Here is a 140,000-nt window from a genome sequence, read left to right as displayed (position 1 = left end):
ATGATAGGTGTTGTTGTACAGGGTCAGTCATAGTAGTATGATAGGTGTTGTTGTACAGGGTCAGTCATAGTAGTATGATAGGTGTTGTTGTACAGGGTCAGTCATAGTAGTATGATAGGTGTTGTTGTACAGGGTCAGTCATAGTAGTATGATAGGTGTTGTTGTACAGGGTCAGTCATAGTAGTATGATAGGTGTTGTTGTACAGGGTCAGTCATAGTAGTATGATAGGTGTTGTTGTACAGGGTCAGTCATAGTAGTATGATAGGTGTTGTTGTACAGGGTCAGTCATAGTAGTATGATAGGTGTTGTTGTACAGGGTCAGTCATAGTAGTATGATAGGTGTTGTTTTACAGGGTCAGTCATAGTAGTATGATAGGTGTTGTTGTACAGGGTCGTAGTAGTATGATAGGTGTTGTTGTACAGGGTCAGTCATAGTAGTATGATAGGTGTTGTTGTACAGGGTCAGTCATAGTAGTATGATAGGTGTTGTTGTACAGGGTCAGTCATAGAGCGAATCAGGGTTAAGTGCCTTCGCTCGAGGCCACATGGCCAGATTGTTCACCTTGTCGGCTCTGGTATTGGAACCGGCAACATTTGGGTTACTGGACCAACGCTCTAACCCAGTGGTCACCAACTACTGGTCGATGAAGCTGTAGGAACGTTGATTTGAGACATCCGATTGACCAGCGCAGTATGAGAACTCCATTAAGCCACAGATCTCCCGGTCTGCCGGGTAGGCGGAGTTTGTCTTTTCAGACAAATGATTTGGTTCAAAATGGGAATCAAGTGCACCAACCGCCAACAGGGATTCTGAATCAAGTGCACCAACCGCCAACAGGGATTCTGAATCAAGTGCACCAACCGCCAACAGGGCTTCTGAATCAAGTGCACCAACCGCCAACAGGGCTTCTGAATCAAGTGCACCCACCGCCAACAGGGCTTCTGAATCAAGTGCACCTACCACCAACAGGGCTTCTGAATCAAGTGCACCCACCGCCAACAGGGCTTCTGAATCAAGTGCACCAACCAACAGGGCATCTGAATCAAGGGGGCTTCTGAATCAAGTGCACCTACCACCAACAGGGCTTCTGAATCAAGTGCACCTACCGCCAACAGGGCTTCTGAATCAAGTGCACCTACCACCAACAGGGTTTCTGAATCAAGTGCACCTACCACCAACAGGGCTTCTGAATCAAGTGCACCTACCACCAACAGGGCTTCTGAATCAAGTGCACCTACCACCAACAGGGCTTCTGAATCAAGTGCACCTACCACCAACAGGGCTTCTGAATCAAGTGCACCTACCACCAACAGGGCTTCTGAATCAAGTGCACCTACCGCCAACAGGGCTTCTGAATCAAGTGCACCTACCACCAACAGGGTTTCTGAATCAAGTGCACCTACCACCAACAGGGCTTCTGAATCAAGTGCACCTACCACCAACAGGGCTTCTGAATCAAGTGCACCTACCACCAACAGGGCTTCTGAATCAAGTGCACCTACCACCAACAGGGCTTCTGAATCAAGTGCACCTACCACCAACAGGGCTTCTGAATCAAGTGCACCAACCGCCAACAGGGCTTCTGAATCAAGTGCACCTACCGCCAACAGGGATTCTAAATCAAGTGCACCTACCACCAACAGGGCTTCTGAATCAAGTGCACCCACCGCCAACAGGGCTTCTGAATCAAGTGCACCAACCGCCAACAGGGCATCTGAATCAAGTGCACCTACCACCAACAGGGCTTCTGAATCAAGTGCACCTACCACCAACAGGGCTTCTGAATCAAGTGCACCAACCACCAACAGGGCTTCTGAATCAAGTGCACCCACCGCCAACAGGGCTTCTGAATCAAGTGCACCTACCACCAACAGGGCTTCTGAATCAAGTGCACCTACCACCAACAGGGCTTCTGAATCAAGTGCACCAACCGCCAACAGGGCTTCTGAATCAAGTGCACCAACCGCCAACAGGGCTTCTGAATCAAGTGCACCTACTGCCAACAGGGCTTCTGAATCAAGTGCACCTACCAACAGGGCTTCTGAATCAAGTGCACCTACCACCAACAGGGTTTCTGAATCAAGTGCACCTACCACCAACAGGGCTTCTGAATCAAGTGCACCTACCACCAACAGGGCTTCTGAATCAAGTGCACCAACCGCCAACAGGGCTTCTGAATCAAGTGCACCTACCACCAACAGGGATTCTAAATCAAGTGCACCTACCACCAACAGGGCTTCTGAATCAAGTGCACCAACAGGGCTTCTGAATCAAGTGCACCAACCACCAACAGGGCTTCTGAATCAAGTGCACCAACCACCAACAGGGCTTCTGAATCAAGTGCACCTACCACCAACAGGGCTTCTGAATCAAGTGCACCAACCGCCAACAGGGCTTCTGAATCAAGTGCACCAACCACCAACAGGGCTTCTGAATCAAGTGCACCACCACCAACAGGGCTTCTGAATCAAGTGCACCAACCACCAACAGGGCTTCTGAATCAAGTGCACCAACCACCAACAGGGCTTCTGAATCAAGTGCACCACCACCAACAGGGCTTCTGAATCAAGTGCACCTACCACCAACAGGGCTTCTGAATCAAATGCACCAACCACCAACAGGGCTTCTGAATCAAGTGCACCTACCACCAACAGGGCTTCTGAATCAAGTGCACCTACCACCAACAGGGCTTCTGAATCAAGTGCACCTACCACCAACAGGGCTTCTGAATCAAGTGCACCTACCACCAACAGGGCTTCTGAATCAAGTGCACCTACCACCAACAGGGCTTCTGAATCAAGTGCACCTACCACCAACAGGGCTTCTGAAAAATGCACCAACCACCAACAGGGCTTCTGAATCAAATGCACCTACCACCAACAGGGCTTCTGAATCAAGTGCACCTACCACCAACAGGGCTTCTGAATCAAGTGCACCAACCGCCAACAGGGCTTCTGAATCAAGTGCACCTACCGCCAACAGGGATTCTAAATCAAGTGCACCTACCACCAACAGGGCTTCTGAATCAAGTGCACCAACAGGGCTTCTGAATCAAGTGCACCAACCACCAACAGGGCTTCTGAATCAAGTGCACCAACCACCAACAGGGCTTCTGAATCAAGTGCACCTACCACCAACAGGGCTTCTGAATCAAGTGCACCTAACCACCAACAGGGCTTCTGAATCAAGTGCACCAACCACCAACAGGGCTTCTGAATCAAGTGCACCAACCACCAACAGGGCTTCTGAATCAAGTGCACCAACCACCAACAGGGCTTCTGAATCAAGTGCACCAACCACCAACAGGGCTTCTGAATCAAGTGCACCACCACCAACAGGGCTTCTGAATCAAGTGCACCTACCACCAACAGGGCTTCTGAATCAAATGCACCAACCACCAACAGGGCTTCTGAATCAAGTGCACCTACCACCAACAGGGCTTCTGAATCAAGTGCACCTACCACCAACAGGGCTTCTGAATCAAGTGCACCTACCACCAACAGGGCTTCTGAATCAAGTGCACCTACCACCAACAGGGCTTCTGAATCAAGTGCACCTACCACCAACAGGGCTTCTGAATCAAGTGCACCTACCACCAACAGGGCTTCTGAATCAAGTGCACCTACCACCAACAGGGCTTCTGAATCAAGTGCACCCACCGCCAACAGGGCTTCTGAATCAAGTGCACCAACAGGGCTTCTGAATCAAATGCACCAACCACCAACAGGGCTTCTGAATCAAGTGCACCAACCACCAACAGGGCTTCTGAATCAAGTGCACCAACCACCAACAGGGCTTCTGAATCAAGTGCACCAACCACCAACAGGGCTTCTGAATCAAGTGCACCTACCACCAACAGGGCAACACAAATACAACAAAAAAAGTCAAACAAGCCTTTAACATTGGCTTTCCTACAGAAATGTTTGGTGATCGACTGGTAATGCCTTGAAGATCGACCAGTGGATGGCGATCGACCGGTTGGTGACCACTGCTCTAACCAATAGGCTACCTGCCCTAAACTTCTCCTCTGCTCAGGTCCCGTAGCTACCACGTTGTAGCAGCGTGAAGCGCACCTGTGCACATGTGCAGGTACATTTTGGGACTGTGTCAGAGCAAAGTGTCAGCAAGGGCTCATTTCAAAATATGTGGTGATGCTCATTGCAACGTCATCTCACTGAGTCTACCTTTAACCTTAAAGTGGGATATTTTGGGTTGTTGAAGATTTATTTCTTAGCCGTTCATATGGTACAAGGATTCTTTACACTTGCTAGTTTTGTCACATATAATGAAATTAGCGGAACTATTAGAATTTTAGCAACCAGGAAATGGAGGAGCCATTTCTGCATATTTCACCTTAAACTCAAGTCAGGCTTCCCCTCAACAGTAAATAAACTCTTATCTCTAGTCTGTGCATTTCTACACAATATAAAAATTCTCCGCAAAAACAAGCAAAATTGACTCAGTCAATAAGAGACTGAACATTCACCTCAGTCAATAAGAGACTGAACATTCACCTCAGTCAATAAGAGACTGAACATTCACCTCAGTCAATAAGAGACTGGACATTCACCTCAGTCAATAAGAGACTGAACATTCACCTCAGTCAATAAGAGACTGAACCTCAGTCAATAAGAGACTGAACATTCACCTCAGTCAATAAGAGACATAATATTCACCTCAGTCAATAAGAGACTGAACATTCACCTCAGTCAATAAGAGACTGGACATTCACCTCAGTCAATAAGAGACTGAACCTCAGTCAATAGGAGACTGAACCTCAGTCAATAAGAGACATTCACCTCAGTCAATAAGAGACTGAACATTCACCTCAGTCAATAAGAGACTGAACCTCAGTCAATAAGAGACTGGACATTCACCTCAGTCAATAAGAGACTGGAACATTCACCTCAGTCAATAAGACACTTATTCACCTCAGTCAATAAGACACTTATTCACCTCAGTCAATAAGAGACTTATTCACCTCAGTCAATAAGAGACTGATTCACCTCAGTCAATAAGAGACTGAACATTCACCTCAGTCAATAAGAGACTGAACATTCACCTCAGTCAATAAGAGACTGAACATTCACCTCAGTCAATAAGAGACTGAACATTCACCTCAGTCAATAGGAGACTGAACATTCACCTCAGTCAATAAGAGACTGAACATTCACCTCAGTCAATAGAGACTGAACATTCACCTCAGTCAATAGGAGACTGGACATTCACCTCAGTCAATAAGAGACTGAACATTCACCTCAGTCAATAGGAGACTGGACATTCACCTCAGTCAATAAGAGACTGAACATTCACCTCAGTCAATAGGAGACTGGACATTCACCTCAGTCAATAAGAGACTTATTCACCTCAGTCAATAAGAGACTGAACCTCAGTCAATAGGAGACTGAACATTCACCTCAGTCAATAGGAGACTGAACATTCACCTCAGTCAATAAGAGACTGGACATTCACCTCAGTCAATAAGAGACTGAACATTCACCTCAGTCAATAGGAGACTGGACATTCACCTCAGTCAATAAGAGACATTCACCTCAGTCAATAGGAGACTGAACATTCACCTCAGTCAATAAGAGACATTCACCTCAGTCAATAGGAGACATTCACCTCAGTCAATAGGAGACTGAACATTCACCTCAGTCAATAGGAGACATTCACCTCAGTCAATAGGAGACTGAACATTCACCTCAGTCAATAAGAGACTGAACATTCACCTCAGTCAATAGGAGACTGAACAATCACCTCAGTCAATAAGAGACTGAACCTCAGTCAATAAGAGACTCAACATTCACCTCAGTCAATAAGAGGCTCAACATTCACCTCAGTCAATAAGAGACATTCACCTCAGTCAATAGGAGACTGGACATTCACCTCAGTCAATAAGAGACTGAACATTCACCTCAGTCAATAAGAGACTGAACATTCACCTCAGTCAATAGGAGACTGGACATTCACCTCAGTCAATAAGAGACTGGACATTCACCTCAGTCAATAAGAGACATTCACCTCAGTCAATAAGAGACTGAACATTCACCTCAGTCAATAAGGGACTGAACCTCAGTCAATAAGAGACTGAACATTCACCTCAGTCAATAAGAGACATTCACCTCAGTCAATAAGAGACTGAACATTCACCTCAGTCAATAAGAGACTGAACATTCACCTCAGTCAATAAGAGACTGGACATTCACCTCAGTCAATAAGAGACTTATTCACCTCAGTCAATAGGAGACTGAACCTCAGTCAATAGGAGACTGAACATTCACCTCAGTCAATAAGAGACTGGACATTCACCTCAGTCAATAGGAGACAGAACATTCACCTCAGTCAATAAGAGACTGAACATTCACCTCAGTCAATAGGAGACTGGACATTCACCTCAGTCAATAAGAGACTGAACATTCACCTCAGTCAATAAGACACTTATTCACCTCAGTCAATAAGACACTTATTCACCTCAGTCAATAAGACACTTATTCACCTCAGTCAATAAGACACTTATTCACCTCAGTCAATAAGACACTTATTCACCTCAGTCAATAGGAGACTGAACATTCACCTCAGTCAATAAGAGACTGAACAATCACCTCAGTCAATAAGAGACTGAACATTCACCTCAGTCAATAAGAGACTGAACATTCACCTCAGTCAATAAGAGACTGAACATTCACCTCAGTCAATAGGAGACTGGACATTCACCTCAGTCAATAGGAGACATTCACCTCAGTCAATAGGAGACATTCACCTCAGTCAATAACAGACTGAACATTCACCTCAGTCAATAGGAGACATTCACCTCAGTCAATAGGAGACATTCACCTCAGTCAATAGGAGACATTCACCTCAGTCAATAGGAGACATTCACCTCAGTCAATAGGAGACATTCACCTCAGTCAATAGGAGACAGCTACTTGTATTCACCTTCTAATCAGGATGATTTTAGTAGCCCATTTTAAATGGTTGGTGTTGAGCTAGGTAGAGTAACAGTGTCTTACTGGTACAGCTCTACTCTCTCTCCCCCTCTCAGGCATTGGCTGTCAGCGACCACTACCCCGTTGAGGTGAAGCTGATTGGTCACGCCCCTGCTGCATGAGTCCGCCTCCAGGAAGTGTTCAGACACTCTCAAATGGCACCCTATTCACGGCGTAGTGCACTACTTTGGACCAGAGCCTTCTATAGGGAATAGGGTGCCAGTTGAGTGTCATCGCCATGACGCGTTTCAATAAAACTCAGTCTAACTGTTATTGTTTGTGTCCAACATCCAAGCTGAAACAAGTGCTTTATACGGGATGGAAGAGCACGTATGAATTCTACATTCATTTAGGAGTTTGGTTCTGTTAGTCCCTCAGTAACAGCTCAGACACCAGTGGAATGACGTCCAATCAGATACACCTATTAAACACCCATGGCTACTGTTTGATCAATTAAACCCAACCATTTGAAGGTTATAAGATTGAGACTGACTAAATATGTAGAGAAGCAATCTAAACATGTGGCTTGGGGTGGTGAAGAGGTCCAGGCCTCTGCCACTGGACCACATGTACCACTGCCAGCCTTGGTTTCCTGGTTTAACTCTGTCCTGGGGCCCCACCTGGGTGCATATCAATCAGCTGTGAAGGGGGGTGGCAGGTAGCCAGGTGGTTAGAGGGGCGGCAGGTAGCCTAGTGGTTAGAGGGGCGGCAGGTAGCCTAGTGGTTAGAGGGGCAGCAGGTAGCCTAGTGGTTAGAGGGGCGGCAGGTAGCCTAGTGGTTAGAGGGGCAGCAGGTAGCCTAGTGGTTAGAGGGGCAGCAGGTAGCCTAGTGGTTAGAGCGTTGGACTAGTAGGTAGCAGGTAGCCTAGTGGTTAGAGCGTTGGACTAGTAACCGGAAGGAGGGACCGTTAAGTATACAGTGTCCTCTAAACCAGGGTCTCCCCAACTCGGTCCTGGGGCCCCACCTGGGTGCATATTGACTGTTGTTGCCCTAACACTACACAGCAGATTCAAATCATCAAAGCTTGATGAGGAGTTGGTTATTTCAATTAGCTGTGAAGTGTAAAAAATAAACACACACACACACCCGTTGGGGCAGGACAGAATTTAGTAAACCCTGGCCTGAACTCGTGACATCGTGGAACATGAAACTCAACACACATTCCACAGAAGGTATTTTACAGATGTTTACTTGCAAACCAACAGTACAGGAAAATATCATACGAAGAAACAACATTATTTTCACAGACAAAGGCCAGATGACTTCCTGTACAATCACCTACATCGTAACAGTGTTCGTTGTTTCAGTCCAAACAGTCAAACATTGTGGCAGGGGGAAATAAGGCCAGGGGTGTGTTCATTAGGATCCAAACGAGCCAGAACGGGGCGTGAACTACCTGATTTTGTCCAATAACAAAACGCTTGTTTTCGTTTTCTGTTGCACTACGTTTCGCTACGGTCTGCACTAATAAACACACCCCATGTCGTTTCATGAAGGTTGCAGACAGAAAGAGAATGACAGCTGACAAAATACCCTAATATATATATATACATACACATATATATATACATACACATATACATATACATATATATATATACACACACATATATACACATATATATATACATACACATATATATAAATATATATATATGACAGGGTAGTGTGTCAACTGGCACCCTTTTCCCTATATAGTGCACTACTTTTGACCAGGGCCTATAGGACTGAGGGCACTACTTTAGACCAGGGTCTATAGGGCTAAGAGCACTACTTTAGACCAGGGCCTATAGGACTGAGGGCACTACTTTTGACCAGGGCCTATAGGACTGAGGGCACTACTTTTGACCAGGGCCTATAGGACTGAGGGCACTACTTTTGACCAGGGCCTATAGGGGTAAGGGCACTTTACAGGGAATGGGGGAGCCGGTCGGGCCCCAGACTAGGCCTTTCTACTCTTGAGCATCTCCAGGTACATGCGCAGGGACCTCTGGATGGAGTCTTTAGTGATGAAGCTCACAAAGTTGGTGATGTCAGCTTCCCTGTTGGACAGCAGCTTGTCAATGGTCTGTTTCCTCATCATGGACTTGGTGATCTGTCTGGCATGGTCTGGAGGGAGTTGGACAGCAGCTTGTCAATGGTCTGTTTCCTCATCATGGACTTGGTGATCTGTCTGGCATGGTCTGGAGGGAGAGGAGAGGAGTTTATATAATATATACACACTGATCTATCTGTCTGTCTGGCATGGTCTAGAGGGAGAGGAGAGGTGTTTATATAATATATACACACAGATCTGTCTGTCTGTCTGGCATGGTCTAGAGGGAGAGGAGAGGTGTTTATATACACACAGATTATAGATCCATCTGTCTGGCATGGTCTGGAGGGAGAGGAGAGGTTTATATACACACAGATTATAGATCCATCTGTCTGGCATGGTCTGGAGGGAGAGGAGAGGTTTATATACACACAGATTATAGATCCATCTGTCTGGCATGGTCTAGAGGGAGAGGTGTTCATATACAGTACCAGACAACATTTTGGACACCTACTCATTCAAGGGATTCTCTTTATTTTTACTAGAGTGGCTACTTTGAAGAATCAAAAACTCTGACGAAGTAGTGACACCAGCGAGCGAGAGACAGAGAGAGACAGAGAGACAGAGACAGAGAGAGTATTCTGACCTGGTACAGCCAGCCACTTGGACATGGTGTCCTGTGCAGTGGAGAGGACCTGGTCCTCAGGGACTAACTGGTCCACCAGGCCGATCTTCAGGGCATCAGGAGCACTGTACAACAGACCCAGCTCCAACGACAGCTCTGCTGCCCGGTTACCAACCGTGTTCACCAGCGTGTCTTTAAACCTGGACCGCAACCACAACATGACCACAACATAAACACAACACGACCACAACACAACATGACCACAACACGACCACAACACGACCACAACATAAACACAACACCCACAACACACCACAACATGACAACATAACCATCACAACACTGACCACAACACAACCACAACATGACACAACAGTGTGTATTACACGTGTGTGTGTGTAACACCCACAACCACATTCAGCACCTCACACACACACTACAGTGACCATGAACCATCACAACCCTGAGCAGATTCAACACATCAACACTCAGTGTGTATTAGTGTGTGTGTGTGTATTACCCCATGTCGTTTCATGAATATATATATATATATAGTGTGTGTGTGTGTATTAGTGTGTGTGCCTCACCAGAAGGGGGCTACGATGCCGAGCTGAGTCTCGTTGAGTCCGATGCTGTAACGAGGATTATCAGCCATGATCCTATAGTCACATCCAATAGACATGAGACAGCCACCTGCTGGACTAGATCCCTATAGACAGAGAGAGGTGGTTATAGTCACATCCTATAGACAGAGAGAGGTGGTTATAGTCACATCCTATAGACAGAGAGAGGTGGTTATAGTCACATCCTATAGACAGAGAGAGGTGGTTATAGTCACATCCTATAGACAGAGAAGTGATTATCAGTCATGATCCTATAGACAGAGAGAGGTGGTTATAGTCACTATCCTATAGACAGAGAGAGGTGGTTATAGTCACATCCTATAGACAGAGAAGTGATTATCAGTCATGATCCTATAGTCACATCCTATAGACAGACAGAGGTGGTTATAGTCACATCCTATAGACAGAGAAGTGATTATCAGTCATGATCCTATAGTCACATCCAATAGACAGCCACCTGCTGGATAGGAGCCCTATATATAGATAAACACATGGGACCAACAGACAGAGACTCAGACAGAGACAGGGCTGGGTGTGCTGACTCACGTTGATGGCAGCTATGGTGGCCATGTTGGATCCGTAGAGTTTGAGCCACATCTCCTGAACAGCCTTCCAGAACTCTCCACAGCGCTCTGGACTTTTCCCATACATCTCCATGATGTCTAGCCCCGCAGAGAACACCTTGGAGAGGGTCTGGGACACCACACACACACACACAGGGAGAGTTATGATGTCTAGCCCTACAGAGAACACCTTGGAGAGGGTCTGGGACACCACACACACACACAGGGAGAGTTATGATGTCTAGCCCTGCAGAGAACACCTTGGAGAGGGTCTGGGACACCACACACACACACACACAGGGAGAGTTATGATGTCTAGCCCCTGCAGAGAACACCTTGGAGAGGGTCTGGGACACCACACACACACACACACAGGGAGAGTTATGATGTCTAGCCCCACAGAGAACACCTTGGAGAGGGTCTGGGACCACACACAGGGAGAGTTATGATGTCTATCCCTACAGAGAACACCTTGGAGAGGGTCTGGGACACCACACACACACACAGGGAGAGTTATGATGTCTAGCCCTACAGAGAACACCTTGGAGAGGGTCTGGGACCACACACACACACACAGGGAGAGTTATGATGTCTAGCCCTGCAGAGAACACCTTGGAGAGGGTCTGGGACACCACACACACACACACACACACACACACGGGGGGGGAGCTATAGTGTGTATCATGGTTTTGTGACAGGACGTGTGTGTGTGTGTGTGTGTGTGTACTGACCGAGGTGATGATCAGACCTCTACAACTCTTATCCATCTCTAGTTTCTCCAGATTGATACAGAACTCAGTGAGGAAGTCCAGACTCAGACTGTTGACAGGGGGGCTCTGCATCCTCAACACAGCTACACCTAGAGAGGGAGGAGGAGGGGGAGAGGGATGAGAGGAGGAGAGGGATGAGAGGGGGAGAGGGAGGAGGAGGGGATGAGAGGGAGGAGGGATCTCTAGGGAGGGGGATACAGAGGAGGGGAGTCCAGAGGTAGGAGGAGGGGAAGAGGGAGGAGGGGGAGGGGAGGGGGAGGAGGGGAGAGGGAGGGGGAGAAGGAAGAGGGAGGAGGGGGAGAAGGAAGAGGGAGGAGGGGGAGAGGGAGGGAGGGGGAGGGGAGGGGAGGAGGGGGAGAGGGGAGGAGGGGAAGAGGGAGGGAGGGGGGGGGAGAGGGAGGGGGGAGGGGGAGGGGGAGAAGGAAGAGGGAGGAGGGGGAGGGAGGAGGGGGAAGGAGAGGGAGGAGGGGGAGAAGGAAGAGGGAGGGAGGGGGAGAGGGAGGAGGGGGAGAGGGAGGTGGGGGAGAGGGAGGAGGGGGAGAGGGGGAGAAGGAAGAGGGGGGAGAGGGAGGGGGGGAGAGGGAGAGGGGGAGAGGGAGGAGGAGGGGGAGGAGGATGAGAGGGGGAGGAGGGAGGAGGGGGGAGAGGGAGGAGGAGGAGGAGAGGGAGGAGGAGGGGGAAAGGGAGGAGAGGGATGAGAGGAGAGGGAGGAAGAGGTGGAGGGGGAGGGGGAGAGGGATGAGAGGAGGGGGAGACAAGCAATGGCAGCCTAATCCCTGTGGTGAAAACCGTAACCCGTCGTCTAGATCTGGCCCAAATAAGAATTTGTTCTTAAAACTGACTTAGCTAGTTAAATAAAGGTAGAATAAAATAAATATATAGGGCTGTGGTTAAAATAGTACACTATGTAGGGAAGAGGGCCCTATAACAAATAAATATATAGGGCTGTGGTTAAAATAGTACACTATATAGGGCAAGAGGGCCCTATAACAAATAAATATATAGGGCTGTGGTTAAAATAGTACACTATATAGGGCAAGAGGGCCCTATAAAAAATAATGAAAAACGATTACAATTGTTGCCCAGGTTTCTGTTTTTTTCAGGTTTTCACACAAAAAACAACACAATTGGAAGTCCACACCAACGCTGAAACCACATCAGGAGACCATTTATGAGGTCTGGGGAAAATCTGAGACATTTAGATTTTTTGGGGTGTAGTTACAACAATATAACAATATATCAGTTCAGTGATGTCCTAAATTCCACACCCCTGGTCTTCCAGGTCGGTTAAATCAAAACCATGAAGTACCTGAGATCTCCAGGACCAGGACTGCCTATCCTGATGTAAACAGTACCTGAGACCTCCAGGATTGTCTACCCTGATGTAAACAGTACCTGAGACCTCCAGGACCAGGACTCTCTACCCTGATGTAAACAGTACCTGAGACCTCCAGGATTGTCTACCCTGATGTAAACAGTACCTGAGACCTCCAGGACCAGGACTCTCTACCCTGATGTAAACAGTACCTGAGACCTCCAGGACTGTCTACCCTGATGTAAACAGTACCTCCAGGACCAGGACTGTCTACCCTGATGTAAACAGTACCTGATACCATCCAGGACCAGGGCTGTCTACCCTGATGTAAACAGTACCTCCAGGACCAGGGCTGTCTACCCTGATGTAAACAGTACCTGAGACCTCCAGGACTGTCTACCCTGATGTAAACAGTACCTGAGACCTCCAGGACTGTCTACCCTGATGTAAACAGTACCTGAGACCTCCAGGACCAGGACTCTCTACCCTGATGTAAACAGTACCTGAGACCTCCAGGACTGTCTACCCTGATGTAAACAGTACCTCCAGGACCAAGGCTGTCTACCCTGATGTAAACAGTACCTGAGACCTCCAGGACTGTCTACCCTGATGTAAACAGTACCTGAGACCTCCAGGACTGTCTACCCTGATGTAAACAGTACCTGAGACCTCCAGGACCAGGACTCTCTACCCTGATGTAAACAGTACCTGAGACCTCCAGGACTAGGACTCTCTACCCTGATGTAAACAGTACCTGAGACCACCAGGACTCTCTACCCTGATGTAAACAGTACCTGAGACCTCCAGGACTGTCTACCCTGATGTAAACAGTACCTGAGACCTCCAGGACTGTCTACCCTGATGTAAACAGTACCTGAGACCTCCAGGACTGTTTAACCTGATGTAAACAGTACCTGAGACCTCCAGGACCAGGACTGTCTACCCTGGTTGTAAACAGTACCTGAGACCTCCAGGACCAGGACTGTCTACCCTGATGTAAACAGTACCTGAGACCTCCAGGACCAGGACTGTCTACCCTGATGTAAACAGTACCTGAGACCTCCAGGACCAGGACTGTCTACCCTGATGTAAACAGTACCTGATACCTCCAGGACCAGGGCTGCCTACCCTGATGTAAACAGTACCTGAGACCTCCAGGACCAGGGCTGTCTACCCTGATGTAAACAGTACCTGTGGTCTCCAGGACCAGAGCTGTCTACCCTGATGTAAACAGTACCTGAGACCTCCAGGACCAGGACTCTCTACCCTGATGTAAACAGTACCTGAGACCTCCAGGACTGTCTACCCTGATGTAAACAGTACCTCCAGGACCAGGACTGTCTACCCTGATGTAAACAGTCCATGATACCGTCCAGGACCAGGACTCTCTACCCTGATGTAAACAGTACCTGAGACCTCCAGGACTGTCTACCCTGATGTAAACAGTACCTCCAGGACCAGGGCTGTCTACCCTGATGTAAACAGTACCTGAGACCTCCAGGACTGTCTACCCTGATGTAAACAGTACCTGAGACCTCCAGGACTGTCTACCCTGATGTAAACAGTACCTGAGACCTCCAGGACCAGGACTCTCTACCCTGATGTAAACAGTACCTGAGACCTCCAGGACTGTCTACCCTGATGTAAACAGTACCTCCAGGACCAGGGCTGTCTACCCTGATGTAAACAGTACCTGAGACCTCCAGGACTGTCTACCCTGATGTAAACAGTACCTGAGACCTCCAGGACTGTCTACCCTGATGTAAACAGTACCTGAGACCTCCAGGACCAGGACTCTCTACCCTGATGTAAACAGTACCTGAGACCTCCAGGACTGTCTACCCTGATGTAAACAGTACCTCCAGGACCAGGACTGTCTACCCTGATGTAAACAGTACCTGATACCATCCAGGACCAGGGCTGTCTACCCTGATGTAAACAGTACCTGAGACCTCCAGGACCAGGGCTGCCTACCCTGATGTAAACAGTACCTCCAGGACCAGGGCTGTCTACCCTGATGTAAACAGTACCTGAGACCTCCAGGACCAGGGCTGTCTACCCTGATGTAAACAGTACCTGAGACCTCCAGGACTGTCTACCCTGATGTAAACAGTACCTGAGACCTCCAGGACCAGGACTGCCTACCCTGATGTAAACAGTACCTGAGACCTCCAGGACTGTCTACCCTGATGTAAACAGTACCTGATACCAGGACCAAGGCTGTCTACCCTGATGTAAACAGTACCTGAGACCTCCAGGACCAGACTGTCTACCCTGATGTAAACAGTACCTGAGACCTCCAGGACTGTCTACCCTGATGTAAACAGTACCTGAGACCTCCAGGACCAGGACTCTCTACCCTGATGTAAACAGTACCTGAGACCTCCAGGACTAGGACTCTCTACCCTGATGTAAACAGTACCTGAGACCACCAGGACTCTCTAGATGTAAACAGTACCTGAGACCTCCAGGACTGTCTGTCCCTGATGTAAACAGTACCTGAGACCTCCAGGACTGTCTACCCTGATGTAAACAGTACCTGAGACCTCCAGGACTGTTTAACCTGATGTAAACAGTACCTGAGACCTCCAGGACCAGGACTGTCTACCCTGGTATAAACAGTACCTGAGACCTCCAGGACCAGGACTGTCTACCCTGATGTAAACAGTACCTGATACCTCCAGGACCAGGGCTGCCTACCCTGATGTAAACAGTACCTGAGACCTCCAGGACCAGGGCTGTCTACCCTGATGTACAGTACCTGAGACCTCCAGGATTGTCTACCCTGATGTAAACAGTACCTGAGACCTCCAGGACCAGGACTCTCTACCCTGATGTAAACAGTACCTGAGACCTCCAGGACTGTCTACCCTGATGTAAACAGTACCTCAGGACCAGGACTGTCTACCCTGATGTAAACAGTCCATGATACCGTCCAGGACCAGGGCTGTCTACCCTGATGTAAACAGTACCTGAGACCTCCAGGACTGTCTACCCTGATGTAAACAGTACCTCCAGGACCAGGGCTGTCTACCCTGATGTAAACAGTACCTGAGACCTCCAGGACTGTCTACCCTGATGTAAACAGTACCTGAGACCTCCAGGACTGTCTACCCTGATGTAAACAGTACCTGAGACCTCCAGGACCAGGACTCTCTACCCTGATGTAAACAGTACCTGAGACCTCCAGGACTAGGACTCTCTACCCTGATGTAAACAGTACCTGAGACCTCCAGGACTGTCTACCCTGATGTAAACAGTACCTGAGACCTCCAGGACTGTCTACCCTGATGTAAACAGTACCTGAGACCTCCAGGACTGTCTACCCTGATGTAAACAGTACCTGAGACCTCCAGGACCAGGACTGTCTACCCTGATGTAAACAGTACCTGATACCTCCAGGACCAGGGCTGCCTACCCTGATGTAAACAGTACCTGAGACCTCCAGGACCAGGGCTGTCTACCCTGATGTAAACAGTACCTGAGACCTCCAGGATTGTCTACCCTGATGTAAACAGTACCTGAGACCTCCAGGACCAGGACTCTCTACCCTGATGTAAACAGTACCTGAGACCTCCAGGACTGTCTACCCTGATGTAAACAGTACCTCCAGGACCAGGACTGTCTACCCTGATGTAAACAGTACCTGATACCGTCCAGGACCAGGGCTGTCTACCCTGATGTAAACAGTACCTGAGACCTCCAGGACTGTCTACCCTGATGTAAACAGTACCTCCAGGACCAGGGCTGTCTACCCTGATGTAAACAGTACCTGAGACCTCCAGGACTGTCTACCCTGATGTAAACAGTACCTGAGACCTCCAGGACTGTCTACCCTGATGTAAACAGTACCTGAGACCTCCAGGACCAGGACTCTCTACCCTGATGTAAACAGTACCTGAGACCTCCAGGACTGTCTACCCTGATGTAAACAGTACCTCCAGGACCAGGGCTGTCTACCTGATGTAAACAGTACCTGAGACCTCCAGGACTGTCTCAACCCTGATGTAAACAGTACCTGAGACCTCCAGGACTGTCTGTCCTGAAAATAAACAGTACCTGAGACCTCCAGGACTAGGATGACTTCTGGACCCTGATGTAAACAGTACCTGAGACCACCAGGACTCTCTCCCTGATGTAAACAGTACCTGAGACCTCCAGGACTGTCTACCCTGATGTAAACAGTACCTGAGACCTCCAGGACTGTCTACCCTGATGTAAACAGTACCTGAGACCTCCAGGACTGTCTACCCTGAAACAGTACCTGAGACCTCCAGGACTGTTTACCCTGATGTAAACAGTACCTGAGACCTCCAGGACCAGGACTGTCTACCCTGGTTGTAAACAGTACCTGAGACCTCCAGGACCAGGACTGTCTACCCTGATGTAAACAGTACCTGAGACCTCCAGGACCAGGACTGCCTACCCTGATGTAAACAGTACCTGATACCTCCAGGACCAGGGCTGCCTACCCTGATGTAAACAGTACCTGATCTCCAGGACCAGACTGGCAGCCTGACCTCCAGGACCAGGGCTGCCTACCCTGAAAACGGCTACGTCTGGTCTCCAGGACCAGAGCTGTCTACCACTTGTAATAAGGGACCTGATGGGAAATCCAGGAAATAGGGCTGCCTACCCTGATGTAAACAGTACCTGTTGTCTCCAGGACCAGGGCTGCCTACCCTGATGTAACAGTACCTGAGACCTCCAGGACCAGGACTGTCTACCCTGATGTAAACAGTACCTGTTGTCTCCAGGACCAGGGCTCTGTACCCTGATGTAGGGGACAGGGTGCCATTGGGGACAGGTAAAGAAGCTGTGCAGGGGTTTACCTGTACTGTTGTCCAGGTCCACCTTGATCTTAGGTGAGGTAGAGTTGTTTCTCTGCTGCAGAGAGAAGCACGGCGACACACACTCTCTCCCATGTCTACTGTGGATGGACAACTGGGACAACACACCTGCCAAAGAACAACAATATAATAAAACAATATAAAATAACATAATATAACAATATAATAAAACAATAAAATAATATAACAATGAGGGGTGGAATAATGATAGTTGACATCGTCACTGAAACCATGTGACCTTGTATTATCAGACGATGACCTATTCACTATATACAGTGAGATCCACAAGCATTGGGTCAGTGTCATGTTGTTGGAGCCCTATTCACTATATACAGTGAGTTCCACAAGCATTGGGTCAGTGTCATGTTGTTGTGGCTCTGTACTCCAGCACTTTAGATTTGAAATGGTACAATGACTATGAGGTTAAAGTGCTGACTGTCGGCTTTAATTTGAGGGTATTTTCATCCATATCAGGTGACCCGTTTAGATACCACAGCACTTCTTGTACATAGTCCTCACATTTTAGGGGACCAGAAGTATTGGGACAAATTCACTTATGTCAATTAAAGAAGTACAAAGTATTTGGTCCCATATTCACAGGCAATGACTACATCAAGCTTGTGACTCTACAAACTTGTTGGATGCATTTGCTGTTTGTTTTGGTTGTGTCATTTGGTGCCCAATAGAAATGAAGGGTAAATAATGTTATTGTGTCATTTTGGAGTCACTTTTATTGTAAATAAGAATAGATTGTTTCTGAACACTTCTACATTAAAATGTGGATGCTACCATGGTTATGGATAATGAATGAATCGTGAATAAATGATGAGTGAGAGAGTTACAGGCACACCCCCAAGACATGTTTTCACAATTACAATAACAGCTACGATATATTAGCTAGTTGATATAGGTAGCAACTTGATAGATCCCAGATAGCCCACGCAAACTGACAATGTGACATTACGCGACATAAGGACAGACACAAGCTTTGTGTGAACTTTGCTCTAGTTTCTGAAAGACCAAGGAAAGGGGAGGCTAGATAGCTAACTACTTAGCCATGCAATCTAACCACTGATATTCTTGTTTGTTCTCGAAATGGGGACATCAAAACTCCGGAGAAATAGCTATTAAACTCTTCCTGCTGTACTTACTCAATGTCAGGTAAGTTTCACATACCTGAAAACCCGAATTTGGCGGAATTTCTCAACACATTTGCCATCTCGACTCGTCAAGTTGACAGAAACAGGACACACACTGCGGCTGCGCTGCTCTGCCCTGGAGGAGGAACCTACAGAGGAGGCGGGGCCAATATATCAGTATTGGCATCTGATTGGACCTGAACGGCGTGACTGTAGGTGTTTTGTGGGTGTTGAAAACGTGATTCACCCTATCAGATTGCCGGACTATCAACCACACTGGGCTAATTCGTTTAACAAGGCCCGGTGCTCCGGGTGAGGAGTTTCCCTTTTTTAAACGATTCCATTGTTCTTTAAAAATCTTTAACTAACCCGGGGTATCGGGCCATGCAAAATGAACTCACCCACTGACAAAGTGGGGGTTGCTTGACAGGGATTGGTTACAGGCTACTTCCAGGGTCAAGGACTGAAGACTTGAAGTTTGTTTTATAGTCAGTCCGTCGTTGTACATAGTTAGATACTAATGTATGTTTTACTATTGGTTAAACTCTCGTACCTCATCAGAACCCCAAATATAAGCTTGTTAAACTCAAATGTTTGTAAACAAAGTAAATGTAAACAAACACTGTAAATATCCAAAAATCAAAATAGTTAAAACTATAATTTTGATATCATGGATGGTCAGTCTTTGCATACATAGCTCTTGCTTTGAATGTATTAAGAGTGGTTACATTTCTCCAGACGCATCCCTCAGCTTTTTTACCAAAACACAGGTGGGGTGCTCGCTTAGTTGTTTCAATTAAGGATTCAAGCTTTAAAGGGGAGATACAATGAAACCAACCACGGAAGATTCCAGCTTTAAAGGGGAGATACAATGAAACCATATTGTAGTGAATTCGGTGGGTAGCCCCAACCAAGACGAGAACCCAGGTTTACCAACTGTCAAGCCAACACCTTAATTGTTACGCCAAGTTTAGGATCAAGGCTAAAGCTTATGGTGAGCAGTGGGGGAGTGTTCCTCTTAACGGACCATAAACCTAATCAATCGATCAGATGACTCTATCCTTGTTCCTCTGCAGCAGAGGTCCTCCCAGTCTACTGATCGATCAATCAATCAACCAATGGATCAGGTGCCTCTGTCTCCATGTTTCTCTGTAAAAGAGGTCCCTCCCAGTCTACTGATTGATCAATCAACCGATGGATCAGGTGCCTCTATCTCCATGTTTCTCTGTAAAAGAGGTCCTCCCAGTCTACTGATTGATCAATCAACCAATGGATCAGGTGACCTCTGTCTCCTTGTTCCTCTGCAGCAGAGGTCCCTCCCGGTCTACTGATCGATCAATCAATCAACCAATGGATCAGGTGCCTCTATCTCCATGTTTCTCTGTAAAAGAGGTCTTCCCGGTCCAGAGCTGCTGCTCTGACGCCATCTGGTGGCGTGAAGTGGTGTTGCAACAAGATGAGTACAGTAATGCAGACTGGATCAGAACTCTATCCTTGTTCCTGACACCCTCTTCTACTTACATCAATGGAACTGGATCATGCCCTGGTCAAAGTTCTCTGTAAAAGCACTCTGTCCAGAGAATTCATCTGGTGGCGTATTTGGTGTTGGAACAAGATGAGTACTAATGGTACTGGGAATTCATTAGGTTCGAACTGACACTATTTACATAGTGAATTCATTAGGGTTCGAACTAGGGCACTAGGTATGGAATTCATTAGGGTTGGAACTAGGGCACTAGGTATGGAATTCATTAGGGTTGGAACTAGGGCACTAGGTAGGAATTCATTAGGGTTGGAACTAGGGCACTATGTAGGGAATTCATTCGGGTTGGAACTAGGGCACTAGGTAGGGAATTCATTCGGGTGATATTTGGGTTGGAACTAGGGCACTATGTAGGGAATTCATTAGGGTGGTATTTGGGTTGGAACTAGGGCACTATGTAGGGAATTCATTAGGGTTGGAACTAGGGCACTAGGTAGGGAATTCATTAGGGTGGTATTTGGGTTGGAACTAGGGCACTAGGTAGGGAATTCATTAGGGTTGGAACTAGGGCACTATGTAGGGAATTCATTAGGGTTGGAACTAGGGCACTAGGTAGGGAATTCATTAGGGTTATAACTAGGGCACTAGGTAGGGACTTCATTAGGGTTGGAACTAGGACACTAGGTAGGGAATTCATTAGGGAGGTATTTGCCTTGAAGACAGCTTTGCACACTCAAGTGAAGTCGTGAAAACCATCAAGCGCTATGATGAAACTGGCTCTCATGAGGACTGCCACAGGAAAAGACCGAGAGTTACTTCTGCTGCAGAGGATAAGTTCATTAGAGTTACCAGCCTCAGATTGCAGCCCAAATAAATGCTTCACAGAGTTCAAGTAACAGACGAATCTCAAAATCAACTGTTCAGAGGGGACTGGGTGAATCAGGCCCTCATGGTCAAATTGCTGCAAAGAAACCACTACTAAAGGACACCAATAAGAAGAAGAGACTTGCTTGGGCAAAGAAACACAAGCAATGGACATTAGACCAGTGGAAATCTGTCCTTTGGTCTGATGAGTCCAAGTTTGAGATTTTTGGTTCCAACCGCTGTGTCTTTGTGAGATGCAGAATAGGTGAACGGATGATCTCCGCATGTGTGGTTCCCACCGTGAAGCATGGAGGAGGAGGTGTGATGGTGCTTTGCTGTTGACACTGTCAGTGATTTATTTAGAATTCAAGGCACACTTAAACAGCATGGCTAATAAAATGTACATATCTGGCATTACTGATCTCCAACCTTCTTCCTGGAGATCTACCGTCCTGTGGGTTTTCAGTCCAACCCTCTTCCTGGAGATCTACTGTCCTGTGGGTTTTTAGTCCAACCCTCTTCCTGGAGATCTACTGTCCTGTGGGTTTTCAGTCCAACCCTCTTCCTGGAGATCTACTGTCCTGTGGGTTTTCAGTCCAACCCTCTTCCTGGAGATCTACCATCCTGTGGGTTTACAGTCCAACCCTCTTCCTGGAGATCTACTGTCCTGTGGGTTTACAGTCCAACCCTCTTCCTGGAGATCTACTGTCCTGTGGGTTTTTACAGTCCAACCCTCTTCCTGGAGATCTACCGTCCTGTGGGTTTTTAGTCCAACCCTCTTCCTGGAGATCTACTGTCCTGTGGGTTTTCAGTCCAACCTTCTTCCTGGAGATCTACTGTCCTGTGGGTTTTCAGTCCAACCTTCTTCCTGGAGATCTACCGTCCTGTGGGTTTTTAGTCCAACCTTCTTCCTGGAGATCTACCGTCCTGTGGGTTTTTAGTCCAACCTTCTTCCTGGAGATCTACTGTCCTGTTGGTTTTCAGTCCAACCTTCTTCCTGGAGATCTACTGTCTTGTGGGATTTCAGTCCAACCCTCTTCCTGGAGATCTACTGTCCTGTGGGTTTTTAGTCCAACCCTCTTCCTGGAGATTTCCTGTGGGTTTTCAGTCCAACCCTCTTCCTGGAGATCTACTGTCCTGTGGGTTTTCAGTCCAACCCTCTTCCTGGAGATCTACTGTCCTGTGGGTTTTCAGTCCAACCCTCTTCCTGGAGATCTACTGTCCTGTGGGTTTTCAGTCCAACCCTCTTCCTGGAGATCTACTGTCCTGTGGGTTTTTAGTCCAACCCTCTTCCTGGAGATCTACTGTCCTGTGGGTTTTCAGTCCAACCCTCTTCCTGGAGATCTACTGTCCTGTGGGTTTTCAGTCCAACCTTCTTCCTGGAGATCTACTGTCCTGTAGGTTTTCAGTCCAACCTTCTTCCTGGAGATCTACTGTCCTGTGGGATTTCAGTCCAACTCTAATTTAACACACCTGCTTCTACTAATTAGCTGCTCAACAAGACCTTATCTAGCTGAATCAGATATGCAAAATAGGGTTGGACTGAAAACCTACAGGACAGTAGGTTAACTGCCTGTTCAGGGGCAGAACAACAGATTTTGTACCGTGTCAGCTCGGGGGTTTGAACTTGCAACCTTCCGGTTAGTAGTCCACTAGGCTACCCTGCCATCCTGGTCAGAAACACTGCACCATGTAGAGTATTCACAACGTGTCTCAGATCTGAAAGTCAAACTGATCCTAGACCATATCTACTTCCCCATGTGTCCTGGTCAGAAACACTGCACCATGTAGAGTATTCACAACGTGTCTCAGATCTGAAAGTCAAACTGATCCTAGACCATATCTACCTCCACATGTGTCCTGGTCAGAAATACTGCACCATGTAGAGAATAGGTTACCCGTTTGGCCCTAAGAACTGATCTCTGATCAGGTAACTGTGCTCCCTCTTGGTTTGAATAAGCAACCAGAATAGGATGAAGTGGCCCTAAGAACTGCTCTCTGATCAGGTAACTGTGCTCCCTCTTGGTTTGAATAAGCAACCAGAATAGGATGAAGTGGCCCTAAGAACTGCTCTCTGATCAGGTAACTGTGCTCCCTCTTGGTTTGAATAAGCAACCAGGATAGGATGAAGTGGCCCTAAGAACTGATCTCTGATCAGGTAACTGTGCTCCCTCTTGGTTTGAATAAGCAACCAGAATAGGATGAAGTGGCCCTAAGAAATGATCTCTGATCAGGTCCCATATTCACAAGGTGTCTCAGAGTATGACCCCTCCCCCCTGTCTGTCTATAGGATGGTACTCATTATGAGCTGAAAGGTCAAACTGATCCTAGGTCAGCACTCCTACTGGGATCAGCTTTGTGGATACGGGTCCTGCTTTCTGACCTCCTATTGGTTAAGCCAGGGCTCCATGCTAACTTTCATTTTTTTAAATTTACAAGTTGAAAAATGTAGGCCGAACACAAAGAAATCTAGGAGCCCAATCTAAATGATTGTAGGTAATGAAGCTAGAATCCTTCATTTGTCTAGGCTCACTGGTGCTCCTAAATAAACAGTCTAGGTGGCACAGCAAAATGTTTAGGTAAAATGGTGGCACTGTTAGAGCTCTGTATCAGGGTTAAAACGGGTTCATGTTAGTTGATCCTAGATCAGAGCTTAGGAACAACCTCAATCTATCACATAAGGGATAGTTCACACAAATCGGTCTGACATGAAATGTGAGGGATATCAGGGGATGATGACTTAGTTTGCATTGGGTTTGGACAATAATGCTACACCGTTAGCATTAGGAGACCACAGCCAGGGGTGTGTTCAGTTCGCTTCAACGTATTCCGAGTTGTGGAACGGTTTGAACTGTACGACACGGTTTTTTTCCAAAACGTTCTTTAACAGACATGTTTACTGCGTTCGGCGGGTGTCCCGGGATGTGGCTTGAAACAACGAGTGACCTATTTAAAACTTACCCCCCCACAACCCAAACCCTCCCTGTTTACTTACCCCCCAAACCCAAACCCTCCCTGTTTACTTACCCCCCAACCCAAACCCTCCCTGTTTACTTACCCCCACATCCCAAACCCTCCCTGTTTACTTACCCCCACAACCCAAACCCTCCCTGTTTACTTACCCCCACACACCCAAACCCTCCCTGTTTAACCCCCACAACCCAAACCCTCCCTGTTTACTTACCCCCCCCACAACCCAAACCCTCCCTGTTTACTTACCCCCCACAACCCACAACCCAAACCCTCCCTGTTTACTTACCCCCCAACCCAAACCCAAACAACCCAAACCCTCCCTGTTTACTTACCCCCACAACCCAAACCCTCCCTGTTTACTTACCCCCCACAACCCAAACCCCCTGTTTACTTACCCCCCACAACCCAAACCCTCCCTGTTTACTTACCCCCCACAACCCAAACCCTCCCTGTTTACTTACCCCCCCCACAACCCAAACCCTCCCTGTTTACTTACCCCCCCAACCCAAACCCTCCCTGTTTACTTACCCCCCACAACCCAAACCCTCCCTGTTTACCTACCCCCTGTTTACCAAACCCCCTGTTTACCTACCCCCAAACCCAAACCCTCCCTGTTTACCTACCCCCCACAACCCAAACCCTCCCTGTTTACCCCCCCACAACCCAAACCCTCCCTGTTTACCCCCCCCCACAACCCAAACCCTCCCTGTTTACTTACCCCCCCTCCCACAACCCAAACCCTCCCTGTTTACTTACCCCCCACAACCCAAACCCTCCCTGTTTACTTACCCCCCCACAACCCAAACCCTCCCTGTTTATCAACTGGAAACGAGTACAGCACCAATTACGTTTTTTTTTTTAAACGCAGCACATGTAAACAATAATCCAAGCAATGGCTTGCTGTATTCCTCGTCTATACAGGGTAAGAAAACCAACGTCATTTTCTAATAATTCAGGTAAACTATCCCTTTCAGCTTTAATAGTCAGGCAACTGCATCTTTTCACATCAACACAAGTCAATAATGAACACCCATTAGAAGACAGACTACGTCACAATATCACTTAGTATGGAGCGATGCACTGGATCGGCCATTCATACGGCATACTAAACAGTAGTGTGGACATTGGGATGTTAGACCCCCCTCGCTCACGTAAAGAACAATTCTGTCAGTTTGTTTCTGGGGCCTCCACTTTAGCTCCTCCCACATCTCTTACTCTGGGTGGTGTTCAGTATGGCACAGCATAGCAAAACAATTTGCAACGAAAAAAAAACAGGACTTTCTCTTCTGGTTTGGGGCATGTTCATTACAGCACAACGTAGCAAAAACATTTCAGTCTTTCTCTTCTGGTTTTGGGGCATGTTCATTACGGCACAGAGTAGCAAAACATTTCAGTTTGTTTCCGTTTGGTGGCAGGTGAACCCCCCAGTTCCAGAGGGAGGTGAAGGTGGTAGTGTCTGATTGAAGACCTGTAGGTGGAGGTTGGACAGCCTGGTTGGTTCCGGTGGGAAGATCAACATGTTTAGATGTGAAAGAGGCTTAAGTGCAAAAAAAAAAAAATCATTATTCCAACTCAGGTAATATGGTGAACACACACAACCACACTGAACAGAATACTCCGAAAACATCAACATACTCAGAAGGGGACAGAGGTGTGTAGTGGAGTAGAAACACAGGTTATTTTGCGGGAACGTTTATCCGTCCCATCTTTTACATTAAAAATAATAAAATAAAAACTGTATTGAAAGTTTAGGGAGCACATTTACTCACTGTGAACGGCGATCATAGTTTACCTTCCTATCGGTTTCCTACACGACATCATCTGACCGGAGGGTTAGTCTGGCGACAGGTCAGATATCATCCCAGCATTAAGTAACATGGATCATTCCTGAACTTTGAAATATACACCTCAACAGAAGAAGCCAGGCGGTGTGTAAATGAACCAACTGCAGCAGAGGTACACGAACCTGAACACTGGGGTTCGTGGAGCAAACAGCATCCCTATTTCCCTACATAGTGGACTACTTTGACCAGAGTGACCTGTAGGCAAAAGTAGTTCACTTTATATTAGGGAATAGGGTGCGATTTTGGGACGCTGACCCTTGCGGGTTGGTTGCACTAACGTGACTGCTGAAGCACAGTTGTCAAGACAGAAAGGAAGCCGATACAATCAAATATCAACAGCCTGCTATTGGGAGAATCAGCCCTGAGACCCCACAGCCACTCAGACCCCTCAGCCATCACAACTAGACACAGGAGACAGCAGGGCTGCTCCCAAACAACACCCTGTATAGTGCAACACTTTTCAAAAAGGGCCCTCTACTGTAATATAGTAGGGTGCCATGTAGGGACTAGGATGTAGGGGCTAGGATGTAGGGACTAGGGTGGTGTGTAGGGACTAGGATGTAGGGGCTATGTAGGGACTAGGATGCTGTGTAGGGACTATGATGTAGGGACTATGGTGCTGTGTAGGGACTAGGGTGTAGGGACTAGGATGGTGTGTAGGGACTATGATGTAGGGACTAGGGTGGTGTGTAGGGACTATGATGTAGGGACTAGGGTGGTGTGTAGGGACTAGGATGAAGGGGCTAGGGTGCTGTGTAGGGGCTAGGATGTAGGGACTATGGTGCTGTGTAGGGACTAGGGTGTAGGTGCTAGGTTGCTGTGTAGGGACTATGATGCTGTGTGGGGACTAGGGTGTAGGGACTAGGGTGCTGTGTAGGGGCTATGATGTAGGGGCTATGGTGCTGTGTAGGGGCTAGGGTGCCATTTGGGACACAGTCAGGAAATGTCAAGTGAGGGAAGTCCTCCTCTTCATCATCACAGACAGCATCAATGTCCACTGAGCAGGATGACTAACACAAAGCAATAAGTTCTAGCAAAGAAGGCATCTCTCCAACAGAACCACTTCTGGCATCAATCCTTATCTAGTTCACTGAGTAACACGTTTTCCACAGCCCTCGTTTCCTTAGGAAGGGAGGAGGGGTGAGGATGGGGGGGGAGGAGAGAGAGAGAGAGAGGGGGGAGCAACAAGTATAGAGGATCAAGTGGCTTCTTTTTTTATTTCAAATCAGCACAGTGCATTTCTCCTCTGAACGGGGGCTGCGTCCCAACCTCCTCGATGCCCTTCTGTCCTCGCTTCCTTTCCTCACGGTCACGGAGGCTGCGTTTACAAAGACAGCACAATTCTGTTCTGTTGCCCATTTACAGGGAAAAGAACTGATCTGATTGGTCAAAAAGGCCCAATTAGTGGAAAAAGATCTGAATTGGGCTACCTGTGTAGATGCAGCCTAACAGGGTTAGGAAGGATGGATGACAGGTTTCCAACAAGCATGCTTTCAGTTTAGACCAGTGCTCTCAACTAGGAAAGGAGACAAGGACAGGAGGACACCACCCACTCAACTAAATGGACGGCCTCCTTAGTCCTCAACGCCGGTTCACTCACCCACTCAACTAAATGGACGGCCTCCTTAGTCCTCAACGCCGGTTCACTCCACAGCCATACATCCTTCAGTCTGTCTGTTTTCAAGATCTCAACCCCCCCCCCCCACAAAGGTCTCTTAACCCTCCCTGGGGCTGGGCTGCCCAATCAGATCATCCGGTTGCGTTTATGGGTGGGGGAGTCTGTTATGACGTCATTGCACTGGGCGGAGCTGCGTTTCCTGGGGTTAGCGTCCAGGTGCAGGGCCATCTCCTCGGAGATGAAAGTGTTCAGGTCCACATCATGGAGACCGTTACGCCGACGCCCCACCGGGTCGACCCCCCCCACCAGCACCCCCCACGTGGGTGGGAGAGCCTGGGGTACCGGAACGAACACTGATGCTGGCCATAGCCCCACTTAGACCTGGAGAGGACAGATTGGAGAGGGGGGGGGTAAGGTAGGGAGGTGAGAAGGAAAGAAAAACACCACCACAAGGTCAAACTCAATCTTCGAACCCTGACTCAGAGAAGACATGAAAAACAAAAGGAAGTCTATGATGCATTCAGGCCCTGGGGCACAATGGTATATCCCCAAATGGGGATAGATATATAGATATATATATATACCCAAATGGGGATAGAGATATATATATATATAGTCCTATTTTTAAATTTTATTTTTTTATAAATATATTTAATTTTTTAATACAAATCGGCCGATTAATTGGTATCTGCTTTTTTGGTCCTCCAATAATCGTATCGGCGTTGAAAAATCATAATCGGTCGACCTCTACCCTCTAGTCTCAACTTATAATAGTAGAATACACCTCGTGCAATTACAAAATGTGATGTGCCTCAGCCGTTTCTCTCCTTATGGACTGATAGAAACAGCCCATGTCAGCAAAACATTTTTGGGGGGGGTTGCAAAGCTAGTTTTTAAGGCCTGTTACCTAATCTTGTTATCATGGCCAAATTACTCATATATTGTGAAAACCACATGGCAAAATGTGTAGAATTACAGTAAACTTGATTTAAAAAATTGATTTTATTGATGTATTATATTAAGTTAAAATAAGTGTTCATTCAGTATTGTTGTAATTGTCATTATTACAAATAAATATAATGTATTTTTAAAAATATATTTATATTATATATATATATATATATTCTTTTAAATTATTATTATTATTATTATATTTATTTTTTTATATATATTTTTCAAAATATTTTTTTATATTTAAAAAAAATATTTATTTATTTTAAAAATAAATATTATTATTATTATTTTTTAGTTTATTTAAATTGGCCGATTAATCGGTATCTGCTTTTTTGGTCCTCCAATAATGGTATCGGCGTTGAAAAATCATAAATCGGTCGACCTCTAGTCTCAACTTATAATAGAATACACCTCGTGCAATTACAAAATGTGATGTGCCTCAGCCGTTTCTCTCCTTATGGACTGATAGAAACAGCCCATGTCAGCAAAACATTTGAGGGATTGCAAAGCTAGTTTTTGCAGCCTGCTACCTAAACTTGTTATCATGGTCGAATTACTCATATATTATGAAAACCACATGGCAAAATGTGTAGAATTACAGTAAACTTGATTTAAAAAACATCAACATTTTCTCTACACCCCATGGCAAAGTATACAATTGCAAAAAAATATGAACTTTAAAATGTAAAACATTTTCTGCTGTCAAGAGCAGGGCCCACAAGCGTTTTCCCTCGCAATGTGTGTGTGTGTTAAGGGGTATTGATGTGGGTACGCAGACTGGCGAGACACTGCAGCCCCTCTTGACTAGTTCAGATTTGTTTAGGCCCCGCCCCCATCGAAGTTGCCCCTCCCTGATTGTAGGGAATAGGGTGCAGTTTAGGACTCTCCCTCTGAATGACCAACACGGATCCTCCAGAGATGTTCGATTGGGTTCAAGTCCGGGCTCCGGCTGGGCCACTCAAGGACACTGACAGTTTTCCCAAAGCCACTCCTACGTTGGCTGTGTGCTTACGGTTGTTGTCCTGTTGGAAGGTGAACCTTCGCCCTGGTCCTGAGCACTCTGGAGCAGGTTTTCATTAAAGGTCTCTGAACTTTTGCTTTGTCCATCTTTCCCTCGATCTTGACTGTTCTCCCAGTCCCTGCCGCTGAAGAACATCCCCACAGCATGCTGCTGACACTACGCTTCACCGTGGGGATGGTGCCAGGTTTTCCCCCAGACGGGACGCTCGTCATTCAGGCCAAAGATTTCAATCTGGGTTTTAGCAGACCAGAGAACCTTGTTTCTCATGGTCAGAGTCATTAGGTACCGTTTGGCACGTTCCAAGCAGTTTTACTGAGTAGTGGCTTCTGTCTGGCCACTCTACCATAAAGGCCTAATTGGAGGAGTGCTGCAGAGATGGTTGTCCTTCTGGAAGGTTCTCCCATCTCCACAGAGGAATTCTGTCAGTGACCAGCAGATTCTTGGTCACCTCCCTGACCAAGGCCCTTCTTCCCCGAATGCTCAGTTTGGCCGGGCGGCCAGCTCTACGAAGAGTCTTGGTGGTTCCAAAATGGAATAAGTTAAGAGGCCACTGTGTTCTTGGGGACCTTCAATGCTGCAGACATTTTTTGGTACCCTTAAACAGATCTGTGCCTTGACACAATCCTGTCTTTGAGCTATAAGATCAATTCCTTCGACCTCATGGTTTGGTTATTGCTCTGACATGCACTTGTCAACTGTGGAACCCTATATAGATAGGTGTGTGCTTTTCCAAATCATGTCCAATCAATTGAATTTACCACAGGTGGACTCCAATCAAGTAGTAGAAACATCTCACGGATGATCAATGGAAACAGGATGTAACTGAGCTCAATTTCGATAGCATAGCAAAGGGTCTGAATACTTATGTAAATAAGTTGTAATTTGTTTGTTTTTTAAGTAACAACATTTTATAAGAAAAAACTGTTTTTTGCTTGTCATTATGGGGTATTGTGACATCATTATGGGGTATTGTGACATCATTATGGGGTATTGTGTAGATTAATGAGGACATATTATTTAATACATTTTAGAAGGCTGTAACGTAACAAAAAGTGTGGGGGGGGGGGGAATCAGGGGGTCTGAATACTTTAAAATGCACTGTATCTGTATTTACTGTGCAGTGCTATGTGCCCTCTGACCCTAACCATTAGAGATATATGTATATTTACTGTGCAGTGCTATGTGCCCTCTGACCCTAACCATTAGAAATAGATGTGTATTTACTGTGCAGTGCTATGTGCCCTCTGACCCTAACCCTAAGGTACGTCACTGGGGCCGAGCTCCCTGCCATCCAGGACCTCTATACCAGGCGGTGTCATTTCAAGGTTGTTGTTTTATTACTATGTTCTACATTGTAGAATAGTGAAGACATCAAAACTATGAAATAACACATGGAATCATGTAGTAACCAAAAGTTTTATACAAATCAAAATATATTTTAAATTTGAGATATTTCAAATAGTCACCCTTGGCCTTGATGACAGATTTTGCCCACGCTTGGCAATATCTCAACAAGCTTCACCCGGAATGCTTTTCCAACCGTCTTGAAGGAGTTCCCACATATGCTGAGCATTTGTTGGCTGCTTTTTCCTTCACTCTGCGGTCCGACTCATCCCAAACCATCTCAATTTGGTTGAGGTCAGGGGATTGTTGAGGCCAGGTCATCTGATTGCAGCACTCCATCACTCTTCTTCTTGGGTCAAATAGCCCTTACACAGCCTGGGGGTATGTTGGGTCATTGTCCTGTTGAAAAACAAATGATAGTCCCACTGAGCCCAAACCGGATGGGATGGCGTATCGCTGCAGAATGCTGTGGTAGCCATGCTGTTTAAGTGTGCCTTGAATTTGAAATAAAACAGTGTCACCAGCAAAGCACCCCCACACCATAACACCACCTCCTCCATGCTTCACGGTGGGAAATGCACATACAGAGATCATCCGATCACCCCCACACCATAACACCACCTCCTCCATGCTTCACGGTGGGAAATGCACATACGGAGATCATCCGATCACCCCCACACCATAACACCTCCTCCTCCATGCTTCACGGTGGGAAATGCACATACGGAGATCATCCATCCGACCACCCACACAGCAAATACAAAGACACACAGTGGTTGAAACCAAAAATCTCCAATTTGGACTCCAGACCAAAGGACAAATTTCCACCAGTCTAATGTCCATTGCTCGTGTTTCTTTGCCCAAGCAAGTCTCTTCTTATTGGTGTCATTTAGTAGTGGTTTCTTTGCAGCAATTCAACCATGGCGGCTGATTCACAGTCGCCTCTGAACGGTTGATGTTGAGATGCGTCTGTTACTTGAACTCTGTGAAGCATTTATTTGGGCTGCAATGTCTGAGGCTGGTAACTGTAATGAACTTATCCTCTGCAGCAGAGGTAACTCAGGGTCTTCCATTCCTGTGGCGGTCCCCATGAGAGCCAGTTTCATCATAGAGCTTGATGGTTTTTGTGATTGCACTTGAAGAAACTCTAAAAGTTCTTGACATTTCCCATATTGACTGACCTTCACGTCTTAAAGTAATGATGGACTGTTGTTTCTCTTTGCTTATTTGAGCTGATCTTGACATAATATGGACTTGGGTCTTTTACCAAATATCTTCTGTATACCTTGTCATAAAAAAAAAAATGATTGGCTCAAATGCATTAAGGGAAGAAATTCCAACTAATGTACTCGTAAGGCACACCTGTTAATTGAAATGCATTCCAGGTGACTACCTCATGAAGCTGGTTGAGAGAATGCCAAGAGTGTGTAAAGCTGTTTATCAAGGCAAAGGGTCGCTAATTTCAAGAACCTCAAATATAAAATATATTTTTATTTGTTTAACACGTAATTCCTGAATGTGTTATTTCATAGTTTTGATGTCTTCACTATTATTTTACAATGTAGAAAATAGTAAAAATAGAGAAAAACCCTTTAAAGAGGAGGTGTTCTAAACCTTTTGACCGGTAGTGGAACTTCCCCATTTTTTTAACCATAAAATATAGCTCAGTACTCAAATGTTTGATTTTATACAGTCATTTTTACTCTCCTGTATCAAGGCTGTCAATTTTAGACCCCACTGTATATTTGTGTATTTACCATGCAGTGCGATGGCCTCTCTGAAGGGCTGGAGGTCAGCCTCCACAGAGGAGTCTGTCTCAGGGGCCGGGGGAGGCCGGTTAGGGGAGACCATGGTGAGTCTGTGTCCTGGGGTGAGGGTGGCTCTGGAGGTCCGGGGGGGTGGGGCCCGGCCACACAGGAAGCTGATGAGGTCCTCTCTCCGGATGGTTCTCCTCCTTTTCTTCACCCAGGCCAGCACATCCTTGTTGCGACGCTGGTGGCCGATCTGTATACCTAGGTCATAGCTACGCTGGTGGGCCTCCACAGACTCTGTGGTGGGGGGCAGAAAGAGAAAGGAATGTGTGTGACAGTGAGTGAGAAAGTGTGAGAGAAAGTGTGTGTGTGTGTGTGAGAGAAAGTGTGTGTGAGAAAGTGTGTGTGTGTGTGTGAGAAAGAGAACCTGTGATGAGACTTGGTTGAAGGTTCCTTTGTGTGGCCCGAGTGAAACTTGTGACTAACAGTTGACGGTTCACTATAGAACTATAGGCAGGCAGCCCCCCTCTTCCAGAGGTTGCCAGTCAGACAGCACAGATGCTGGAATCATGATCTTGGAGAGCCACAGGATATGGAGGCTTTTGTCCTAGTCCAGCACTAACACACACAATTCAACTATCCACAGGGACTCTTGATGATCAGCTGAATCAGATGTGTTAGTGCTGAACTGGAACTAGCCGTTGAACATGACTCTGTTCCAATACACATTAGTTATTGGACCGAGATGTCTTCTGTACAGGGGGAGATTTGATAAGAGCCTCGGCGCTCAATCTGAACATTAACATGCATCACTTGAGGTAAGGTCTGTATGCTTCCAAAACTATATATCTTTCCTATCAGCAAGAAATCAATTTTCAAAAAACAAAAAGGTAAAATGGATACACACCTTTATATAGGGTTAGGGTTCCCACAGGGCCATATCGCCATGTTACAGAGGCCATCACCTGTGCTAATTAGCTATGTGCTCCGAAACACCTGAGAAGCATAACTCGGGAAGTGCAGCACAAGTGTAGTTTCATTTGATGAGGCAGCCATAGCTGTGTGGATCTGTAACTGCTACAGTAAGTACATGTTTTTCTCTCACTGATGAAAGATAAAGGGCCATATGTTTCCACAGCCGTATCCAAGCGATGATGATTGACTTTTCCAAACCTTAAAAAATACAGTGTCAGGATTGTAGTTCACATGAGTCAGTCGTTGGCGAAGGTGGTGGCTGAAAACTGTAGGGAGAAGGCAGAATACCGACTAGAGTTTGAGTTAGGCTGCACACCCTGCTGTGCTCTCCAGGACCAGAACTTGACAGGACGGCTGTAAATGGCGAGATGGTCAATACTCAGGTGACTAGAAGAGGCCCTTGATTGTTTACAAGTTTCTATCTATCTACTAATCAATACATGTCCTGTTTACAGCAGAATGACAAAGGAAAGCCTATGGACTTTGATGATGAGCCTTTGGTCCTCAACCTATGTAGCTCTGTCCCGACTACCCTTTACCGAGTCTACTGAAGTACCATACCCCTGTGGTAGGCCAAGTATCTTGACAACTACAATGCAAATCAATACATGCTTGGACCACAGCAGAAAAATAATGAAAAGCCTATAGACTGTTACGATGATCCTATACTGTTGTGAATGCAAGTTAGAAGACAAGAAACTGAAAACACTTTTGAGTGTCCCTGACACCTACCTTTGTACAGGTTGGTCACGGCTGTGGCTGCGTTCTGAAACGGCACCCACAAAGAAAGCCCCCCCTGTTGGTGACATACTCGGTCTGTCGAGACAACACACCACCAAAGACATTACAGGTTTGTTGGAATTTCCTACTAAGACAGATAGCCTGGTTGACAACAGCTTACATAAATAGCCTGGTTGACAACAGGTTAACATAAATAACAAGTTAGGCGCCAATTAATTGTACAGTATTCCCACTTTAGTAGTACATGATACAAGGCAACACATGAGACTGAAAGCGTCTTGATTACAAGGAGACTGTTTTTATTCGCCATTTTGTCTTGCATCTAGAGTTGCAGGCGGGCTTTGGAATAAAAATAACTGTGAGCCAGCACTAGATGGCCAACTCGACAGTTTATGAGCACGAGTGCATAACGCACCAACTAAAACTGCCCTTTCAGCAGGAAAGTTGCAGTCGTATATTATAAATACTTGATACCTTAGTAACTAAAGAAACTACGGTTAACGATAGATATACTGAACTACGAGAAGTAATTACAGTAGCGGGTAAGAATTCTCAATAACCCCAAAAAGCCAATAGTAAATCTTCGCCATTTTGTTTAAATTTTCAGTTATACACTGTTATAACAACTCGGATTATTCGTTGACGTGTAGACATAAAACCAAAAACGGATATTAATAAAAACGTTCATGTATATCTACGGTAAGTGATATTAGCTCCCAGACACACCTAACAAAAAGGCAAAACAGTGAAAGATACAATCTGTCACAAGGGGAATGTCGCGCAGCGATGATTGTTGTTTCCGTCGCCATTTTGTTTCTCTGATACTTGTTCACTGACATTTAGTCGGACTCGCAGTTTCTCTAACCAAATGGTTAAAACTCTGGCAACAGTATAAACCATATTAGTTTCTAAAAAATAAAATAAAAAAAGACTGGATGAGATAGCTATTCAACGAACTTATCTAGTAGCCAAAAAAAGTGTGTTGGCTGGTTAATGTTGCTTAGCAGTTATCGTTAGCTAGCTATAGACGTTTTGGCGAACAACCAGCCAGAGAAAACTACTGTAACGTTCAAGATTGTTTTTGTTTTCATAAAAAGATACATTTAGGTGTTCTGATTTACTAAACACACACAAAAAACGAGCAAACTATAATTACGGGATGTCTTGACTTGATGGCAAACAGTTGCTTCAGTACAGTAGCTAGCTAACCAGCTGATCAGCTGGTAAACTGGCTAGTTGGCTATTGGCTAGTTGGCTATTGGCTAGTTGTCTATTGGCTAGTTGGCTATTGGCTAGTTGGCTATTGGCTAGTTGGCTAGTTGGCTATTGGCTAGTTGGCTATTGGCTAGTTGGCTAGTTGTCTATTGGCTAGTTGGCTATTGGCTAGTTGGCTATTGGCTAGTTGGCTATTGGCTAGTTGGCTAGTTGTCTATTGGCTAGTTGGCTAGTTGGCTATTGGCTATTGGCTAGTTGGCTATTGGCTAGTTGGCTATTGGCTAGTTGGCTAGTTGGCTATTGGCTAGTTGGCTAGTTGGCTATTGGCTATTGGCTAGTTGGCTAGTTGGCTAGTTGGCTATTGGCTAGTTGGCTATTGGCTATTAGCTAGGTAGCTAACATGAGCTACTTCCCACTAACAGCGACTGAGTAGCATAGCAAAGCTCAGTAACAAGGCGCAGGGGTGACATCCGAATAAACGTTTAGTTAGTTCTGGTCTTGTCTCGGACCTTTGTAGAGCTGAGCCACGGCAGTGGCGGAATTCTGGAAGAGATGCCATAATTTATCCTGGTCGTTATCGGCCTCCTCCTCGTTTGACTCTCTTTGCTCCGCTTCGGCCAAACACTGCCGCTCCCATTTTGAGAACCAATGTTCGGGTCCGTGTTCCTGAATCTCCGGGTCTCCGTCTTTCTTCTTCTCCTCCATTTACACCGTTAAAACCCTCGGGTTGATTTCAACTTTAGTATGTCGATTAATAAATGACTTGGCGATGCGAATAAATGTCCGTTAGGAAATGCATTAATTTTGTTATGACTTAATTAAGCTGTTTCTCAAACCGACTACTCCGGTCTGAAAAGACTCTTCAACTAGTTTTTTTGACGTTGCCGACGTCCGCCTATATAAAAGTCATACTACCGTGTTGTCGTTTCTACCCCGCCCCTATTCCAATCAGTGATTGGTCAGTAATGGCTCTGGGTCGTGGCTTCAGGTTTGTGCTGATGATTTCAGTGGACCACAGAAACATCTGTCATAGAAATGACGTAAAGGAACGCCACGAAAATTCTTATCTACTTAAAGCTTGTGTGAGAAGTAAAAAGCTGTGGTTTTAGGTTTCCACTAGAATTTATTAGCCATTCAAAATTTATGGAAGCCCATTCCTGCCACCAAAAAACATTTTGAAATGTTAATACTATCGAAACATTTATAGAGCTACTAGCTACAATTTTTTTTAGGTACTATCTACATTTTTTTTTTTTTACTGCTATCTCAAAATGTAAAGACACTAAGTCAAGTCAACATTTCGAAATAGTAAGTCAACATTTGGAGATGCTAACTAAACATTTTGAAATACGTAATTTCAAGATACGTAAGTCAACATTTCGAGACACTAACTTGACATTTAGGGGAAGTAGAACATACATATAGGATATGTTTCTTAGTTTGTAGCATTATGTGGCGGTTTCCATCTACCCACATTGCAAAGATCAGCACAGCACAGCCGCTGTGTAGTGGGCTGGCATTTGCCCCAAAATTTGGGATAAAAATATTAACAAAAAAGTATTTAAAAGAGGGACAAAGTACTGTTGTTTAGACTGATTTGCCTCATGATTTGTCAACTTGTGCACAATAAATCGGGGCTTCTGTCTGATCAACTGTTGCCAAATGATAACAACCACAGCTGCAGATAGCCTAGAGAAGCCTATGAGCTCCGATCCGCTCTGGCCAGGGGAAAGGAAGTGGTAACTTAATGTATTTATAGCCTAAAATAGGCCTATTTATTTGTGTTAAGAGAAAAAAGTTTACATTCAAACTTTGGGTGGTCCCTTATCAATTAATCAATCAACACAGTGATGACATACAATGTGAGTATTTTTTTAAATTACAGATGCAAAGACCTACATGATGCAACCCTGCATAAAGCCAGCTCTGCCCTGTTAGTTATATTGTCCAATCACAGTTGTTGTCTAGTTTTATTTTAACCATGATGCGAACAACTCTGGTCCCATCATAGCCCATATAAAACTATTTTACACCTGATGTATTACCATGTCATACCCTACAACTAGGGTCCCAAGTTTTACCTGGTTAGGTTAGTCTACCAGAACTGGAAAAACTCTGGGCCCCAGGAAACCAACCCCCTCCCCCCAGCTTTTTCTCAGCATTCCCTGTTTCAATCCGTTTTCTTTTGTTTTGGTGTGTAATGAACACGACCCAGGGCTGAGCTCATTGCTGATCAAACACCTTCAAGGCTGGAGGCAGACAGGTGTGAATCTAGGGGACCTATCCTCTAGTAAAGGGAACCACAGTATGTGTAACAACATGGACTGAGTGTTAAGTGAATTAATTAAAACATTTAGCAGCTCAGCTATGTTTACAAAACAAAGTTTTAGGAACTTTTAATCAAATGGCTACACAGACGATTTGCATTGCTCCCCCTCTCTTCCATGCTGTTGCCACTCTCTGTTATTATCGATGCATATGTAACAGTATAGCTTCCTTCCCTCTCCTCGCCCCTACCTGGGCTCGAACCAGGAACCCCACCATCAACAACAGTTACCCACGAAGCATCATTACCCATCGCCCCACAAAAACCACGGCCCTTGCAGTGCAAGGGGAACAACTACTTCAAGGTCTCAGAGCGAGTGACATCACCGATTGAAATGCTATTAGCGCGCACCACCGCTAACTAGCTAGCCATTTCACATCGGTTACACATAGTCACTTTAATAACTCTACCTACATGTGCATATTACCTCAATTATCTCAACTAACTGGTGTGCCCGCACATTGACTCTGTTCCGGTACCCCCTTGTATATAGCCTCCACATTGCCTCTGTACCGGTACCCCCTGTATATAGCCTCGCTATTGTTATTTTACTGCTGCTCTTTAATGACTTGTTCCTTTCATTTCTTACTTTTTGGGGGGATTTTATTAACTGCATTGTTGGTTAGGGGCTTGTAAGTAAGCATTTCACTGTAAGGTCTACACCTGTTTTATTTGGCACATGTGAGAAATAACATTTGATTTGGATTTGATTCTTCACAACGTAGCTATATAATTATTTAATAGGCCACTTTCTTTAAACAGCAGGAAAATTACAAGTGATGTGTCTGGTATGATATCTATGGTAATCATGGCAGCTTGTTGGTCAAGACCGGGTTAGGCCAGTGTGTGTTCCTGTGTGTGGGTGGAGGTAGATGAACAAGACATTCCAATAGCTTTGGATGAGTCAGCTGAAAAGCTGCTGTACCGAACTACAGCAACTTTCAGCACCCTTCTCCTATCTCTCCACTAGAGGGCACTGTTTTCCTACAAACAGAACATCTCTCATCACTCACTTCATATTGCTTCATCTATGATAGGAGGGAAGGATACTCTTCATATTGTAGCTAATAGCTACAACAATAATAAACATACTAGCTATGAATTAAAAACCCTCATAAACAAATTCCGTATGAGTGTGTGGGTCCACTATGAGGCTTGAGATATCATTTAATTCCTGTGAACCTTTCAAGTTTACTGCATTTTTACAACAGTCCCAAAACAATGCAGTAAATAGAGCAGCCAGTTTTATAGGATTTTAACATATTGTGCCATGTACAGTATCTAGCCTATGCATGATCCATATTATCAGGTATGCTATTAGAAATAAACAATCAACTTTAGCCCAACTGATGCAGCAAAGTGCAAATAAATAGACTGAAGCATGGGATTGGCTACCTGCATTAGCATGGGATTGGCTACCTACATTAGCATGGGGTTGGCTACCTGCATTAGCATGGGGTTGGCTACCTGCATTAGCATGGGGTTGGCTACCTGCATTAGCATGGGGTTGGCTACCTGCATTAGCATGGGGTTGGCTACCTGCATTAGCATGGGGTTGGCTACCTGCATTAGCATGGGGTTGGCTACCTGCATTAGCATGGGGTTGGCTACCTGCATTCACCCCCTTTATATAACTAGGCAAGTCAGTTATGAACAAATTCTTATTCACAATAACAGCCTACCCCGGACAATGCTGCCCTATGGGACTCCCGATGCTGCCCTATGCCCTATGGGACTCCATATGGGACTCCCAATGCTGCCCTACGTGACTCCATATGGGACTCCCAATGTTGCCCTATGGGACTCCATATGGGACTCCCAATGCTGCCCAATGGGACTCCATATGGGACTCCCAATGCTGCCCTATGGGACTCCATATGGGACTCCCAATGTTGCCCTATGCCCTATGGGACTCCATATGGGACTCCCAATGCTGCCCTATGGGACTCCATATGGGACTCCATATGGGACTCCCAATGCTGCCCTATGCCCTATGGGACTCCATATGGGACTCCCAATGCTGCCCTATGGGACTCCATATGGGACTCCCAATGTTGCCCTATGCCCTATGGGACTCCATAGGGGACTCCCAATGCTGCCCTATGCCCTATGGGACTCCATATGGGACTCCAATGCTGCCCAATGGGACTCCATATGGGACTCCCAATGCTGCCCAATGGGACTCCATATGGGACTCCCAATGCTGCCCTATGGGACTCCATATGGGACTCCCAATGTTGCCCTATGCCCTATGGGACTCCATAGGGGACTCCCAATGCTGCCCTATGCCCTATGGGACTCCATATGGGACTCCAATGCTGCCCAATGGGACTCCATATGGGACTCCCAATGCTGCCCAATGGGACTCCATATGGGACTCCCAATGCTGCCCTATGGGACTCCATATGGGACTCCCAATGTTGCCCTATGCCCTATGGGACTCCATATGGGACTCCATATGGGACTCCCAATGCTGCCCTATGCCCTATGGGACTCCATATGGGACTCCCAATGTTGCCCTACGGCCTATGGGACTCCCAATGCTGCCCATGGGACTCCCAATGCTGCCCTATGGGACCCTATGGGACTCCCAATGCTGCCCTATGGGACTCTCCAATGCCCTATGCTCCATATGGGACTCCAATGCTGCCCATGGGACTCCCAATGCTGCCCTATGGGACTCCATATGGGACTCCCAATGCTGCCCTATGGGACTCCATATGGGACTCCCAATGCTGCCCTATGGGACTCCATATGGGACTCCCAATGCTGCCCTATGGGACTCCATACTCCCAATGGGACTCCATATGGGACTCCCAATGCTGCCCTATGAGACTCCATATGGGACTCCCAATGCTGGGACTCCCAATGCCCTATGGGACTCCCAATGCTGCCCTATGGGACTCCATATGGGACTCCCAATGCTGCCCTATGGGACTCCATATGGGACTCCCAATGCTGCCCTATGGGACTCCATATGAGACTCCCAATGCTGCCCTATGGGACTCCATATGGGACTCCCAATGCTGCCCTATGCTCCATATGGGACTCCCAATCATGACCCGTTGTGATACAGCCTTATATCAGTGTATTGTGTCAAAATGTTGCCATGTTCAGTTGTCCAGTTATGTACCAGAGAATTTCTTTGGATTGTATAATTGAAGCTTAGAGACAAAAACAATGATGTTGGGCCCTTTCACTCAGTTTTTACACTGCGATATTGACTCATCATATATGGTCAAAACAGAATATACTCCAAAGCGGGGAAAATAATACCATTTCTACAACTCATATCCATAGCACTGGAGAATAAAACTTATGTTATGTGTTTGCAGTGTCTTGTTGCAACTATTTTAAAGAAAATGGCCCTTTAAGGCGCATCCAGTACACTCCTATTTCTGGTAAACGCTATAACCCTGGGGTGTCCCAAAAAAAAAAAATTGGGGGGATGAAGGAACATACTGTAACATACTTATTATAGGCTTACTGTAAAATGACTAAAACCAAATCGAAACTTTGTCAATTATAATTGACTTACATTTATACAGTTTATTGACTGTGTCCAGCTTGCTAATAATCACCTAAATGAAGGCTAGACAGTCAGGGAGCATCGAAAATTCAAAAAAGGATGGATAGAGGACAATTTTTTTTTGCACTTTTTTGACGGTGTGGAAATATAACCAGTTTTCAATGCGGCCCTCCGGACCTCGTTGAAGACCGAATGCGGGCCCCCGGAGCAACATAATCTTGACACCTCTGCTATAACCCGTTAAACCAACTAACCTATAATATTAGCTATGATTATATATTTTTTTTTACCCCCATGAGTTTTAGCCTATGATTGCTAACCAGTATATTGGTTAATGAAAAAATACACAGTCAGACAGCGAGCGACCCAGTGATTCTGCTGTGTGCGGGAGTGTTCAGATCTCCATGCGGATGTGACATTTCAGAGAAGAGCGCGACCGCCATTTTGATTTTTTACCTCAAACTCAACATCACAAACCAAGGAAGCGGGTGAGAGGCTTCTTCTGGCTGTGACCGGGCACATTTATTCATTGAACAGAGACGTTTTGAAATGCGACAAGGTGATGATTTTTTTTTTTTGTTGCTTAATATTAATACGGTGATTTAATGTGTGGGGAAAAGTCGATATCGGGCTGTGGCATCGCTATCACCCTAAACTTCTAAATTACTGCGATTCCAAATTAGAAGCAGGTTTGAATGGATAGCTTTTTTCTCTGCTCTCCCCCAGACGAGGGACAATCGGAGGAGCACACGGACTGGGAATATCGAAGGGAAAGTTGTATTTCAATGTGCATTGATAGTTTATGAATTATTATTTTTTTTTCCCCTGATTGACTCATTTCGTTAGTTGGCTGCCTTGTGCCAGTTGGCTTACAAAACAGGGCAACAGTATTTGTTTCTCAGGCTGCAGGTCGTGAGTTGTCCCTCTCACTTCACCAATTGCCCCATATTTACCCGGTGTAAAAGTCGGGATTTATTTAATTCAACGGGTCTCCCTTTTTTTTGGAGCCGTAAGTCATCACCACCGTCAGCGACTTGCACCCATCAAGGCGCCGAGATTGGGCGAATAGCAAGCAAATACGTCCGCGTTTCTCTGCCTGCTCCTCCACCGACCTCGTCCCCTCAATCCCCGGCGCTGACGGGAGACAAGGCCGAGGTTGTTTTAGAACAGGCCCAGACGACCAGGTTTGACCTGTCTATTCCACCTCCGCACCCTCAAACACATCACCAACAACCCAGTAAACCAGCAACGGACCAGTTCGAGGGGAACAAAGACAACAGGCATCATCATCATCATCATCATCTCTTCACAACAGTTGCCAACATGAACCACCACCACACTCAACAACAACAGCAGCAGAAAGCCGGCGAGCAACAACTTAGCGAGCCCGAGGATATGGAGATGGAAGGTACGAACAAAACAAAAAGCCACGGGAAAAGGAGGAGGAGGGGGGGTGGATGATAAAACTAACACAACAATTTACATTAAAAATAATATGTTGGAAGTGCATATTAGCTAGTGTGAACTGATGTATCCGTTCAACTGTAAACATCGAGGCCTAGACGGCTGATTTAGCTGATGATTGCGTCCATTGCAGCAGCAGCATCTGACCTCGTTTAGTCCGTAGTCGACGTTAGCTTCGCTTTAAAGTGTTGTTGACATGTCAAATACAAGCGTCGTTGGATGTAAACTAGTGAGTTAACGTGGGACGGACCCGGTAACTAGCCGTGACTCGTTAACTTTACATCATATATATATATATATATATGCAACTGGCAGGTTAGGACTTTCACGGACGGGTTTCTTGCTCTCCTCACGGTGTTGAAGCTAAGCTAAGCTAGTCGGCGTGATTAAACGTGGCGCAGTCAACTTGGTAGCTAACGATGGTCAAAACATCCGTTTTGGTTTAAACGTAAAGACAACACGAGTGAAACATGACATAAACCCACATGTTTTTACAGTATATTTACAACCGTCGTGTATCTGTCACCTAAACAAGCTTAACTTACATGGATTTATATTTGGATCAGTTGGCTAGTTAGCGATAGCAATGTGCAATTCATTCATCGCGGTTAGCTAGCCAACCTTTTACTAGTCGCCCCCAAAAAAAATAAACCCGGGTCAATAGCTCTCAGTCGCGCTACAAAATCTATCGTTTGTGGCCCGGTCACAGGGGTTAACGGGGACATATTTTTAGTCTGGATGTTTACACCCTCGTTCATGTTTTGTAAACAGTAGCCCAGTTAGCTACAGTTAGCATGTTTCACACTCTTTGAGCCTACGCATGCCGTTTTAACAATGGCTATTAATGACCCAGCGGGTATTAGGCAAATGTTGCTATTTACTTACACATTGGACAGACCAATTGGTAAGTTAGTTAAGGTATATATATATATATATTTTTTTTTTTACAGGGATCTCATGGTTTACTATTTGTTTGTCTAACTAGCCAACCCGACTGTGTTAATGTGTTTGTAATTAGCTAACGGCAGCTAGCCGCTAATAGAGCGCACGGTAACCAAGCTACCGTAGCTAGGTAACAGTAGCCAGGTAACAAGGTACGACCGCTCAAGTTTAATTGTAAAACAATATATGTATAATTTTAATAATTTTATATTTGTAATATAATTGTTTTGTTGATTTTTGTTCACTGAAAATGGTTGGTCTTTTAGTGACCGTTATAGGAGGCCTCTCCGTGGACCGGGGGGTGGCGATTCCAAGATGGTGGATTACTTAGCATTTTAAAGCGATCCATTTGAAGCAAGGCCCTTCAGCTGTTTGTTTACGTTTCTATAAAGGGAATTGGTTTGCAGCATCGTCATTGATGTGATTTTCACATGTGCTAGCTATACATGCAATAATCGTGTTGCTAGCTGGATATGGCTAACTCATTTAGCAGTGGTGATATCTATCTACCTATTTCATGAGCTAGCAAAGAGGTACTAGCGAGCTTACAATTCAAGTTAATCAACACCGATGCGTCAATTTGGTTTTGCCGTACATCAACGATAGTCTAAACTAGCTTTGCGAACTAACGTTACTGAAATAAAAGCACCTGTGCCCAAAAGATACCCGGAAATATGTAATGGTGCACAGCTAGATAGATGGCGTTTAGCCAAGTTGAGGATTTAGCCAACATAATAACTCGAGGTGGGTGGCAGGGTTTATGTTTCTGCCGCAAGGCCTGCACCGGCAGCGCGCGGGGATTTGCTGCTTCATTGTATTGGAAGACAACGCGCGTGGCTCGCCATTTTTAATGATCCCCATTAGGTTGGGACAGTCAACAACATTTCTGACAGTTTAGCAAATAAAATCGTCAGTAGCATGCACTTTAGCATTATGATCATTTGTGATGCATAGGATGGAGATTTACATATCATTCATCATTACCGCAGGTGCATCAGTCCAACTGATAGAATCTCTGATTTATTTACACAACTGGTGTTTGGATGAGCAGATTCAGGTCTAGTTGAGGTGCATGGACAAGAGGCCTTCCACCGTAATAGTGATACACTACAACCAGTTGGTTTACATTGGCACCTTGTCATTTTTATAACCATTTAAATTTTAACATCTTACTAAATGTACCTAACTTAACACCAGTGGTAAGCACTCCTACTCTGAGATGCAGGACAAACTGATCCTAGATGAGCACTCCTATTGATGCAGGACAAACTGATCCTAGATGAGCACTCCTATTGATGCAGGACAAACTGACCCCAGAGCAGCACTCTTACTGAGATGCAGGACAAACTGATCTGAGATCAGCACTCCTATTGAGATGCAAGACAAACTGATTCTAGAGCATCACTCCTACTGAGATGCAGGACAAACTGATCTGAGATCAGCACTCCTACTGAGATGCAGGACAAACTGATCTGAGATCAGCACTCCTACTGAGATGCAGGACAAACTGATCTGAGATCAGCGCTCCTACTGAGATGCAGGACAAACTGATCTGAGATCAGCACTCTTACTGAGATGCAGGACAAACTGATCTGAGATCAGCACTCCTACTGAGATGCAGGACAAACTGATCTGAGATCAGCACTCCTACTGAGATGCAGGACAAACTGATCTGAGATCAGCACTCCTACTGAGATGCAGGACAAACTGATTCTAGATCAGCACTCCTACTGAGATGCAGGACAAACTGATTCTAGATCAGCGCTCCTACTAAGATGTAGGGACTCTTCTGGGGACAAAAAAATGTGGTTTTTACAGCTTTTTCTTTTGTTACATGTACAGTACCAGTCAAAAGTTCAGACATACCTCCTCATTCAAGGGTTTGTCTTTATTTTACTATTTTCTATATTGTAGGAGAATAGTGAAGACATAAACTATGAAATAACACGTATGGAATCATGTAATTACCAAAAAAAGTGTTAAAATATATTTTGTTTATGTTTGAGATTCTTCAAAGTAGCCATCCTTTGGGTTGATGAGTCCATATTTTCATGTACTTGTATTTTCAGTCATAACTGTTATAGAAGGTGAGTTTTTAAACCCCGCCCCCCAACTACTCTTTAAACTCCGCCCCCCCCAACTACTCTCAGTCCATCCCATCCAGGGCCTAAAATTAACACCTGCCAAATGCAGGTAGATTTTGGCATTGGTGGGTAAGAGGTCAAGGCTCCAGTGTGACCATTCCACCTGCATTTGTGAGTAAAAAAAATAGTGACGTTTTATCACATTTATAGCTAAATAAATGCTGCAGTAGCTGTTTAACGTATTTCTGCTGTTTAAAAAAAAAAAATTAAAGCAATTAAATGAATCACATATATATATTTTTTTTATCTACCTGCTACGGTGGCTGGTGGTCCAAAAAGTACATTTAATGCCCGATCCCACCTATCTCTATCAACAGCCCTCTTGTGATTTCCAGGTAGTTGATTTATGGTTTTCCGACTCTCCCAACAGCGCTATTTATCGGGTTAATTTTAGATTAATGTTGATATTTTTCAGCCTTCAACCTGTGGCCACAAACAAGCTACATGGAGGCAATACCAAAATATGTGATCTAATGCTTAACTTTTCATAGCAAAACCTATTGTCCCATTCCCTGCATAGTGCTGCCTTTGGGTCTACCCCATGTGACCTGGTCATTGTCCCATTCCCTGTATAGTGCTGCCTTTGGGTCTACCCTATGTGACCTGGTCAAACCTATTGTCCCATTCCCTGCATAGTGCACTGCCTTTGGGTCTACCCTATGTGACCAAATCAAATGTATTTATATAGCCCTTTGTACATCAGCTGATATCTCAAAGTGCTGTACAGGAACCCAGCCTGAAACCCCAAACAGCAAGCAATGCAGGTGTAGAAGCACGGTGTCTAGGAAAAACTCCCTAGAAAGTCAGGAACCTAGGAAGAAACCAAGAGAGGAATCAGGCTATGTGGGGTGGCCAGTCCTCTTCTGGCTGTGCCGGGTGGAGATTATAACAGAACATGGCCAAGATGTTCAAATGTTCATAAATGACCAGCATGGTCCAATAATAATAAGGCAGAGCAGCAGCACGGCCAGGTGGACTGGGGACAGCAAGGAGTCATCATGTCAGGTAGTCCTGAGTCATGGTCCTAGGGCTCAGGTCCTCAGAGAGAGAGAATTAGAGAGAGCACACTTAAATTCACACAGGACACCGAATAGGACAGGAGAAGTACTCCAGATATAACAAACTGACCCTAGCCCCCTGACACGTAAACTACTGCAGCATAAATACTGGAGGCTGAGACAGGAGGGGTCAGGAGACACTGTGGCCCCATCTGAGGACACCCCTGGACAGGGCCAAACAGGAAGGATATAACCCCACCCACTTTGCCAAAGCACAGCCCCCACACCACGAGGGATATCTTCAACCACCAATTTACCATCCTGAGACAAGGCCGAGTATAGCCCACAAAGATCTCCGCCATGGCACAACCCAAGGGGGGGCGCCAACCCAGACAGGAAGATCACATCAGTGACTCAACCCACTCAGGTGACGCACCCCTCCCAGGGACGGTATGAGAGAGCCCCAGTAAGCCAGTGACTCAGCCCCTGTAATAGGGTTAGAGGCAGAGAATCCCAGTGGAAAGAGGGGAACCGGCCAGGCAGAGACAGCAAGGGCGGTTCGTTGCTCCAGAGCCTTTCCGTTCACCTTCACACTCCTGGGCCAGACTACACTCAATCATATGACCCACTGAAGAGATGAGTCTTCAGTAAAGACTTAAAGTTTGAGACCGAGTTTGCGTCTCTGACATGGGTAGGCAGACCGTTCCATAAAAATTGAGCTCTATAGGAGAAATGGAAATGGTGACCTGGTCAAACCTATTGTCCCATTCCCTGTATAGTGCTGCCTTTGGGTCTACCCCATGTGTCCTGGTCAAACCTATTGTCCCATTCCCTGTATAGTGCTGCTTTTGGGTCTACCCCATGTGTCCTGGTCATTCCTATTGTCCCATTCCCTGCATAGTGCTGCCTTTGGGTCTACCCCATGTGTCCTGGTCAAACCTATTGTCCCATTCCCTGTATAGTGCTGCCTTTGGGTCTACCCCATGTGTCCTGGTCAATCCTATTGTCCCATTCCCTGCATAGTGCTGCCTTTGGGTCTACCCCATGTGTCCTGGTCAAACCTATTGTCCCATTCCCTGCATAGTGCTGCCTTTGGGTCTACCCCATGTGTCCTGGTCAAACCTATTGTCCCATTCCCTGTATAGTGCTGCCTTTGGGTCACCCCATGTGTCCTGGTCAAACCTATTGTCCCATTCCCTGTATAGTGCTGCCTTTGGGTCTACCCCATGTGACCTGGTCAAACCTATTGTCCCATTCCCTGTATAGTGCTGCCTTTGGGTCTACCCCATTGTCCTGGTCAAACCTCCCATTCCCTGTATAGTGCTGCCTTTGGGTCTACCCCATTGTCCCATTCCCATTCCCTGTATAGTGCTGCCTTTGGGTCTACCCCATTGTCCCATTCCCTGTATAGTGCTGCCTTTGGGTCTACCAAACCATTGTCCCATTCCCTGCATAGTGCTGCCTTTGGGTCTACCCCATGTGTCCTGGTCAAACCTATTGTCCCATTCCCCCTGTATAGTGCTGCCTTTGGGTCTACCCCATTGTCCCATTCCCTGTATAGTGCTGCCTTTGGGTCTACTCTATTGTCCCATTCCCTGCATAGTGCTGCCTTTGGGTCTACCCCATGTGTCCTGGTCAAACCTATTGTCCCATTCCCTGTATAGTGCTGCCTTTGGGTCTACCCTATTGTCCCATTCCCTGTATAGTGCTGCCTTTGGGTCTACCCCATGTGTCCTGGTCAAACCTATTGTCCCATTCCCTGCATAGTGCTGCCTTTGGGTCTACCCCATGTGTCCTGGTCAAACCTATTGTCCCATTCCCTGTATAGTGCTGCTTTTGGGTCTACCCCATGTGTCCTGGTCAAACCTATTGTCCCATTCCCTGTATAGTGCTGCCTTTGGGTCTACCCCATGTGTCCTGGTCAAACCTATTGTCCCATTCCCTGTATAGTGCTGCCTTTGGGTCTACCCCATGTGTCCTGGTCAAACCTATTGTCCCATTCCCTGTATAGTGCTGCCTTTGGGTCTACCCTATTGTCCCATTCCCTGTATAGTGCTGCCTTTGGGTCTACCCTATTGTCCCATTCCCTGCATAGTGCTGCCTTTGGGTCTACCCTATTGTCCCATTCCCTGTATAGTGCTGCCTTTGGGTCTACCCTATTGTCCCATTCCCTGTATAGTGCTGCCTTTGGGTCTACCCCATTGTCCCATTCCCTGTATAGTGCTGCCTTTGGGTCTACTCTATTGTCCCATTCCCTGCATAGTGCTGCCTTTGGGTCTACCCCATGTGACCTGGTCAAACCTATTGTCCCATTCCCTGTATAGTGCTGCCTTTGGGTCTACCCCATGTGACCTGGTCAAACGTATCACTCCTTTTACTGTGATGCTGCGCCACGGCAAAATCATTACCGACTCACAACAACGACAACAACAACAACCAAACATTAACAGATATTTCTGCTGAGGCGCATTTTGTAGCAGCGACATCATTCCACATGTACTTTTCCTCTGCAAACAAAACAAATAAATAATAAGAAAATCTAACAACCCCATAGTAGAATATTTGTGTCTATTTACCTTGTCGGCTTGTTGTTCTATGCTGTTCTCAGTGCCACAGGGAGGGAAACATGCAGTCTGACAAGAAGTGAAGAATTGTTGTGCATTAAATCTCAGAAACAGCCGTTTTAAAGGCTTTTGGTTCAAAAAGAGAGAAATCCCAGCTTTCAAGTCCTACTTGTATTTATTTCTCATCTCCTAAATATGCGCGAACGTTGCCGTTTTAAACCCAGGATGTTTAGCAGAAGCATGTTAACACTGACATGTGCCTAGGGGAGAGTGGGGTGAAATGTAACGTCTGCCAATTGTAGGGTGGCTTGGGGTACAACGTCTCTCTCCTTTCAATTTCATTTATTTTGGAATGACTTTAAAAAAAATTGTGAGTCAGATAATATTTTTTTGTTGAGAAAGAGTAGTGAAAACAAGGGAAAGTGTTTGGGGGATAGTGACGAAGTGGTTTCTGTGAGAAGTACAGGCAGGGGGCTTGTTACCCCGGGTGGAGATTTACCCCAAGTTACCCTAACAAGTAGGCCTACATTATATTCAGTGTTTATGCAAGGTTTTTTTTTGTGACATAAAGTTAATCAATATGATAATAACTAGTTAGAAGATTACATATGAGATCTGCACAGCGGTCTAAGGCACTGCATCTCAGTGCTAGAGGCTATATCACTACAGTACCTGGTTCAGCGGTCTAAGGCACTGCATCTCAGTGCTAGAGGCTATATCACTACAGTACCTGGTTCAGCGGTCTAAGACACTGCATCTCAGTGCTAGAGGCTATATCACTACAGTACCTGGTTCAGCGGTCTAAGGCACTGCATCTCAGTGCTAGAGGCTATATCACTACAGTACCTGGTTCAGTGGTCTAAGACAAAGCCTCTAGCACTGAGATGCAGTATCATACCTGGTTCAGTGGTCTAAGACACTGCATCTCAGTGCTAGAGGCTATATCACTACAGTACCTGGCACAGCAGTCTAAGACAGCCTCTAGCACTGAGATGCAGTATCATACCTGGTTCAGCGGTCTAAGGCACTGCATCTCAGTGCTAGAGGCTATATCACTACAGTACCTGGTTCAGTGGTCTAAGACAAAGCCTCTAGCACTGAGATGCAGTATCATACCTGGTTCAGTGGTCTAAGACACTGCATCTCAGTGCTAGAGGCTATATCACTACAGTACCTGGTTCAGCGGTCTAAGACACTGCATCTCAGTGCTGAGATGCAGTATCACTACAGTACCTGGTTCAGCGGTCTAAGACACTGCATCTCAGTGCTAGAGGCTATATCACTACAGTACCTGGTTCAGCGGTCTAAGACACTGCATCTCAGTGCTAGAGGCTATATCACTACAGTACCTGGTTCAGCGGTCTAAGACATAGCCTCTAGCACTGAGATGCAGTATCACTACAGTACCTGGTTCAGCGGTCTAAGACACTGCATCTCAGTGCTAGAGGCTATATCACTACAGTACCTGGTTCAGTGGTCTAAGACACTGCATCTCAGTGCTAGAGGCTATATCACTACAGTACCTGGTTCAGCGGTCTAAGACACTGCATCTCAGTGCTAGAGGCTATATCACTACAGTACCTGGTTCAGCGGTCTAAGGCACTGCATCTCAGTGCTAGAGGCTATATCACTACAGTACCTGGTTCAGTGGTCTAAGACACTGCATCTCAGTGCTAGAGGCTATATCACTACAGTACCTGGTTCAGCGGTCTAAGACACTGCATCTCAGTGCTAGAAGCTATATCACTACAGTACCTGGTTCAGCGGTCTAAGACAGCCTCTAGCACTGAGATGCAGTATCACTACAGTACCTGGTTCAGCGGTCTAAGACACTGCATCTCAGTGCTAGAGCCTATACCACTACAGTACCTGGTTCAGCGGTCTAAGACACTGCATCTCAGTGCTAGAGGCTATATCACTACAGTACCTGGTTCAGTGGTCTAAGACACTGCATCTCAGTGCTAGAGGCTATATCACTACAGTACCTGGTTCAGTGGTCTAAGACACTGCATCACAGTGCTAGAGGCTATATCACTACAGTACCTGGTTCAGCGGTCTAAGACATAGCCTCTAGCACTGAGATGCAGTATCACTACAGTACCTGGTTCAGTGGTCTATGACACTGCATCTCAGTGCTATAGGCTATATCACTACAGTACCTGGTTCAGCGGTCTAAGACACTGCATCTCAGTGCTAGAGGCTATATCACTAAAGACACCCTGGTTTAGTGGTCTAAGACACTGCATCTCAGTGCTAGAGGCTATTAAAATGGTTATGTTTTAGTCAAACAATATATCTGTTTGCAAATTGACTGCAAGAAGCACAATCTCAATTATTTGTAAGTATATTTTTATTTTTTTTAAGCTTTTATTTAACTAGGCAAGTCAGTTAAGAACAAATTCTTAATTTACAGTGACGGCCTCCCCCAGCCAAACCCTCCCGTAACCCGAACGACGCTGGGCAAATGGTGCACCACCCTATGGGTCTTCCAATCACGGCCGGTTCTGATCCAGCCCAGGATTGAACCAGGGTCTGTAGTGATGCCTCTAGCACTGCGTTGCAGTGCTTTAGACCGCTGCGCCACCTGGGAGCCCACTCGGGAGCCCGGCCCCCTGGACAGCCACTCGGCTCGCGGCTGAATCTAGTTGAGGATCCCTGGAATAGGGAGTCATCTGGGACGCAGGCTGAGTGACACATGTCGTTAGCTGCCTGTAATCCACTTGGAAAAATGAGGCCAGTCTCGTGAGCGTGGCTCACTGGGGCTCCATATACACACACACAATCAGTACATGCAACCAGGCTCTCTCACACGGACACAGAAGAGATGACACTCATACTGCTAGGGTAGGTAAGGACACACTAATATATATATATTTATATGAGATGCTTTTCTGTCATTCAAACTGACTGTAGAACTGCTGACAGAGACACGAGATATACTTTACTGACTCTCACACTCTTCGTCTGACTCTCAAATGGTACCCTATTCTCTACACCTTCCCTAGGGGCCCTGGTCTAAAGTAGTGCACTATGTAGGGAATAGTGTACCATTGGGCTCTGGTCTAAAGTAGTGCACCAAATAGGGAGTAGTGTGCCATTGGGCTCTGGATAAAAGTAGTGTACTGTATAGGGAATAGTGTGCCATTGGGCTCTGGTCTAAAGTAGTGCACTATATAGGGAATAGTGTACCATTGGGCTCTGGTCTAAAGTAGTGCACTATATAGGGAATAGTGTACCATTGGGCTCTGGATAAAAGTAGTGTACTATATAGGGAATAGTGTGCCATTGGGCTCTGGTCTAAAGTAGTGCACTATATAGGGAATAGTGTACCATTGGGCTCTGGTCTAAAGTAGTGCACTATATAGGGAATAGTGTACCATTGGGCTCTGGTAAAAGTAGTGTACTATATAGGGAATAGTGTGCCATTGGGCTCTGGTCTAAAGTAGTGGGGAATAGTGTACCATTGGGCTCTGGTCTAAAGTAGTGCACTATATAGGGAATAGTGTACCATTGGGCTCTGGATAAAAGTAGTGTACTATATAGGGAATAGTGTGCCATTGGGCTCTGGTCTAAAGTAGTGCACTATATAGGGAATAGTGTACCATTGGGCTCTGGTCTAAAGTAGTGCACTATATAGGGAATAGTGTACCATTGGGCTCTGGTCTAAAGTAGTGCACTATATAGGGAATAGTGTACCATTGGGCTCTGGTCTAAAGTAGTGTACTATATAGGGAATAGGGTGCTGTTTGAGATACAGACTTCCTGTGTTGTTCTTCAGTAGACATCTTCGTTGTGATTGATGAGACTAGTCCCGGGCTCTTTGTCTGGGTAATTACCTGCCTGAGTTCCTCCTGTCCCCTTCCTAAAGCAGCTACACAGGCTTGTGTGTGTGTCAGACGAGCTCACAGCTTAATCCTTCATTGTTACTAATTACCAGACTGCTGTAGTCGACACACAGACACACACACTGCTGCTGCTGCGACACTGCCTCGGCACTACAGTGTTCTTCCTGATGGTTAAAGATGACCAGACAGTGTCCGCATCCTAAATAGTGCACTACTTTTAACCAGGGCCCGATGGTGCACGACTTTAGACCAAAGCTCTATGTAGGGAATAGGGTGCTATTTGTGATGCGAACAGCATGTTTAGATTGCAGGGAAATTAACTTCTGTTCTAAGGATGAAACACAGACATCACAAGGAAACAGGGAAATGAACTCAGATCAGTGTTTTAAACTGACCCAGTCATCATAACTATAAACAGATCAGTGTTTTACACTGACCCAGTCATCATAACTATAATTCAGATCAGTGTTTTAAACTGACCCAGTCATCATAACTATAATTCAGATCAGTGTTTTAAACTGACCCAGTCATCATAACTATAATTCAGATCAGTGTTTTAAACTGACCCAGTCATCATAACTATAAACAGATCAGTGTTTTAAACTGACCCAGTCATCATAACTATAATTCAGATCAGTGTTATAAACTGACCCAGTCATCATAACTATAAACAGATCAGTGTTATAAACTGACCCAGTCATCATAACTATAAACAGATCAGTGTTATAAACTGACCCAGTCATCATAACTATAAACAGATCAGTGTTATAAACTGACCCAGTCATCATAACTATAAACAGATCAGTGTTATAAACTGACCCAGTCATCATAACTATAAACAGATCAGTGTTATAAACTGACCCAGTCATCATAACTATAAACAGATCAGTGTTATAAACTGACCCAGTCATCATAACTATAAACAGATCAGTGTGAAAAGCATGCATTTGGTTTTACTAGCGTTTAAGAGCAGTTGGAGGCCACGGAAGGAGTGTTGTATGGCATTGAAGCTTGTTTGGAGGTTAGATAGCACAGTGTCCAATGACGGGCCGAAAGTATATAGAATGGTGTCGTCTGCGTAGAGGTGGATCAGGGAATCGCCCGCAGCAAGAGCAACATCATTGATATATACAGAGAAAAGAGTCGGCCCGAGAATTGAACCCTGTGGCACCCCCATAGAGACTGCCAGAGGACCGGACAGCATGCCCTCCGATTTGACACACTGAACTCTGTCTGCAAAGTAATTGGTGAACCAGGCAAGGCAGTCATCTGAAAAACCGAGGCTACTGAGTCTGCCGATGAGAATATGGTGATTGACAGAGTCGAAAGCCTTGGCAAGGTCGATGAAGACGGCTGCACAGTACTGTCTTTATCGATGGCGGTTATGATATCGTTTAGTACCTTGAGTGTGGCTGAGGTGCACCCGTGACCGGCTCGGAAACCAGATTGCACAGCGGAGAAGGTACGGTGGGATTCGAGATGGTCAGTGACCTGTTTGTTGACTTGGCTTTCGAAGACCTTAGATAGGCAGGGCAGGATGGATATAGGTCTGTAACAGTTTGGGTCCAGGGTGTCTCCCCTTTGAAGAGGGGGATGACTGCGGCAGCTTTCAATCCTTGGGGATCTCAGACGATATGAAAGAGAGGTTGAACAGGCTGGTAATAGGGGTTGCGACAATGGCGGCGGATAGTTTCAGAAATAGGGGGTCCAGATTGTCAAGCCCAGCTGATTTGTACGGGTCCAGGTTTAGCAGCTCTTTCAGAACATCTGCTATCTGGATTTGGGTAAAGGAGAACTTGGAGAGGCTTGGGCGAGGAGCTGCCGGGGGGGAGGAGCTGTTGGCCGAGGTTGGAGTAGCCAGGCGGAAGGCATGGCCAGCCGTTGAGAAATGCTTATTGAAGTTTTCGATAATCATGGATTTATCGGTGGTGACCGTGTTACCTAGCCTCAGTGCAGTGGGCAGCTGGGAGGAGGTGCTCTTGTTCTCCATGGACTTCACAGTGTCCCAGAACTTTTTGGAGTTGGAGCTACAGGATGCAAACTTCTGCCTGAAGAAGCTGGCCTTAGCTTTCCTGACTGACTGCGTGTATTGGTTCCGGACTTCCCTGAACAGTTGCATATCACGGGGACTATTCGATGCTATTGCAGTCCGCCACAGGATCATAACTATAAACAGATCAGTGTTTTAAACTGACCCAGTCATCATAACCACCTTACAGATCAGTGTTTTAAACTGACCCAGTCATCATAACTATAAACAGATCAGTGTTTTAAACTGACCCAGTCATCATAACTATAAACAGATCAGTGTTTTAAACTGACCCAGTCATCATAACTATAAACAGATCAGTGTTTTAAACTGACCCAGTCATCATAACTATAAACAGATCAGTGTTTTAAACTGACCCAGTCATCATAACCACCTCACAGATCAGTGTTTTAAACTGACCCAGTCATCATAACTATAAACAGATCAGTGTTTTAAACTGACCGTCATCATAACCACCACACAGATCAGTGTTTTAAACTGACCCAGTCATCATAACTATAAACAGATCAGTGTTTTAAACTGACCCAGTCATCATAACCACCTCACAGATCAGTGTTTTAAACTGACCCAGTCATCATAACTATAAACAAATCAGTGTTATAAACTGACCCAGTCATCATAACTATAAACAGATCAGTGTTTTAAACTGACCCAGTCATCATAACTATAAACAGATCAGTGTTTTAAACTGACCCAGTCATCATAACCACCTCACAGATCAGTGTTTTAAACTGACCCAGTCATCATAACTATAAACAAATCAGTGTTATAAACTGACCCAGTCATCATAACTATAAACAGATCAGTGTTTTAAACTGACCCAGTCATCATAACCACCATACAGATCAGTGTTTTTAACTGACCCAGTCATCATAACAGCAAGGAGTCATCATGTCAGGTAGTCCTGAGGCATGGTCCTAGGGCTCAGGTCCTCCGAGAGAGAGAAAGAAAGAGAGAATTAGAGAGAGCACACTTAAATTCACACAGGACACCGAATAGGACAGGAGAAGTACTCCAGATATAACAAACCCCCGGACAGGGCCAAACAGGAAGGATATAACCCCACCCATTTTGCCAAAGCACAGCCCCCACACCACTAGACGGATATCTTCAACCACCAACTTACCATCCTGAGACCAGGCCGAGTATAGCCCACAAAGATCTCCGCCACGGCGCCAACCCAGACACGATGACCACATCAGTGACTCAACCCACTCAGGTGACGCACCCCTCCCAGGGACGGTATGAGAGAGCCCCAGTAAGCCAGTGACTCAGCCCCTGTAATAGGGTTAGAGGCAGAGAATCCCAGTGGAAAGAGGGGAACCGGCCAGGCAGAGACAGCAAGGGCGGTTCGTTGCTCCAGAGCCTTTCCGTTCACCTTCCCACTCCTGGGCCAGACTACACTCAATCATTTGACCCACTGAAGAGATGAGTCTTCAGTAAGGACTTAAAGGTTGAGACCGAGTTTGCGTCTCTGACATGGGTAGGCAGACCGTTCCATAAAAATGGAGCTCTATAGGAGAAAGCCTTGCCTCCAGCTGTTTGCTTAGAAATTCTAGGGACAATTAGGAGGCCTGCGTCTTGTGACCGTAGCGTACGGGTAGGTATGTACGGCAGGACCAAATCAGAGAGATAGGTAAGAGCAAGCCCATGTAATGCTTTGTAGGTTAGCAGTAAAACCTTGAAATCAGCCCTTTCTTTGACAGGAAGCCAGTGTAGGGAGGCTAGCACTGGAGAAATATGATAAAAAAATTTGGTTCTAGTCAGGATTCTAGCAGCCGTATTTAGCACTAACTGAAGTTTATTTAGTGCTTTATCTGGGTAGCCGGAAAGTAGAGCATTGCAGTAGTCTAACGTAGAAGTGACAAAAGCATGGATTAATTTTTCTGCATCATTTTTGGACAGAAAGTTTCTGATTTTTGCAATGTTACGTAGATGGAAAAAAGCTGTTCTTGAAATGGTCTTGATATGTTCTTCAAAAGAGAGATCAGGGTCCAGAGTAACGCCGAGGTCCTTCACAGTTTTATTTGAGACGACTGTACAACCATTAAGATTAATTGTCAGATTCAACAGAAGATCTCTTTGTTTCTTGGGACCTAGAACAAGCATCTCTGTTTTGTCCGAGTTTAAAAGTAGAAAGTTTGCAGCCATCCACTTCCTTATGTCTGAAACACATGCTTCTAGCGAGGGCACTTTTGAAATGTACAGCGGTGTGTCATCCGCATAGCAGTGAAAGTTAACATTATGTTTTCGAATGACATCCCCAAGAGGTAAAATATATAGTGAAAACAATAGTGGTCCTAAAACGGAACCTTGAGGAACCCCGAAATTTACAGTTGATTTGTCAGAAGACAAACCATTCACAGAGACAAACTGATATCTTTCCGACAGATAAGATCAGATCATGCTGAAATAAGATGCTGGTAGACGTCGAGCCTCTATTTGAAGGGGATCATTCCTAGCCAGGGGACTGTGTGCATCTTCCCCTTCATATCATCATCATACCAGTGAGAAACAACATATTTCTGTTAGGGTCGGGACGATGCCTCGGTATCACAATATTTCTTTCCTTGGCAGAAAATGAAAACACGAACCAGACTGAATGTGTTTTGTTACATACTGTAGGTTTTTAAAAAGGACAATGTGATGTAAGCTTGGAAAACACGTGACTCTGAATGACAACATAATGTGATGTAGCTTGGAAAACACGTGACTCTGAATGACAACATAATGTGATGTAGCTTGGAAAACACGTGACTCTGAATGACAACATAATGTGATGTAGCTTGGAAAATACGTGACTCTGAATGACAACATAATATGATGGTAGTTTCCTACATCGGGGGTGTTTTCCTAAAGAAGTTAAATCCACCTGGCGTTTTGATTCCTTGACCGTGATACTAACAAGAAATCACCATGCTGGTGTCTTCCTGCCCTGATATCTCTGTTTATCTGACGTCTTCCTCTCTGTGTGTGTGTGTGCAGCTGGGGACACAGACGATCCCCCGAGAATCCCAGCCAACCCGGTGATTAACGGGAACGTTGCCATGGCAGACGGACACAACACAGAGGAGGACATGGAGGATGGTGAGAAGGACTCACCTGCACACACACTGATGGACACACACACACACACACACACACACACTGATGGACACACACACACACCCTGATGGACCCACCCTGCCCCTCCTCTCCCGTGTATGTAGATACCAGCTGGCGTTCGGAGGCGACATGTCGTTTTGTGGTGGAGAGGTTCAGCCGGCTGAGTGAGTCTGTTCTCAGCCCGTCCTGCTTCGTCAGGAACCTGCCCTGGAAGATCATGGTGATGCCTCGCTTCTACCCAGACCGGCCGCACCAGAAGAGTGTTGGCTTCTTCCTGCAGTGCAACGCAGACTCCGACTCCACGTGAGTCACGTGATGCATACACACACACACACACACACACACACACACACATACACACACACACACACACAGGGGACCAACGCCTTAATCATTACACACAGCATGCAGGCAGAGACCTTGATCGACACACACACACAGCATGCAGGCAGAGACCTTGATCGACACACACACACACACACACACACAGCATGCAGGCAGAGACCTTGATCGACACACACACACACACACACACACACACACACACACACACACACACACAGCATGCAGGCAGAGACCCTGATAGACACACACCGCATTGCTTCGTTTGTCTCCGGTCCTGTTTCTAGCGACGACCTCACGGTATCTGTATCCCGGTGCCTCCATGGACGTCACATGATACAGACAGAGGTCATGGTTGGGATCTGAACCCCGGCCTCCCGCTGGGGGAACCATCTTAACCCTTCATTAGGACAGGACATTTCATCTTGGGTCGAGGATGGCGCTGTTTTTGAAGTTGTAGGCAGGGTGACGTGAACTCATCACGAGAGTGCGAGTCCGACTCACCTCTGCTACACACACACACACACACACACACACTTCCCCATCAGACTTTTTATTTTGACTTTTTAAGTGGAAACACTGCCTTAGTTCATGTGTGTGGTGTAACATTTAAATGTGTCCCCATGGTGTAACGTGTACATTTTCTGCTAGGTCCTGACCACCATACAGTAGTTTCCTGGTGTAACGTGTAAATGTGTCCCCCTGCTAGGTCCTGGTCGTGCCATGCTCAGGCCATGCTGAAATAGTTTCCTGGTGTACATTTCCCCTGCTATCCCCTTGGGTCGGGCCATGGCCATGCTGAAGTAGTTTCCTGGTGTAACGTGTAAATGTGTCCCCCTGCTAGGTCCTGGTCGTAGGCTCAGGCCATGCTGAAGTAGTTTCCTGGTGTAACGTCAAATGTGTCCCCTTGCTAGGTCCTGGTCGTGCCATGCTCAGGCCATGCATGTTTCCTGGTGTAACGTGTAAATGTGTCCCCTGCTAGGTCCTGGTGCTAGTTTCACACACACTTCCCCATCAGCTGAAGTATTTCCTGAACGTTTGTGTCCCCCTGCTAGGTCCTGGAAACAGTGCTCAGGCCATGCTGAAGTAGTTTCCTGGTGTAACGTGTAAATGTGTCCCCTGCTAGTTCCTGGTGTATGCTGACCTGGTGTAACGTTAAATGTGTCCCCCTGCTAGGTCCTGGTCGTGCCATGCTGAAGTAGTTTCCTGGTGTAACGTGTAAATGTGTCCCCCTGCTAGGTCCTGGTCGTGCCATGCTGAAGTAGTTTCCTGGTGTAACGTGTAAATGTGTCCCCCTGCTAGGTCCTGGTCGTGCCATGCTCAGGCCATGCTGAAGATCATCAACTATAAGGACGATGAGAAGTCATTCAGCCGCAGAATCAGCCACCTCTTCTTCCACAAGGAGAACGACTGGGGCTTCTCTAACTTCATGTCCTGGAGCGTGAGTACCACACACACACACATGGTATACACTGGTGAGTGTATATATACGTACAGACAACATAATTGACCTCCGGTGAGTGTATATATACACGTACAGACACAGCCAACATAATTGACCTCCGGTGTGTTTCAGGATGTGACTGATCCAGAGAGAGGCTTTGTGGAGGATGATCAAGTCTCCTTTGAAGTCTACGTGCAGGCAGACGCTCCTCACGGAGTGGCGTGAGTCTTGATTCCTCACTTCTCTCCTTCCCTCTTCTATCTCACATGTTCTCTTTTCCTCTCTCCTTCCCTCTATCTCTTTCTCCTTCCCTCTAACTCTTTCCCTCTATCTCCTCTGCTCTCTTTTTCTCTCTCCTCTCCTTCTCTCTTCGATCTCTCTCCTTCTCTCTTCGATCTCTCTCCCTCTCTCTCTCTCTCCTTTCTCTCCTTCCCTCTTCTCTCTCCTTTCTCTCTCTCTCTCTCTCTCCCCCTCTGTGTGTTGGGACCATTGTCCAGTTCACCAGATGTTTGGAATAACGAGAACACAACACCTCGACCCAGTTCTATTCAGCGGTGTCACTCGACCTAGAACGATCTTATTAAAAACATCATTTTTAATAATGTTTTATTTCAAGTGACCTGACCATAGATCCTGTGATCCTGACATCAATGTGTGGTTGTAAACTTACTCCTGTGTCCCAGTGTAGTTGGGTTAACCCGGGGGGGGGGGGCAATTCCAGTCCTCAGAGGTGTGATTGGTGTCAGTCTTGCCCCAGCTTACACACCTGACTCCAACAATCACCTGATCATGATCTTCAGATTAGAATGGCATTTGATTAATCAGCTGTGTTTGTTGGGGATGGAGAAAAGTGTGACACCAATCAGGTCCTCAAGGGCCTGGAGTTAACCAACCCTCTTCCTGGAGTTAACCAACCCTCTTCCTGGAGTTAACCAACCCTCTTCCTGGAGTTAACCAACCCTCTTCCTGGAGTTAACCAACCCTCTTCCTGGAGTTAACCAACCCTCTTCCTGGAGTTAACCAACCCTCTTCCTGGAGTTAACCAACCCTCTTCCTGGAGTTAACCAACCCTCTTCCTGGAGTTAACCAACCCTCTTCCTGGAGTTAACCAACCCTCTTCCTGGAGTTACCCAACCCTCTTCCTGGAGTTACCCAACCCTGGTTTAGAGCAGGGCTGTCCAACCCTCTTCCTGGAGTTGACCACCCCTGGTTTAGAGCAGGGCTGTCCAACCCTCTTCTTAGAGTTACCCACCTCTGGTTTAGAGCAGGGCTGTCCAACCCTCTTCCTGGAGTTGACCACCCTCTTTAGGTTTTTAGAGCAGGGCTGTCCAACCCTCTTCCTGGAGTTGACCACCCCTGGTTTAGAGCAGGGCTGTCCAACCCTCTTCCTGGAGTTGACCACCCCTGGTTTAGAGCAGGGCTGTCCAACCCTCTTCCTGGAGTTGACCACCCCTGGTTTAGAGCAGGGCTGTCCAACCCTCTTCCTGGAGTTGACCACCCTGGTTTAGAGCAGGGCTGTCCAACCCTCTTCCTGGAGTTGACCACCCCTGGTTTAGAGCAGGGCTGTCCAACCCTCTTCCTGGAGTTGACCACCCCTGGTTTAGAGCAGGGCTGTCCAACCCTCTTCCTGGAGTTGACCACCCCTGGTTTAGAGCAGGGCTGTCCAACCCTCTTCCTGGAGTTGACCACCCCTGGTTTAGAGCAGGGCTGTCCAACCCTCTTCCTGGAGTTACCCAGGTTAATAACCCCTTGCTGTCCTGTGTGTGTGTAGTTGGGTTAACCCCTTGCTCTCCTGTGTGTGTGTGTGTGTGTGTGTGTGTGTGTGTGTGTGTGTAGTTGGGTTAACCCCTTGCTCTCCTGTGTGTGTGTGTGTGTGTGTGTGTGTGTGTGTGTGTGTGTGTGTGTGTGTGTGTGTGTGTGTGTGTAGTTGGGTTAACCCCTTGCTCTCCTGTGTGTGCGCAGGTGGGACTCCAAGAAACACACCGGCTACGTGGGTCTGAAGAACCAGGGAGCGACATGTTATATGAACAGCCTCCTACAGACCCTGTTCTTCACCAACCAGCTGCGGAGGGTCAGTGAGACAACTAACTACTGCTCTGTCATACTACGCTCAAGTGTGTTTAACACCCCTCTCCTCTGTGCCTACCAGGCGGTGTATTTGATGTCTATACAGGGAGACGACTCTTTTGAGAGAGTGTGTTTGTGTGTCTACCCTCTCTCTCCTGTACCAGGCGGTGTACATGATGCCTACAGAGAGTGTTTGTGTGTCTAACCCCCTCTCTCTCTCTCCTGTACCAGGCGGTGTACATGATGCCTACAGAGGGAGAGTGTTTGTGTGTCTAACCCCCCTCTCTCTCTCCTGTACCAGGCGGTGTACATGATGCCTACAGAGGGAGAGTGTTTGGGTGTCTAACCCCCCTCTCTCTCTCCTGTACCAGGCGGTGTACATGATGCCTACAGAGAGAGTGTTTGTGTGTCTAACCCCCCCGCTCTCTCTGTACCAGGCGGTGTACATGATGCCTACAGAGGGAGACGACTCGTCTAAGAGTGTTCCGCTGGCTCTACAGAGGGTTTTCTATGAGCTGCAACACAGCGACAAGCCCGTCGGCACCAAGAAACTCACCAAGTCCTTTGGGTAGGTGCCAGGACCCCTCAGCTAGCAACACTGCAGGAGAAATGAAATGACCGATCGATTAATCAATGAGACTGGAAAAGGGACTACCTGATTTATGTCTGAGAAACGCCTGTTTTCATTGTCCGTTGCTAAATGTTTTGCTACGGTGTGCTCTGAGTAGTGACTACAGGGAAGGACCCTGGCAATACGTCACGTTGTCCTGATTAAGTGATGCTTTGCATTGTGGTCCGTTATGGGTCAGTGATTAAACATGGTGGCATTGTGACAGTAGTTGACTGTGAATGTCTTGTTTATAACATGGTTACATTGTGACAGTAGTTGACTGTGAATGTCTTGTTTATAACATGGTTACATTGTGACAGTAGTTGACTGTGAATGTCTTGTTTATAACATGGTTACATTGTGACAGTAGTTGACTGTGAATGTCTTGTTTATAACATGGTTACATTGACAGTAGACTGTGAATGTCTTGTTTATAACATGGTTACATTGTGACAGTAGTTGACTGTGAATGTCTTGTTTATAACATGGTTACATTGTGACAGTAGTTGACTGTGAATGTCTTGTTTTCTCTGCAGGTGGGAGACATTAGACAGCTTCATGCAACACGACGTTCAGGAGCTCTGCAGAGTGGTGAGTAGTTGTTCTGTGTGTGTGTTCGTTCAATCGTGTGTGTGTGTGTGTGTATTCAGGGCTCTGAATTTAATCATGTTCGTTGCATCCCACACAAAATTTAGGAGCACCAGACCCAGATCTGAAGTTTTGTTTGTGTTTATTTGTCTTTAGGTTTTGTACACCAGCTGAAAACACAATATTTTTGGTTATAGAAGAGAGAGCTCACAGTGGTTTAGATGGTACAATGATTCTCTACACTGTACATTGCTTGATTTGGTCACAAACTGAAATTAGGCGAGCTGTTTGAATTTTAACCAGCAGGAAATGATGGAGCGATTTCTGCATATTGCACCTTTTAAATGGATTGGGATACAGCCTATTTTGGGCCTATATGAATTCTAGCTACTTTCGAACCTCCGGTTGAGACCTAGAAACTAATATGTAACATTGTAAATACATTAGTTTATTAGAAAAGTTTTTAAAAAGTTGATGAAAAATACATGCCATTGCAATTACAAAATAATTTGTGGAAAATGAGAGAGTTTCTGCGTTGTGTAAAAGCACAATTTTCCTATTTGAGAAGTGTGCCATTGAAAATGGTACACTGTCTCTTTAAGAAAAAAGTCTGGTTTGAGGATGACATGCAAGATGTCTGTTATTACTATGATCCTTGATCTCCTGAAGAAGCTTTACCTGTCTGTCTGAGTCTCCAGATGTCTGGATAGACTAAAGTTGCCAGGTTATGAACGAGCTAGCCAATGACCTAACATGACTGAACATCGTGTAAAGTTACCAGGTTATTAACTAGCTAGCCAATGAAATAACATGACTGAACATTGCGTAAAGTTACCAGGTTATTAACTAGCTAGCCAATGACCTAACATGACTGAACATCGCGTAAACAAATGGTTCACGATGTCGACACGCAAGTCGTTTTAGAACGGTCCGTGACGTGGTTTATGAATGTTAAATACGGGTTCCCGGCAACCCGCTATAGGAAGATTAAAATGCTGCTGTTCTGATCTATTGACCTGGTTGGGTTAGAACCAGGGTTAGAACCAAGATGTTTTCACTATGGTAATGGGTCTGATCTATTGACCTGGTTGGGTTAGAACCAAGATGTTTTCACTACAGTAATGGGTCAGATCTATTGACCTGGTTGGGTTAGAACCAAGATGTTTTCACAACAGTAATGGGTCAGATCTATTGACCTGGTTGGGTTAGAACCAAGATGTTTTCACAACAGTAATGGGTCAGATCTATTGACCTGGTTGGATTAGAACCAGGGTTAGAACCAAGATGTTTTCACTATGGTAATGGGTCAGATCTATTGACCTGGTTGGGTTAGAACCAAGATGTTTTCACTATAGTAATGGGTCAGATCTATTGACCTGGTTGGGTTAGAACCAGGGTTAGAACCAAGATGTTTTCACTATAGTAATGGTTCAGATCTATTGACCTGGTTGGGTTAGAAGCAAGCCAGAGTGTGTGTGTTCAAATCTAATTTTATTTGTCACGTGCCGATTACCACACGTGTCGAGCTTACAGTGAAAGGGTTACTTGCAAGGCCTTAACTTCTTGCGTCGAGCCATCCGGGATCGTGAATACAGCCTCAAGCTCATTACCATAACGCAACGTTAACTATTCATGAAAATCGCAAATGAAATGAAATTAATATGCTAGCTCTCAAGTTTAGCCTTTTGTTAACAACACTGTCATCTCAGATTTTCAAAATATGCTTCTCAACCATAGCAAAACAAGCATTTGTGTAACAGTATTGATAGCTAGCGTAGCATTTAGCGTTAGCATCAGCAGGCAACATTTTCACAACAACCAGAAAATCATTCATATAAAATAATTTACCTTTGAAGAACTTCAGATGTTTTCAATGAGGAGACTCTCAGTTAGATAGCAAATGTTCAGTTTTTCCTGAAAGATTATTTGTTAAGGAGAAATCGCTCCGTTTGGTGCGTCACGTTTGGCTACCCAAAAAAAACGAAAAATCAGTCATCAAAACGCAGAACTTTTTTCCAAATTAACTCCATAATATCGACTGAAACATGGCAAACATTGTTTAGAATCAATCCTCAAGGTGTTTTTCACATATCTCTTCATGATATATCGTTCGTTGAAAGCCTCCTCTCTCCTCTCAATCACTGGATGACTGCGCGCAGCTTGTAGATTACGCACCAATTTAGACAAAGGACACCGGGCGGACCCCTGGTAAATGTAGTCTCTTATGGCCAATCTTCCAATGATATGCCTACAAATACGTCACAATGACACCTTGGAGAAACGATAGAAAGGGCAGGCTCATTCCCGGCGCATTCACAGCCATATAAGGAGACAATGGAAAACAGAGCCTCAAAAATTCTGCCCATTTCCTGGTTGAAGTTTCATCTTGGTTTCGCCTGTAGCATGAATTCTGTTATACTCACAGACAATATCTTTGCAGTTTTGGAAACGTTAGTGTTTTCTTTCCAAAGCTGCCAATTATATGCATAGTCGAGCATCTTTTTGTGACAAAATATTGCGCTTAAAACGGGCGCGTTTTTTTATCCAGAAATTAAGAGCGCCCCCTATATCCAAGAAGTTAGCCAACAAGGCAGAGTTGTAAAAAAAAAAAGTAAGAAATGATCTAATGTCTAATAGTAATGAGGCTATAAGGAGTACCAGTACTGAGTCAATGAGCATGGGTACCAGGTAGTTGAGATAATAATGAGACTATAAGGAGTACCAGTACTGAGTCAATGTGCAGGGTACCAGGTAGTTGAGGTAATAATGAGACTATAAGGAGTACCAGTACTGAGTCAATGTGCAGGGTACCAGGTAGTTGAGGTAATAATGAGACTATAAGGAGTACCAGTACTGAGTCAATGTGCAGGGTACCAGGTAGTTGAGGTAATAATGAGACTATAAGGAGTACCAGTACTGAGTCAATTCAGGGTACCAGGTAGTTGAGGTAATAATGAGACTATAAGGAGTACCAGTACTGAGTCAAAGGTGACAAGGCCAGGTAGTTGAGGTAATAATGAGACTATAAGGAGTACCAGTACTGAGTCAATGTGCAGGGTACCAGGTAGTTGAGGTAATAATGAGACTATAAGGAGTACCAGTACTGAGTCAGTATTCAGGGTACCAGGTAGTTGAGGTAATATGTAGGTATTGGTAAAGGTGACAAGGCCATCAGGATAGATAAGAGTAGCAGCACTGTATGTGAAGGAATGCGTTTGTGTGTGTGTGTGGCGTCAGTGTGTGTGTGTGTGTGTGTGTGCGTCAGTGTGTCTGTGTGTGTGTGTGTGCGTCAGTGTGTGTGTGTGTGCGTCAGTGTGTGTGTGTGTGTGTGTGTGTCAGTGTGTGTGTGTGTGTGTGTGTGTGTGTGTGTGTGTGTGTGTGTCAGTGTGTGTGTGTGTGTGTGTGTGTGTGTGGCGTCAGTGTGTGTGTGTGCGTCAGTGTGTGTGTGTGTGTGTGGCGTCAGTGTGTGTGTGCGTGTGTGTGTGTGTGTGTGTGTGGCGTCAGTGTGTGTGTGGCGTGTGTGTGTGTGTGTGTGTGTGTGTGTGTGTCAGTGTGTGTGTGTGTGTGTGTGTCAGTGTGTGTGTGTGTGTGGCGTCAGTGTGTGTGTGTGGCGTCAGTGTGTGTGTGTGGCGTCAGTGTGTGTGTGGCGTCAGTGTGTGTGTGTGGCGTCAGTGTGTGTGTGTGTGTGTGTGCGTCAGTGTGTGTGTGTGCGTCAGTGTGTGTGTGTGTGTGGCGTCAGTGTGTGTGTGTGTGGCGTGTGTGTGTGTGTGTGTGTGTGGCGTGTGTGTGTGTGTGTCTGTGTGTGTGTGTGTGGCGTCAGTGTGTGTGTGGCGTCAGTGTGTGTGTGTGCGTCAGTGTGTGTGTGTGTGTGTGTGTGTGTGTGTGTGTGTGTGTGTGTGTGTGTGTGTGTGGTGTACAGTGTGTGTGTGTGTGTGTGTGCGTCAGTGTGTGTGTGTGTGTGTGTGTGTGTGTGTGTGTGTGTGTGTGTGTGTGTGTGGCGTCAGTGTGTGTGTGTGTGGTGTGTGTGTGTGTGTGTGTGTGTCAGTGTGTGTGTGTGTGTATTATTTCAATTATTTCAAGGCGTCAGTGTGTGTGTGTCAGTGTGTGTGTGTGGGACGTCAGTGTGTGTGTGTGTATTTAATCATTATGCGTCAGTGTGTGTGTGCCTGTGACGTCAGTGTGTGTGTGTGTTCAGTGTGTGTGTGTGTCATGTGTCAGTGTGTGTGTGGGCGTCCAGTGTGTGTGTGTCTGGCGTCAGTGTGTGTGTGTGTGAGAACATCCTCGTCAGTGCAGTGTGTGTGTGTGTGTGTGTGGCGTCAGTGTGTGTGTGTGTGTGTGTCAGTGTGTGTGTGTGTGTGGGCGTCAGTGTGGCGTGTGTGTGTGTGTGGCGTCAGTGTGTGTGTGTGTGTGTGTGTGTAAATCTGTGTGTGTGTGTGTGTGGCGTCAGTGTGTGTGTGTGTGTGGGCGTCAGTGTGTGTGTGCGTGTGTGTGTGTGTGTGGCGTCAGTGTGTGTGTGTGTGTGGCGTCAGTGTGTGTGTGTGTGTGGCGTCAGTGTGTGTGTGTGTGTGGACGTCAGTGTGTGTGTGTGTGTGGCGTCAGTGTGTGTGTGTGTGTGTGGGCGTCACTGTCAGTGTGTGTGTGTGTGTGTGTGGCGTCAGTGTGTGTGTGTGTGGCACTGTGTGTGTGTGTGTGTGTGTGTGTGTCTTCTTTAGTGTGTGTGTGTGTGTGTGTGTGTGGTGTACATCACCACACTCCTGTGTGTAGTGTGTGACGTCAGTTTGTGTGTGTGTGTGTGTGTCAGTGTGTGTGTGTGTGTGTGGCGTCAGTGTGTGTGTGTGTGTGTGTGTGTGTGTGTGTGTGTGGCGTCAGTGTGTGTGTATTATTGTGTGTATTATTTCAATTATTTCAAGGCTGTATTCTACAAAGAAATACATTGTATAACATTTGGGAGTGGCTGGTAGGGACATCAAGCACTCAGCATTTAAACAGCATTTAGTTATATTTAATCATTATGGTCTATAAATTACGCATATAGCCTGTGACTTACTTAGAATTCAATACAAATAACATGAAAATGTTCTTATTAGTGCCTTTTTTAGAAATCATTTTTTAGAACCAGGAGTTTGGCCAGACTGTCCACAGGCTCATGTGATGGTGTCTGGAGAGCAGGACAGTGATGGAGAACATCCTCTCCTCACTTGCAGAGCCACTGGGGATGATAAACACCCTTTAGGCCCCTCTATCCAGGCTGGGCAGAGATGCAGAGTTTATTTTCTATAGGTCTGCCCAAAGGCTTTCAGGCAAAACAACCCAATCAAAACAGGAAGCTCCTTGACCATGGGAATATGCCAGGTCTATTGGGCCCAAATCAATTATGCCCGATCGTATAGATAATAGAACAAAAATGAACGGAACGTTTAATTAAGAGATCTGCATTTTAGTTTATAAATACTTTGCTACAGTAAAACAGTTAGTTGTCTACCCATCTCGTTCCTTTCTGTTGGCACGAACACAGTAACTACATCACCACTACATCACCATACTTTCAGGATAGGTGTCTTTTCAGATTCCACTATGATTCTTTAGTTGTGGACACTACCTCACCACACTCCCTCTCTTCTTTAGTAGTGGACACTACATCACCACACTCCCTCTCTTCTTTAGTAGTGGACACTACATCACCACACTCCCTCTCTTCTTTAGTTGTGGACACTACATCACCACACTCCCTCTCTTTAGTTAGTAGTGGTTGTGGACACTCACATCACCACCCTCCCTCTCTCCTTTTAGTAGTGGACACTACATCACCACACTCCCTCTCTTCTTTAGTAGTGGACACTACATCACCACACTCCCTCTCTTCTTTAGTAGTGGACACTACATCACCACACTCCCTCTCTTCTTTAGTAGTGGACACTACATCACCACACTCCCTCTCTTTAGTAGTGGACACTACATCACCACACTCCCTCTCTTGCTCTTGGTCCTCATCTTTATAAGTTCCATTGATTTATCACCTGTGTGTTTCATCAGTTTCTTTATGATAATAATTTGTTAACTCCATGACAGCTAAAGCAAGGGGCTATAGCAGTACAGTAGTAGACTACAGATGCATGCTGGGCCGGCACGTCCTGAGCTAGCGAAGTGAACGTTACTGGAGCCAATTTGGAGCGGGCGAGAAGGCCGACGGTCCAGCCTTTGTAACCTTGCTCTGCGGTCCAGCCTTTGTAACCTTGCTCTGCGGTCCAGCCTTTGTAACCTCGCTCTGCGGTCCAGCCTTTGTAACCTCGCTCTGCGGTCCAGCCTTTGTAACCTCGCTCTGCGGTCCAGCCTTTGTAACCTCGCTCTGCGGTCCAGCCTTTGTAACCTCGCTCTGCGGTCCAGTCTTTGTAACCTCGCTCTGCGGTCCAGTCTTTAACCTCGCTCTGCGGTCCAGTCTTTGTAATCTCGCTCTGCGCTCCAGTCAAATTGGGCTCCATCTCTGCTCCGCTCACATTCACTGTTCCTTCCATAATGTGTGTGTGTTTGTGTGTTCCAGCTTCTGGACAACGTTGAGAACAAAATGAAAGGCACCTGCGTGGAGGGAACCATCCCCAAACTGTTCAGAGGAAAGATGGTGGTACGTTCACATTCTCTCTCCCCGTTGTCTGTCACGCTCTCCAGTCCTATATCCAGTGTAACTGTGTCTCTCTCCAGTCCTATATCCAGTGTAACTGTGTGTTGTATCTCTCTCTCCAGTCCTATATCCAGTGTAACTGTGTGTTGTCTCTCTCTCTCTCTCTCTCCAGTCCTATATCCAGTGTAACTGTGTCTCTCTCCAGTCCTATGTCCAGTGTAACTGTGTGTTGTATCTCTCTCTCCAGTCCTATATCCAGTGTAACTGTGTCTCTCTCCAGTCCTATATCCAGTGTAACTGTGTGTTGTATCTCTCTCTCCAGTCCTATATCCAGTGTAACTGTGTGTTGTATCTCTCTCTCCAGTCCTATATCCAGTGTAACTGTGTGTTGTATCTCTCTCTCCAGTCCTATATCCAGTGTAACTGTGTGTTGTCTCTCTCTCCAGTCCTATATCCAGTGTAACTGTGTGTTGTCTCTCTCTCTCCAGTCCTATATCCAGTGTAACTGTGTCTCTCTCTCCAGTCCTATATCCAGTGTAACTGTGTGTTGTATCTCTCTCTCCAGTCCTATATCCAGTGTAACTGTGTGTTGTCTCTCTCTCTCCAGTCCTATATCCAGTGTAACTGTGTCTCTCTCCAGTCCTATATCCAGTGTAACTGTGTGTTGTGTCTCTCTCTCCAGTCCTATATCCAGTGTAACTGTGTGTTGTCTCTCTCTCTCAGTCCTATATCCAGTGTAACTGTGTGTTGTATCTCTCTCTCTCCAGTCCTATATCCAGTGTAACTGTGTGTTGTCTCTCTCTCTCTCTCTCTCTCTTCACAGTCCTATATCCAGTGTAACTGTGTGTTGTCTCTCTCTCTCCAGTCCTATATCCAGTGTAACTGTGTGTTGTCTCTCTCTCAGTCCTATATCCAGTGTAACTGTGTGTTGTCTCTCTCTCCAGTCCTGTATCCAGTGTAACTGTGTGTTGTCTCTCTCTCTCTCTCCTCCAGTCCTATATCCAGTGTAACTGTGTGTTGTCTCTCTCTCTCAGTCCTATATCCAGTGTAACTGTGTGTTGTCTCTCTCTCTCTCTCTCTCCAGTCCTATATCCAGTGTAACTGTGTGTTGTCTCTCTCTCTCTCCAGTCCTATATCCAGTGTAACTGTGTGTTGTCTCTCTCTCTCTCCAGTCCTATATCCAGTGTAACTGTGTGTTGTCTCTCTCTCTCTCCAGTCCTATATCCAGTGTAACTGTGTGTGTGTCTCTCTCTCTCCAGTCCTATATCCAGTGTAACTGTGTGTTGTGTCTCTCTCTCTCCAGTCCTATATCCAGTGTAACTGTGTGTTGTCTCTCTCTCTCCAGTCCTATATCCAGTGTAACTGTGTGTTGTCTCTCTCTCTCCAGTCCTATATCCAGTGTAACTGTGTGTTGTCTCTCTCTCTCCAGTCCTATATCCAGTGTAAGCACGTTGACTACCGGTCAGAGCGGATAGAGGATTACTACGACATCCAGCTCAGTATCAAAGGAAAGAAAAACAGTGAGTATCAATCCCCTTTCCTTCTCTGGGGTTATTGGGTGTCATATCGCTCCAGTCTCCGTCCTTATACAGGGGGCTTCTGCTTTGAGAAGGGGCTTGTGTGGTTGGCGCAGTCGTCCTGTCAGCGCGGCTGGATCTTAGAGACGTTTAGAGGCCCCCATCTTGGTGGTGTAGACAAAAGGTCAAGTTTATTTTTAACCAATTACATGCAATTCCACAATTCTATATTTTTTAAGTGTTTTTCCGACAATCTCCTTGCTGTCCATTCATTCAGCTCATGACCTCTAGTGAGGCAGCATTGCTCTGGCTACTATAAGCAAAGAAAACTAGTAACATAATAAATGTAACATTAAAATGTATAAAATATCATCAGTGGCTGACTGGCCAATAGAAGCTGATAATGGAACATGTGACCTCAGTTTTGGTTAGCCGCTGATGTGCAAACCAAGTACTTGCTCAATGACTTTCCCTATCTGGGGAAAGATGAAACCAGGCCGGCGGGTGGGAGACCGGGACCGGGCCGGGGGTGGGGAGACACAGGGCCGGCGGGGTGGGGGAGACTGTTTGACAGTGTGGTTTTGAGTCACGTAGAGTCTTACATGGGCAAAGGCAGAAATGTGACCTGGACAACTTCATCAATTTCCCTGTCAGACAAGTTGATTACAAACAAGACTAGCCTGCTAGGAACCGCGAACAAGACTAGCCTGCTAGGAACCGTGGTCAAGACTAGCCTGCTAGGAACCGTGGCCAAGACTAGCCTGCTAGGAACCGTGGCCAAGACTAGCCTGCTAGGAACCGTGGCCGACTGGCCTCAAGACTAGCCTGCTAGGAACCGTGGCCAAGACTAGCCTGCTAGGAACAGTGGCCAAGACTTGCCTGCTAGGAACCGTGGCCAAGACTAGCCTGCTAGGAACAGTGAACACACAAAGGAGACTAGCCTGCTAGGAACAGTGAACACACAAAGGAGACTAGCCTGCTAGGAACAGTGAACACACAAAGGAGACTAGCCTGCTAGGAACAGTGAACACACAAAGGAGACTAGCCTGCTAGGAACAGTGAACACACAAAGGAGACTAGCCTGCTAGGAACAGTGAACACACAAAGGAGACTAGCCTGCTAGGAACAGTGAACACACAAAGGAGACTAGCCTGCTAGGAACAGTGAACACACAAAGGAGACTAGCCTGCTAGGAACAGTGAACACACAAAGGAGACTAGCCTGCTAGGAACAGTGAACACACAAAGGAGACTAGCCTGCTAGGAACAGTGAACACACAAAGGAGACTAGCCTGCTAGGAACAGTGAACACACAAAGGAGACTAGCCTGCTAGGAACAGTGAACACACAAAGGAGACTAGCCTGCTAGGAACAGTGAACACACAAAGGAGACTAGCCTGCTAGGAACAGTGAACACACAAAGGAGACTAGCCTGCTAGGAACAGTGAACACACAAAGGAGACTAGCCTGCTAGGAACAGTGAACACACAAAGGAGACTAGCCTGCTAGGAATTAGAATTAAACAAAACAGATCCTTGACTCTCTAAACACATTACTATATATATATTTTTTAATTGAAATATTTCCATGAATATTATTTAATGCCTTTAATAATTTACACTCGTTTATTCACTTTATCAGGCATGTTTGCCACCTTGCAGGTTGATATGCATCTGATGCTTATGCTAAAGGGGATACCTGGCAACGTTCTCTAGCGTGTTCTGATAGGCTGAAAGGCCAGGCTGTTCTAGGGTTAAGGGTTTATCTGAGTTCCACATGCAGAAGGCCTTTACTCCCTGTGTCCTTAATGCTGAGTGCTTCAAATCACATTTCTACTGTCTTTTGGTATGACTCGTACGGGGATGGAACTCCCAACCTTTCAATCTCAGGGCAGACACTCGAACCACAAGGTGTGTGTGTGTGTGGCTGTGGCTGTGTGTGTGGCTAACTGTTTTCTCTCTCTCTCTCTCTAGTCTTTGAGTCCTTTAAGGACTATGTCGCCGTGGAGCAGCTTGACGGAGACAACAAATACGACGCAGGAGAACACGGTCTACAGGTGAGGCCTTATTCAGGCTTTATAAAGGCCGTATGTATGGTTAAGATGCTTTATATGACTACAGACAAGGCCTTATTCAGGCTTTATAAAGGACGTATGTATGGTTAAGATGCTTTATATGACTACAGACAAGGCCTTATTCAGGCTTTATAAAGGGTATGTACAGGATTTATAGATGTTTTATAAACACTCAGGCTACATAACATATTAATAATGAGGTTATATAGTTGATGATGGGTGTAAGTGTGCTTTATGAGCATGGCCTATAGGTGAGGCTGTAGAACAGGTAGCCAATCATGTTTGGTTCCAGGGCCGCAACGGGATTTCAAAAATTCTTAGGACGGATTTGTTGGTCAAAATCAATTCTTTGGACCAGTGAAGGGTCAGTTAGTTGAAAAACTCTGGGTCCTTTATAATCTACACATACTCTCTGTCTAGATTCAGACCTGGGGGGGGTCTCTGGTCCTTTATAATCTACACATACTCTCTGTCTAGATTCAGACCTGGGGGGGTCTCTGGTCCTTTATAATCTACACATACTCTCTGTCTAGATTCAGACCTGGGGGTTGGGGGTCTCTGGTCCTATAATCTACACATACTCTCTGTCTAGATTCAGACCTGGGGGTCTCTGGTCCTTTATAATCTACACATACTCTCTGTCTAGATTCAGACCTGGGGGTTCTCTCTGGTCCTTTATAATCTACACATACTCTCTGTCTAGATTCAGACCTGGGGGGTCTCTAGATTCAGACCTGGGGGTCCTGTATAATCTACACATACTCTCTGTCTAGATTCAGACCTGGGGGTCTCTGGTCCTGTATAATCTACACATACTCTGTCTAGATTCAGACCTGGGGGGGTCCTGGGGGTCTGGACCTCCTGGTCCTGTATAATCTACACATACTCTGTCTAGATTCAGACCTGGGGGTCTCTGGTCCTGTATAATCTACACATACTCTCTGTCTAGATTCAGACCTGGGGGTCTACACATATTCAGATTGGGACCTGGGGGGTCTAGATTCAGACCTGGGGGGTCTAGATTCAGACCTGGGGGTCTCTGGTCCTTTATAATCTACACATACTCTGTCTAGATTCAGACCTGGGGGGGGTCTCTGGTCCTGTATAATCTACACATACTCTCTGTCTAGATTCAGACCTGGGGGTCTCTGGTCCTGTATAATCTACACATACTCTCTGTCTAGATTCAGACCTGGGGGTCTCTGGTCCTTTATAATCTACACATACTCTCTGTCTAGATTCAGACCTGGGGGGGGGGGCTCTAGATTCAGACCTGGGGGGTCTAGATTCAGACCTGGGGGGGGGTCTCTGGTCCTGTATAATCTACACATACTCTGTCTAGATTCAGACCTGGGGGTCTCTGGTCCTGTATAATCTACACATACTCTCTGTCTAGATTCAGACCTGGGGGGTCTCTGGTCCTGGGGGGGGATCTCATAATCTGGTCACATACTCTCTGGGGTCTAGATTCAGACCTGGGGGTCTCTGGTCCTTTATAATCTACACATACTCTCTGTCTAGATTCAGACCTGGGGGTCTAGATTCAGACCTGGGGGTCTCTGGGTCCTTTATAATCTACACATACCCTCTGTCTAGATTCAGACCTGAGGGGTCTAGATTCAGACCTGGGGGTCTCTGGTCCTGTATAATCTACACATACTCTCTGTCTAGATTCAGACCTGGGGGGTCTAGATTCAGACCTGGGGGGATTCAGACCTGGGGGGTCTAGATTCAGACCTGGGGGGTCTAGATTCAGACCTGGGGGTCTAGATTCAGACCTGGGGGTCTCTGGTCCTGTATAATCTACACATACTCTCTGTCTAGATTCAGACCTGGGGGTCTCTGGTCCTTTATAATCTACACATACTCTCTGTCTAGATTCAGACCTGGGGGTCTAGATTCAGACCTGGGGGTCTCTGGGTCCTTTATAATCTACACATACCCTCTGTCTAGATTCAGACCTGAGGGGTCTAGATTCAGACCTGGGGGTCTCTGGTCCTGTATAATCTACACATACTCTCTGTCTAGATTCAGACCTGGGGGGTCTAGATTCAGACCTGGGGGGTCTCTGGTCCTTTATAATCTACACATACTCTCTGTCTAGATTTAGACCTGGGGGGGTCTAGATTCAGACCTGGGGGGTCTCTGGGCCTGTATAATCTACTGGAGGTAGGACACACGGATGATGAGTCAGTAGACTTACCGGTCATGTGTGTGTTTTCAGGAAGCAGAGAAGGGTGTGAAGTTCCTGACTTTCCCTCCCATACTGCACCTGCAGCTGATGAGGTTCATGTACGACCCTCAGACCGACCAAAACATCAAGATCAACGACAGGTAAACGCGCACACACACACCGACAGGCATACCTGTCTAAACATGTTGATTCCACAGGTAAACTGACTATACCAAACGTTAAGAACAACTTCCTAATATTGAGTTGCATCCCCGTTTGCCCTCAGAACAGCCTCAATTAATCAGGGCGTGGCCTCTACAAGGTGTTGAAAGTGTTCCACAGGGATGTAGAGTCAACATGGACCAGCATCCCTGTGGAACCCTTTCAACACCTTGTAGAGTCTACATGGGCCAGCATCCCTGTGGAACGCTTTCAACACCTTGTAGAGTCAACATGGGCCAGCATCCCTGTGGAACCCTTTCCACACCTTGTAGAGTCAACATGGGCCAGCATCCCTGTGGAACCCTTTCAACACCTTGTAGAGTCAACATGGGCCAGCATCCCGGTGGAACCCTTTCAACACCTTGTAGACACAGTTGTGTCCAGTTGGCTGGATGTACTTTGGGTGGTGGACCATTCTTAATACACAAAGGAAACTGTTGAGCCTGAAAAACACATCAGCGTTGCATCTACTACAATACCCCGTTCAAAGGCACTAATATTTTCTCTTGCTCATTCACCCTCTGAATGGCAACACACACAATCCATGTCTCAATTGTCTCAAGGCTTAAAAATCCTTCAAGGTTAATCTTGATGCTACCCATCCCGGATCCGGGATCGTGACTACGGCTCAAGCTCATTAGCATAACGCAAAATGCGAAAAAATATTCTTAGAAATATTTAACCTCCACACCTACACAAGTCCAATAGCTCAAATGAAAGATAAACACCTTGTTCATCTACCCAGCAAGTCAGATTTCTAAAATGATTTACGGCGAAAACATAGCACACATTTATATTAGACCACCACCGAAACAAAAGGCAAGCGGCGGCCATTTTGTCCCAGAAAATATAAAATTTAAAAGTAGGATTAAAAAATAAATAATTCACTAACCTTTTGAAAATCTTCATCAGATGACAGTAATATTACATGTTACACAGTACATTTTTTTTTTTTCAATAATATGCCATTAATATCCATAAATCTCTGTTTACAATGACGACATTTCAAAAAATGCTACTCAAAATGTCCGGAGAAATTATGATAGCTCCGACAGATAACGTCAGATAACAAGCAATAAACATGACTAAATATACATGTTCTACATATAGTTACAAAGATACACTTCTTCTTAATACAACCGCTGTGTTACATTTATTTTTAACGTTACAGAATTCGTTCACTAGTCTATGCTATGAGTCGGCGCTCAGATATTAGCAGTGTCTCCTCTACGTTTGGAGTCCACAGAAACCCAAAATAACCACATAAATATTCCCTTACCTTTGATGTTCTTCGATCAGAAGACGTAGAAGGAGTCATACTTACCCAATACATCGTTTGGTTTCAAGTTGTGCGTCTTTGTATTAGCATATGCTAACAGCTTCAGCTGAAATGCACCCAAAATAACTTCTGCTCCTTCTGGTCCCGCACTCTTGCGCATCAAAACTTCAAAATTACATATTATATGTCGACTAAACTGGTCAAACTAAGTGCAGAATCGAGCAAAATGATGTTTTTATCTTGTAAAACAATGATAATCGCAAACAAACGAACCGGCTTCAACTGGTGTCTATTGGAAAAGAACGTTCCCCAAATCGGCCGCGCGCAATAGAGTGCATGTATTTGAGAGTGACCCGGGCATTTTCGCCCGCCAAAGGATGAGGGAGCGCGAAATTCAAACAATGAACGTGCCAATTGAAAGCACACATCGCGCTGAACAAATACATACTGTTCCCAGATCGGTAGCTGCCTGGGAAGGGTGGGGGCGATGACGTCAAAGTTGACCCAACTTTTCTCTTGACAAGAGAGAGTTTGGGAGAAAGGCTGCCCTGAGAGTTCTGCTTTACATACAGACATAATTTAAACGGTTTTAGAAACTTTAGAGTGTTTTCTATTCAATAATTATTATTATATGCATATATTAGCAATTTTGGAAAAAAATATTTTCAGTTTACTATGGGCACGCACTTCCTCCAAAGGGGGCAGTATTCAGCCATAAGCTCAAGAGGTTAACCAGGTCTCCTCCCCTTCATCTACACTGATTGAAGTGGATTTAACAAGTGACATCAATAAGGGATCATATCTTTCACCTGGATTCACCTGGTCAGTCTGTGTCATGGAAAGAGCAGGTGTTCATAATGTTTTGTCAACCCAGTATAGGTCACGGTAACTTAACCCCCCAGTGTAGTCATGGTAACCCCCCAACCCCCCCCAGTGTAGGTCATGGTAACTTAAGGTCATGGTAACCCCCCCAGTGTAGGTCATGGTAACTTAACCCCCCCCAGTGTAGGTCATGGTAACTTAACCCCCCCAGTGTAGGTCATGGTAAACCCCCAGTGTAACATGGTAACTTAACCCCCCAGTGTAGGTCATGGTAACTTAGTGTAGGTCATGGTAACCCCCCAGTGTAGGTCATGGTAACTTAACCCCCCAGTGTAGGTCATGGTAACCCCCCAGTGTAGGTCACCCCCCCCAGTGTAGGTCATGGTAACTTAACCCCCCCCCCAGTGTAGTGTAGGTCATGGTAACTTAACCCCCCCCAGTGTAGGTCATGGTAACTTAACCCCCCAGTGTAGGTCATGGTAACTTAACCCCCCCAGTGTAGGTCAGTGGGTCAAACTTAACCCCCCAGTGTAGGTCATGGTAACCCCCCTTAACCCCCAGTGTAGGTCATGGTAACTGTAGGTCATGGTAACCCCCCCCCCCCAGTGTAGGTCATGGTAACTTAACCCCCCCAGTGTAGGTCATGGTAACTTAACCCCCCCAGTGTAGGTCATGGTAACTTAACCCCCAGTGTAGGTCATGGTAACTTAACCCAGTGTAGGTCATGGTAACTTAACCCCCCAGTGTAGGTCATGGTAACTGAGGTCATGGTAACCCCCAGTGTAGGTCAGGTCAACCCCCCAGGTAACATGGTAACCCCCCCCAGTGTAGGTCACGGTAACTTAACCCCCCAGTGTAGGTCATGGTAACTGACCCCCCAGTGTAGGTCATGGTAACTGAACCCCCCAGTGTAGGTCATGGTAACTTAACCCCCCAGTGTAGGTCATGGTAACTGACCCCCCCCCAGTGTAGGTCATGGTAACTTAACCCCCCAGTGTAGGTCATGGTAACTTAACCCCCCCCCAGTGTAGGTCATGGTAACTTAACCCCCCCCAGTGTAGGTCATGGTACCCCCCCCCCCAGTGTAGGTCATGGTAACCCCCAGTGTAACCCCCCCCAGTGTAGGTCATGGTAACTTAACCCCCCCCAGTGTAGGTCATGGTAACTTAACCCCCCCAGTGTAGGTCATGGTAACTTAACCCCCCCCAGTGTAGGTCACGGTAACTTAACCCCCCAGTGTAGGTCAGTGTAGGTCACGTGTAGGTCACGGTAACCCCCCCCAGTGTAGGTCACGGTCACACGGTAACTTACCCCCCAGTGTAGGTCATGGTAACTTAACCCCCCAGTGTAGGTCATGGTAACTGAACCCCCCACCCCCCCCCAGTGTAGGTCACGGTAACTTAACCCCCCAGTGTAGGTCATGGTAACCCCCCAGTGTAGGTCATGGTAACTTAACCCCCCATGGTAACTTAACCCCCCAGTGTAGGTCACGGTCATGGTAACTGTAACCCCCCAGTGTAGGTCATGGTAACTTAACCCCCCAGTGTAGGTCATGGTAACTTAACCCCCATGGTAACCCCCCCAGTGTAGGTCACGGTAACTTAACCCCCCATGGTAACCCCCCAGTGTAGGTCATGGTAACTTAACCCCCCAGTGTAGGTCATGGTAACTTAACCCCCAGTGTAGGTCACGGTAACTTAACCCCCCAGTGTAGGTCACGGTAACTGAACCCCCAGTGTAGGTCATGGTAACTAACCCCCCAGTGTAGGTCACGTCACCCCCCAGTGTAGGTCATGGTAACCCCCCCCAGTGTAGGTCACGGTAACTGAACCCCCCAGTGTAGGTCACGGTAACTGTAGGTCCCCCCCCCAGTGTAGGTCACGGTAACTGACCCCCCAGTGTAGGTCACGGTAACTGAGTGTGTAGGTCACACCCCCCAGTGTAGGTCACGGTAACTGAGTGTAGGTCCCCCAGGTCATGTAGTGTAGGTCACGGTAACTGACCCCCCCAGTGTAGGTCACGGTAACTGACCCCCCCCCAGTGTAGGTCATGGTAACTGACCCCCCCAGTGTAGGTCACGGTAACTAACCCCCAGTGTAGGTCACCCCCCCCCCAGTGTAGGTCACGGTAACTGTAGGTCCCCCCCCAGTGTAGGTCACGGTAACTGACCCCCAGTGTAGGTCACGGTAACTGACCCCCCCCAGTGTAGGTCACGGTAACTGACCCCCCCAGTGTAGGTCACGGTGTAGGTCACTAACTGACCCCCCAGTGTAGGTCACGGTAACTGACCCCCCCCCCCAGTGTAGGTCACGGTAACTGACCCCCCCCAGTGTAGGTCACGGTAACTGACCCCCCCAGTGTAGGTCACGGTAACTGACCCCCCCAGTGTAGGTCAACGCCCCACTGGGGTAACACAGCACATGCCTGTCTGCTTCACCAGGGAGTCTGATGTCCTGAATGGACATATTGAATCCACAAGACAGGAGGAACATGGAGACCAAAATACTGATCACAAGAATACCTTTCCTTCCTCTCTTTGTCTCTCCTCCCTCTCCTCTCCTTCCTCTCTGTCTCTCCTCTCTGTGTCTCTCCTCTCTGTGTCTCTCCTCTCTCTGTCTCTCCTCCCTCTGTCTCTCCTCTCTCTGTCTCTCCTCTCTCTGTCTCTCCTCTCCCTGTGTCTCTCTCTCTCCTCGCTGTCCTCTCTCTGTGTCTCTCCTCCCCTCCTCTCCTCGCCCCCTCTCTCTGTCTCTGTGTCTCCTCTGCCTCCAGTGTCTCTGTCTGTCTCTCCTCTCTGTCTCTGTGTCTCTCCTCTCTCTCCTCTGTCTCTGTCTCTCCTCGCCCCCTCTCTGTCTCTGTGTCTCTCCTCTCTCTGCCCCCTCTGTCTCTGTGTCTCTCCTCTCTGTCTCTCCTCTCTGTGTCTCTCCTCTGTCTCTCTGTCTCTGTCTCTCCTCTCTCTGTCTCTCCTCTCTCTGTCTCTCTCTCCCTCCCTCCTCTCCTCCTCCTGTCTCTGGTCTCCTCTCTCTGTCTCTCCTCTCTCTGTCTCTCCTCTCTGTCTCTCTCCTCTCTCCTCTCTCTCTCTCCTCTCTCTCTCTCTGTCTCTCTCTCTCTCTCTCTCTCTCTCTCTCCCCCCCTCCTCTCTCTGTCTCTCCTCTGTCTCTCTCTCTCCTCTCTCTCTCTCTCTCTCTCTCTCCCCCTCTCTCTGTCTCTCTCTCTCTCCCTCCTCTCTCTGTCTCTCCTCTCTCCTCCCCTCCTCTCTGTCTCTGTGTCTCTCCTCTCTGTCCCCCCTCTGTGTCTCTCCCTCTGTGTCCTGTCTCTCTCTCCCCTCCTCCTCTGTCTCTCTCTCTCCTCGCCCTCCTCTCTCTGTCTCTGTGTCTCTCCTCGTCCCCTCCTCTCTCTGTCTCTGTGTCCTCTCCCCCTCCTCCTCTCTCTGTGTCTGTCTCTCTCCTCCCTCTGTCTCTCTCTCCTCCCCTCCTCTCTCTGTCTCTGTGTCTCTCCTCGCCCTCCTCTCTCTGTCTCTGTGTCTCTCCTCTGTCCTCCTCTCTCTGTCTCTGTGTCTCTCCTCGCCCTCCTCTCTCTGTCTCTGTGTCTCTCCTCCCCTCCTCTCTCTGTCTCTGTGTCTCTCGCCCTCCTCTCTCTGTCTCTGTGTCTCCTCGCCCTCCTCTGTCTCTGTGTCTCTCTCTCTGTGTCTCTGTGTCTCTCCTCACCCTCCTGTCTCTGTCTCTGTGTCTCTCCTCGCCCTCCTCTCTCTGTCTCTGTGTCTCTCCTCGCCCTCCTCTCTCTGTCTCTGTGTCTCTCCTCGCCCTCCTCTCTGTGTCTCTCCTCCCCCTCCCCTCTCTGTGTCTCCTCCCTCCCAGGTTTGAGTTTCCGGAGCAGCTTCCCCTGGATGAGTTTCTCCAGAAGACTGACTCTAAGGACCCGGCCAACTACATCCTGCATGCCGTGCTGGTCCACAGTGGAGACAACCACGGAGGACACTATGTTGTCTACCTCAACCCCAAAGGAGATGGAAAAGTCAGCGTCAAGGAGCCCATTGTGAGTCCCCCAACCCACCAATCAGTTAGCAGTAGTCAGCGTCAAGGAGCCCATCGTGAGTCCCCCAACCCACCAATCAGTTAGCAGTAGTCAGCGTCAAGGAGCCCATCGTGAGTCCCCCAACCCACCAATCAGTTAGCAGTAGTATATTGGATCATGGGGCTTAATAACTACTGTTGTTTTGTCAACCTGAAAGGTGTTTTATCATGTTATTAACACAGTAAAGGGGAAATGATGTCATCATATGCAGCCAACATTCTGCTCTCCTGTCCTGAGAAATGATGTCATAATGTGCAGCCAACACTCTGCTCACGTGTCCTGAGAGATGATACAATGACGGTACATAAACTGTTTTCTTAATAAGGTACATCTGTTCTCTCTCTCTCTGTCTCTCTCTGTCTTTCCCTCTCCGCTTCCTCTCCAGTGGTGTAAGTTTGATGATGACGTGGTGTCACGGTGCACCAAGGAGGAAGCCATTGAACACAACTACGGTGGCCATGACGACGACCTGTCAGTACGTCATTGCACCAACGCTTACATGCTGGTGTACATCCGCGAGTCCAAACTCAGTAAGTCACCTTGTGGCGCTTTACGACTCAGTAAGTCACCTTGTGGCGCTTTACGACTCAGTAAGTCACCTTGTGGCGCTTTACGACTCAGTAAGTCACCTTGTGGCGCTTTACGACTCAGTAAGTCACCTTGTGGCGCTTTACGACTCAGTAAGTCACCTTGTGGCGCTTTACGACTCAGTAAGTCACCCTGTGGGCGCTTTACGACTCAGTAAGTCACCCTTGTGGCGCTTTTACGACTCAGTAAGTCACCTTGTGGCGCTTTACGACTCAGTAAGTCACCCTGTGGCGCCCCCACGACTTTGTGGCGCCCCACGACTCAGTAAGTCACCCTGTGGCGCCTTACGACTCAGTAAGTCACCCTGTGGCGCCCCACGACTCAGTAAGTCACCCTGTGGCGCCTTACGACTCAGTAAGTCACCCTGTGGCGCCCCACGACTCAGTAAGTCACCCTGTGGCGCCCTACGACTCAGTAAGTCACCCTGTGGCGCCTTACGACTCAGTAAGTCACCCTGTGGCGCCTTACGACTCAGTAAGTCACCCTGTGGCGCCCTTTTACGACTCAGTAAGTCACCTGTGGCGCCCTTTACGACTCAGTAAGTCACCCTGTGGGCCCTTTACGACTCAGTAAGTCACCCTGTGGCGCCCTACGACTCAGTAAGTCACCCTGTGGCGCCCTACCACTCAGTAAGTCACCCTGTGGCGCCCTACCACTCAGTAAGTCACCCTGTGGCGCCCTACCACTCAGTAAGTCACCCTGTGGCGCGCTGACCACTCAGTAAGTCACCCTGTGGCGCCCTACCACTCAGTAAGTCACCTGTGGCGCCCTACCACTCAGTAAGTCACCTTGTGGCGCCCACCACTGGTAACACCTGTGGCGCCCTCTCCCTCAGGTGTCAAGTCACCTTAGTAACCCTGTGGCGCCCTCCACTCAGTAAGTCACCCTTGTGGCGCCCTTACCACTCAGTAAGTCACCCTTGTGGCGCCTTACCACTCAGTAAGTCACCTTGTGGCGCCTTACCCTCAGTAAGTCACCTGTGGCGCCCCCACTCCCTCAGTAAGTCACCCTGTGGCGCCCTTACCACTCAGTAAGTCACCCTGTGGCGCCCCACGACTCAGTAAGTCACCCTGTGGCGCCCTACGACTCAGTAAGTCACCCTGTGGCGCCCCTACGACTCAGTAAGTCACCCTGTGGCGCCCTACCACTCAGTAAGTCACCTTGTGGCGCTGATGTTTTGCTCAATGAAGCCTGATCACTCACTAAGCCAATGCTATGAAGCCTTATACTACCTTTTGTAGCACATGATTGGATAACCCTGTGTTTACCCATCTCCCCCAGGTGAGGTATTGTTAGGTAACCCTGTGTTCTCCCCCAGGTGAGGTATTGTTAGGTAACCCTGTGTTCTCCCTCCAGGTGAGGTATTGTTAGGTAACCCTGTGTTCTCCCTCCAGGTGAGGTATTGTTAGGTAACCCTGTGTTCTCCCCCAGGTGAGGTATTGTTAGGTAACCCTGTGTTCTCCCTCCAGGTGAGGTATTGTTAGGTAACCCTGTGTTTACCCATCCCCCCAGGTGAGGTATTGTTAGGTAACCCTGTGTTCTCCCCCAGGTGAGGTATTGTTAGGTAACCCTGTGTTCTCCCCCAGGTGAGGTATTGTTAGGTAACCCTGTGTTCTCCCCCAGGTGAGGTATTGTTAGGTAACCCTGTGTTCTCCCCCAGGTGAGGTATTGTTAGGTAACCCTGTGTTCTCCCCCCAGGTGAGGTATTGTTAGGTAACCCTGTGTTCTCCCTCCAGGTGAGGTATTGTTAGGTAACCCTGTGTTCTCCTCCAGGTGAGGTATTGTTAGGTAACCCTGTGTTCTCCTCCAGGTGAGGTATTGTTTGGTAACCCTGTGTTCTCCCCCCAGGTGAGGTATTGTTAGGTAACCCTGTGTTCTCTCCCCCAGGTGAGGTATTGTTAGGTTACCCTGTGTTCTCCCTCCAGGTGAGGTATTGTTAGGTAACCCTGTGTTCTCCCCAGGTCCAGGTGAGGTATTGTTAGATAACCCTGTGTTGACCCGTCTCCCCCAGGTGAGGTATTGTTAGGTAACCCTGTGTTCTCCCTCCAGGTGAGGTATTGTTAGGTAACCCTGTGTTGACCCGTCCCCCCCCAGGTGAGGTATTGTTTGGTAACCCTGTGTTCTCCTCCAGGTGAGGTATTGTTAGGTAACCCTGTGTTCTCCCCCAGGTGAGGTATTGTTAGGTAACCCTGTGTTCTCCTCCAGGTGAGGTATTGTTAGGTAACCCTGTGTTCTCCCCCAGGTGAGGTATTGTTAGGTAACCCTGTGTTCTCCCCCAGGTGAGGTATTGTTAGGTAACCCTGTGTTCTCCCCAGGTGAGGTATTGTTAGGTAACCCTGTGTTCTCCCCAGGTGAGGTATTGTTAGGTAACCCTGTGTTCTCCCCCAGGTGAGGTATTGTTAACCCTGGGTGAGGTAAGGTAACCCTGTGTTCTCCCCAGGTGAGGTATTGTTAGGTAACCCTGTGTTCTCCCCCAGGTGAGGTATTGTTAGGTAACCCTGTGTTCTCCCCCAGGTGAGGTATTGTTAGGTAACCCTGTGTTGACCCATCTCCCCAGGTGAGGTATTGTTAGGTAACCCTGTGTTGACCCATCTCCCCAGGTGAGGTATTGTTAGGTAACCCTGTGTTCTCCTCCAGGTGAGGTATTGTTAGGTAACCCTGTGTTCTCCCTCCAGGTGAGGTATTGTTAGGTAACCCTGTGTTCTCCCTCCAGGTGAGGTATTGTTAGGTAACCCTGTGTTCTCCCCCAGGTGAGGTATTGTTAGGTAACCCTGTGTTCTCCCCCAGGTGAGGTATTGTTAGGTAACCCTGTGTTCTCCCTCCAGGTGAGGTATTGTTAGGTAACCCTGTGTTCTCCCTCCAGGTGAGGTATTGTTAGGTAACCCTGTGTTCTCCCTCCAGGTGAGGTATTGTTAGGTAACCCTGTGTTCTCCCCCCAGGTGAGGTATTGTTAGGTAACCCTGTGTTCTCCCCCAGGTGAGGTATTGTTAGGTAACCCTGTGTTCTCCCCCAGGTGAGGTATTGTTAGGTAACCCTGTGTTCTCCCCCAGGTGAGGTATTGTTAGGTAACCCTGTGTTCTCCTCCAGGTGAGGTATTGTTAGGTAACCCTGTGTTCTCCTCCAGGTGAGGTGCTGCTGGCTGTAAACGACGTGGACATCCCCCAGCAGCTGGTGGAGAGGCTTCAGGAGGAGAAGAGGGTTGAGGCTCAGAAGAGGAAGGAGCGGCAGGAGGCCCATCTCTACATGCAGGTCCAGGTAAGGCTTGGAGCCCCCCCCCCAGATAACAGAACAGCTTTTGGAGAATGTTGGTGTTATGAATCACTTGTCTCCCCATCACCCTCTCTTATTCCTCCTCCCGCTCTGCCCTCTCCCCCTCCTCCCGCCCTCCTCCGCTCTCCTCGCCCTTTCTTCCTCCTCCCTCTCCCATTTATCAAAGACTGCCCTCTATTTCTTCCTCCTCCCGACTCTCCTCGCCCTCTCTTCCTCCTCCCGCTCTCCTCAAAGCCCTCTCTTTACCCATTTCCTCCCCCGCTCTCTGTCTCTCTTACCTCCTCCCTCTCTCTCCGCCTCTCGCCCTCTGACTATTACCCTCCCCTCAAAGCTCTCTTCCTCCTCCCAATTCTCTCTCTTCCTCCTCCCTTCCCAATCAAAGCTCTCCTCGCTATTACCCTCTTATCCTCCTCCCCAATTATCTCTCTCTTCCTCCGCTATTACCCAATTCGCCTCTCTCTCTTCCTCCGCTCTCCTCGCCCTCTCTCTCTTCCTCCGCTCTCCTCGCCCTCTCTCTCTTCCTCCTCCGCTCTCTCCTCCCAGATTGTGACAGAGGACCAGTTCTGTGGTCACCAGGGTAATGACATGTATGATGAGGAGAAGGTGAAGTACACTGTGTTCAAGGTCCTGAAGAGCTCCACGCTGCAGGAGTTTGTCCAGAATCTCTCCCAGACCATGGTGAGACTCCTGTCTCCTCTCCCCCTCTCCGTTCCGGTCTCCTCTCTGTCTCTCCCTCTCTGTTCCTGTCGTGTCTCTCTGTCTCTCTGTGTGTTGCTGTCCTCTCCTCCGTTAACCTTTTAACCTGCTGTTCCACCACGGTTCTACTTCTCCCAGAGGACGTCGAAGTAAGAACCCTGGAGAGGAACCATGCTTGTGTTTAGGCCCAGTCTGACAGTGTATTGATGTGCTACAGGGATTCCCACAGGACCAGATGAGGCTGTGGCCCATGCAGGCCCGGAGCAACGGCACCAAGAGACCTGCCATGCTGGACTACGAGGCAGACTGCAGCAAGTCTGTGAGTAACACAACCACCAGGTTGTCCTGGAAACTGTCCTGTCGTCTCTTGGAAGACAGTAGAGGGACTGGTGTGTGTGTGTGTGTGTAACCCTGTGTGTGTGTTCTCCCCAGATGATAGACTTGAGCGACAACGAGAATCCCTGGACTATATTTTTGGAGACGGTGGATCCTGAGATGGCTGCCAGCGGAGCAACGTTACCCAAGTTCGACAAAGACCGTGAGTTTAGACTATTACCCATTTATCAAAGACCGTGACTATTACCCATTTATCAAAGACTATGACTATTACCCAATTATCAAAGACAGTGACTATTACCCAATTATCAAAGACTGTGACTATTACCCAATTATCAAAGACTGTGACTATTACCCAATTATCAAAGACTGTGACTATTACCCAATTATCAAAGACTGTGACTATTACCCAATTATCAAAGACTGTGACTATTACCCAATTATCAAAGACTGTGACTATTACCCAATTATCAAAGACTGTGACTATTACCCAATTATCAAAGACTGTGACTATTACCCAATTATCAAAGACTGTGACTATTACCCAATTATCAAAGACTGTGACTATTACCCAATTATCAAAGACCGTGACTATTACCCAATTATCAAAGACTGTGACTATTACCCAATTATCAAAGACCGTGACTATTACCCAATTATCAAAGACCGTGACTATTACCCAATTATCAAAGACCGTGACTATTACCCAATTATCAAAGACCGTGACTATTACCCAATTATCAAAGACCGTGACTATTACCCAATTATCAAAGACCGTGACTATTACCCAATTATCAAAGACTGTGACTATTACCCAATTATCAAAGACCGTGACTATTACCCAATTTTCAAAGACCGTGACTATTATCAACGACCCTTATCCATATATTCCTTTATTCCCAGGTTGTTTAGGACACGGGGCGTTAACGCCCTCTGACTGGGGGTTTGACGCCCTCTGACTGGGGGTTTGACGCCCTCTGACTGGGGGTTTGACGCCCTCTGACTGGGGGGTTGACGCCCTCTGACTGGGGGGTTGACGACTGGGGGGTTGACGCCCTCCGACTAATGACCACTAAGTACAAAGCAGCTACTTAAAGATGAAATCACAAGTCATTTCAAAGAAATGGATATGTTTTTGGTCAAGTAAAAATAGATTGTCTTTTTTTTATTTTTATATAATGATCGTCCTCAAACTCTCTCTCCTCTTTTCAGACGACGTCATGCTGTTCTTGAAGATGTATGATCCAAAAAGCAGAAGCTTAAATTATTGTGGACATATCTACACAGCTATATCCTGTAGAATACGTACGTATCTTCTCCTAACAACACGTAAGGCGCCACCTCCTGGACTGGTTGTGCCACTTATTTTAATTGAGTTGTTTCGCTTTTGTTATCATTTAAGCCTCTAGGGTGCAGGAAATGGCAGGGGGTTTCAGTTAGAGTGGGGGGTTTCAGTTAGAGTGGGGGGTTTCAGTTTCAGTGGGGGGTTTCAGTTAGAGTGGGGGGGGGTTTCAGTTAGAGTGGGGGGTTTCAGTTAGAGTGGGGGGTTTCAGTTAGAGTGGGGGGTTTCAGTTAGAGTGGGGGGTTTCAGTTAGAGTGGGGGGTTTCAGTTAGAGTGGGGGGTTTCAGTTAGAGTGGGGGGTTTCAGTTAGAGTGGGGGGGGTTTCAGGGGGGGGGGTCAGTTAGAGTGGGGGGTTAGAGTGGGGGTTTCAGTTAGGGGTGGGGGGGGGGTTTCAGTTAGAGTGGGGGGTTAGAGTGGGGGGTTTCAGTTAGAGTGGGGGGTTTCAGTTAGAGTGGGGGGGTTTCAGTTAGAGTGGGGGGTTCAGTTAGAGTGGGGGGTTCAGTTAGAGTGGGGGGGTTCAGTTAGAGTGGGGGGGGGGTTTCAGTTAGAGTGGGGGGTTTCAGTTTCAGTTAGAGTGGGGGGTTTCAGTTAGAGGGGGGGTTAGAGGGGGGTTTCAGTTAGAGTGGGGGTTCAGTTAGAGTGGGGGGTTTCAGTTAGAGTGGGGGTTTCAGTTAGAGTGGGGGGTTTCAGTTAGAGTGGGGGTTTCAGTTAGGGGTGGGGGGTTTCAGTTAGAGTGGGGGGTTTCAGTTAGAGTGGGGGGTTTCAGTTAGAGTGGGGGGTTTCAGTTAGAGTGGGGGGGTTCAGTTAGAGTGGGGGGGGTTCAGTTAGAGTGGGGGGTTCAGTTAGAGTTTCAGTTAGAGTGGGGGGTTCAGTTAGAGGTGGGGGGTTCAGTTAGAGGGGGGGGTTTCAGTTAGAGGGGGGTTTCAGTTAGAGGGGGTTCAGTTAGAGGGGGGTACACTTAGAGGGGGGTTCCCAGTTAGGCCTCCCCCTCCTTACTCAGCAGCACCACCTTGTTAAATCCTGAGGAGAACCCTGTGGTAGATGTGGAGTAGTATTAGAGTGGAAGTGTGTGTGTAGCAGTGTTAAATGTATGTTGATTTCTCTACCAGGAGACCTGCTGCCCGTCATGTGTGAGAGAGCAGGCTTTCAACAGGAGACCAGCCTTATCCTCTATGAGGTGAGAACACACACACACACAGACACACACACACCTCCTCTGAGGTGAGAACACAGGTCTGACACGTGTCCACATACTAAGGGTGTAACGGTACACCTATTTGTACTGACCCATTCGATACGGGACCTCTATTGGATCAGCACTGAACCAGAATTAATACCTCATAAAATACAAACCACTAGTCTGGGTGGTAAATCATCCACTAGTCCTCTACACTGGGTGATGAACCTTTAGTAAATCAGACCACTAGTCTGGGTGGTGAACCTTCAGTAAATCAGACCACTAGTCTGGGTGGTGAACCTTCAGTAAATCAGACCACTAGTCTGGGTGGTGAACCTTCAGTAAATCAGACCACTAGTCTGGGTGGTGAACCTTCAGTAAATCAGACCACTAGTCTGGGTGGTGAACCTTCAGTAAATCAGACCACTAGTCTGGGTGGTGAACCTTCAGTAAATCAGACCACTAGTCCTCTACACTGGGTGATGAACCTTCAGTAAATCAGACCACTAGTCTGGGTGGTGAACCTTCAGTAAATCAGACCACTAGTCCTCTACACTGGGTGGTGAATCAGACCACTAGTCCTCTACACTGGGTGGTGAACCTTCAGTAAATCAGACCACTAGTCCTCTACACTGGGTGAGGAACTTTCAGTAAATCAGACCACTACTCCTCTACACTGGGTGGTAAACCTTCAGTAAATCAGACCACTAGTCTGGGTGGTGAACCTTCAGTAAATCAAACCACTAGTCCTCTACACTGGGTGATGAACCTTCAGTAAGTCAGACCACTAGTCCTCTACACTGGGTGGAAAATCAGACCACTAGTCCTCTACACTGGGTGGTGAACCTTCAGTAAATCAGACCACTAGTCCTCTACACTGGGTGGTAAATCAGACCACTAGTGCTCTACACTGGGTGGTGAACCTTCAGTAAATCAGACCACTAGTCCTCTACACTGGGTGGTAAATCAGACCACTAGTCCTCTACACTGGGTGGTGAACCTTCAGTAAATCAGACCACTAGTCCTCTACACTGGGTGGTGAATCAGACCACTAGTCCTCTACACTGGGTGGTGAACCTTCAGTAAATCAGACCACTAGTCCTCTAATCTAGTCCTCGCAATACGAACCAAACCCCTAACCCGCAATACCAACCAAACCCCTAACCCGCAATACCAACCAAACCCCTAACCCGCAATACCAACCAAACCCCTAACCCGCAATACCAACCAAACCCCTAACCCGCAATACCAACCAAACCCCTAACCCGCAATACCAACCAAACCGTGAGTTTGGTGAACGGGCTTGGTGAACCACACACACACACAACTCCAGGTCTATCACATCTACACAAACAGCCTCCATCTCCCATGTGTCTGTGTTCCAGGAAGTGAAGCCTAATTTAACAGAGCGGATACAGGACTACGACGTGTCATTGGACAAGGCCCTGGATGAGCTCATGGACGGAGACATCATCGTCTTCCAGAAGTAAGTCATTCCAACATGGGAATCTAACAACAACCTACAGGAGGGAACCGAGATGGAGAGCCCTGTTGTCGAGAATGTTATGGTCATCTCAACACATTGTGTTTGGAGAATTCGGGTAACATATTGACTAGCCTCTCCCAGCTAATGTCTCTGTTTTCTCTCTCTCCTCTCCTCTCCACAGAGACGACCCAGAGAACGACAGCAGTGAGCTGCCCACAGCCAAGGACTACTTCCGGGACCTCTACCACCGAGTGGACGTTATCTTCTGTGACAAGACCATCCACAACGACCCCGGCTTTGTCGTCACACTCTCCAACAGGATGAACTACTTCCAGGTAACACACACACACACACACACACTACCAACAGGATGAACTACCAGGTCAGCAAGAGGTCACACCGTCTTGCATTGTGAACATTCCTTCAACATTTTGGGTATTGTTTTGTTAAAGACATGCTCCGGTACTTTGGGTATTGTTCCATAAAGCTAGTGTGTTTTGTTAAAGAGGTGTTCTGGTACTTTGGGTATTGTTCCTTAAAGCTAGTGTGTTTTGTTAAAGAGGTGTTCTGGTACTTTGGGTATTGTTCCTTAAAGCTAGTGTGTTTGTTAAAGACATGCTCCGGTACTTTGGGTATTGTTCCATAAAGCTAGTGTGTTTAAAGACATGCTCCGGTACTTTGGGTATTGTTCCATAAAGCTAGTGTGTTTAAAGACATGCTCTGGTACTTTGGGTATTGTTCCATAAAGCTAGTGTGTTTAAAGACATGCTCTGGTACTTTGGGTATTGTTCCATAAAGCTAGTGTGTTTAAAGACATGCTCTGGTACTTTGGGTATTGTTCCTTAAAGCTAGTGTGTTTAAAGACATGCTCTGGTACTTTGGGTATTGTTCCATAAAGCTAGTGTGTTTAAAGACATGCTCTGGTACTTTGGGTATTGTTCCATAAAGCTAGTGTGTTTTGTTAAAGACATGCTCTGGTACTTTGGGTATTGTTCCATAAAGCTAGTGTGTTTAAAGACATGCTCTGGTACTTTGGGTATTGTTCCTAAAGCTAGTGTGTTTAAAGACATGCTCTGGTACTTTGGGTATTGTTCCATAAAGCTAGTGTTTGTTAAAGAGGTGTTCTGGTACTTTGGGTATTGTTCCTTAAAGCTAGTGTGTTTTGTTAAAGAGGTGTTCTGGTACTTTGGGTATTGTTCCTTAAAGCTAGTGTGTTTGTTAAAGACATGCTCCGGTACTTTGGGTATTGTTCCATAAAGCTAGTGTGTTTAAAGACATGCTCCGGTACTTTGGGTATTGTTCCATAAAGCTAGTGTGTTTAAAGACATGCTCTGGTACTTTGGGTATTGTTCCTTAAAGCTAGTGTGTTTAAAGACATGCTCCGGTACTTTGGGTATTGTTCCTTAACCTCTTGATGCTACCCATCCCGGATCCGGGATCGTGACTACGGCTCAAGCTCATTAGCATAACGCAAAATGTGAAAAAAATATTCTTAGACATATTTAACCTCCACACCTACACAAGTCCAATAGCTCAAATGAAAGATAAACACCTTGTTCATCTACCCAGCAAGTCAGATTTCTAAAATGTTTTACGGCGAAAACATAGCACACATTTATATTAGACCACCACCGAAACAAAATGCAAGCAGCGGCCATTTTGTCCCAGAAAATATAAAATTTAAAAGTAGGATTAAAAAATAAATAATTCACTAACCTTTTGAAAATCTTCATCAGATGACAGTAATATTACATGTTACACAGTACTTTTTTTTTTTTTCAATAATATGCCATTAATATCCATAAATCTCTGTTTACAATGACGACATTTCAAAAAATGCTACTCAAAATGTCCGGAGAAATTATGATAGCTCGGACAGATAACGTCAGATAACAAGCAATAAACATGACTAAATATACATGTTCTACATATAGTTACAAAGATACACTTCTTCTTAATACAACCGCTGTGTTACATTTATTTTTAACGTTACAGAATTCGCTCACTAGTCTATGCTATGAGTCGGCGCTCAGATATTAGCAGTGTCTCCTCTACGCTTGGAGTCCACAGAAACCCAAAATAACCACATAAATATTCCCTTACCTTTGATGTTCTTTCGATCAGAAGACGTAGAAGGAGTCATACTTACCCAATACATCGTTTGGTTTCAAGTTGTGCGTCTTTGTATTAGCATATGCTAACAGCTTCAGCTGAAATGCACCCAAAATAACTTCTGCTCCTTCTGGTCCCGCACTCTTGCGCAATCAAACTTCAAAATTACATATTATATGTTGACTAAACTGGTCAAACTAAGTGCAGAATCGAGCAAAATGATGTTTTTATCATGTAAAACAATGATCATCGCGAACAAACGAACCGGCTTCAACTGGTGTCTATTGGAAAAGAACGTTCCCCAAATCGGCCGCGCGCAATAGAGTGCATGTATGTGAGAGTGAACCGGGCATTTTCGCCCGCCAAAGGATGAGGGAGCGCGAAATTCAAACAATGAACGTGCCAATTGAAAGCAGACATCGCGCTGAACAAATACATACTGTTCCCAGATCGGTAGCTGCCTGGGAAGGGTGGGGGCGATGACGTCAAAGTTGACCCAACTTTTCTCTTGACAAGAGAGAGTTTGGGAGAAAGGCTGCCCTGAGAGTTCTGCTTTACATACAGACATAATTTAAACGGTTTTAGAAACTTTAGAGTGTTTTCTATTCAATAATTATTATTATATGCATATATTAGCAATTTTGAAAAAAAATATTTTCAGTTTACTATGGGCACGCACTTCCTCCAACGGGGGCAGTATTGAGCCATAAGCTCAAGAGGTTAAAGCTAGTGTGTTTTGTTAAAGAGGTGTTCTGGTACTTTGGGTATTGTTCCTTAAAGCTAGTGTGTTTGTTAAAGACATGCTCCGGTACTTTGGGTATTGTTCCATAAAGCTAGTGTGTTTAAAGACATGCTCTGGTACTTTGGGTATTGTTCCATAAAGCTAGTGTGTTTAAAGACATGCTCTGGTACTTTGGGTATTGTTCCATAAAGCTAGTGTGTTTAAAGACATGCTCTGGTACTTTGGGTATTGTTCCTTAAAGCTAGTGTGTTTAAAGACATGCTCTGGTACTTTGGGTATCGTTCCTTAAAGCTAGTGTGTTTAAAGACATGCTCCGGTACTTTGGCCACTAAATGCATTTATGAACCTACTGCTTTGGGCTGGATGTGTCAAGGTGTTTGTTGTTCATACTGTTGTTCATATTCATGTATAATCTATGAGCGGAATTACTGTTTTACCTCAATTTGCCATGAAATCCCTAGTTTGAAAGCAACTGTTTTCTTGAAGCTGTGCTGCACCTTACAAAAGTACTGGAGAGTCTCTTTAACCTGTCTTGTCAGGTGGCGAAGACGGTGGCTCAGAGGTTGAACACAGATCCCATGCTCCTCCAGTTCTTCAAGTCCCAGGGGTAGGACTGCCGTCACACACACGGACACACACTCCGGTTTTACACGTGCCGACACTGAGTCGGTACAAAAAGTTTGATGCCCCAAGTTGACTTGTTGAGTAACCTGTCCCTCTCTCTCTCGTCCTACTCCCTCTCTCTCTCCTCCTCTTTCCCTCATCCTCCTTCTCTCTCTCTCTCTCTCGTCCTCCTTCCCTCTCTCTTGTCCTCCTTCCCCCTCTCTCTCTCGTCCTCCTTCACTCTCTTCTCCTCCTTCCCTCTCCCTCCTCCCCTTTCCCAATGTTTCTCCTCCTTCTCTCCTCCTTCCTCTGTCTCTCCTCCTCCTCTTTCCTCCCCCTCTCCTCTCCTCTCTGGGCAGGTACAGAGACGGACCTGGGAATCCTCTCAGACACAACTATGAAGGAACTCTCCGAGATTTGCTGCAGTTCTTCAAACCACGTCAACCCAAGAAACTCTACTACCAACAGGTAGAGGGGTGTGTGTGTGTGTGTGTGTGTGTGTTTCGGAGATATGATTGACAGTCATTGACGGTGACGTGACAGCGGAAGGCTGAGTCTATTTGAACTTGACTGGCGCGTCCCGGTGAAGAACTGTGTCTCTCGCTAGACAGCAGAGCAGCACGCGAGTCACTTCCTATCAGTCCCCATTCAGATGTTTAAGATACGAGTCCATCGGTCGGCAGACCCCAAACCCATCAGTCAGGAAAACCTCTTCATGTTGTCTTTACATTCTACACCTCATCTCCTGTGACAGACGTGTGGACCTGAGCACGTCACCGTGTTACATCACCAGCTCAAACTGAATCTGCAAAAATGACTACTTAATTAGTGGCTAACCCCGCTAATCTGGTAGTGAGGTGGTAGATGTCTGGTGGGGAGGCCCTGTGGCCAGCGGCGTCTGGTGGAGAGGGCGTCTGGCGGGGGAGGCCCTGTGGCCAGCGGCGTCTGGTGGAGAGGGCGTCTGGTGGAGAGGGAGGCCCTGTGGCCAGCGGCGTCTGGTGGAGAGGGCGTCTGGTGGAGAATTGAACCTCTCCGATTCTTGAGCTTGGACCCTGCTGTTAGACGTGACGCAACACAGGAAATAAAGCTGGTTTCGCGTTTCTAAGGAAGCGTTTCTAAGGAAGCGTTTCTAAGGAAGCGTTTCTAAGGAAGTGTTTCCTCGATGGCTGATGGCCGGGCATCCAACGTCTATAATGTAGCAGGACCGTAAGACAGCCTGTTCCTCACCAGCCACTGCTCCATCAGTGTCTCACACACCCCCTGATCCATGCTGAAGCTCCTCCACCACCAGAGAGGAGTATTATATAAGGCCTGTTCTTAGCCTCTGACCAGGCTTTCAACTACATTATCTTTCCTCGTGATCCTCCTGTTCTTAGCCTCTGACCAGGCTTTCAACTACATTATCTTTCCACATGATTCTCCCGGGCTTTCACCTACATTATCTTTCCTCGTGATCCTCCCAGGCTTTCAACTACATTATCTTTCCTCGTGATTCTCCTGGGCTTTCAACTACATTATCTTTCCACATGATTCTCCTGGGCTTTCAACTACATTATTTCCACGTGATTCTCCCGGGCTTTCGACTACATTATTTCCACGTGATTCTCCCGGGCTTTCGACTACATTACCTTTCCACGTGATTCTCCCGGTCTTTCAACATTATCTTGATTCATCCAGTTGCATTAGATTTTGCTCTACAGCCCAACTGTGTTTTTTAGCTTCTTATTTTACGATATTAAAACATTTAAAAATGTGTTTGTCCGATAGGGGGCGATGGTACACCGCAATGTTTTCTGGGTACATTATCACGATAGGACAAAGGTTGACATTGGGGGTGTACCTGTGGGTGTGGGGGGGTACCTGTGGGTGTGGGGGTGTGTGTGTGTGTGTACCTGTGTGTGTGGGGGGGTGTACCTATGGGTGTTTGTCTCGTGTGTGTGTGTGTGTACTGACTGTTAATGTTGTCTCCTCTCAGTTGAAGATGAAGATCACAGACTTTGAGAACAGGAGGAGCTTTAAGTCCATATGGCTCAACAGCCAATACAGGGAAGAGGTAACATCACACCCCCCTCCCTGTTTATATCACACCCCCCTCCCTGTTTATATTACACCCCCTCCCTGTTTATATCACACCCCCTCCCTGTTTATATTACACCCCCCTGTTCCCTGTTTATATTACACCCCCTCCCTGTTTATATTACACCCCCCTCCCTGTTTATATTACACCCCCTCCCTGTTTATATTACACCCCCTCCCTGTTTATATTACACCCCCTCCCTGTTTATATTACACCCCCTCCCTGTTTATATTACACCCCCTCCCTGTTTATATTACACCCCCCTCCCTGTTTATATTACACCCCCTCCCTGTTTATATTACACCCCCTCCCTGTTTATATTACACCCCCTCCCTGTTTATATTACACACCCCTCCCTGTTTATATTACACACCCCTCCCTGTTTATATCACACCCCTCCCTGTTTATATTACACCCCTCCCTGTTTATATTACACCCCCTCCCTGTTTATATTACACCCCCCTCCCTGTTTATATTACACCCCCTCCCTGTTTATATTACACCCCTCCCTGTTTATATTACACCCCCCCTCCCTGTTTATATTACACCCCCTCCCTGTTTATATTACACCCCCCTCCCTGTTTATATTACACATCCCTGTTTATATTACACACCCTCCCTGTTTATATTACACCCCCCTCCCTGTTTATATTACACCCCCCTCCCTGTTTATATTACACACCCCTCCCTGTTTATATCACACCCCCTCCCTGTTTATATTACACCCCCTCCCTGTTTATATTACACCCCCTCCCTGTTTATATTACACCCCCTCCCTGTTTATATTACACCCCCTCCCTGTTTATATCACACACCCCTCCCTGTTTATATTACACCCCTCCCTGTTTATATTACACCCCCTCCCTGTTTATATTACACCCCCTCCCTGTTTATATTACACACCCCTCCCTGTTTATATTACACCCCCTCCCTGTTTATTTACACCCCCTCCCTGTTTATATTACACCCCCTCCCTCACACCCTCCCTGTTTATATTACACACCCTCCCTGTTTATATTACACCCCCCTCCCTGTTTATATTACACCCCCTCCCTGTTTATATTACACCCCCTCCCTGTTTATATTACACCCCCTCCCTGTTTATATTACACCCCTCCCTGTTTATATTACACCCCCTCCCTGTTTATATTACACCCCTCCCTGTTTATATTACACCCCCTCCCTGTTTATATTACACCCCTCCCTGTTTATATTACACCCCTCCCTGTTTATATTACCCCCTCCCTGTTTATATTATTACCCCCCTCCCTGTTTATATTACACCCCTCCCTGTTTATATTACACCCCCTCCCTGTTTATATTACACCCCCTCCCTGTTTATATTACACCCCCTCCCTGTTTATATTACACCCCCCTCCCTGTTTATATTACACCCCTCCCTGTTTATATTACACCCCCTCCCTGTTTATATTACACCCCCCTCCTTTTATATTACACCCCCTCCCTGTTTATATTACACCCCCTCCCTGTTTATATTACACCCCCTCCCTGTTTATATTACACCCCTCCCTGTTTATATTACACACCCCTCCCTGTTTATATTACACCCCCCTCCCTTTTATATTACACCCCCTCCCTGTTTATATTACACCCCCTCCCTGTTTATATTACACCCCCTCCCTGTTTATATTACACCCCCCTCCCTGTTTATATTACACCCCCTCCCTGTTTATATTACACCCCCTCCCTGTTTATATTACACCCCCCTCCCTGTTTATATTACACCCCCTCCCTGTTTATATTACACCCCCTCCCTGTTTATATTACACCCCCTCCCTGTTTATATTACACCCCCTCCCTGTTTATATTACACCCCCTCCCTGTTTATATTACCCCTCCCTGTTTATATTACACCCCCTCCCTGTTTATATTACACCCCCTCCCTGTTTATATTACACCCCCTCCCTGTTTATATTACACCCCCTCCCTGTTTATATTACACCCCCCTCCCTGTTTATATTACACCCCCTCCCTGTTTATATTACACCCCCTCCCTGTTTATATCACACCCCCTCCCTGTTTATATTACACCCCCTCCCTGTTTATATCACACCCCTCCCTGTTTATATTACACCCCCTCCCTGTTTATATCACACCCCCTCCCTGTTTATATCACACCCCCTCCCTGTTTATATTACACCCCCTCCCTGTTTATATTACACACCCCCTCCCTGTTTATATTACACCCCCTCCCTGTTTATATTACACCCCTCCCTGTTTATATTACACCCCCCTCCCTGTTTATATTACACCCCCTCCCTGTTTATATTACACCCCCTCCCTGTTTATATCACACCCCCCCCTCCCTGTTTATATTACACCCCCTCCCTGTTTATATTACACCCCCTCCCTGTTTATATTACACCCCCTCCCTGTTTATATCACACCCCCTCCCTGTTTATATTATCACACCCCCCTCCCTGTTTATATTACACCCCCCTCCCTGTTTATATCACACCCCCTCCCTGTTTATATTACACCCCCTCCCTGTTTATATTACACCCCCTCCCTGTTTATATTACACACAGTAGAGACATTTATATTACACCCCCTCCCTGTTTATATTACACCCCCTCCCTGTTTATATCACACCCCCTCCCTGTTTATATTACACCCCCTCCTGTTTATATTACACCCCCTCCCTGTTTATATTACACCCCCTCCCTGTTTATATCACACCCCCTCCCTGTTTATATTACACACAGTAGAGACATTTATATTACACCCCCTCCCTGTTTATATTACACACAGTAGAGACATTTATATTACACCCCCTCCTGTTTATATTACACCCCCTCCCTGTTTATATCACACCCCCTCCCTGTTTATATTACACCCCCTCCCTGTTTATATTACACCCCCTCCCTGTTTATATTACACCCCCCCCTGTTTATATTACACCCCCCTCCCTGTTTATATTACACCCCCTCCCTGTTTATATTACACCCCCCTCCCTGTTTATATTACACACAGTCCCTGTTTATATTACACCCCCTCCCTGTTTATATTACACACAGTCCCTGTTTTATATTACACCCCCTCCCTGTTTATATTACACCCCCTCCCTGTTTATATTACACCCCCTCCCTGTTTATATCACACCCCCTCCCTGTTTATATCACACCCCCTCCCTGTTTATATTACACCCCCTCCCTGTTTATATTACACCCCTCCCTGTTTATATTACACACAGTAGAGACATTTATATTACACCCCCTCCCTGTTTATATTACACACAGTAGAGACATTTATATTACACCCCCCCCCTGTTTATATTACACACAGTTTTTATATTACACACAGTCCCTGTTTATATTACACACAGTTTTATATTACACCCCCCTCCCTGTTTATATTACACCCCCTCCCTGTTTATATTACACCCCCTCCCTGTTTATATTACACCCCCTCCCTGTTTATATTACACACCCTCCCTGTTTATATCACCCCCCTCCCTGTTTATATTACACCCCCCTCCCTGTTTATATTACACCCCCTCCCTGTTTATATCACACCCCCTCCCTGTTTATATTACACACCCCTCCCTGTTTATATCACACCCCCTCCCTGTTTATATTACACACCCCTCCCTGTTTATATCACACCCCCTCCCTGTTTATATTACACACAGTAGAGACATTAACATCACACCCCCCTCCCTGTTTATATTACACACAGTAGAGACATTTATATTACACCCCCTCCCTTTACACACAGTAGAGACATTTATATCACACCCCCTCCCTGTTTATATTACACCCCCTCCCTGTTTATATTACACCCCTCCCTGTTTATATTACACACCCCCTCCCTGTTTATATTACACCCCATTTATATTACACCCCCTCCCTGTTTATATTACACCCCCTCCCTGTTTATATTACACCCCCTCCCTGTTTATATTACACACAGTAAAGACAACATTTATATTACACCCAGTAAAGACATTTATATTACACACAGTAAAGACAACATTTATATTACACACAGTAGAGACAACATTTATATTACACACAGTAGAGACATCTATATTACACACAGTAAAGACATTTATATTACACACAGTAAAGACAACATTTATATTACACACAGTAAAGACATTTATATTACACACAGTAAAGACAACATTTATATTACACACAGTAGAGACATCTATATTACACACAGTAGAGACAACATTTATATTACACACAGTAAAGACAACATTTAGATTACACACAGTAGAGACATTTATATTACACACAGTAGAGACATTTATATTACACACAGTAGAGACATTTATATTACACACAGTAGACAACATTTATATTACACACAGTAGACAACATTTATATTACACACAGTAGAGACAACATTTATATTACACACAGTAGAGACAACATTTAGATTACACACAGTAGAGACAACATTTAGAGACAACATTTATATTACACATTTATATTACACACAGTAGAGACAACATTTATATTACACACAGTAGAGACAACATTTATATTACACACAGTAAAGACAACATTTATATTACACACAGTAAAGACAACATTTATATTACACACAGTAAAGACAACATTTATATTACACACAGTAGAGACACATTTATATTAGAGAGACACATTTATATTACACACAGTAAAGACATTTATATTACACACAGTAAAGACAACATTTATATTACACACAGTAAAGACAACATTTATATTACACACAGTAGAGACAACATTTATATTACACACAGTAGAGACAACATTTATATTACACACAGTAGAGACAACATTTATATTACACATTTATATTACACACAGTAGAGACGACATTTATATTACACACAGTAGAGACAACATTTATATTACACACAGTAGAGACAACATTTATATTACACACAGTAGAGACATCTATATTACACACAGTAAAGACATTTATATTACACACAGTAAAGACAACATTTATATTACACACAGTAAAGACATTTATATTACACACAGTAAAGACAACATTTATATTACACACAGTAAAGACAACATTTATATTACACACAGTAAAGACAACATTTATATTACACACAGTAAAGACAACATTTATATTACACACAGTAAAGACAACATTTATATTACACACAGTAAAGACAACATTTATAGACAACATTTATATTACACACAGTAAAGACAACATTTATATTACACACAGTAAAGACAACATTTATATTACACACAGTAAAGACAACATTTATATTACACACAGTAAAGACAACATTTATATTACACACAGTAAAGACAACATTTATATTACACACAGTAAAGACAACATTTATATTACACACAGTAAAGACAACATTTATATTACACACAGTAGAGACAACATTTATATTACACACAGTAAAGACAACATTTATATTACACACAGTAGAGACAACATTTATATTACACACAGTAGACAACATTTATATTACACACAGAGACAACATTTATATTACACACAGTAGAGACAACATTTATATTACACACAGTAGAGACACATTTATATTACACACAGTAGAGACAACATTTATATTACACACAGTAGAGACGACATTTATATTACACACAGTAGAGACGACATTTATATTACACACAGTAGAGACGACATTAGATTACACACAGTGGAGGCGACATTACACACAGTGGAGGCGACATTACACACAGTGGAGGCGACATGGAGGCGACACACACAGTGGAGGCGACATTACACACAGTGGAGGCGACATTACACACAGTGGAGGCGACATTACACACAGTGGAGGCGACATTACACACAGTGGAGGCGACATTACACACAGTGGAGGCGACATTACACACAGTGGAGGCGACATTACACACAGTGGAGGCGACATTACACACAGTGGAGGCGACATTACACACAGTGGAGGCGACATTACACACAGTGGAGGCGACATTACACACAGTGGAGGCGACATTACACACAGTGGAGGCGACATTACACACAGTGGAGGCGACATTACACACAGTGGAGGCGACATTGCACACAGTGGAGGCGACATTGCACACAGTGGAGGCGACATTTCGATTACCACACAGTAGAGAGACGACGTTTAATTTATTCTCCAGCTTTTTGAGTTGGATGTTTCCTGAGGCGACAGAACAGAATGTCAATTTTTTTTATTTGAGGGTATTTTCATATCTGTTTTACTGTTTTAGAAATTAAAGCACTTTATGTATCTAGTGTCATGTATTAAAATAGCCAAAGGTTTAGTATTTGGTCCCATATACCTCGCATGCAATGACTACATCCATCAAGCTTGTGACTACCAACTAGTTGGATGAATATGTTGTGCCCAATAGAAATGAAGGGTAAATAATGTTTTGTCATTTTTAAAGTCATTTTTATTGTAAATAAGAATGGAATGTTTCTAAACACAACACTCATTAATGTGGATGCTACCATGGTTACAGATCATCCTGAATGAATCATGAATAATAATCATACCGCCCTGTTATTGGTGGGGGCGGGGCCTGATCATACTGCCATGTTATTGGTAGTAGTGTGGGGCGGGGCCTGATCATACTGCCATGTTATTGGTAGTAGTGTGGGGCGGGGCCTGATCATACCGCCCTGTTATTGGTAATGGTGGGGGGCGGGGCCTGATCATACCGCCCTGTTATTGGTAGTTGTGGGGGCGGGGCCTGATCATACCGCCCTGTTATTGGTAGTAGTGTGGGCGGGGCCTGATCATACCGCCCTTTTATTGGTGGGGGCGGGGCCTGATCATACTGCCATGTTATTGGTAGTGGTGGGGGCGGGGCCTGATCATACTGCCATGTTATTGGTAGTAGTGTGGGGCGGGGCCTGATCATACCGCCCTGTTATTGGTAGTAGTGTGGGGCGGGGCCTGATCATACCGCCCTGTTATTGGTAATGATGGGGGCGGGGCCTGATCATACCGCCCTGTTATTGGTTATGGTGCGGGGCATGATCATACCGCCCGGTTATTGGTTATGGTGGGGGCGGGGCATGATCATACCGCCCGGTTATTGGTTATGGTGGGGGCGGGGCATGATCATACCGCCCGGTTATTGGTTATGGTGGGGGGCGGGGCATGATCATACCGCCCGGTTATTGGTTATGGTGGGGGGGCTGGGCATGATCATACCGCCCTGTTATTGGTAGTAGTGTGGGGCGGGGCCTGATATTTTAATGTTACACCAAAACAAGCTGCAAATGTATCTGACAAGTTTGTAGAGTCACAAGCTTGATCTATTCATTGCGTGCTAGAAATATGGGACCAAACACACAACCTTCCACGATTTTAATACACCCAAGGGAATTTGTCTCGATACTTATGACTTCTTCAAAAGGGGGAACTAGATGTAGAAATAAAATAAACATGTGTATGAAAATGCCCTCAAATAAAAAGTAACATTCTGTACTGTCACCTCGTATGAAAAATGTGATCTCAGTCAGGCTTTCTAACCTTTTTGACCCTGATGATGAATAAATGACTAACTCTCTCCCTCCAGGAGATCACTCTCTACCCAGATAAACACGGCTGTGTCAGGGACCTGCTGGAGGAATGTAAAAAAGCTGTGGAGCTCTCCGACAAAGGCTCAGAGAAGCTCCGGTAAGCAGAGAGACTGTCACCACAGTGCTGCCCTCTGGTGGTCAGGCCTGTATTACACCCAGGGGTTCTTCAATGCTATTATTACGCATAACTGCTGCTGTTCTCTACTTTTCTCCACCCTGCCTCTAACCTCTCACTCTCTCTCTCCCTCACGCCCTCTCTCTCTCTCCCCTCTCCCTCCCACCTCCCTCTCCAGACTGTTGGAGATAGTAAGCTATAAGATCATTGGGGTTCACCAGGAGGACGAGCTGTTAGAATGTTTATCTCCCGCCGCCAGCCGTACCTTCAGAATAGAGGTACGTTCCTCCTCCCTCTCTCCTCCTCCTCTCTCGCTCCTCCTCTCTCTCTGCTCACTCCTCTCTCTCTCCTCCTCCCTCTCTCTGCTCACTCCTCCATCTCTCCTCCTCCATCTCTCTCTCTACACCTTCAGAATAGAGGTACGTTCCTCCTCTCCTCCTCCCTCTCTCTCTCTCTCTCCACACCTTCAGAATAGAGGTATGTTCCTCCTCTCCTCCTAACCTCTCTCTCTCTCGCTCTAGGAACTTCCTCTGGACCAGGTAGACCTGGATAAGGACACTGAGATGTTGATTCCCGTCGCACATTTCCACAAGGAGGTCTTTGGAACGTTTGGAATCCCTTTCCTGTTGAAGATCAGACAGGTGTGTTGTCTTACTGACTGTTCTGACTGGATCTGGTGGGACTGACTGTTCTGGATCTGGTGGGACTGACTGTTCTGGATCTGGTGGGACTGACTGTTCTGGATCTGGTGGGACTGACTGTTCTGGATCTGGTGGGACTGACTGTTCTGGATCTGGTGGGACTGACTGTTCTGGATCTGGTGGGACTGACTGTTCTGGATCTGGTGGGACTGACTGTTCTGGATCTGGTGGGACTGACTGTTCTGGGGACTCTGTTCTGGGACTGACTGTTCTGGATCTGGTGGGACTGACTGTTCTGACTGGGGTGGGACTGACTGTTCTGACTGGATCTGGTGGGACTGACTGTTCTGACTGGATCTGGTGGGACTGACTGTTCTGGTCTGGTGGGACTGACTGTTCTGATCTGGTGGGACTGACTGTTCTGACTGGATCTGTGGGACTGACTGTTCTGACTGGATCTGGTGGGACTGACTGTTCTGACTGGATCTGGTGGGACTGACTGTTCTGACTGGTTCTGGTGGGACTGACTGGTTCTGGTGGGACTGACTGGTCTGACTGGCTGGATCTGGTGGGACTGACTGGTCTGACTGGCTGGATCTGGTGGGACTGACTATGTGTCTGTGTGTTGACTGACAGCCTAATGCTGAAGCATGTCTGTCCTACTGTCTCAGACAGAGGTGTCTAGTCTACTGTAGCTGATGGTGAAGCATGTCTGTCCTACTGTCTCAGACAGAGGTGTCTAGTCTACTGTAGCTGATGGTGAAGCATGTCTGTCCTGCTGTCTCAGACAGAGGTGTCTAAGCCTCTGTCTCAGACAGAGGTGTCTTATCACTCAGGTTGGAACTTTCCACTGCTACTATTTTTGCCACATAATGTTGTTAAAACAAGATATCTAACAAAAAGTTAATTGCTTTGCCACATTTTTTGCAGTATTACTTTAGTGCCGCGTTGCAAACCGGATGCATATTCATATTGTGTGCAGGGTTCCTTTTCACTAGATTAGTATTGTGGATTAACAACAAATGTTGCTACTGAGGAACCATTTTGGGTTTCAGTATAACTTTTGTATGAGTGAAGCTTTTAGTGAGATCTTTTAATGCTTTTTAATATTTACATTTCAGTCCCCCAAACATATTCATTATATAAATAAGCATGTTTTAATTTTGTCTTTGTTACCTTTCCAAATAAATGTAAATATTATTTGCTCATATATAATTTGAAAGATGAGTAGTCTGGAGTAGATAGCGCCTTTAGTGAATACATAAACTGTGGTTTGATTGGAGTTAAACGGTGTGATTAATTTTTTATTTTTTTTAACATGTAAAAAAATTAATAAAAAGTTCAGAAACTTGAGTCATCTGCATATATTAACACTTGTTTTTAGTCTATGATTTTGTAAACCTTTGATGTTATTGTTCGATCCAAACTTAAGAGAGCATTTCAATGGCCAGAACAAATACATATGGAGACAACGGACAACCTTGTTTAACTCCTCTGGGCAGTTCAATACTTTCTGAGAAGTAACCATTTATTTTTATGATTTTAAATCTTGGTGTTGCTGTAAATGACTTTAACCTGTTGTACAAGAGATTCCCCAAGATTTATCAAAGGTCTTTTTCGAAGTTGTTCTATTCGCTCTGCATTTTGTGAGCGAATAGAAAAGGGGCCTCCAATTTTTTTTTCTTGTTTTTTTCAGACTGGATCTTTATACTTACCTCCTGGGTCCTGTTTCAGTAATAATGAAATCAGACCTTCTTGTTGAGTGTCTGATAATCTATCGTTTTTATAGGAGTGGTTAGAACACGCTAATAATGGATCTTTGAGTAGATCAAAGGTTTGATATACAGTTGAAGTTGGAAGTTTACATACACTTAGGTTGGAGTCATTAAAACTCGCTTTTCAACCACTCCACAAATTTCTTGTTAACAAACTATAGTTTTGGCAAGTCGGTTAGGACATCTACTTTGTGTATGACACAAGTAATTTTTCCAACAATTGTTTACAGACAGATCATTTCACTTATAATTCACTGTATCACAATTCCAGTGGGTCAGAAGTTTACATACAGTAAGTTGACTGTGCCTTTAACAGCTTGGAGGATTGTAACGCTGCTGGGTTTTCCCTGTGCGTTTGACTACCTCTTGTGTGTGTTCTCAGGGTGAGCCGTTCAGAGATGTGATGAGGAGGATTCAGAGCATGCTGGAAATCCAGGAGAAAGAGTTTGAGAAGGTCAGTACTTTCTTCCCCGTCTTCACTCCCTCCCTATTTCTCCCTTCTCTCTCTCCTCCCTCGCCATTGCTCTCTTTCCAGGGTGTCCACTAACGATAAACCGAAAATTACTGACGACATTGCCCTCTTACCGAAGCAATTTTGATAATGTCGGTAATTTCGATGATTAGGCTACACAACTGCAGATTTTTTTGTTCTAAAAACCATTATTTGGTCAACAGTTATGTACAATTAACCTGCTTCCTGCAATGACAGTGTCTGCCCAGTCCTTGGCTGCATTCCAAACACTTAAAAGACACATCCTCTCCCCTCAGCCCTCAAATGAAGTGGAAACTTAATGATTTAGGTTTTCAAATGGACCGCCCTTGTCCGGAAATTCGTCTCATCCCGCAATTTTGTTTTCAGCCACCGGTAGCTTGTGGATGCTTTATATGTTTTACAGTCAATTATGATTGCAAGTCTACTTATATTAACTATATAATTATTCATATACACCTACTGTATGATAGCTAGCAAATTAATTAGCTAACTAATGTTAGCCTGCCTACTGTATGATAGCTAGCAAATTAATTAGCTAACTGTTAGCCTGCCTACTGTATGATAGCTAGCAAATTAATTAGCTAACTAACATTAGCCTGCCTACTGTATGATAGCTAGCAAATTAATTAGCTAACTAATGTTAGCCTGCCTACTGTATGATAGCTAGCAAATTAATTAGCTAACTAACGTTAGTTAGCCTAGCTGGAACCTCTGAATAAGGAACATGTTTTATTTCTACCATTTCCAAATACGAACCAAACAGAAACATCATTACTTTTACGAGACGTGTTTGTGCCGTCGTGTGCATTAGTAGCACATTTGGCTACGCGTTTTACATTTGTTTTTTTACTTAAACTTGCATGTTGACTTCTCCGTATTGACTTCTCCGTATTGACGGTGAGGTTAAAGTTTCGGCTGACTTTTCTTAGCGGGGATGTACAACCTTGGTGAATTAAATTATGGGACGTTTCAGGCCCCTGACGTCAACATAATTGTACACTTCTAAACGGGGAGTCCCCCAAGAGCATAAGGCGAGGGTACCGTAGACAAGGGTGTGTCTTTTTTGAGTCTGAAACCCAGCCCCTTGTTTCTCTGCTGGCTCCCACTCCCACTTAGCACGCAGAGTGAAGGGAGCGTTTTGATACACACAATCAATACTGACAGTTGAGCGATGTTTTGAAATGGAATTGCGGCAAAGACCGTTGTTAAAACGCCTACTGTTTTCTGTTGTTATAAACGAGTCGTTTCTACAGCCATCTATAGCCTAGCCGCTATGATGCTACAGCCATCTATAGCCTAGCCGCTATGATGCTACAGCCATCTATAGCCTAGCCGCTATGATGCTACAGCCATCTATAGCCTAGCCGCTATGATGCTACAGCCATCTATAGCCTAGCCGCTATGATGCTACAGCCATCTATAGCCTAGCCGCTATGATGCTACAGCCATCTATAGCCTAGCCGCTATGATGCTACAGCCATCTATAGCCTAGCCGCTATGATGCTACAGCCATCTATAGCCTAGCCGCTATGATGCTACAGCCATCTATAGCCTAGCCGCTATGATGCTACATCCGTCAGTCATCTATAGCCTAGCCGCTATGCTACTACATCCGTCAGCCATCTATAGCCTTAAACCAGGAGGGTGGAGTATAAACTACTTACTGACCTGTTGAGTGATGAGCAGTTATAACCAGTGATGAGCAGTTATAACCAGGAGGGAGGAGTATAAACCCCTTACTGACCCGTTGAGTGATGAGCAGTTATAACCAGGAGGGAGGAGTATAAACCCCTTACTGAATACTCACTGTGTTCTTTGTTTGTCTGCAGTTCAAGTTTGCGATAGTGATGATGGGCCGGCATCAGTACCTCACTGAGGATGAGTACGAGGTCAACCTGAAAGACTTCCAGCCACAGCCAGGTACAGTACTACCAACTACTAGTTTTGCACGGTATGCCAAAACTTTGGTACTCTTTTGAACACTAGAACATGAAAAACTGTTCGTTACCACAATTTCTGTTACTTTCGGGACTTCTTGTCCAATGTGATGTACGGATTGAGAGGATCCAGTCTGTCTCTTCTCTAGGGGGCGGTAGCTAGCCAGGCTACTTGTCTTCTCTAGGGGGCGGTAGCTAGCCAGGCTACTTGTCTTCTCTAGGGGGCGGTAGCTAGCCAGGCTACTTGTCTTCTCTAGGGGGGCTACTTGTCGGTAGCTAGCCAGGCTACTTGTCTTCTCTAGGGGGCGGTAGCTAGCCAGGCTACTTGTCTTCTCTAGGGGGCGGTAGCTAGCCAGGCTACTTGTCTTCTCTAGGGGGCGGTAGCTAGCCAGGCTACTTGTCTTCTCTAGGGGGCGGTAGCTAGCCAGGCTACTTGTCTTCTCTAGGGGGCGGTAGCTAGCCAGGCTACTTGTCTTCTCTAGGGGGCGGTAGCTAGCCAGGCTACTTGTCTTCTCTAGGGGGCGGTAGCTAGCCAGGCTACTTGTCTTCTCTAGGGGCGGTAGCTAGCCAGGCTACTTGTCTTCTCTAGGGGGCGGTAGCTAGCCAGGCTACTTGTCTTCTCTAGGGGGCGGTAGCTAGCCAGGCTACTTGTCTTCTCTAGGGGCGGTAGCTAGCCAGGCTACTTGTCTTCTCTAGGGGGCGGTAGCTAGCCAGGCTACTTGTCTTCTCTAGGGGGCGGTAGCTAGCCAGGCTACTTGTCTTCTCTAGGGGGCGGTAGCTAGCCAGGCTACTTGTCTTCTCTAGGGGGCGGTAGCTAGCCAGGCTACTTGTCTTCTCTAGGGGGCGGTAGCTAGCCAGGCTACTTGTCTTCTCTAGGGGCGGTAGCTAGCCAGGCTACTTGTCTCCTCTAGGGGGCGGTAGCTAGCCAGGCTACTTGTCTCCTCTAGGGGGCGGTAGCTAGCCAGGCTACTTGTCTCCTCTAGGGGGCGGTAGCTAGCCAGGCTACTTGTCTCCTCTAGGGGGCGGTAGCTAGCCAGGCTACTTGTCTCCTCTAGGGGGCGGTAGCTAGCCAGGCTACTTGTCTCCTCTAGGGGGCGGTAGCTAGCCAGGCTACTTGTCTCCTCTAGGGGGCGGTAGCTAGCCAGGCTACTTGTCTCCTCTAGGGGGCGGTAGCTAGCCAGGCTACTTGTCTCCTCTAGGGGGCGGTAGCTAGCCAGGCTACTTGTCTCCTCTAGGGGGCGGTAGCTAGCCAGGCTACTTGTCTCCTCTAGGGGGCGGTAGCTAGCCAGGCTACTTGTCTCCTCTAGGGGGCGGTAGCTAGCCAGGCTACTTGTCTCCTCTAGGGGCGGTAGCTAGCCAGGCTACTTGTCTCCTCTAGGGGGCGGTAGCTAGCCAGGCTACTTGTCTCCTCTAGGGGGGTAGCTAGCCAGGCTGTAGCTAGCCAGGCTACTTGTCTCCTCTAGGGGGCGGTAGCTAGCCAGGCTACTTGTCTCCTCTAGCCAGCCAGGCTACTTGTCTCCTCTAGGGGGCGGTAGCTAGCCAGGCTACTTGTCTCCTCTAGGGGGCGGTAGCTAGCCAGGCTGTGCATGTAGCTGACACACACTACTACCAACTACTTCTAATACTATCACTGCTACTAACTACTACCACTGTTACTAGTACTACCAACTACTACCAACTACCACCACCACCAGGCTTCCTCTCTCTCAGAATGTTAACTATGTGCTGTGGTTTTGTAACACTACTACCACCACCAGGCTTCATCTCTCTTAGAATGTTAACTGTGTGCTGTGCTTTTGTAACACTACTACCACCACCACCAGGCTTCCTCTCTCTCAGAATGTGAACTATGTGCTGTGGTATTGTAACACTACTACCACCACCACCACCAGGCTTCCTCTCTCTCAGAATGTGAACTATGTGCTGTGGTATTGTAACACTACTACCACCACCACCAGGCTTCCTCTCTCAGAATGTTAACTATGTGCTGTGGTTTTGTAACATCCCTCCTCTCCCCTCTAGGTAACATGTCCCACCCTCGACCCTGGTTAGGCCTGGACCACTTCAACAAAGCCCCGAAGAGAGGTCGCTATACCTACCTGGAGAAAGCTATCAAGATCCACAACTGAGCAACTCTCCTCTTCCTCTTCCCGCTTCCTCCTCCCTCTTCCTCATCCCTCCTCTCTCCTCTTCCTCATCCCTCTTCCTCCTCTCTCTTCTTCCTCCTCTCTCTTCTTCCTCCTCTCTCTCTTCTTCCTCCTCTCTCTCTTCTTCCTCCTCTCTCTCTTCTTCCTCCTTAACCCACCAAAACCACAGACTGTAACCAACCAAGTGTCTGTGCCCCACCTCTAACACCTTCCACAGACAGACACCGTGATGTCTCCTGTCACACGGATCCATCCCATCCATCCATTAGTAGGCTGCTGATGATGATGATGATGATGATGAATACTATACCACCCCTTCCACCCAACCCCCCTTCCACCCAAACCCCCTCTCCCCCTTCCTCCCCCACCACCACCCTTCTACTGTTTTTGAGGCTGTTAGGTTTTTGGCTTCTCTAACTCCGACTGCCTATTTTTGTCTGGATGAAAGAAATGAAATTGGAGAAAGGACAGGAAGATGAACTTTACTTTTTCCTGGTTTATTTTGTTTTTGTTTTTAATGATAAGAGTTGTTTCAAAACGTAAAGAGCGCTGCTGCGTATAGTGTGTGGGGGGGTGGGTGACGAGGCAGAGAGAAGAGATAGACGACATCGTTAGCAGAAACCAAGAAGGATGATTTGGTCTTTTAAAGAAGAGAACCAGTTGCAGAAGGGTTGAAGCTTGAGACTAGTATTCCTGATGTGATCCTCTTCATATCCCCCCCTTCTCCTTTAGTCAACTAGTCAAAGTGTTTCCATCTTTAAAAAATAAAATAAAAATCAGTTTTTGTCTTTTTTTCTGCAATATCTTCTTGTATTATAAAATAAAAATCCACAGCATCTGTTTAAAATAAATGTAAAAAGAGAAGAAGTGGTCTGTACTTTCATCTTGCACGTTGCCACTCCATATCAAAGCCGTTTCTCAGGACTGGTAAATGGCAACTTTGGTCCTACTTATGATTTTAATGTTGCCCTTCCTCTCCTCTTTTCCTGCCCTGTTATGTTCCCTCCATCCCTGAGGGTTTGTGATGGGCTGTACCTCCTCTGGTGTTTGTGTTGGGGGAGTTTGACTGAGGGTTTGTGATGGGCTGTACCTCCTCTGGTGTTTGGGGAGTTTGATTGAGTAGTGCTGCTTTAGTAGGAAGTTTCGGCCATTAGTGAGCCCTCTGGTTTCACCATATATACACAGAACCAGTGTTACTATAATTATTATTAGGACAACAAACACACTGACCTTTTTTCTTAAGCACAGATGGAATGCCCCCCCCTCCCTAAAAGCCCATCATAGTTGGCTTTGTGAAGAGATTTGAAATTGTGTGTATATATTTTTAAAAAACAACAAAAAACATGTGAAATGAGAAACACAGAACGATGTTATTGGTTGGCTACAAACTGAGAAGATTCAGGTGTTCATATTTCTTGTGAAGTTTTTTTTTTTTTTTTTGTTTTAGGGGTTCCTTGATTCTTTAGATTCTTGTTTTGGTTCTGTTTTCTCCTGTTTTTGTTTTAACTAACGGCACCCGTTGGTTCTGATAGTGATGTTAAGGGTTAAGATAACGAGCTGCGCTACTGACTGGTGGGATTAGGGTTCAGAAATGATAACTTTCCCCCCCAAAAAACTCCCAGGTTTTCCACACATCCCAGTTGGAGGATTCCAGACTACCTGCGTATACTCCTCTGATTCAGAGGAATCATCCAACAGGGATTTCTGGGAAAACCCAGGGAATTCTGGGCAAAAAGTTACTGGAGTTTTGTCACCCTAGATGATGAGATCAGGGCCCGTTATCCACAAAGCGTCTTTGATTTAGGAGTGCTGATCTAGGATCTGTCCGTACAAGCTTATTCCTTTACGATCTAAAAAGGCCAAACTGCTGCTAGACCAGCTCTACTATCCTGAGACTCTTGGTGGATACGGGCCCTGATCAACGCCCTTGTTCCTCCTTGATTGGGTGTGTTTCCAGTTGAAGCTCGTCCCTGTAGCAGCAGTGTACCACAACTACTCCTGTATATTGCCTTTTTTTTTTTTCTTTTTTTGCTGGAAAATGTTGAATAAAATGTTCTATAAAAACATGTTCTCTCGCTGCCAGTCCCGTCTGAGTCGCGTTAAAACCAGGTTTTATATGGAGCCAGTATATAGACAGAGAGGACAGAACATTAAGAACACCTCTTTCCATGACGTTCCATGACTGACCAGGTGAAATACTTTGATCCCTTATTGATGTCGCTTCAATCGGTGTAGATGAAGGGGAGGAGACCTGGTTAAAGAAGGATTTTTAAGCCTACAGACGATTGAGACATGGATTGTGTATGTGTTGCCATTCAGAGGGTGAATGAACAAGACAAAAGATTAGGTGTGTTTGAACGGGGTGTGGTAGTAGGTGCCAGGTGCACCAGTTTGTGTCAAGAACTGCAATGCTGCGGAGTTTTTTTTTTTGTTCACACTCAACAGTTTTCCGTGTGTATCAAGAATGGTCCACCACCCAAAGGACATCCAGCCAACTGGACACAACTGTGGGAAGCATTGGAGTCGACATGGGCCAGCATCCCTGTAGAACCCTTTCTCCACTGTACGGTCCATACCCGACCAATTGAGGCTGTTCTGACGTCAAAAGGGGGTGCATTCAGACCCCTTGACTAGTCCCACATATTGTTACGTTTACAGCCTTATTCTATAATTGATTAAATATTTGTTTTTTCCTCAGCAATCTACACACAATACTCCATAATGACATCACAATACCCCCATAATGACATCACAATACCCCATGAAGACAAAGTTCTAAAAAAAAAATGTTTGCAAATGTCTTAAAAACAGAAATATCTGGTCTCGAAATTGAGCTCCGTGGCATCATGTTTCCATTGATAACCCTTGATGTTTCCATAACTTTATTGGAGTCTACCTGGAATGGGGCGGCAGCGTAGCCTAGTGGTTAGAGCATTGGACTAGTAACCGGAAGGTTGCGAGTTCAAACCCCCGAGCTGACAAGGTACAAATCTGGTACAAATCTGTCGTTCTGCCCCTGAACAGGCAGTCAACCCACTGTTCCCAGGCTGTCATTGAAAATAAGAATGTGTTCTTAACTGACTTGCCTGGTTAAATAAAGGTAAAATTAAATTTAGACTCTACTTGGAGTCCCAGATCTGGGGAAAGGTACCAAAAAATTGTTTCAGCATTTAAGGTTCCCAAGAACACTGTGGCCTCCATCATTTTAGAATGATCGTCCCCAGATCTGTGCCTCGGCACAATTCTGTCTAAAATGATGGAGGCCTCTTCCTAGAGCTGGCCGCCTGGCCAAACTGACCAATCGGGGTGACCAAGAACTCCATGGTCACTCTGACAGAGCTCCAGAGTTCCTCTGTGGAGATTGGAGAACCTTCCAGAAGGACAACCATCTCTGCACCACTAATCAGGCTTTTATAGTAGATGGAAGTCACTCCGCAGTGAAAGGCACATGACAGCCCGCTTGGAGTTTGCCAAAAGACACCTAAAGACTCTCAGACCATGAGAAACAAGATTCTCTGGTCTGATGAAACCAAGATTGAACTCTTTGGCCTGAATGCCAAGCGTCACGTCTGGAGGAAACCTGGCATCATCCCTACGGTGAAGCATGGTGGTGGCAGCATCATGCTGTGGGGATGTTTTTCAGCGGCAAAGACTGGGAGACTAGTCAGGATCGAGGGAAAGATGAACGGAGAAAAGTACACAGAGATCCATGATGAAAGCCTGCTCCAGGGCACTCAGGACCTCAGACTGGGGTGAAGGTTCACCTTCCAACAGGACAATGAACCTAAGAACACAGCTAAGACAATGCAGGAGTGGCTTTGGGACAAGTCTCTGAATGTCCTTGAGTGGCCTAGTGAGAGCCCAGGACCTGAACCCGATCGAACATCTCTGGAGAGACGTGAAAATAGCTGTGCGGCGAAGCCATGCTCCCCATCCAACCTGACAGAGCTTGAGAGGATCTGCAGAGAAGAATGGGAGAAACTCCCCAAATACAAGTGTGCCAAACTTGTAGCGTCATACCCAAGAAGACTCAAGGCTGTAATCACTGCCAAAGGTGCTTCAACAAAGTGCTGAGTAAAGGGTCTGAATACTTATGGAATGTGATATTTCCGTATTTGTTGTTGTCATGGGGTATTGTGTGTAGATTGATATGGGGGGGGACAATTTAATAAATGTTAAGAATCAGGCTGTAGCGTAACAAAATGTGGAAGAAGTCAAGCGGTCTGAATACTTTCTGAAGGCACAGGAAGTGATAAACCTTTTTGTCTTTAGTGGCAGGGTAGCCTAGTGGTTAGAGTGTAGAGGTGGCAGGTAGCCTAGTGGTTAGAGTGTTGGACAAGTAACCAGCAGGTAGCCTAGTGGTTAGAAGGTTGCAAGTTCAAACCCCCGAGCTGACAAGGTACAAATCTGTCGTTCTGCCCCTGAACAGGCAGTTAACCCACTGTTCATAGGCCGTCATTGAAAATAATAATTTGTTCTTAACTGACTTGCCTGGTTAAATAAAGGTAAAATAAAAATAAATAAAAAAACACCTTGTTTATTTTGACCAGTGGGTCCGTTAAGAACCACCTCTCATTTACTCTCAACTCCCTGTCTAATGCAACAACCAAACCAAAACAAAAGTGATAATATATTTTATTAGAGGCATATAATCTATATAAGCAATATAACAGTACTCCATTTCTCGTCAGCTGTGTGGTGGTGTTACACAATATAACAGATCAGGTCAGCTATGTGGTGTTACACAATATAACAGATCAGGTCAGCTATGTGGTGTTACACAATATAACAGATCATCAGGTCAGCTGTGTGGTGGTGTTACACAATGTAACAGATCAGGTCAGCTATGTGGTGGTGTTACACAATATAACAGATCAGGTCAGCTGTGTGGTGGTACACAATATAACAGATCAGGTCAGCTGTGTGGTGGTGTTACACAATATAACAGATCAGGTCAGCTGTGTGTTGTTACACAATATAACAGATCAGGTCAGCTGTGTGGTGGTGTTACACAATATAACAGATCAGGTCAGCTATGTGGTGTTACACAATATAACAGATCAGGTCAGCTATGTGGTGGTGTTACACAATATAACAGATCAGGTCAGCTGTGTGTTACACAATATAACAGATCAGGTCAGCTATGTGTTGTTACACAATATAACAGATCAGGTCAGCTATGTGGTGGTGTTACACAATATAACAGAACAGGCCAGCTATGTGGTGTTACACAATATAACAGATCATCAGTTCAGCTATGTGTTGTTACACAATATAACAGATCAGGTTAGCTGTGTGGTGGTGTTACACAATATAACAGATCAGGTCAGCTGTGTGGTGGTGTTACACAATATAACAGATCAGGTCAGCTGTGTGGTGGTGTTACACAATATAACAGATCAGGTCAGCTATGTGGTGGTGTTACACAATATAACAGATCATCAGGTCAGCTATGTGGTGGTACACAATATAACAGATCAGGTCAGCTATGTGGTGTTACACAATATAACAGATCAGGTCAGCTATGTGGTGGTGTTACACAATATAACAGAACAGGCCAGCTATGTGGTGTTACACAATATAACAGATCAGGTCAGCTATGTGGTGTTACACAATATAACAGATCAGGTCAGCTATGTGGTGGTACACAATATAACAGATCAGGTCAGCTATGTGGTGGTACACAATATAACAGATCAGGTCAGCTATGGTGGTGTTACACAATATAACAGATCAGGTCAGCTATGTGGTGGTACACAATATAACAGATCAGGTCAGCTATGTGGTGGTACACAATATAACAGATCAGGTCAGCTATGTGGTGGTACACAATATAACACACAATATAACAGATCAGGTCAGCTATGTGGTGGTGTTACACAATATAACAGATCAGGTCAGCTATGTGGTGGTACACAATATAACAGATCAGGTCAGCTGTGTGGTGGTGTTACACAATATAACAGATCAGGTCAGCTATGTGGTGGTACACAATATAACAGATCAGGTCAGCTGTGTGGTGGTGTTACACAATATAACACAACATCAGGTCAGCTGTGTGGTGTTGTTACACGTCATTGTAGTTGACAGTTAGAATGATGAGTTTTCTCAATAAAATCATATTTGGTTTATTCTAAAATAATGTAAAACACCCAGTTCAGTCCTTTATGTACAGAACAGCTTTCTGAAAGGGGGGGAGACCTGGGGAGAGCACTAAAGGATGCCCGATTGTAGGAATCATAGCTATAATGATAATTATCTGAATATTGGGCTCGTTGTCTGTCGGTTGGTCAACCAAGGGCCTTATTCAAGGGAATATAGATAGAAATGTGTTGTGTAGAACAGACATGATTCCCTGGTAAATGTATACATTACTATCTATATTCCCTTGATTAAGGCCCTGGGTTGACCAACCGACAGATACACACATTTCTATCTGAAGGTTCTGTATAAGGTTACTCAAGGGAATATAGATATACATTTACCAGGGAATCATGTCTGTTCTACACAACACATTTCTATCTGAAGGTTCTTTATAAGGTTACTCAAGGGAATATAGATATACATTTACCAGGGAATCATGTCTGTTCTACACAACACATTTCTATCTGAAGGTTCTGTATAATGTTACTCAAGGGAATATAGATACACATTTACCAGGGAATCATGTCTGTTCTACACAACACATTTCTATCTGAAGGTTCTGTATAAGGTTACTCAACGGGTTGCAATAGTCCGGGAACCAATCAGACATCCCGGTTGGCGTATTCCCGTATGTTCTGCCTCTTCCTAGCCTGGAGAAATCCAGTCTGTTTGTGTGTTAACATTCCACTCTTTGTCAAGCCATGTTTGCCAAGACAAAGAGTGGAATGATATCTTAACAGACTGGTACCCAGGCTACCCTCTTCCCTTCTGATATTCCAACCTGGGGTTTGTGGGAAACATGGGTAAGTTACTAGAACTGTGCAACCCTGCTCCCTTTGTGAACAAGGCCCAGGTTGAGCTCTACCACGTCTTCATCTGCTAGCTTGTTTTTATTTTTATTTTACAAAAATAGGTCACAGATTCATACTATTTACAACCCTCTGGTACAGTAAGTTAGGTCAGCATTTAAACCAATGTGCGTCCCAAATCGTACCCTATTCCCTATATAGTGGACTACTTTTGTACTAGCTCCCTCGCGAACGTAGTGCACTATATAGGGAGTAGGGTGCCATTTTGGGATTCATCCTCCGACTGTGTAAATCCTGTAGGTTTCTGTGGGGCTGCTGCTAGGAGGTCTCTCCCTTCGGCTGGATTCCATTCGGAAAACATCCCCCCCTTTTCCTCTCCCTTTTAAAGGACAATCTGCAATTCAAAGAACTACAAAAAACGGTCACCCTGACCCCGCCACTGCATTGGTAAACAGCTGAGGGATGGGGCTGGATAAATATAACCACTCTCAAATTCCTACACCGAGCTGTGGGTGCATGAGGGAAAGGGAGCATGTTTTCTGTGAGAAAGGTATTTCACTGTACTGGTGCACTTCTAATGGAATCCAGACCGAGAGAGTGGCCAGTGGTCAGACTGAGAGCAGAGCCACAGCTCCCCTGCTGGTAGTAAAGCATATTGGCCACAGCACCAGCTCCCCCTAGTGGTGGGTGATGGTATGGCAGTCAGCAACAGCTCCCCTAGTGGTGGGTGGTGGTATGGCAGTCAGCAGCAGCTCCCCTAGTGGTGGGTGGTGGTAGGGCAGTCAGCAGCAGCTCCCCTAGTGGTGGGTGGTGGTAGGGCAGTCAGCAGCAGCTCTCCTAGTGGTGGGTGGTGGTATGGCAGTCAGCAGCAGCTCAGTGGTGGGTGGTGGTAGGGCAGTCAGCAGCTCTCCTAGTGGTGGGTGGTGGTATGGCAGTCAGCAGCAGCTCTCCTAGTGGTGGGTGGTGGTATGACAGTCAGCAGCAGCTCTCCTAGTGGTGGGTGGTGGTATGGCAGTCAGCAGCTCTCCTAGTGGTGGGTGGTGGTATGGCAGTCAGCAGCAGCTCTCCTAGTGGTGGGTGGTGGTAGGGTGGTCAGCAGCAGCGTGGCTTGTCCACGTGGATAATGCGGTTGCAACGAGGACAGGAGTGGTACGCATCCTTAAAGTGTTTCATGAAGAACGGGATCAGACAACAGCCCACTACCAACCTGGGAGAGAGAGGCGGGATAGGAGGAGATGGGGAGAGTGGAAGTGGTGGGGGAGAGAGGGGTGGGAGATTGATGGGGAGAAGGGTGGGAGAGAGACATGGTGTTCAGTTGATTTTAGACACGTCTAATTCCCTCAAAAGTATCAAGACATTCAATAACTCCTCCCCTTCTTTACTCCCCCTCAGAGGATGAAGACCACTTTATGGGTCCCTCTGTTCCCCTCTATCCCCCCACCCTCCTCTTCTTCACTCACCCACAGAGGATGAAGACCACTTTATGGGTCCCTCTGTTCCCCTCTATCACCCCACGCTCCTCTTCTTCACTCACCCACAGAGGATGAAGACCACTTTATGGGTCCCTCTGTTCCCCTCTATCCCCCCCCCTTCTTTACTCACCCACAGAGGATGAAGAGGATGCACATGAGCCAGGCGTAGGCTCCGACTTTATAGGTCACGTTCGTCATCACCTGTTGTTGACAGGAAGTACAGGTGGTCATGCCCTCTGAACGGCCCAGTTCTGTGTCATAACTCACAAACTTCTGAGTGGGAGTTTCACCACCTCCTCCAATACCACCACCTCCACTGGTGTACACTAGGGGAAGAGAGAGAAGAGGACAAGTTATATTTTGTCTGGCTCCAACACTGCTGGTATAGAAGGGAACAAGGGAGACAAAGATGGTATAATGGGTAGAGAGATACTTCTGCTGCCTTCAAAATGTCTCCCTTGGAACCTGGGAATTTACCAGTTAGAAATACGCCATGATTGCGTTCAAGTTTCTTTTGAAGTCAGAACAATTCTTCGACCAAATGAGATTTCATTTTAGCTAGCTAGACGTGCTAGCTGGTGTTGCTGCAGTTCTGGTGTTGTGTGCTTGCGGACTGTATAAATGAGGCTTAGGACAGGAAGTGCTTACCTGGCTTTCCCTGAGACTGAGACTGAAACACAGAGTAGTTACTGGAGGGGATGGTGGAGGAAGGAGGGTTGAAGGGGGTATGGACATGATATACCTTCACCCCACTGTCACCTTGTCCTTCAACTGGAAGAGAGAGGGAGCGAGGGAGGGGTGAGATAAGAGAAGGAGAGAATTGCGGGGGAGGGTTTGATGGAGAGATAGAAAAAGAGAAAGAGAGAGATTGATTAGATAGCTCCAATATGTAAAATAGACTGAGTACAATCTATAGCAAGTAACACCTGGCACTTATGATACACAGCTACAGTATAGTAACAACCTGGGACGTAACCTATATGATACACAGGTACAGTAACAACCTGGGACGTAACCTATATGATACACAGGTACAGTAACAACCTGGGACGTAACCTATATGATACACAGGTACAGTAACAACCTGGAACGTAACCTATATGATACACAGGTACAGTAACAACCTGGGACGTAACCTATATGATACACAGGTACAGTAACAACCTGGAACGTAACCTATATGATACACAGGTACAGTAACAACCTGGGACGTAACCTATATGATACACAGGTACAGTAACAACCTGGGAGTACACAGGTACAGTAACAACCTGGGACGTACCTGGGACGTAACCTATATGATACACAGGTACAGTAACAACCTGGGACGTAACCTATATGATACACAGGTACAGTAACAACCTGGGACGTAACCTATATGATACACAGGTACAGTAGTAACAACCTGGGACGTAACCTATATGATACACAGGTACAGTATAGTAACAACCTGGAACGTAACCTATATGATACACAGGTACAGTTACAACCTGGGACGTAACCTATATGATACACAGGTACAGTAACAACCTGGGACGTAACCTATATGATACACAGGTACAGTATAGTTACAACCTGGGACGTAACCTATATGATACACAGGTACAGTAACAACCTGGGACGTAACCTATATGATACACAGGTACAGTAACAACCTGGGACGTAACAGTATAGCTACAGCCTAGTATGTAATAGTACAATCCAACTTTATTGTCCACATGTCACAGAGAACAACAGAATGTTGACGTTGTCATGTCACAGAGAACAACAGAATGTTGACGTTGTCCTGTCACAGAGAACAACAGAATGTTGACGTGTCACAGAGAACAACAGAATGTTGACGTTGTCCTGTCACAGAGAACAACAGAATGTTGACGTTGTCATGTCACAGAGAACAACAGAATGTTGACGTTGTCCTGTCACAGAGAACAACAGAATGTTGACGTTGTCCTGTCACAGAGAACAACAGAATGTTGACGTTGTCACAGAGAACAACAGAATGTTGACGTTGTCCTGTCACAGAGAACAACAGAATGTTGACGTGTCACAGAGAACAACAGAATGTTGACGTTGTCCTGTCACAGAGAACAACAGAATGTTGACGTACCTGGTGTGTTGTAGGGTGGAGGTTCTTTTCCATTTACGCTCATTGTCCTCTGCTTTCTGTGAGAGGGGTCAGAGGTTAGGAGTGTCTACCATTTATTTGTACCTTTATTTAACCAGGCAAGTCAGTTAAGAACAAATTCTTATTTTCAATGACGGCCTAGGAACAGTGGGTTAACTGCCTGTTCAGGGGCAGAACGACAGATTTGTACCTTGTCAGCTCGGGGATTTGAACTTGCAACCTTTACGGTTACTAGTCCAACGCTCTAACCTCTAGCCTACCCTGCAGCACCAGGTGTGTCTACCATAAGCACTGTAACATCAGCATCGTCCTCTGGAGCGAACCAGGCTCGTCAGGACTGAATCAACCAATCATCATCTCCGAAACAAGACTTGAATCAGGTGTGTTTTACAGTCAGGTCTGGAGTGAGAGGCTTCATAAGCGCTACAAAAAACCTGATTATTTCACAAATCATCTATAAGTGCTTGCGAACCTCTATACATGGTGTATAAAGGGTGACATATCAACCATTTACAGGTTGAATTGCCAAATGTGACATAAAGCGCTGTTTACACACCATTTATAGAGGATAACATACACGTATAGGTGATTAGAGAACCATTTATGTAGCGCTTATGAAGCCTCTATGTAGGCTACCGATAAGCCTTTACACAGTTGTAATTGGTTTAAAAGTGGGACTGAAGTGAGGCCTTAGATATGAAGTCAGCCCCTGTAAAATGTGTGCCACTGCCTTCATTAATACTATGCAAGTCCAACCCAGGCTGACACAATGCAAGTCTAACCCAGGCTGATACAATGCAAGTCCAACCCAGGCTGACACAATGCAAGTCCAACCCAGGCTGATACAATGCCAGTCCAACCCAGGCTGATACTATGCAAGTCCAACCCAGGCTGACATAATGCAAGTCCAACCCAGGCTGATACAATGCAAGTCCAACCCAGGCTGACATAATGCAAGTCCAACCCAGGCTATACAATGCCAGTCCAACCCAGGCTGATACAATGCCAGCCAACCCAGGCTGATACAATGCCAGTCTAACAGGCTGACACAATGCCAGTCCAACCCAGGCTAACATATGCCAGTCTACCCAGGCTGATACAATGCTCAGTCCAACCCAGGCTGATACAATGCCAGTCCAACCCAGGCTGATACAATGCACAGTCCAACACAGGCTGACACAATGCACAGTCCAATTCACCAGGCTGAAACAATGCCAGTCATTCAGCATACCCAGTCAGACTAATAGTTATGGTAAGAATGCCAGTCCAAACCCAGGCTGATACAATGCAAGTCCAACCCAGGCTGATAGGCAATGCCAGTCTGATACAATCCAGTCTGTTTAGCTAACATGCAAGTCCAACCCAGGCTGACATAATGCAAGTCCAACCCAGGCTGATACAATGCCAAACTCCAACCCAGGCTGACATTTTGCAAGTCCAACCCAGGCTGACATAATGCAAGTCCTGAACCCAGGCTGAAACAATGCCAGTCCAACCCAGGCTGAATATGGGACCAAATCCAGAACCAGGCTATTTTACATAATGCAAGTCTGACCCAGGCTGATACAATGCAAGTCCAACCCAGGCTGACACAATGCAAGTCCAACCCAGGCTAACATAATGCAAGTCTGACCCAGGCTGACGTAATGCTCTATTCAGCCACTAGGTGGTGTTACAACACACACACACACACACACACACACACAGTGACACACAGTGACACACACACACAGTCACACATTCACTCCACAGCTGAAACCTGTCATTCAGCATACTCCACAGACTAATAGTTATGGTAAGAATGAGCTGAACAAACCTCACTGTCCTGTAGTTATTCAGGGAGTGTCGTCTTGTGTCTTTTAAAAGGTTATAGGCGGGGCTTCACTAGTCTCAGTATCAGTCTGTTTAGCTAACATTCCTCTCCTTGTCCTCCATGTCAGATGTTCAGCATAAAGTGGAATGACGGCTAAACAGACTGGTACCCAAACTATAATTTAGAGAGCTATATTTTTTTTTTTTTGGGGGAACTTTCCATTAGCTGTTACTATGGCAACATCTACTCTACTTCCTGAATTCCACAAAGAAGAAACATTCTAAAACGACCACGGGGAATATGGGACCAAATACAGAACCTTGGACTATTTTAATACACGGAATTTGTTCTAATACTTTTGGTCCCGTAAAATGAAGGGGACTATATGTACAAAAAGGGCTGTCATTTCTAAACGGTTCACCTGATACAGATGAAAATATACCCTCAAATTAAAGTCTGCTCTCTCTGACCTTTAACCTCATAGACATTGTATCATTTCAAAGTGCTGGAGTAACAGAGCCAAAAACAACAACCAATATGTCACTGTCCCCAATACGTTTGTAGCTCACTGTATCTGACCCCAATCCACAAACGGCAGAACATTTATATAGTGAGATGATCTCCTTCTACAGCGACCAAATCTCATCTCACTACTGGATCAGTGTTGTGTTGCTGCTGAATCTACAATCCTGAAACCAGGACTTCTGCAAAGCAGGGAATTCTGAGACAAAAATGTTCAGAATGTTGTAAAGCCCCTAAGGATTCCATTTGGAAGCCAGAACACTGACTATCTATCCTATACCTGTTAAACCTGACCTAATCTCTATCCTATACCTGTCTATCTATCCTATACCTGTTAAACCTGACTATCTATCCTATACCTGTTAAACCTGACCTGAGAGGGAACTATCTATCCTATACCTGACTATCTATCCTATACCTGTTAAACCTGACCTAATCTCTATCCTATACCTGTCTATCTATCCTATACCTGTTAAACCTGACCTAATCTCTATCCTATACCTGTCTATCTATCCTATACCTGAAATCTAAACCTGATCCTATACCTGACTCTCTATCCCTATACCTGACTATCTATCCTATACCTGTTAAACCTGACCTGAGATCTCTATCCTATACCTGACTATCTATCCTATACCTGTTAAACCTGACCTATCCTATACCTGACTATCTATCCTATACCTGACTCTATCCTATAAACCTGACTATCTATCCTATACCTGACTATCTATCCTATACCTATCACCTGAAACTATCTGACTATCTATCCTATACCTGACTATCCTATACTATCCCTATACCTGTCTATCTATCCTATACCTGTCAAACCTGACCTGAGATGGAACTATCTATCCTATACCTGACTATCTATCCTATACCTGACTATCTATCCTATACCTGACTATCTATCCTATACCTGATCCTATCCTGACTATCTATCCTATACCTGACTATCTATCCTATACCTGACTATCTATCCTATACCTGACTATCTATCCTATACCTGACTATCTATCCTATACCTGACTATCTATCCTATACCTGACTATCTATCCTATACCTGACTATCTATCCTATACCTGACTATCTATCCTATACCTGACTATCTATCCTATACCTGACTATCTATCCTATACCTGACTATCTATCCTATACCTGTCAAACCTGACCTGAGATGGAACTATCTATCCTATACCTGACTATCTATCCTATACCTGACTATCTATCCTATACCTGACTATCTATCCTATACCTGTCAAACCTGACCTGAGAGGGAACTATCTATCTGACCCAAATCTAACTCTACCCCAGACTCAGACATACAGACCAGCTCCTTTTCTAGAGCTGAGTTACGCCTTCACTATTGTAACCTGCCTGTGGCCTTTCATAGACCTACACACACACACACACACACACACACACACACACACACACACACACACACACACACACACACACACACACACACACACACACACACACAGACACACACACACACACACCCTGCCCACCCATCCATCAGACAGAGCTTTGACTGTCAGTCACTCAGTCCTCTGCTGTCAGTGGGATTATACACTATGCAACATGAAGGATGCCCATCTTATCTAGGGTGGGGACCAAAGGCCTACAGACGCACACACAGACACATATAGAATAGACACACACACATACACGTGTAAACACACACAGACACATATAGAATAGACACACACACAGACACATACAGAATAGACACACACACACCCATCCATCAGACACATGTCAGAATAGACATACACACACATGACACTTATGGGTGGGGAATAGACACACACACATACACATATAGAATAGACACACACACAGACATATAGAATAGACATACACATGAATAGACACACACACAGACACATATATAGAATAGACACACACACAGACACATATAGAATAGACACACACACAGACATATAATAGAATAGACACACACACAGACACATATAGAATAGACACACACACAGACACATATAGAATAGACACACACACAGACACATGTAGAATAGACACACACACAGACACATATAGAATAGACACACACACAGACACATATGAATAGACACACACACAGACACATATAGAATAGACACACACACAGACACATATAGAATAGACACACACATACACATGTGGAATAGACACACACACAGACACATGTAGAATAGACGCACACACAGACACATATAGAATAGACACACACACATACACATATAGAATAGACACACACACATACACATGGAATAGACACACACACAGACACATATAGAATAGACACACACACAGACACATGTGGAATAGACACACACACAGACACATATAGAATAGACACACACACAGACACATATAGAATAGACACACACACAGACACATATAGAATAGACACACACACAGACATATATAGAATAGACACACACACAGACACATATAGAATAGACACACACACAGACACATGTGGAATAGACACACACACATACACATATAGAATAGACACACACACAGACACATATAGAATAGACACACACACAGACACATATAGAATAGACACACACACAGACACATATAGAATAGACACACACACAGACACATATAGAATAGACACACACACAGACACATATAGAATAGACACACACACAGACACATGTGGAATAGAATAATAGACACACACACAGACACATATACACATGAATAGACACACACACAGACACATATAGAATAGACACACACACAGACACATATAGAATAGACACACACACAGACACATATAGAATAGACACACACACAGACACATGTGGAATAGACACACACACAGACACATGTGTCTAGAATAGACACACACACAGACACATATAGAATAGACACACACACAGACACATGTGGAATAGACACACACACAGACACATATAGAATAGACACACTGGTGCACACACGTGGTGGGATGCTTCTGTTCCCTGTCAGACACATGTGGAAGGCTTCTCTTCCCTGTCTGTCTCCTCTGGTGCCCTGCAGGATGCTTCTGTCTGTCTCCTGTCCCTGTCTCTGTCTGGTGCCCTGCAGACACACACACAGACACATATAGAATAGACACACACACAGACACATGCTGGTCTCCTCTGGTGCCCTGCAATAGACACACACACATACACATGGAATAGACACACACACTCTTCCCTACAGGATGCATGGAATAGACACAGGATGCTTCTCTTCCCTGTTGTCTCCTCTGGTGCCCTGAGGATGCAGTTTGGCTCCTCTGGTGCCCTGCAGATGCTTCCTTCCCTGTTTGTCTCCTCTGGTGCCCTGCAGGACAGTTTGTCTCCTCTGGTGCCCTAAGATGCTTCCCTGTCTGTCTCCTCTGGTGCCCTGCAGGAATTCCCTTCCCTGTCTGTCTCCTCTGGTGCCCTGCAGGATGCTTCTGTTCCCTGTCTGTCTCCTCTGTTGCCCTAGGATGCTTCTCTTCCCTGTCTGTCTTCCTTCTGTCTGTCTCCTGGTGCCCTACAGGATGCTTCCCCTGTCTGTCTCCTCTGGTGCCCTGGTGTCAGGATGCTTCCCTGTCTGTCTCCTCTGGTGCCCTGCAGGATGCAGGATGCTTCCCTGTCTGTCCCTCTGGTCTGTGCTTCTCTTCCCTGGGTGCCCTGCAGGATGCTTCTCTTCCCTGTTTGTCTCCTCTGGTGCCCTGCAGGATGCTTCTCTTCCCTGTCTGTCTCCTCTGGTGCCCTGCAGGATGCTTCTCTTCCCTGTCTGTCTCCTCTGGTGCCCTGCAGGATGCTTCTGTTCCCTGTCTGTCTCCTCTGGTGCCCTGCAGGATGCTTCTCTTCCCTGTCTGTCTCCTCTGGTGCCCTACAGGATGCTTCCCTGTCTGTCTCCTCTGGTGCCCTGCAGGATGCTTCTGTTCCCTGTCTGTCTCCTCTGGTGCCCTGCAGGATGCTTCTCTTCCCTGTCTGTCTCCTCTGGTGCCCTACAGGATGCTTCCCTGTCTGTCTCCTCTGGTGCCCTGCAGGATGCTTCTCTTCCCTGTCTGTCTCCTCTGGTGCCCTACAGGATGCTTCCCTGTCTGTGTCCTCTGGTGCCCTGCAGGATGCTTCTGTTCCCTGTCTGTCTCCTCTGGTGCCCTACAGGATGCTTCCCTGTATCTGAAGGGATGGCTTAAGATAAATGTCCTGAAAACCCTTATTGAATGAAAAATTGGTTGGCCAGCAAGTGGGAGGGTTTTCAGTGGTTGAATGAAATGTATTCAGAGAGCACTACACAACTGGAAAAGGAAAAGTCTGAATGCAAAATACTGAGAAGTGCTTAGGAAAGACGTTCTTAGGAAAGGTATGAATTCCTAAGTCGGGATCTAAATGAGGAAATACAAGGTAAACATAAACATCTCTACAGCTTTTCCTTAGCGGAGACTAACTTCCATTCAGCCACAAGAGCATTAGTGATGTTCTGCCACTGATGTTGTGCAATTAGGTTTGTTTCGCAGTAAGCGTTCCAATTCATCCCAAAGGTGTTCGATGGGGTTGAGGTCAGGGCTCTGTGCAGGTCAGTTAAGTTCTTCCGCACCGATCTCAACAAATAATTTCTGTATGGACCTCGCTTTGTGCACAGGGGCGAAACAGGAAAGGGCCTTCCACAAACTGTTGCCACAAAGTTGGAAGCACAGAATCGTCTAGAATGTAATTGTATGCTGTAGCGTTAAGATTTCCCTTCACTGGGACTAAGGGGCCAGAACCATGAAAAACAGCCCCAGACCATTATTCATCCTCCACCAAACTTTATAGTTGGCACTATGCATTGGGGCAGGTAGCATTCTCCTGGCATCCGCCAAACGCAGATTCGTCCATCACTTTAGAGAACGCATTTCCACTGCTCCAGTCCAATTGGGGCGAACTGTACACTCCTCCACCCGATGCTTAGCATTGCGCATTGTGATCTTAGGTTTGTGTGCGGCTGCTCGGCCATGGAAACCCATTTCATGAAACTCCCGACGAACAGTTCTTGTGCTGATGTTGCTTCCAGAGGCAGTTTGGAACTCAGTAGAGAGTGTTTTGCTACCAAGGACAGGCGATTTTTACGCTCTACGCGCTTCAGGACTCGGCGGTTCCATTCGGTGAGCTTGTGTGGCCTACCACTTCGCGACTGAGCCGTTGTTGCTCCTAGACGTTTCCACTTCACAATAACAGCACTTCCAGTTGACCGGGGCAGCTCTAGCAGGGGCAGAAATTTGACGAACTGACATTGAATGTCACTGAGGTCTTCAGTAAGGTCATTCTACTGCTAATGTTTGTCTATGGAGATTGCATGGCTGTGTGCTCGGTTTTATACACCTGTCAGCAACGGGTGCGGCTGAAATAGCTGAATCCACACATTTTTTCCCACTTTCGGCCAAGTCCCGTACATGCACATTCTTCTCCGTTTCAGCACCAACTGGTAGATTTAAAAAACAAAACTCTTATCTGGTTGATTAGTTAGGGTTTAGGAAAGTATTTATGAATCATGAAAACAGGGGTGGAGAGCCTTTACGCACACAAAAAAAGAAAACAGTTTCTGGTTTGATTCATTCAGTTCTTCAAGCCACGGTAATGTAGGAAGATTAGTGTACATAGAACTATAGTATGGAGAATAGTGTACAGTAGTAGGCTGTACCCTCGTCTGTTGCCTGCACTAACCGTGGAACTGTGTGATGACACCAACACAATCTCACACTCCATTCGTGCACAAATACGTACAAAAAGTATTTCAGCAGATTTTGTGTGTTTTTTGTGTGAAAAGACAGGAAAAGAACTGTGTGTGATGTCATAGTAGGAAAATGCACAACTGTTCTTTGTGACTTCATAAGAGAATACATTTTATGGGGGGCAAATTTCAGAACCATCTTTTGAAAGTTATTAGACCAATGCATGATGGGTAATGGTGTTCTACACGGCCCTTTTTCCGTGTAGGCAACAGTAGTCCTACATGCTTTTCTTCAGAACTCATTTCATATTTTGTGGAGCCTATATTACATCATTTTCGTCAAAATGCATTTAATACGCAGCTCCACTTTTTCGTGTACATTACATCATTTTTTCCCCACAATGCATTTGATACAATTTTATGAGGGTTGCCAGATTGGAGAAAAAAATACAGATTCATTTTTTTACAGAATTTGGTATTGGTTAAGGTATTTGATTGGGGAATGTGGATAAATGTTTATGATGGGAAATATGATACACATCACAATACACACACTCACTTACACACATATACACACACACTTACACACATATACACACACACTCACTTACACACATATACACACCATAATACACACACATATACACACACACACATATACACACACACACTTACACACATATATACACACAAACACTTACACACATATACACACCATAATACACACACACTTACACACATATACACACACACACTTACACACATATACACACACACTTACACACATACACACACTCACTTACACACATATACATACACACACTCACTTACATACATATACACACACACATATACACACACACACACTTACACACATATACACACACTCACTTTGTTTGTACTCGGGTTAAAGCCAAATCTTGACTTTTGTATTAATTATTTTGTATAATATATTTGTATCTAATATATTCATTCCCTTTAACATGGTTAATGTGTGTAGTTTGAATGTTGCAGTAGTGATTAACATGGTTAATGTGTGTAGTTTGAATGTTGCAGTAGTGATTAACATGGTTAATGTGTAGTTTGAATGTTGCAGTAGTGATTAACATGGTTAAAGTGTAGTTTGAATGTTGCAGTAGTGATTAATATGGTTAATGTGTAGTTTGAATGTTGCAGTAATGATGACATGGTGTAGTATGAATGTTGCAGTAGTGATTAACATGGTTAATGTGAAGTTTGAATGTTGCAGTAGTGATGACATGGTGTAGTTTGAATGTTGCAGTAGTGATGACATGGTGTAGTTTGAATGTTGCAGTAGTGATGACATGGTGTAGTTTGAATGTTGCAGTAGTGATGACATGGTGTAGTATGAATGTTGCAGTAGTGATGACATGGTGTAGTTTGAATGTTGCAGTAGTGATGACATTTTATAGTTTGAATGTTTCCAGTAAGAAAGCACATGGTGTAGTTTGAATGTTGCAGTAGTGATGAATAATGGTGTGGTTTTAATGTTGCAGTAGTGATGACATGGTGTAGTATGAATGTTGCAGTAGTGATTAACATGGTTAATGTGTAGTTTGAATGTTGCAGTAGTGATTAACATGGTTAAAGTGTAGTTTGAATGTTGCAGTAGTGATTAACATGGTTAATGTGTAGTTTGAATGTTGCAGTAGTGATTAACATGGTTAATGTGTAGTTTGAATGTTGCAGTAGTGATGACATGGTGTAGTTTGAATGTTGCAGTAGTGATGACATGGTGTAGTATGAATGTTGCAGTAATGATTAACATGGTTAATGTGTGTAGTTTGAATGTTGCAGTAGTGATGACATGGTGTAGTATGAATGTTGCAGTAGTGATTAACATGGTTAATGTGTAGTTTGAATGTTGCAGTAGTGATTAACATGGTTAAAGTGTAGTTTGAATGTTGCAGTAGTGATTAATATGGTTAATGTGTAGTTTGAATGTTGCAGTAATGATGATATGGTGTAGTTTGAATGTTGCAGTAGTGAAGACATGGTGTAGTTTGAATGTTGCAGTAGTGATGACATGGTGTAGTTTGAATGTTGCAGTAGTGATGACATGGTGTAGTTTGAATGTTGCAGTAGTGATGACATGGTGTAGTTTGAATGTTGCAGTAGTGATGACATGGTGTAGTTTGAATGTTGCAGTAGTGAAGACATAAGGTGTATGTGTGTGTAGTTTGAATGTTGCAGTGGTGTGTAGTTTGAATGTTGCAGTAGTGATGTGTTTGTTCCATACATGGTGTAGTTTGAATGTTGCAGTAGTGAAGACATGGTGTAAATTGAATGTTGCAGTAGTGATGACATGGTGTAGTATGAATGTTGCATAGTGATGACATGTGTAGTATGAATGTTGCAGTAGTGATGACATGGTGTAGTATGAATGTTGCAGTAGTGATTAACATGGTTAATGTGTAGTTGTGAATGTTGCAGTAGTGATTAACATGGTTAATGTGTAGTTTGAATGTTGCAGTAGTGATGACATGGTGTAGTATGAATGTTGCAGTAGTGATGACATGGTGTAGTATGAATGTTGCAGTAGTGATGACATGGTGTAGTATGAATGTTGCAGTAGTGATGACATGGTGTAGTATGAATGTTGCAGTAGTGATGACATGGTTAAAGAGTTGTAAATATCTGCTTAATATAGCTGTTGGTATATTTGGTATTTTTATACATATTGTGTATTTCCACTGAAGAAAGCAATAACTAATCAACACATATACTTCAGTAGTAAAATAACACCATGGTTTTATTTTTAACCTTAACTAGGCAAGTCAGTTAAATTAAGAACAAATTCTTATTTACAATGACGGCCTACCCCCCCGGGCCAAACCCAGATGACGTTGGGACAGTTGTGCGCCGCCCTATAGCACTCCCAATCACGGTCGGATGTGACACAGCCTGGATATGAACCAGGGACTGTAGTGACGCCCCCCGCACTGAGATGCAGTGTCTTAGACCGCTGCGCCACTCGGGAGCCCTGGTTTTCATAACACTTTAAACGGGTAGTTTGTCAATGTGTAGAATGTGTTTGTTCCATAAGGGAACATATGTAAATGAGTAGAATGTGTTTGTTCCATAAGGGAACATATGTAAATGAGTAGAATGTGTTTGTTCCATAAGGGAACATATGTAAATGAGTAGAATGTGTTTGTTCCATAAGGGAACATATGTAAATGAGTAGAATGTGTTTGTTCCATAAGGGAACATATGTAAATGTGTAGAATGTGTTTGTTCCATAAGGGAACATATGTAAATGAGTAGAATGTGTTTGTTCCATAAGGGAACATATGTAAATGCGACAGTCACAGTGGATGTTGTTCTGAATAACTGGTCGGGGTTTAGCATTTCCCATTCAGCTTCAGGCTACTTTGACGCAAGACTTGTTCACACCTGTAGTGACGACTTCTATCCGTCACGCCCGTTGTTGTCATCCACTGTTCACTAGATACATCAACGTAATTACACCCCAACACAATGTTGAAAAACAGAACGCTTCCCACCACTCGATCACATAGACCGTGAGCTGGACTCTGATCCCAACTCTGCCACCAGTGTAGCGGAAGACGGTGAAAGCTGCAACAGGGACTCTAACCAGGGATCATACGTGGCAAAGTGAGCTCTGACGGCCGTTGCCAGGAAAGTCTTGTCGGCCTCTGGGCAGAGGCAGTAGTTCAACAATGCTGGCATATGCCTTGTTACAGCAGCCTGATTATATAACATGACTGACAGGACCGCAATATAATCATCATGAAATGGCCTTGGGAAGTGTCAGACAACAGAAATCAGAAATCATTACATTAACCTGTTTAACCTCTTGTGTCGACGTCCCATCTAGCCATCTGGAAATGCGCTACGCCAAATGCATTGATATTGATATGGTTTAATTGATCCTAGTCCAGACTTGTTATTGATATGGTTTAATTGATCATAGTCCAGACTTGTTATTGATATGGTTTAATTGATCCTAGTCCAGACTTGTTATTGATATGGTTTAATTGATCATAGTCCAGACTTGTTATTGATATGGTTTAATTGATCCTAGTCCAGACTTGTTATTGATATGGTTTAATTGATCATAGTCCAGACTTGTTATGGCTTAATTGATCCTAGTCCAGAACTTGTTATTGATATGGCTTAATTTTTTACATTTTGTATTTATTTTACCTTTATTTAACTAGGCAAGTCAGTTAAGAACAAATTCTTATTTTCAATGACGGTCTAGGAACAGTGGGTTAACTGCCTTGTTCAGGGGCAGAACAACAGATTTGTACCTTGTCAGCAGTTTGAACTTGCAACCTTCCGGTTACTAGTCCAACGCTCTAACCACTAGGCTACCCTGCCGCCCCATAGTCCAGACTTGTTATTGGTATGGTTTAATTGATCCTAGTCCAGACTTGTTATAGTTGTACCGGGGGAATTGAAACCAAACAGATTATTTTTACAGGCTGTTTTAACTATGTCTAGTTAAATAAAAGGTGAAATCAATTAAAATTCCTCACATTTATTGATGAATTCATGTCCCATCATGAACATGTATCCCCATTCCGCAATCAAATACCTTCATCGATACCACACACAAAACCCCCAGACAAAAACAGTTTTTTACTCCAATCTGGCAACCCTCATAAAATCCGACACAGCACCAGTATCCCAAAGTGTTAAGTGAAAACAAACATAGAAAACAGTATCGGCATTAATAATAACAACAACAACAACAACAACAACAACAGCAACAGCAACAACAACAACAACAACAACAACAACCAAACAGCGTAAGGATAACATTATATTATAATTATTTAGGTCACGACCTGGTTAATTAACAATATTGGGTTGTTAAGATGTTTTTTTTTTATATAAATAAATGTGAGACACTAAAAAAGGCCATGTAGAACACTATTGCCCAAACTCCATTGCTCCTATAACTTTCAAAAAACTACTCTGAAAATGTGTGTATTTTCACACAAATTAAGCCACACAACAAACATACAAAAACGCACCAAAATCTGCTGAAATACTGTTTGTACATATTTGCAGGAATAGAGTGTGAGGTTGTGTTGATGACAAGTCAGGAACAAAACGTTACGACTTCATCTGTGCTTCGCTCCAAAACCGATTGAATTGGCCTCAATATTAGTTTAAAAAATATATATATATTATCAACTGTTACTAATGATCCTCAACAACAACGACATGGCAGTGAGTGTGTTTACAGAGGAAGCAAATGAAGACAAATGAAGACACTGTTATTAAATGGAATGGTGATGTAGACTATACCAACCTACTGACAGTCCATACTGGTAGAATGAAGACACTGTTATTAAATGGAATGGTGATGTAGACTATACCAACCTACTGACAGTCCATACTGGTAGAATGAAGACACTGTTATTAAATGGAATGGTGATGTAGACTATACCAACCTACTGACAGTCCATACTGGTAGAATGAAGACACTGTTATTAAATGGAATGGTGATGTAGACTATACCAACCTACTGACAGTCCATACAAGCAGAAAACAGAGAATGTCAGGGCAGTCTATAATTAAACAATACGGCCCGAGGAGGTGTGGTATATTGCCAACATATCACGGCTAAAGGGCTGTTCTTAAGCACGACACAACGCGGAGTACCTGGACACAGCCCTTAGCCGTGGTATATTGGCCATATATCACAAACCCCTGAGGTTCCTTATTTCTATTATAAACTGGTTACCAACATAATTAGAGCAGTAAACATAAATGTTTAGTCATACCCGTTGTATACGGTCTGATATACCATGGCTTTCAGCCAATCAGAATTCAGGGCTCAAACCACCCAGTTTATAATAAACCCTTATAGATCCACTGATCACTCCGATTGGCATTTTCTGTTCCTCATTAGAAAAACTAGATATTTTTCCTGACCGATTCTGCGTTTGGTTAGTAATGTTTGTTCCTCATGAGACACCGTAGCCTATTTGTCTAGGATTATTTTTTTAATTGCTCAATTTTACATCTAACTAAGGTGTTTGCTATGTGTTGTCTGATGTACACAGTCGGAGCTGCTGAACAGGTCTGTCACACTGCCTGTGCTATTGGATAGAGAGCGATCACGGCAGCTGTTCAACCCATGTTAATGAGCAAAAGGACATCAGCAAATCAAAACCCAGCCTTCGTTTACCCATTGTGATGCGTGAATGTTCCAAATTCCATTTTAGACGAGACTGACTTCATGACCAAAATGATCCTATTTCCACTTTGTAGTCAATTGTGACACTAGAATAAGTGTTTCTGACTCATATGGACACCCCATAGGCCGTTCTCAAAGGGATTTGTTGCCTTTTAAAGGCAGTCACTCTGTAACTCTCAGACCAGACACCTACTCCATATGACAGAGAGACAACTCCCAAGCACCTAACCCCCTAATGACATCACACACCTCATCTCGATCTTGCTCAGTCTCACAGGTGGATAGTAAATTATTAGTATTTCAACAGTTTGGTTTAGTTTCTGTAGCCCGTCTCAGATCTGTTTCAGTGTAATCTATGAAAACTACCCACTGGGCACAGACGTCAGTTCAATGTCTAGTTGGGATTTACATTTGGTTGAGTTGTGAATTCAGTGTGAAATCAACAACACATGTCCCCATGTCATTGGATTTAGGTTTGAAGTTGGGTGTAAAAAAATATTTAAAAAATGATAATAATTCCATTACGTCGATGACTTTATGCAAATCCATCCAGTCTTCCACGTTGATTCAACGTCATCACATAGATTTTGGGGTTGAAATAACGTGGAAACAACATTGATTCAACCAATTTTTGCCCAGTGGGTTCTAAGTTATCAAACGGCCTGAACCGCACACCTGAAGTCACCTGAAAGCCACAGGTCAACCCTGACGACCATAACAATGAATGTCATTCAGTATAGATTCTTACCTTTTATTTATTAATTATATTTAACCTTTATTTGACCTGTGTAACAACAATAATAATGAATGTAATTCAGTAGAGAGTCTTACCTGTCTAGCTGTGTAGATAAATATGTGTTGTAGCTGTTGACAGTACGGAGAACTCTCTCTCTGCTTCCCTCTCTCCCTTATCCACACCCAGGCCCCGCCCCCTTCTCCAAGTCCCACCCCCTCATTAACCTAGTCCTAAATATGTCATAGGAATCTTCCTGGGTGGATGATACTGTACGGGGCCCGTCTCATTGTGCGTTCCAAGTCGCACCCTATTCCCTATATAGTGCACTACACACACATCCCTTTTCCATCCAGGGCCCTGGTCCAAAGTAGTGCACTATATAGGGAATAGGGCCCTGGTCTAAAGTAGTGCACTATATAGGGAATAGGGCCCTGGTCTAAAGTAGTGCACTATATAGGGAATAGGGCTCTGGTCCAAAGTAGTGCACTATATAGGGAATAGGGCTCTGGTCCAAAGTAGTGCACTATATAGGGAATAGGGTATCATTTGGGATACGTCCTGAGTGTGTTTTCTCTGTGTGTTCTTTGTTTCCGTGGGTTTTGTGTTTGTTGGCATGCAGTAGGGCTGGGCCTGTTTCTCAGCAGTACTCGACTCTCACTATAACCTGTTTCTAACCACCCCGTACTCTTACCTGACTACTAGTCCAAACCTAGAGGGACTTCTCAAACGCTCACACACTTCCTGGGCCTTCAGAAACTATTCAGACACCTTGACATTTTTCCACATTTTGTTACGTTACAGCCTTATTCTAAAATGGATTCGATTGTTGTTTTTCCCTCATCAATCTACACACAATACACCATGATGACATCACAATACCCCATAATGACATCACAATACCCCATAATGACATCACAATACTCCATAATGACATCACAATACCCCATAATGACAAAGCAAAAACAGCTTTTAGAACATTTTTGCACGTTTATATGTATATAAAAAAATATGACATTTAAAAAAAAATGGAAATATCACATTTAAATAAGTATTCAGACCCTTTACTCAGTACTTTGTTGATGCACCTTTGGCAGCGATTACAGCTTTGAGTCTTCTTGGGTATGACGCTACAAGCTTGGCACACCTGTATTCCTATCAAGCTCTGTCAGGTTGGATGGGGAGCGTCGCTGCACAGCTATTTTCAGGTCTCTCCAGAGATGTTCAATCGGGTTCAGGCTCTGGCTGGGCCACTCAAGGACATTCAGAGACTTGTCCTGAAGCCACTCCTGTGTTGTCTTGGCTGTGTGCTTAGGTTCGTTGTCCTGTTGGAAGGTGGACCTTCGCCTCAGTCTGAGGTCCTGAGCACTCTGGAGCAAGTTTTTATCATGGATCTCTCTGTACTTTGCTCTGTTCATCTTTCCCTCGACCCTGACTAGTCTCCCAATCCCAGCTACTGAAAAACCTCCCTACAGCATGATGTTGCCACCACCATGCTTCACCGTAGGGATGGTGCCAGGTTTCCTCCAGACGTGACGCTTCGCATTCAGGCCAAGGAGTTCAATCTTGGTTTCATCAGACCAGAGAATCTTGTTTCTCATGGTCTGAAAGTCCTTTAGGTGCCTCTTGACAAACTCCAAACGGGCTGTCATGTGCCTTTCATTGAGGAGTGACTTCCGTCTGACAACTCTACCATAATGGCCTGATTGGTGGAGTGCTGCAGAGATGGTTGTCCTTCTGGAAGGTTCTCCCATCTCCACAAAGGAACTCTGGGGCTCTGTCAGAGTGACCATCGAGTTCTTAGTCACCTCCCTGACCAAGGCCCTTCTCCCCTGATTGACCAGTTTGGCCGGGCGGCCAGCTCTAGGAAGAGTCTTGGTGGTTCCAAACTTCTTCCATTTAAGAATGATGGAGACCACTGTGTTCTTGGGGACCTTCAATGCTGCATAAATGTTTTGGTACCCTTCCCCAGATCTGTGCCTCAACACAATCCTGTCTCAGAGATCTTCTGACAATTCCTTATATAGACAGGTGTGTGCCTTTCCAAATCATGTCTAATCAATAGAATTTACCACAGGTGGACTCCAATCAAGTTGTAGAAACATCTCAAGGATGATCAATGGAAACAGGATGCACCTGAGCTCAATTTCAAGTCTCATAGCAAAGGGTCTGAATACTTATGTAAATAAGGTATTTCTGCTATTGATACGGTAATACATTTCTAAAAACCTGTTTTCATTTCCCTTTATCTTGGAATGTGACAGGAGGACATTGACACAGATACTGAGAGATTCTCTCTCTCTCTCTCTCTCTCTCTCTCTCTCTCCCCTCTCTCTCTCTCTCTCTCTCTCTCTCTCTCTCTCTCTCTCTCTCTCTCTCTCTCTCTCTCTCTCTCTCTCTCTCTCTCTCTCTCTCTCTCTCTCTCTCTCTCTCTCTCTCTCTTCTCTCTCTCTCTCTCTCTCTCTCTCTCTCTTCTCTCTCTCTCTCTCTCTCTCTCTTCTCTCTCTCTCTCTCTCTCTCTCTCCCTCTCTCTCTCTGTCTCCTCTCTCTCTCTGTCTCTCTCTCTCTCTCTCTGTTTCTCTCTCTCTCTCTCTCTCTTCAAGGGCTTTATCTGGGAAACACATGTCTAACATTGGCTCTCTAAACAAAAGTTAAATAAGTTCCAAAATAGTAAAGTCTTTCTCTCTCTGCAAATAGTTGAAGAACAAAAGGGAAAATAAATAAACTAAATCTCTTGTCTTCTTCTCTTGCTCTCTTCTCTCTCTCTTTCTCTCTTGCTGTCTCTCTCTGGAATTTCACTCTAAATCTCTTTCTCAAAATCTCTCTCTTTTGAATTCTTTGTCTCTCTGTCTCTGAGGGAAATATCTCTCTCTCTCTCTCTATGAAGCTCTCTCTCTCTCTCTCTCTGTCTCTCTCTCTCTCTCTCTCTGT

General features: G+C 45.7%; 5 protein-coding genes and 1 long non-coding RNA gene across 9 annotated transcripts in view; 3 read left to right on the top strand and 3 right to left on the bottom strand.

Annotated features, from left to right (window-relative positions):
* Window positions 1-7,264, top strand: part of dnase1 (deoxyribonuclease I) — a 24,986-nt gene extending 17,722 nt beyond the window's left edge. The window contains 1 exon segment of the mRNA XM_042317203.1: window positions 7,048-7,264. Within this exon segment, the coding sequence (XP_042173137.1) occupies window positions 7,048-7,113 (66 nt within the window). The 3' untranslated portion in view covers window positions 7,114-7,264.
* Window positions 7,265-8,765: 1,501 nt separating this feature from the next.
* Window positions 8,766-19,079, bottom strand: eci1 (enoyl-CoA delta isomerase 1). 2 transcript variants are annotated; one of them, XM_042317200.1, is made up of 7 exons: window positions 18,949-19,079; window positions 17,755-17,880; window positions 11,569-11,696; window positions 10,821-10,967; window positions 10,239-10,360; window positions 9,673-9,851; window positions 8,766-9,100 (listed from the first exon to the last, which is right to left on the bottom strand). In XM_042317200.1, the coding sequence occupies exons 1-7, from the start codon at window positions 18,989-18,991 to the stop codon at window positions 8,934-8,936; spliced, it is 912 nt and encodes a 303-aa protein (XP_042173134.1). In that variant the 5' UTR covers window positions 18,992-19,079; the 3' UTR covers window positions 8,766-8,933. The 2 variants fall into 2 exon arrangements, with proteins under 2 accessions (XP_042173134.1, XP_042173135.1); XM_042317201.1 differs by lacking the exon at window positions 8,766-9,100 and adding an exon at window positions 9,402-9,488.
* Window positions 19,080-27,711: 8,632 nt separating this feature from the next.
* On the bottom strand, window positions 27,712-36,579 carry cunh16orf72 (chromosome unknown C16orf72 homolog). The gene is given in 5 exon segments (XM_042317193.1): window positions 27,712-27,993; window positions 27,995-28,074; window positions 32,770-33,060; window positions 34,471-34,554; window positions 36,204-36,579. Coding segments are annotated over 5 exon segments (825 nt in total). The 5' UTR covers window positions 36,400-36,579; the 3' UTR covers window positions 27,712-27,819.
* A 5,364-nt stretch (window positions 36,580-41,943) lies between these two features.
* On the top strand, window positions 41,944-113,626 carry usp7 (ubiquitin specific peptidase 7 (herpes virus-associated)). Of its 3 annotated transcripts, none has more exons than XM_042317198.1 (31): window positions 41,944-42,957; window positions 58,542-58,643; window positions 58,766-58,964; window positions 60,306-60,444; window positions 60,580-60,668; window positions 62,410-62,518; window positions 62,952-63,082; window positions 63,661-63,715; window positions 70,251-70,331; window positions 71,758-71,848; window positions 73,818-73,900; window positions 76,143-76,252; window positions 82,269-82,446; window positions 82,871-83,015; window positions 86,198-86,328; window positions 86,887-87,021; window positions 87,257-87,358; window positions 87,472-87,577; window positions 88,588-88,680; window positions 89,827-89,894; window positions 91,280-91,380; window positions 91,562-91,715; window positions 94,774-94,841; window positions 95,203-95,305; window positions 96,813-96,890; window positions 104,447-104,547; window positions 104,744-104,843; window positions 105,087-105,206; window positions 107,364-107,435; window positions 109,304-109,394; window positions 111,434-113,626. In XM_042317198.1, exons 1-31 carry the CDS (start codon window positions 42,873-42,875, stop codon window positions 111,538-111,540), a joined length of 3,327 nt encoding a protein of 1,108 aa, XP_042173132.1. In that variant the 5' UTR covers window positions 41,944-42,872; the 3' UTR covers window positions 111,541-113,626. The 3 variants fall into 3 exon arrangements, with proteins under 3 accessions (XP_042173132.1, XP_042173131.1, XP_042173133.1); XM_042317197.1 differs by having other exon boundaries at window positions 95,197-95,305; XM_042317199.1 differs by lacking the exon at window positions 41,944-42,957 and adding an exon at window positions 43,894-43,917 and having other exon boundaries at window positions 95,197-95,305.
* Window positions 84,698-85,238, top strand: LOC121845623. Its single transcript, XR_006082663.1, has 3 exons — window positions 84,698-84,998; window positions 85,085-85,137; window positions 85,220-85,238. It is a non-coding gene; the product is annotated as an uncharacterized LOC121845623 (long non-coding RNA).
* A 3,772-nt stretch (window positions 113,627-117,398) lies between the features above and the next one.
* si:ch211-157c3.4 (Lipopolysaccharide-induced tumor necrosis factor-alpha factor homolog-like) lies at window positions 117,399-137,269 on the bottom strand. The gene is made up of 5 exons (XM_042317192.1): window positions 137,168-137,269; window positions 122,091-122,146; window positions 120,632-120,754; window positions 120,114-120,309; window positions 117,399-119,718 (listed from the first exon to the last, which is right to left on the bottom strand). Exons 2-5 carry the CDS (start codon window positions 122,131-122,133, stop codon window positions 119,604-119,606), a joined length of 477 nt encoding a protein of 158 aa, XP_042173126.1. The 5' UTR covers window positions 122,134-122,146; window positions 137,168-137,269; the 3' UTR covers window positions 117,399-119,603.
* Window positions 137,270-140,000: the final 2,731 nt, after the last annotated feature.

The sequence above is a fragment of the Oncorhynchus tshawytscha genome, unplaced genomic scaffold (assembly GCF_018296145.1).
Source record: "Oncorhynchus tshawytscha isolate Ot180627B unplaced genomic scaffold, Otsh_v2.0 Un_scaffold_2711_pilon_pilon, whole genome shotgun sequence".
Taxonomy (NCBI): Eukaryota; Metazoa; Chordata; class Actinopteri; order Salmoniformes; family Salmonidae; genus Oncorhynchus; species Oncorhynchus tshawytscha.
The sequence above is the reverse complement of the archived record's forward strand: the minus strand, read 5'-3'. Positions and strand labels throughout refer to the sequence as shown.

Excerpts from the sequence above, each read along its gene's own strand:
- eci1 (XM_042317200.1), bottom strand. The coding sequence starts at position 18,991 with ATGGCAAATGTGTTGAGAAATTCCGCCAAATTCGGGTTTTCAG. Across the intron at positions 17,881-18,948 it reads CGCCAAATTCGGGTTTTCAG|GTGTGTTGTCCCAGTTGTCC; the intron begins GTATGTGAAACT and ends GTTCTTTGGCAG. Across the intron at positions 10,968-11,568 it reads GAGGTCTGATCATCACCTCG|ACCCTCTCCAAGGTGTTCTC; the intron begins GTCAGTACACAC and ends GTGGTGTCCCAG.
- usp7 (XM_042317197.1), top strand. The coding sequence starts at position 42,873 with ATGAACCACCACCACACTCAACAACAACAGCAGCAGAAAGCCGGCGAG. Across the intron at positions 58,965-60,305 it reads AACGCAGACTCCGACTCCAC|GTCCTGGTCGTGCCATGCTC; the intron begins GTGAGTCACGTG and ends TCCCCCTGCTAG. Across the intron at positions 86,329-86,886 it reads ATCTCTACATGCAGGTCCAG|ATTGTGACAGAGGACCAGTT; the intron begins GTAAGGCTTGGA and ends CTCTCCTCCCAG.
- si:ch211-157c3.4 (XM_042317192.1), bottom strand. The coding sequence starts at position 122,133 with ATGAGCGTAAATGGAAAAGAACCTCCACCCTACAACACACCAG. Across the intron at positions 120,310-120,631 it reads TCAGTCTCAGGGAAAGCCAG|TGTACACCAGTGGAGGTGGT; the intron begins GTAAGCACTTCC and ends CTCTTCCCCTAG. Across the intron at positions 119,719-120,113 it reads ATCCTCTTCATCCTCTGTGG|GTTGGTAGTGGGCTGTTGTC; the intron begins GTGAGTAAAGAA and ends TCTCTCTCCCAG.